Below are 105,688 nucleotides of genomic sequence, written 5' to 3' on the forward strand. Positions count from 1 at the left end.
TGTAATTTTGAATTTCATTTAAACTAAAATTTGAAACAATTTTTTAAAAAATAAAATTTAAATATTTGTTGTAGTTTTTTGTAATTTAAAGTTACAATAAATTAAATAATCATCATGTATTGTTATATATAATTTTAAATGTATTAAAACCTCAAATTTCTTTATGTATTTTGTGGAGTTATGAAACTGATGAGAGACTCAAACTTTAAATTTTTTGAAAAAATTGTTTCCCCCNCCCCCCCCCCTCTCAAATTACTCTATTTTCAAAATGGTCTGGTTTTTTTTTGTACCCTTTATTTTTTAATTTAATAACGTTTTTAATCTTTTGTATCTCAGAGACAAATCTTAATATTGTGTTAATTAATGAAATCCAGACTAATTTGTTGATGCTTCAACGAATCAACATTAATTTTTATACTATTAGATGTATTAATGGAGGCTTTATCATTTAGTAAAATGTAGATTGGGAAATAATAATAATCTATCATTTTGTGTTTTAATCTAACTTTGAAAAGTACTCTAGAAATATCCATTAATGCGGAAAATCAAACCTAAAAATTGATAATTTTGGTGATTCTTTATCTAACTTATTTGTTTCTAGAATTTCTAATTTGTTTATGATAAAGATTATTTCAAAAAGTTTTTTTTTTCATATGAGCCCCTGTGTGTGGTTCTATCTTGCTTAAATATTGTCTCTGGGTGTCTTTTTAAATTATTATATATAATCAATTATTAAAGTAGTCATCACATTAATTTAGGTATTAAATCTTCTATGACTTACTTTCTTGGTGACTTAAAAGTTGTTAATCTTGTTACATTTTACATCATTAATATGTTTTAATTTTACAGCAGCTTTTTGATAACTTTATTTACTGTTTGCTTTTTATAGAGATAAATATATTTTGTAATCATAATATGTGACAGTTTAATGTGTGTACATAGATATAAATCTTATATTAAATTAAAATAGTTCCTTTCTATTGTACAATCATTTTTAGATAGACAATTTTTTATGATCAATTAATAGTTAACTTTGTATGAGATAATATATAATTTTATCAATATTATAACATTCTATTACATTATAAGTCCAAATTGTTGGATAAGTTAATTTTATATTTAATAATGGTATTGCCACTAACCGATTCATTTATTGTACCTGTATTAATTTCATTTGCAATATAAGCTCTGATGTGATCTGTATTTTTAATTAGGCTTTTCTCTGTTATAGAATTAAATTATGTTGTATATTTCATGTATGTGATATAGTAAATGAAGTGTATATCAGGGCTCCAAAAATTCTGTTTTTACATGCTTAAACATCTTTTTCAAATACTTGTTAATGAAGTGATCTAAAGGTACCTATATGAATCATTTAAAATAATGCATTTACCTCCTCACTTACCAGAACAACAATTGAAAAATGTATTGGTAAGTAGGAATGAATTTTAAACAAGCTGTAGATATTAATAATAAAAAAACCAGTTCTGACATTGTGAAATTTCATGAAAGATGCAAAGCAGATGTTAAGTTAAAGCTAAAACACATCTTCATATCACTTCTCCCTTTGCTTTTACAATTCAATTTCAACTTTAATATTTGCTATTTTTTATGCATAGCATTTGAAATAAACTTTTTTCTTTAAATAAAGCTAGGCATGATTAGAGAATTAAAAAAAAAACATATGATGAAATAGTTTAACTTTTGTTTTATAAATTTGAGGTTGAGGTTGCATTTGGTCACTTTTTTAATGTATTTCTAATTACATATTTACTCACATCTAGCATGCAAGACAATAATATTTTTAAGGCAATGTTATTGTTAAACATAATTTTTTATATTTTTATCTCTAAATGACTCTTCTAAATATTTTTTTTATCTTTATAATGAATTCCTATTCTCTAAATGAATTACTTTTGAGTCCTGGTATTTATCTTACATGGTATTATTTTTTTAAATATTTTTTATGAAGTAAATTCCATATAAAGTTTGAAATTCCAGATTTTGTTCCCTTTTTTTGTCATTGGGGACAATATAATCACATTTTAAACAGCACATGTAGCACAATTCTGATTATAATTTTTGAAAAATGTTATTTCATTTCAATAGTTTGAAATACATTCAATGAACATTTTATGCTTAAAATTATACCCGTTAAAAATTAGTTTCTTTAATTATCTTAATATTTAAGTTAGAATTTAATTTTAGCAAGAGATGTTCCATTTAATTATTACTTATGTTTGTGATAAAGTAACATGATATTTGAACAAAAACTTGTATATTAGAAGTATTTAAAATTTGCAAAAATTTTAGTTAAAGCAGCAGTGAAAAAATTAAAATTCTTTCCAAACCATTTTTCTAGAAAAATAGCTCATTGGCACCCCTCTTTATTTCTAATGTAGTTTAACAAATTCTAGGAAAATTTTAACTTTTTGCCATAAGTTAATTTTTTAGTTATAATTTAATAAAGAAAAGTAGTTTTCACCAGTCAAAAAACCTGTTATTTCTTTCCTCTTTTAAAAATTAACTAATTCAACAGCAATAACCAAATGTGATGTAATTTTTACATCAAATTTTTCACTTGAAATTAGCTCCATGATATTTTTTTCTGTCATAATCATCGAAAAATTATATAAAATTTGCTTGTTATGCTTTAAAAACAAAAATTTAAAGCATTACTGAATAGTTATTGTTTACTTCTGTTGATAAATAACTAATACTGTAATTGTTAGGGAAGTAATTTTTCTGTGTTGAATCTATTTGAAATTAAATTTATATATATTTGGCAAAATATTGTTTTTTTTTTATACATCAAGTTGGGTTTTTTTTCTTGATATATAATACCTTTATCTCAATCTAAGTTTAAAAGCATTTGATTAGAATTTGTTGTTAATATGCAATGATTGAACAAAATGCTTTTTATAAATAAATGATGTTATCATTCCATTTTCAATTGTGTGTTTTTATTGCCTTATGCTTTTTTTATTGATTTACTTGTAATGACCACAAATATTTTTTGTGGAAATATTGTAAATTTAATTTCCTTTTATATATTATTGCATAATATCTTTTTTCTTTTCATTAATATATGCTTTCTATCACACAAAGAAACTGCAGTTTGTGTAATTTATTTTAGAATTTTTCTTTATATAGATTGTGAGTAATCTAGAGTAATTTATCTTTGTAAACTACACTTTATAAAGGGCTCTTTTTTTCTTCATATATGCAAAATATTGTCCCTGTTTATTGCTTCATAATTCAAATCTTTACACACTAAGGAATTTTTTCAGAATTCTATCATTACGAATGATCTTCTGAACCATATATATAGCGTTTAAACAATTTGATTGTCTACATATATTTCTACTTCTAACAACTTTTCCCCCCTCAAGAATTTCATGCATATTTTTTGTTAGAAAATTATGATTTTACAGATGACAGATCATAAAACCATTTATCATTTGCTCAAAAAATCATATTTGTAAAAATATAATGATGCATTTTCTAATAATGATATTCCTTTATTTTATTTCAGTTTTTCTTCATATTTATTAAAGTAATTACAAAAGTTTTGGAAAATACTCAAATTTCATTTGTTGAAAATACAGTAAAGTAAAGCAAATTGGTCTTTAGCTGTTCATTTCATAGCACTTTAAATTTTTTAAAACTGCATAAAAAAATTTTAAAATCCCAATTAAATAAGTAACAAAAAGGATCATTTAAATTTTCCCTTTGTCGAAATGATGCATTTTAAGTTATAAATTTTAAAAGTCATGAAATGTCAATTTAAATAAGTTGCAAGAGTAAGTATTAAGAAAGTATATAAACTTTCTTATAAGTTAAGATTAGATTGTTGATCTCTTGCACACACATTATACCATATTCATCAAACTTAACTTTTAAGATACCTTTAATCAAACTTCTAAGTGTGACCTTTTTGTTTACTTTATCTTATGTAATAAGTTTTTTTTATCAGTTATCATAGTTATGTTTCATTGTTATTTTTCTTAAAATTTTATGAATTTCGGTTTTTAGCAATCCACTTGGTATGGAAGCCATTCATTGCATAAATTAATTCCATTAAACAAAAACTAGAGAAATGGGATGAAACTATGCATTTTTTATATAAATAAGAAATTGAGTTTAGAATATAAATTTAAATATTGTTGAACTTATACATATAGATTTACACATTACATGTAGATATACAGATGTGTATATACAAGTTTTGTTTTTATCTAACCATATATAAAATTAATAAGAAAGAAAAGTAAAAAAATAATAATGCTAGTTTTTTAATGACTATGGAATTATTTGAAATTGGCAAGTAAAAAAAGCTTATGTTAAATTCAGTGTTCAAATTTTTGAAATTTTCATAATGGAAAAAAAATAATTACTATATATTTTTATTAGATTTTTCATAAAAATAAATATCAGTTCTGCAATGTTCTCTCTAAGCGTTTTTACAGGAGGGAGGGGTTAGCGTTGACGTCCTTTGATCCCTATAAATGCACTCTCTTTGCAAGATGCACTTTTTGTGAAAACATCCCTTAAAAACACAGCATTTTTTTTTCGAGATAAGGTTTTTTTAACCATCTATTTTAATGAAAAGTTCACTTCCGATTTATTTAGTCATTGATTTAACTTCCTTCATTTCAGTGAGATTCTTCTTATGTTGTCTAGTTATATTCACACAAAACTTGTTTTCTTTCAATAATTTATTAACAACACAAATATTTTTTCTAATTTTATAACAGTCGCTTAATAGTCGACCCAATTTTTTGGTTTGTGACTAATGTTCAACTCCGTAGCCTTGTAATTTTGAACCCAATCCAGAAGACAAGGGAAATCCTGGATCAAGTATTGGGAATAATTTACCTTCGTGGAGGACTTTTTTTAAGATTTCTCAGATTTTAGTTAAACTAACCTAGAAGTAACTAACCTTTGTTAATATATACTTTCTGAGGATTAAATTAGATTGAATAATGTTTTATTTTTTTATTGCCGAGCATCTGAATAATGTTTGTGTATATAGAGATTGAAACAAATTGAATCAATTAAAAATAGTATTTCATATATTTTAATCTATGAATATGTATTTTGTTGTACAAACTAATATAGTCACTTGAACAGATAATATACTTGATTGTTCAGTTACTTGAAATTCACCCCCAACACCAACTTTAGGTTTATAATTTTATAATAGTTTTTCTTTATTAGCCATCACAATAAACAGTTCCATCCATGCGCAGGGTCAGATGGTGATGCATTTTTTTGTCTGTAGCTAAAGGAACTGTATCAGGTGTAACAGCATCATGTGTGACAAACGTGTAACTTTGATAAATAGCTCCTGATGCAGTGTACATTATAGAAGATGGTCCACTTTGCTCAATGATGTCTTCTTGGTGCCTGAAATTATCATCGTACCTGTCGAAGAAACAGGAAAGACTAGTTAGAGACACCGTGGCAGGGCTGAATTGGATGCCGTTGGTAATGATGGTATGGGTGAAAATAGGCACTGGAATGAAAAAAATATTAATTGTTTGAAGAAAAAATTATATTGGGTCATTAAGTATGAAATGTCCGATTACCTAAAGCCTCGAGTTTGATACCAGATGTCTCCGATATTTCATTTCGATCGTGCTTTATTTTTTTTTGCATTAAGAAGGTACGCCATCTGACTTTCTAATGCACTTTTTTGTTTTTAATAGTCTATCGTAGTGTCATCTGGAGGTTAAATATTGTAAGCCATGGATAAGACAAAAATGCGAGATATTTTCGAATATGCGTTCTGTGATGGAAGTAATGCAGCTCAGACAAGCCGAAGTGTTTGGCAAGGATGTAGCTAATGAACTTACAGTACGTCGATGGTTCATAAAATTCCGATGCGATTGCGATTTTGGTCTTCAAAATGAACAATGCTGGCAGCCTGAGAGCAAGGTGGATGACAACCAACTGAAAGGTGTAGTGGAAGAAAATCCATCTGAAACAACGCGTGAACTAGCATCAAGGTTTGAAGTTACCATCCCAACAATATTATGTCTTGTGAAAGCAATTGGAAAAGTAAAAAAGCTGGATAAGTGGGTTCCACATGAGTTGAGCGAGCGTCATCAATGGAACCGCTTCGAGGCTTGCTGTTCTTTGGTATCAAGACTAAAAGTCGATCCATTTCTGCACCGGATAGTCATGTGCGATGAAAAGTGCATACTTTTTAATAATTATAAGCTTTCGGCACAATGGTTGGACAAAAATGAAGTGCCAAAGGACACCCAAATGCCGAGTATACACCGAAAAAATCTAATGGTGTCTGTTTGGTGGTCCAGCGTAGATGTTAAACACTATAGTTTTATGAAACCTGGGCATTCGATAATGGGGGACCTCTACTGTGAACAGTTAGAAGAAATGATGAGGCAGCTGCAAATTAAGCAGCCAAGATTGCTCAACAGGGACAGACCAAACCTCCTGCAGGACAACGCTCGACCACATATTGCATGATGGACGTAAGTAAAACTACAGGAACTGGGCCTGGAAACCTATTGTCACCCACCGTACTCGTCAGATCTCGTGCCAACTGATTACGATTTTTTCCGAGCTTTGGACAATTTTTTGCAAGGAAAAATATTTCATTCCCAACATGCGGTGTAAAATGCATTTTGAGATTTCATCACCAACTGCTCTCCAGATTTTTTTGCTAGCGGTATTAATAAGCTTTCGTTAAAATGGCAATGTAGTATTGATAGTTTAGGTGCATAGTTTGATTAATTATGTTACTTCTTACCCGTGATATAATAAACCAAACTTTCGGTCTCAAATCGGACGTTTCATACTTAATAATCCGATAAGTAATGTCCCTTTATTTTGTATTATGTCATTCAACAGAAAGAAAAATATTGACTGTCATTTTTTAATTTTTATCTGTATTTTTTTATACTTAGTCCACCTGCTCTTTTTTCTCTTTCAAAAAATAAGGGTAACTACCTTTTAGTTTAAGCTTTGACTTTTTCTCAGTGTCCTGCAAGCAGGCAGAAACCTGATATCTGAAATGGTTTTTTTTATAGTGTGGGTTCCACTAAAAATTATTGCTGTGAGATGATTCAATCATCAATAATTTGTAGAATGCTTTTTACATACGCAATAAAATTGAATTTTTAATTCATAAATTATCGTTGAAACTAACTCACTGAAAGGACCCTGCACTGATCAGTACTCTAGTCACTTGAAATGTTTTTTGTTTACTTTTCAAGAACATTACCGTTACATAAATAAATACCTTATTTAATTAAAAACCATTTAAATCTATACCAAACTTAATAAATTTTGATTTCAAAAATTGAAAGGAAATAAGATTCCCTGAAACATTTTCAAAATAACTTATTTTCAAATTTCTTAGAGTTAATTATTTTAAGTTTAAAATAAAACTGAGTCAGGATTTATAGATTTTACTATTTTCCTGCTGTTTCTCATTAACCACCATTTTCTTAAGCTTAGAGTCATTTTATTGAAAATTTGTTTCGTAATTTTGAACTTACCCATGGTACTGATGCTGAATTGATGATTGGTCTTGACTAACAATCAAATACTGAAAATAAAACACCTTTAAGTACTATAAAAATAAAAACATATTACTCAGTACTTATTCATTAAATGTTATTTATCTAAAAGAAGGCCAAAATAGCTTTCTTATTTGTTAAGCGGGCAGTATTTTTGAATACTTTTTGTTTCGTGTAATCATTGAAATAGGCTCTATTACACCTAATTGCTAATTATTGTGTTTTAAATTTTAGGGTATTTTATAGTTTTTAAAGGCTATATACTTTAGCAAAGTTTTAAAATAATTTATCTTAGAACTGAAAATTATTGGTAGCAAAGTTCAATAGAACATTTTAATGAATAAAATGAAAGAAAAATCAATCTTATGTTTATTAGTTAATTAAAAAAAGTTAAATAATTTTTCCTATGGTAACATAGAGGAAACAGAATCCTTTTTTCATCTTTGAAGGATCTTTTGATATAAAAAGTAGCATCAATTCATTAGAATGAGAGTGAAATGCTTTCCTATGGTCTAGATCCAACTCTGTACTAAAATATTCCATAAAAAAAATTATTTTTGAATATTATGAAAAATGTATATGTGGTATTTTGGAATGAGAATTTTAATGTTATGATCTTGAATTCTCAAATGAAAATACAGCTTGTGTGAATAATGAAATTGAGAATTTGGAAAAAAATACTAGTCATCTTATTTTTTCAATTAATATTTAGTCGATGAATATCAAATTTAAGTAGTACAAACACTATTTAGATTTTAAATGTACTTTTGTGTTAAATTTTTTTAATATGCTTCTATAGCTATAATATGTGGTTTTGTCTTATTTTCTTATTGAACCTAAATCTATGTTTTTAACAAGGTTCTACAATAGTTTGACGAATTGGCAGAAAAGCAAACTACTATGTTTTTATAGTCAAGATTATGGTCTTACGTTTGAGTAATAGCCTTTATATGCAAAGAAAATGCAAAATTTATTCTGTATAACATATTAAAAATAGTTTTTGAAGGGAGTAAATTTATACTGAGCTATTTATATCTATTTTATTGTTTATAATGTATCAATATTTCACATTTAACAAACATCTGACTTTATTATTGGTGTATAAGTCTACCCTTTGACTTTGGGGATTTGAAAAGTTAGCTTATACAACCAAATAACAGTATTTTTTATTTAAAAGCTTTGCATCAATATGCTTAAGTTTCTAAAATTTTATGTTACAAGATATTAGACTAGCACTTTCATTTAATATGTTTGTTATGACAAAAATATTGTAACAGGCATTCGGTGTAAATGAAATTTTATAGTCTATGAAAAAATCTGGAAATCTAAAATCATATTAAAATTAGTGATAGTATATATCATTCCCTGGCTGAATTGATTTGTAATTTTTAGAATTATCTTAAACTCTCTTATGAACAAGCTCTTGCATTAACATGTATAGCAAAATAAGGTTCTTAATGGGGCTCATTTGTTTTTATTAAAACATTATAGGCACTGATGTTTGTCAACTATAATAAAATTGTTGAAATAAATCAATATTTGATCAAGTGCATTTTAACTAAGACATAATTTTTCCCTTACAGTAAATACAAATTTTAATATTATGTTCTAGGTATTATGTTAATAGGTACTAAATTAATATCTTCAATGCATACAAGTTTAAAATAAAAATGTAAGTACATGAAATACGAAATAAAGGTTTGTTTATCCTAGGGAGGATATCGCATTTTAAATAATTTCATTATTAATGATGTCTTATATACCTGTGCAGTTTGCTGATAATTATATGCTTTGTTTTCATGCCGAATTGAAGGATTCCACGTTCTACGGTTTTCACAAATATTGTTACTTGGATAAGAGCTGCAGAAAACAAAATTAAAATTTAGAGCATCTTATTAGGTAAATATTGAAAATTTGTTTAAAGTAAAAGTTGAATTTAGAAACTAGTATCATATTCAGCTAAACAAAGTTTTTTACATAATTTAAGACTATGTAAACGTGTCACTTTACTTTTTTTGATTTCCTAATTTTTCTTTCTGTGAAAATTTGACCATGATCTGTGTTAATTGTCGTAATAACATTACACCCATTTTAATATTTCATATACATAATTTCTAGAACGAAACAAAACTATTAGTCTGGCTGCTATACAAAAACACTGAAGTTTTAAAAGCATTGTGACCAACTAAGTTCAAATGAAATAAAATGGGTTTTAATTTTAAAAATTATTCTGCCTCAGTACATTTTAAATTGCCCTAAGATTTTTAATTTAATCCTTCTTAGTTTCTTTAGTATGTGCCAGTAGAGGCATGGCAAAAATTCTTTATAATTAATTTACTGTACTATTTATACTAAATATATGTGTAGTTTCACTTATATGGGGCCTTTCAAATATTAAGTCAGAATTTTTTTTTGGCACTTTTAGACTTCTTTCTAATTGTCAGCAAAAAAAAAAATTATAAATCTTTTCCATACTTATACCCAACACCCCTGTTTTTTGTTTTAACTTTTACTGTAGTAATTTTCAAAATTTTGAAAGAAATGAAAATTAAAAGCGTTTCTCTCCCAAATTTGATTTTTTCCAGGTGTAATTTTTATCCAAATTTTTTATTTTTTAAAAAAAAAAGAAAGTAAAAGGATTTTAGTGTCGTGCGTAAGCATTGCTGATATTCCTATTACCTTGATAAAGTGTAAAGAGCGAGAGAATTTTAAAGTGATAGAATTTTTTGCCTTTTAACAAAGAAATTTAGCATTAATAATTTTATTTTGTCATTTGGCAAGGAAATTTAAGAAATCAAAACATTTTTTATGAGATAAGTGCTGAAATGAAAATTGTTGTATATACCCTTCACTATGCTGCTTAGCGTAAAATATTTTTTCATAGACTCAACTTATTAAGTTTTAAATTTTCTTTTTCATAATTTTGATCGGAACGGCATTTGAGAACTTATGAAAAGAATTCGATTTGATTATCTTTAAAGTTTCTAGTAATTATTTAAGTAGATTTTGTACTTTAAGAAAGCTCTAACTGTTAATGACATTTATGGAAAACCCCTTAAGTATTATAACAAAATTTAATATCAAATTACGACCCTACAATGATGGTCTGGACAGCAAAATGCAATAGTATACGAAAAGAAAACATGAAATAAATCATACTTTCAAAGGGTATGGTCCTATATGATGCTGATGTCATTTTTAATAAACTTTAGTTAAGGGTTTTCCACAAATTATATTTTGTACTATTAACTATTTATAAGCTTTCTTTCAAAATTTACAAAAACTACTTTGGAAATTGCTGGAAACTTTTTGAGTTTTCAAGATATTCAAATTGAATAATTTTCATGCTACCAATTAAGATTCCTAACAAAATTATGAAAAAAAATTGTTTTCTGTATATTGTTTTATAAATGGATTAGTTTAAATACTCCAAAAAGTTTAATTTTATTGAATTTTTCTGCAGTTGTAGTTATAAAATGTAAGACAAAAAAAATTGTTTTTTTTTTCATAAAAATGTCTATGAATATTTATGGTAGGGTTATGAAATTTTCTGCAGTTTTTCTTGCATATTATAACCAAAGTGATAAGTGTATCGCTATATTTTTTGATCTAGGGCATTCAAAAAATTGTTTTTTCATGTGTAATCTGTTGGTTTCCTATTCCTTCCATAATTTTATCCAACCTCTGTATATCTTGTATCCATTTTAGTTTCGTTATAGAAAGTAATGTACAATGTGCAAAAAACTAAATACCTTTAATTACTTTTGATCTAATGAACTTATTTTTACATAGCTTTTGAACTATTGAGTATCGAAAAAATTGCATCATTAGATCAAGAGTTATCATGAACTTCTGTGTATCATGAACTTTTTTTTAGACACTCTGAATTTCAAGTCAATAAAAATTGTCTTTGTGGTCATATAGTTACCAAAAAGATTTTTTTTTGTCAAAAATATGAATTTAAAAAAAAGCTTAAATATCAAACCAATTTTAGTTTTCAAGTTAAAAAGTGTATGTTAGAATGTAAAGTAACAGTGAAAAGTTATGTATTTGAAATACACTATCTATACCTACTGACATCAACATGAAAACTTTTGTAATAATTATAGTATTTATTATTATCATTTCAATTTTTAACCAAATCTTTTCATTAAGTGATTATGTAGATTCCAAGTTAGATTAAAGTCTAAATTTTACATTCATGTACAATTTATATACTGTTAGCTAACATTTTTAGTTTTATATTTTTGAACTTGAACATGCAAAGTAAAATTCCTATTGTATATATTTTTTTGCTTTGAAAGAGTTTAAAAATTTATGTTTCTGATCCAAAAATGAAACTGGCCAAGTACAAAAAAAAAAGTGACCACTATGACACCCTTTTTGTAGACTTTGAGATTCATCTTACTATGCAGTATTGTGTTAATTCACTATTGGATCACAAGTTGACATTTATTTAGCCCAATTATAACTTAAGTAAACATATTGGCAATTCATATAAGTTTAATAAAAGAAAACTCAAATTTTATACAACCTCTGATAGCATTCTCCTGGCATCCATTCACTATGTTGGTCATCTGTTGCCAAAAAAATTAAAATTAGTATTCTATTATTGAAATACTTTAAAATCTAAAACTTGTGCATAGTAGGTATCCTTTTCATCCCTGAAATGGCAGAAATGTACATGTTTCACATGTGGTTTCCCTTCTCCTCAGGACAACATGTTATTAAGTTCATGTTGAAACATGTTGATTTTTCTTCCATTTCAAATATGAAACAAATAAGTATTTTATTTTCTAGTTATGTTTATGGCATCAGATTTCTTCAGATAGTTTTGTTTTCATAGATATTTTGATCTAGTTTCAAAATGTTCAAATTCTTAAAGATGTCAATCTAAAAACACATCTTTTTATATACATATTTAAATTAGTTTCTTTTTAATGATTTGAATTTAACTTTTTGTTCACAGCATATTTTCACAATCTGAGTTACAGAAATGGATAAGTGAGAATTGATATGACGACTTAAATAATTATTTGATGAATTACCACAGAGGAATTACATTCACATGCATCTATTAAATGAAAATTACTTGATTTTGTAGTTCTGGATGGTAATTTTAAATAATCGGAAGTAAGTGATAAAACATTGCTTAAAACTGACGCTTGCATTGCTAGCTTGAAAAATTTGACTGTCACTCTTCTCTTACACTTTTAAATCACTTAAAATTTTTTGTTGTAACTGAGTTTATAAGTATTTATGGTGGTGAACAAAAGACTATATCATTTAGAAAAATTAATATTTTGTAATGTTTATGTATAATTTTAAAAACTCAAATTACGAAATTGTTGAAAAGGCAAAATATGAGATCATTTCAGGTTCGATTTGTGGAGTGCTTACAAAGTATCGCTTTATCTGATTTTGTTGGAAATGCAGTCATTAATTTGTTCCACAAACAAATGACAGTTCCGTCTATTCAATTTATGCAAGGGGAAAATGTGCAGCACTTGCTTTAACTAAATAAAGAATATTTGACTCAAGAGATTGCTAAAAAAGTTAACTACAATCAATTTAGTCTCGAAAGTAATTACTGAATAAGAGCGTGAAGCAAGTGATGTTACTAGAAGGGTTCAACTAAAACTACAACTGTCTCCAAACTGTTTTATCATAACAATTCGCGCATATTTTAAATATTTATGAGAAAAGTATTACTTCACTTATCCACAATAGTCGCAGCTTTTTTGCGTACGCCACTGTATAATTACTTTGTACATTTACAATCAATTACAGTCAGCCAAAACCTGGCTCATAGCTCACACTTTTGACTCGCACATTTTACCTGTATAGACAATTGTTCAGAATGTTATTAATCCTCAAATAAATGTCATTAAAAATAAAACATGGAGGTCATTCAAAAACTATTCTCTGTAGTGGCATGCCATTAGTAATAGCAGTGTGCAAAGCACAAATCGTTGTTTCCTCAAGCAATCTGTGATTGAGTAAGCTTCCAGATATACTAGTTAGAGTAACGTACTGTTGCTGGCAATAACATAAAAAATAGAGAATTGCTGTTGAAAATCCCAGCAAGAGCTAGGTATCAGGAGTTAATTGTAACTTCAAGAAAACCATCTACAACAAACATTGCAGTCTGCTAATGTCTGAAGTTAATTTTCACATAACAATTGTCCCCACAGTGCTCGGCAAATATGCAAGTCTTCTTTTTTTCTCAATGCAATTGGGATGAGTTTAAGTATCACCCTTACAGCCGGAACTTGGCCAATTCTGAATAATGTCTCTTTATTGTGATGTAGTATCTAAGGGTTTATTACTTCATTCCCAATGAGGAACTTCAAGCAACTGTGAAAAGTCTGGTTGAAATCACAGGGGACTTATTTTTTTTGACAAAGGGATTGGTTAGTTATTAAAATCCTATGACAAGTGTGCCTTTCATATGAAGAAAAAATTTTTTTTAATTTATGTAGTTTTTCTTCTTCTTTACTCCTAAATGATTATTTACTGAATTGTTATTTAGGTATAGACAGGGTGCGTAGCGTTTTTAAAAAGTGCTTAAAGGTGCTTTTTTCATTGGGTGTTTTTAAAAAGTGCTTAATTTCCCCTTTTTAAAAATGAGATTTTTCCTTTACAATGTTGATTTTTGCTACGAATGATGCAAAAAGACCCAGTTCACATTGACATATTCAACGTTTTCACAATCAATTCAACCCTAATCAATTTCGGCGTATTGTCAGCCCGTAGCGTATGGAAACGCCATTCGTTTTACATGATTCAAAACTTGATGATTTTTGACAACTGTCAAAAATAATGCCAAAAGTTATTATTATTTTTTGACATGATGGTTAAAACAGGATAAAACCGTCAGTTGTCAAAAACTTACCAACCCTGCCTGATTATGATATTTTTTAGTGCTTAAAAATATTCTTTGAGTGCTTGAAAAGTGCTTAAAAGGTGCTTATTTTTAGTTGAATAATTTGGCTACGCACCCTGATAGAAATGAATGATGATTTGCTCACTATAAATTTGAATTAATTTTTTCGATGCCTTTTAATCTGCTAAGATATGACAATTGTAGTCTTTAATTATGAAATCTGAAATATGCAATTCATATTTCATTGCCTTCTGAGTATAATACATAGGAAATCTGCTTGGCTTCTTAGCACAACTAGCATTATTGCAAATTATCGAAAGTATAGTCTATAATGTCCACGAACAATTATATCTATGTAAAGGTAAAAAATACAGAGTTTAATTATTAATCAGCTCTAGTAAACAAGTTATGCCACTTTAGAAGGTCAGGCACGAAAAAAAAATCTTATTTTTTAACAGAAAATGTAGCTACCCCTTCTAAATTCAGATAATTGATAGTATTTGTAACGAGGGCACTGGGTCCACTGGCTCCAAAATACATGTCTCACTTGTCACAAAGTAACTCCATTTTACTTTATTATTGGTAAAGATTTGCAGCTATTAGTACCCAACTCCATAACCTCATAATGAACAAAAGTTGATGTTGAGGAACACTTTATATTTTGTTTCTCAAAAAATTGATATTCAAAATTATGCACAAATTAGTGAAGTTCAAAAGATTAAATTACCTGTAGGTATTTCTTCATAATGAGTAGAAGGTGATGTTGAGGAACACTGGGCGTAATTTTGACTCTGATGAAGATTAAATTGTTCGATGTTATCCATTTCTATACCACTCGATAAACTTTGATATTCTAAAAATGTAGGAAACCGAATACATGAATATTTATGACAGATACAACTAAGGTCATCTCAAAAATTTTTAGGAGCAAGTTCTATTATTCAAATTAGATTTGAAAAATACAAATTATATATATATATATATGTTATAATCTATCTAATTTTCAATCTTGAAAAAAAAAATTTTTCTTTCTAGAGGGGGTGCCCTTAACCTCCCCAACCCTCATCCCTGTTTTTCTTCTGACCAATTAAAAAAATTGTATAGAAATTGCAAATTAGATTTTTTGAAGATTTCTAATTTCAAGTCTATTGTACATAGTTAAGAATTTTCAAAAAATATTTGGTGAGCCCCCCAATATTTTTAGCCCAGCTACGTGCCTGAAGAAAAGATGCAGAATCTAATTTTCATTTAACAGAAAAAGATACACAATCATATTAGCATCTGGCAACAAAATATATGAAATCTTTTGATAAAAAAAAAGTATAAGTTTTTTTTAGAAGGAACAGCTGTTTCACAGCCTATTATTGTCCCCAAGAGCAAAGGAATTTCCTTTATTTTTGCTACTATGGAAGCCATTTAACTCTAAACTACATAAGTGTCTCAAAGTAACCACATTGTAGTGAATCTACCACTATAAATATACAATTCCAATTCACTAGTATATAAGACATGTTAACTCGATTCTATGTTGGGGTACCTTTTCATAGATGAAGGTTGACATTGTCAGTAACAACGATCCCCACGGCATCTTATTACCAGTATGTATTACAGGCATAGATTTACAGCTATCAAAACGAAACTCATTAACCTCGACACTGAAGGAAGAATAAAAACCTTTTGGATCAAGCATTTGGACAAAATAACCTTATTAGAGGACTCGTTGATGTGACCAACCTGCATTTATGTTACATGGAGCAAGAAATCTCACATGGTTAGCCAGGTGACAAGTTGACTCTGACCATAGTTCCTGAGAAATCGAATTTTAAATATACGACGTTTTTAAAATTCGATTTCTCAGTAACTATTCAACCGATTTCGCTTAAATTTTGTATTTTGCTATGTAAAATTACGTACATAATGATGTAAAGAATTGTATGCCTTACAATTCAAAATTTTTGTCTTATTTTTTAAAATAATAAAATATAATAAATATTTGCTAAAATTTATTTTTGCATAATTATCTTTGGATAAACGAATTTTATAATTGTGTGCGAATTTTTTTCACTTTGCTTAAAAATTTCTCATGATATTTCGAAATACGCAAAAGTAAAATTAACATTAAGGGGTCCAAACTTTGAATCGCTATTCTGACCAAACTATAGAGGGCATGTTTCTCATATTGCCGCTACTACCTAGTAAATTAATTTTTCTTTTTGGGGGGGAGGGGGTCAGAAATCTGAATCCGTAGAGAAAAAAGGTATGTTTATTCATAGAAAGTACGTTTCTGTGTCTGGTTTCGTATCTTAAAATATTATCTGCACTAATTAATTAGCATATTTGAAGGCACCTCCCCGAATCATTAAAAATGAGTCCTAGAACGTGAAAATCCGATCATTAGATCAAAAGCTATTCTGGGTGGTTCATTTTTTTAATAATTTTTTTTTGGTGCATGGTACATTTACAAAGAAATCGTTGCTTACTCAAATTCGCTTATTGTCGTAACATATTAAAAATAGCGGAATTTGATTTTTTAAAAAAAATAGCACGCAGAAAAGTTTAAAAAAAGATTCTGAAACTAACAGATTTACAATATTTTTTTTAAATTTATTTTCAACTAGATCAGGCGCGTAATCACAATTGAAGGGCTAACGGGTGGTGTTTTCGGTAAAAAAACAAAAAGTTTTCGGACTAATTTGAAAGCCTTAACGAGTAGAAAGTTAGTTTAATTGAAGCTGAATGTTCTAACATAGGAACTTAGAAAAAGTTTGAGAGAAGAAATTGAACTTTTTCAAACTGTTCGAAAAAACAGAAAGTGATTGCTAAACAATAAAAGCCTAATTACTAATTTAAATGAAACTGAATATTCTGTAATTCTCCTAAGCCCTAGTAAAGAACGATAAAGCCGTAGCTGAGAAACAGTGAGAAAATTTAAAAAAAAAAGAATTTCAGCTTCACAAACAAAATGTAAACGCTTAAATTTGCAATAATGAGCAATACAATGTACAGTGTGCCAAAACAGAAAAAAAAAACGGACCACCCTGAATAACTTTTGATCTAATGATCGGATTTTCAAGTTTCATTTACTCTTAGTTATTCAGGCTGATTTTATTTTTATTTTGGCTCTTTCTATTTTTTTTATAAATAAGTGATAAGATTTTTTTAGAATTTATTCTGAGCTAATATTTCTTTGTCTTCTCATGGCGTGTTTTTCTTTATGAGAAAAGCTGATGAAGAGATGATTATTTAAAACTTAGATAATATTCTAAATCTATTTTCGGACTTACTTGAATATTTACTGCCAAATTGAACAGAGCAAAATGTCAAATTGAGTAGAATAATGTCAAAACTTGAAAATATTTTAGCGCTATATTTTTCCATATGTTTATTTGAATAATGTATAATGCTTCGGAAAAGCATGTCACCAATATTTCACCGAATAAAACAGCAGTATATCTGGTCAATTGTTCATCGAAAAATTTCTGCTGCTTTAATATTTTACTAATCCCTTGAATGTAAAATGCGGTCAATAACATTTACATAAATTGAATTTCTTTAAAACTAAGAAAAGGAGAAATGCTGCGAAGGAAAGGTCATGAATTTTTTTTCCTTGGCCCTGGTTGACACCCTGCTTAATTGTTTGTTTTTTTTGGAGATAGCATTGTATTACTTATGAATTTTAAAAATTTGGTTAGACCCTATTGATTTACAGCGATCCCATTTACATTAGATAATAATGAACTCTATAATAATCGCCTTGTTAGTTCAGGGACAAAACTTAGCTGCTTTAGAACTTCACGTGTATAAAACTTGGCAGATCTAGAACTTAGCGTGTACAAAACTTCGCCGATCCATAAATTGGGCGTTGATGAAACTTCGTCTATCTATAACTTCGCGTATCTAAAACTTCGGAAAAATATTTTTATGAGAATAATTGGATAAATTATTAAAAATTATGGTGAAAAAAATAATATATATAAATTTTTTTTTTACAAATTATTCAGAAAATTAAAGCTTTAAAAAATTAACTTTTCTAAACAACATTAAACATCTTCAAATTAAAATAATAATACATTATATTTTTTGAATTAAAATATAAAAAATAATCCTGTATTTATTAATTTTAAAAAATTAATTATTTTCTTTATTAAACTTAAATTATGAATTTGAACCAATTAAAATTATATAATATATAAAATTTTATTAAAATTAATGCATAAATTAACTATCAATTTAATGTTAATTATTAATTTAAGGTTTTAAACTTGCAGAAGTTATGTCTACGCCAAGTTTTGTGCAGCTTTGGACCCCTAAGTGTTAGATCTTAATTTTAAAAAGAGTGTTTCATCTTGGCAACTTTTCCATGTTAAAAAATTTTCTATATGAATTTGAAAATTTTAACGTCATAATTATTTATTTTTGTAATTTACATGACATTCAAGTAATAAGATATGTTTTACAAAAGTAAATCTTACCTGAAAAAGAAGAAATTTGCGGCGCAACATCTATCATAAGATTTCTCATAAAATCTTTCATTTGATCTTCCGTGTGTATAGTTTCCACAAGAAACAAGACATAATCATCAAACATTAATCTTAATAGATGGAAGGAACCTTTTGGAAAAATAAATATTTAAAAATTTTAACTAAATTATAGGAAGAGTACAAGAGAAAAAGCATCAATCCACTTAATAGAGGTTGAAAAGAATATAAAAATAAAATTTCAGATTTTTGTCATGCCACAAAAATCTAGAAACTCTTCAGGTTGAAATAAAAATACAATTGAGAAGTTGTTGAAAACACCAATATAATTGGAATGTTATAGAAAAAAAGTTATAAAAATTTTCAAAAAAAATCTTTTTAAATTAAATTTTGCAATGCAGTTCTCTGCATTTGTTTTGTTGGGGAAAAAACTTAAGGAAACAGTTCTTCATGGAATCTGCTTTTGTGTAAAAAGCGTGAAGTATTTAAATTTTATTTTTCGTCTTTTAAAATTTCATAACTTGTATTTCTCAAATGAACTTGTTTGGAAAAATAAAACAGTTCTCAGTCAAATTAATTTTTAAGGGGAGGATAACATTTTTAAGCATTTCAAATTTAGTTTTCTTTTTTCAAAGTTTGCAATTAAATTCTAAATGAAATTTGTTAGGTAATAAGAAAAAACAAATACGCACTCACTGAAAAATCGGTTCGATGTTGAAGTTTAATGCTGTAAAATTTGTGCAGGTAGTAAATTGAATCACGTTTCCCTTCAAGTTGAACCATAGTAGCGTGTAATACGATGCGATAATAGTGATCAACTTAGCACGATATTAAGGTTGCGGCAAATTCTAACTATATTATGGTTCAATAAATATGCTCCAAAATTTCTAAAAGTGTAGTGCAGTGCATTCGAGAAAAAAAAAAGTTACAAAATTTTCAGTTTGGGTATAAATTTTATTTGTGACCAAATAAATTAGCATTTGTTAGGTATTAGTTGTTGTAGAAATCCGGGATTCAGGCCTTTATCTGTGAGATTTCTGACTAAATTTGATATCAATACATTGTTTAACGCAGTAAAAAAAGATATAACATTGAATAATTTTAGCTCTAATAATTCGCTTTTCACGTAGTAAGCGATAATCTTAACGGTTGACCTTAAATACGCCAATTAACAATTAAAGTCACGAAATCAGACATAAAACGCACTTTCTCTGAGTAAATGTTCTTTTTTTTTTTCGACGTATTTAGATTTTTGACCATTAAACCTATAGAGGGTAGGTGCTATCTTGAAAATGTGATCTCAATAGTTATGACGATTTAATGAGGAGCGTAGCGAGGATTTTATCACGTGTTAGAGAATTAAAACTTCCAGAATATTCATTAACTTTCATAACATTTTAGGGTTAATACGAATTGTCTGGAACAAAGCGGCTTTTTTATGAACTTTTATATTATTAATATGTAGTGTTGGGTAGAATAACTTCAAATCAAAATTTTTGAACCAAGAATACTACATTAAAATATAAATATTACACCACTTGAAAAAATTGAAGCAGCAAGTTGGCATCTGTCGTTTAGGTTACTTAATAATATAATTTCACTTTTTGCGCATTTCGTCGTATCGCATGAATTTTTAAAGTGTCTCAAAAAATATTTTGCACTCAATTATAAAACTTGTTTATTCAAAAATGCAAAAAGTCTTTTTTTTTATAATTATTTATTATTTTTTGTTTAACTACCTTAGTGTTGGAAAAATTGAATTTTGAAGTACGCAAATTTTTACATCGTGTAATATCCAATAACAAAATTTGAACGCTATCTGTCATGTATTCAGAAATGGAAACTTAGAAAAATGATACTGCGGAAGCTTATAGCTCAGAAACTATTCAACCGATTTCTTTTAAATTTTCTGTCGATTATTTAAAATTACTGTTTAAAGTGATGTAAAAATTCGATATTTTACAACTAACTTTTAACAAATTTTTTGACAAATATCAAATTAAACAATAAATTATTAATAAAAATAATTCTTTGTATGGAAGTATTTTTGAATATGTGGGGGGTGGAGTACTCACTGCCTACCTGGTACGCAGTGAGTAGTTACTTNTACTAGTGAATTGTAGTTGTAATTTTGTAATACGCTACAAATAAACGAGTTTTGTATCTGTATGCAAAAAGTTTTCGATTTGCTTAAAATATTTATGAGATTCGACGAAATACGCAAAAAGTTAAATCAATATCGACGGCTTACTGATAAAACTTTTGAGAGCACTATATTTTGATGGAGGAAAATGTAAATGCGTAAAAAAAAAAAGTCATGTTTATTCAAAAGTACGTTTTCGTGTTTCATTTTCTAATTTAATCGTTAGCTGTAATTCATTAGCATATCTGAGGACTGACACTTAGTTTATGAAAATCTAAACAAAAATTATTCAGAGTGGATTTTTTTTTTCTTCTGTGGTATTAAATTCTACATTCATCCTATGGATTTGACGTTTTCTAGGTGACATTTTATGAGCTATTTTGAAAAATCAAAGCACATTAACTCAACTCCACAAAATATCAAGCAGCGCAATTTGATTTTACGAAAAAGTGGATTGTATATATAAAACTGTACCAAAGCTTGCAGCACTATGAAGAGTCATATCCCTGATAACTCTAGTGCCAAAGGCAGACCATAACAGTAAGAATTGTCGTGCCAGGCGTCTACCACCTCCTTTTCTTCTACCCGAGGCCTGGAAAGGAATAAAAAATATTTAATGTAGAATATATATGATTTAATTTTGAAGCAATATATTGTTGCGAGAAAATATCTATTATTATTACTTCTCTTATAAATTTATTTCGATTTCTATTTTTATACTGAGGAATATCTTTCTGAAGTTTAGCTTTCGAGATTTCTCACCTGTATGCGCGCATCCTTTTTTAAATTCATTTCTTAACCCTTTCTTAATTTTTTATTTGAACACGTTGACTGCCGCCTATGTTTTTATGTATTTATTTATTGTAAGATTACGGATAGCAGAATATGCTATAAGAAATATGCAGCACAAAATGGAATTTTCAAAGCAATGGATTACAGTAATTTTTCAGCCCTTCGTTCCCCTTCTTAAAAATAGTTTACTAATACTACCAAAAAAATGTCCTGATTTTTTTTTTGCAAAATTTTGCCTTGATTTTTATTTTGACTATGAAGCCTGAAATATGCGATGCGTCCAAAAAGTATGGAAATGGTCGAATGTCCAGAGAGTAGCCTCAGGATATAAAACACTCATCCCAATGAGGTGCCCCAAATTCGAATATTAGAGATGGCGATATGTTGTCGGGCTAACTGTGGAAGGTTTACCTCTCCATTTCGGTCACTCTGTATATTTTTAGAATCAAAAAGGGAGAATGTATACATTAAAAGTCACTAAAGAGTAATTACAATTGAAAATATAACAAATCATTATCGGGCCCTGTCATACGTGGTTTTTTCTAAAATAGTGAATCTTCATTTATTTTCTAAAATAAATGAAGAAAGACATTTATACAAACCAACTTTTTCTTGAAAGTTTCATCTACCAATTAAACAGATTTTGATACTTTTAATTCCATATTTACCATGATTAATCACAATAATAAGTTGTCAACTTTGATAAAAAAAGTTTTCTTGAAATATTCATTTGTGTCTTATCGCTGCCAGGTGATCTTGCACAGAAAATAAAAATTCTAACTATTCTTGAAAGAAATAAAAGTTTGAATAAAACTCACGTATTACAGCCAAAAATATAGTAAAAATCTGCATTTCCAAAGCTTGCAGCTCCGTGTTTTTCCCCATTTACCTAACGAGTTAGGGTCCGGTATATAACTCGTTGGCAGGGCGCTGTTCTCACGTTCTTGTAAACAAGAGTTCGAATCTTATCTAACTCCCGTTCGGGGAATCGAAGACTCCCCGTGTAGTAAATGGTGACTGGTGTACGTTAAATCCATCGGGTTATAAAGTCCTCTATGTTCCAATAAGAAATTATACTTCTGGGGGTACTGAATTTGAGATTGATCGTTCTCAAGTTCAGGTCAAAATTACGATCTGTGGATGTATGAATGGGTACACGGGTGTGACGTATGGATGTGGCAGAAGTCGAAATATTTTCCATAGATTGCGCCACTGGAAAACAAGAGCAATCGCATCTTCTCAGCCTAAATGACCAACGACAATAACAACCTAACGAGTTTAAAATTGCGTAATTTAGCTGTAAAGTTTTGCAGAACTTACAAAATGTTTCTGAATATTTTTCTGAACAATTTATAATCAGATTACTACATTTATTTAGAAATAATTAAAGTTATGTAAAAATTACGAAAACGCTGCCTTATAAAATCGGTTTTTTTTTAAAAATTTTTTAGCTTAATCTCTTTGAAACAATATTTTTAATTAAATTAGGCAAACAATTTTTGGGTTACAAATTATTTTGAAATACCAAATGAGGCGCCTGGTGGCGGAAAAGTAAAGCGCTTCGCGATCTTGTGCCACATGTCCTGGGTTCTATTCTCGAACCGGGTAAGTTGACCGGTGACCTCGGGTGGAGGAAACCAGGTTCTATCTTCGGACCTGCAGTTGACGCAGCCTTTCACCCGTTCAGTGGATCGATAAAAATGAGTACCAAGAGTGCTTGAACACTTAGGGTTCCGAGCTTGACTGACCACCCAACTGTTGAACTTAGGCTCTTGCACTGCAGAATCAAATCAATAAAATTGGGATGGCTTTGGCCCTCCACAGGCTGTCACGCCATTGAGCCTGAGTTTGCAAAATATGTACGATAATTTTTAAGTATGTCCTGTATTAATTTTCTGTCTTGGGTTAGTCATTTGTACTACATGAATACAGATTCCAGGCAACTTAAAATTACAAGGAAGCGCCTTAATAGTTGAGATGGTAGGTACTTTATTTACGTCGCATTAGAGCTGCACAATGGGTTACTGGCGACTGTCTGGGGAAACATCGCTGAGGATGATCCGAAGACATATCATCGCAATTTTGATCCTCTGCAGAGGGGATGGCTCCCCTCTGTAGAGCACTTTGCAGGGCACTCGGAATTCGAGCACTTTACGGTAGAACAGTTTAGCAAGGACTGATACCGCGCACCCTCGGTCCCTACGCAGGCTGACCAAAGTGGTCACCCACCCGCTTACTGACCACAGCCAGTGATGCTTGACTTCGGTGTTCCACTGGGAACGGTGTCTTTATGATCTGTCCACTGCGGGGCTGATAGTTGAGAATATTAAACATTAAAAAATTGTTGAAATATTTCAAGGAAAGTACTTAGGAATTTTTAAATTTGAAGTTTTTCTTTCAATAACAGGGAATTTTGTTTCACTACTGTATTTTTATTCAAAAGCGAACCTTTTATAGAAGTAAGATTACTTTATTTATACACTATGTGCTATTAGTGATGGTGTGGGAAGTATCACTGAGGATGAACAGAAGACATGCCATCGCAATTTTTATCTGCTGCAGAGGGGATGGCTCCCCTCTTTAATAGTTCGATGATCTGTGAGCGAAATAGACAACTTTACGGCAGAACAGTATAACGAGGACCGATACCGTACACCCTCATTCCCTTCACAGATAGATCAAGTGTTCACCCACCCGCGACTTCTGTGATCTACTGGGAACAGTTTTTACCTTTTTGAGGAGTTCTGAAATCTCTGAACTTTTCCAAAAATGTTTTTTTTTTTAAATATTATTATCATTATTGTTATTCTTAGTTTTTCTTAAAATTCATCGTATTTCAGCATTGTAAATTACGAATTTTTAAACTAAACACAGCTACTAATACATAAATTTGTGTAACATACTGCGTTCACAAATTTTCAAATTTAAATCACGTTTTTAACCCTTTGACGCAGAATTTGTATTAAAAAAAATTTTTATGCTTTTTTTATTATTTTGTAAATTTAGGTNCTACGCAGACTGATCCAAGTGGTCACCCACCCGCACACTGACCGTAGCCAGTGAAGCTTGACTTCGGTGATCTGCTGGGAACCGTGTCTTAACGATCAATCCACCGCGGGACCAATAATTTTTGATTATGAAATACAACATGAAACACTGGTGACTTTTTCTGCGTTAAAGGTAAAATCTTCCAAACTATAATTTTTAAAATTGACACTTATTTAGATTTATGAGAGATAGTAATTCATCCCTGAAATTTCTTTAATTTACAAAATCAATTATTGATAAATATTTGAATATAAATGAAAAAAATTCTTTTTTTTCTTCTTCTTTTTTTTTTTTTGGATATGATATTCTTTATAATTTATAATGTTGCTTTTTTTGGATTTCAGATTTTAGTACAAATATAATTCCGATAATCTAACAGATTTTTTTTTAGTTACTATTAGACGGTATTTTATAATTAAAAAATAGCAAAATATGTTTTTGCTTGTGATTATAGTCAGAAAAAAAAATATCTAAGAGGGACACCAGTATCCAATCTGCATCAAAGGGTTGAGAAGCCTTACTTTTCAACCCTTTTTCACACAATTTTTATATTTTCAAATATTGATATGCAATCGAATTATTGAGTTTATTCCTCTGGTTTCGAATTCTTTTATTAGCTCAGAAAGTCACTTTTGTGAGTAAAAAATGAAACAATAAACTTTTAAAGCTTCATTTAGCAAAACTTCTACATCTCAGTATAAAGAATTTGATTATTTATAATTTCTTAAAAAACCATGATTTCCTTGAAGTGTGATGGAAAAAATTGAATTTCGGAAATCATTTCAATGCTTTGTTTTAAACACAATAAAATGTAAAAATAATAATAAATAAATGAAGTAAAAATTAATAGAATAACAGCAAAAAAATAAAGAAAAGAATAAAGTTTGAAAAAATTTGGTTTGGTATCCAAAGTATTCTGATAAATTGTTGCTTTCTGATTTCAAAATTATATTTTGTTTCAGATCTTTTGTTTCAGATCTCAAATGTAAAAAGTGGGTAATTTTTTTATTGCATTCTTGCTTAAATAAAGAATTTTTTTTTTTTTTTTTTGCATTACGTAATTTATAATTTTTAGTTACATATAAAGTTATTTTAGGCGTGTCTATGAACAAATAATAAATTAAATGTATTAGATCTTCTTAGAAATAATGTAAAACCTTAGCTACTTGTTCATTTGCGTTAAATGCAAGTAATTAAAAAATGTTTTAATGAAGTATAAAATTCTGTGAAATGATTAAAATATTTTCACGAGGCTCTAAAATTATCCAAGATTTTTGTTTCTTGAAAAATCACGTCTGAATACAGTTTTAAAATTAATTAAATTGATCTACACGAGTTATTCAAAAATATAAATTTTCGATTGCAAAAAGAAGAAAAATTACACCTTAAATAATATATAGCAACGAGATTTAAAAAAACAATGTAAAAAGAAATACTGAGCTTGTTTTTTTTCCAATAATAATAATACTTATTCTTGTCAGATAGGTATTCATAATTCTCTAATCTCTATTTCTCAAATTATTTTGATTGAAAGTTACATTATACAAATTTCTTTAAAATTTTTAACTAATCGTCTAATAACTTTAACATTTCACTATAATATTTATTTTTAATATTTAATATAGGCATACGGATTTTTGAATATAAAATAAACAAACATTCCACCAAGTATAAAAAAGTAATTACTTACGTGAACAGCACATTTGTTTACCAAAAGCTCTAACCATTCAGTGTAACTCTCAATAGGTGCTTCTTCTTCCAACAGAGATTCAAATTCTTTACCAACTAAAACACGAAGAAATGAATTTAAAAAAGGAATATTCTTGACATCCATCCGCTAAATGTTCTGAAAGTGGATGTAGTGGGTTTATTTATTTATTTATTGGTATAACACATACGGCAGGTATTTTATTTACGTTGCACTAGAGTTGCACAATGGGCTATTGACAACGCTCTGGGAAACTTCGCTTAGGATGCAACACGGAGGCCGAAGTCAAGCATCACTGGCTGCGGTCAGTGTGCGGGTNCAACGCTCTGGGAAACTTCGCTTAGGATGAAACACGGAGGCTTATAAATCTTTGTCAAGTAGAAGAACATATAGCACAATACGACAGCACGAAGACACATGCAGGGTAACAACAGGATTCGAACCCATAACCTCCACGCTACTTACAGCGTTTAGCGAGCGATACCGCTTCGTCATTGAAGCCCCTAGTGGGTTTAATTAATTAATTTTTCATTTATTGATATACATACATGCAGGCTAGTGTGCGCAGTTACATTAGTACGGCTTATAAGCTTTTGTCAAGTAGGAAGACACATAATACAATTCAGAGTTGTTGTAGTTCATTTATGTTGCACTAGAGCTGTACAATGGGCTATTGGCGGCGGTCTGGGAAACATCCCTGAGGATGATCCGAAGACATGCCATCACAATTTTGATCCACTGCAGAGGGGATAGCACCCCCTCTTCGGTAGCCCGACGACCTGCACACGAAGTCGAGCACTTTACGGTAGAACTGTTTAACGAGAACCAATACCGCATATCCTTGGTCCCTACTTAGACTGATCCAAGAGGTCACCCACCCGCACACTGACAGCAGCCAGTGATGCATGACATCGGTGATCTGCTGGGAACCGTGTCCTGATGATCAGTCCACTGCGGGACAATACAATTCAGAGAAGATGTTGTTGTTGATTTACGTCGCACTAGAGCTGCACAATGGGCTATTGGCGATGGTCTGGGAAACATCCCGGAGGATGATCCGAAGACATGCCATCACAATTTTGATCCTCTGCAGAAGGGATGGCACCCCCGCTTCGGTAGAATTCAGAGAAGAACAGCATAAAGATACAACCAGGATTAGAGCGGGATTCGAACCAGCTACCTCCACGCTACAGAGCATTTGGCGGGTAAGACTGGCGGGCTTAAATACCGCCTGGATGTATTTTTGTGCTGGCTTTCTCTACTTTGTGCTGCTATCTGTCCAATACGAACAGTGAGTCGTGGCTCAGGGAATGGAGTGTTCGCCTTCCAATGAGGTGAACCGGGTTTGAATATCAGCGATGGATGATCGATACGAATTTCGCATGCACTGACCTCAGTGCTGACGTAAAATATCCCCAGTGGTAGACGGATCATGGGCTAGAGTCTCCATGCCGTGAGGCTAACCGTGGGAGGTTTCCGTGGTTTTTCTCTCCATGTAACACGAATGCTGGTTAGTTCCATCAAAAAGTCTTCCATGAAGACAAATTTCTCCCAATACTTGATCCAGGAGTTCCCTTGTCTTCTGGATTGTGTTCAAACAAGCAAGGCTACGAAGTTGAACAGCAGTAATCGTAAACCCAAAAAATTGTTTCGGCTGTTCAACCACGGTTATAAAACAAAAAATTAAACTATGAATAGTTTATAAGCCATTCTTTGTACACCAGTCCACATGTTTATTTAATTATTGTTGCACAAATTATTATAAAGATGACTAATAAGTCATTGTTAAGTTGTAGAAGAAATAGCTCAAATTAGAGAATGACTGAGATCTGTAGCGTGGAGATAGTGAGTTTGAATCTCGTCGCAACAGTAGATGTCACTGTATGATGTTCTTCTCTACCTTGTACTATCTGTTCCTTAACTTAACAATGACTTTTAGGCTATTTTGTACTAAGCATACATGCCTGCATATGACATGTATAATAGTAAGATCAGAAACAGAAAGATTTAAAGTTTTGCCTCTCAGTGCAAAACGTGCTTTTTTAATAGTAAGTGGAAGTGTTTATTTATTCTCACACATGCATATACAAGCTTGTGAGCTCATTACAAAGACGGCTTATAAGCTCTTGTCAAGTTGAAGAGCAGATAGCACAAATTAGAGAAGAACATCACAAAGATGTACACTAAGATACGGTGGAATTCCAACAAGCTGCAAAGCGTTTAGCGGATCGGTGAGACCGCTCGGCCCTCTAAGCAGAAGTGGCATACACTCTAGAATATAAAAGAGAAGATCTGTGGTTCGTTTCTTGAAATCACTTATGAATATTAGCGATCACAACGAACAGTATGCAAGCGCAAAATTGTTGTAAATCCTAGTATTACAGTTAAAAAAACTTGTATGCCAACGTGCAATTGAAAAAACAGCGGAAGTGCTTTAGCACTTATGTTGTTTTTCCAATCACACGGCAGTACGCTTTTCGCTAGTAAGTTTCGCTTGTAAGTTTCTTCATTGACTTCGGGGCACGATATGACAACCTTCTCTGTCGTCTAATACAGTTTCACTTTGGTTAGGAACGTTACAACGGGCTGTTTTTTAAATAAAAATGCTTTCAGAAAATAAAATGTAAGCACAAAATGGAACATTTTCATTTTATACACGTTTATATTTTTAAATAAATATGTAATCATCCTTGTTGTTAACAATCTTTTGCCATTTAAAAATTAATTTAAATTTTTTAAACAATTTTTCTCGAGATCGCATTTAAGGCATCATCCGAATTGTTACAAAATGGTCCAGGGATCCGAAAAATTGAAATTGTCATCACATTCTTGTGGAATAATTTGTTGAATAATTTCATCCGAACAATTGGAATTGTCATGTCATAACAATTGTCATAAGTCTAAACTATCTCACGTATCACGTTATATAATTTTTGATTAATTTATTTAAAAAAAAATGTTTTTAACAAAACCTTGCTACAGTAAAGATAACCTTCCCAACATAATTGCTCAAATTTTACAATAATAGGCCATGATAGCACAGTCATTAAAGAATCGGACTCCAATCCGGAGGGATCGGGGTCCGATCCTCGACTCCGCAAAGATTCACCGAGTACATGCGATTAACGCGCTCGTAAAGTCTGTGAAATCGAAAGTTAGTTGATCGCTGAACAGTATTAAGGGTACAGGGATCTGGTGAAAATTTCCTTCCCCTTCAGATCTATGTCTAAAATAAAGACGTAGCCTCACGAATGAGTGGTGCTGCCATCTATCCGTGTGATTCAGTACTTTCAATCTTGCGGTGTTCTTTTGTCATACGAAAGGCGCACATTCCTGACCTAATTCGCGAAAGGCCAATGGCTGGTGAGCTTGGCCCATCGAAGAGTTATTTAAAATAACAGTGCATAATTAGGCATTAGCATATCAACTTAGTTAAATACATTGTTATGGATTTTAAAGATTTAAACATAGTTTTTTTAAGTAGGTAACATTATTTATTAATAACTCAACATTATTATGAAAAAGGAATAATAAGCAAAACTTACGTTTCAGAATTAACTGACAGGTTGTGGCACTATGTTCTGTACTAAAAAGCGTTTCTCGGCAAATTGCATCCAAATCCAATTGTCTCCAGTCATGTAACATCTGCGATGTTATATCGCTGTTATGGACAACCATTCTAGATGCTTGGGCTAGATGATTCAAAGACATTTGTCTTCTAAGCGTATGAGAAAACCTATTCGCCACTAAAAAACAATTTGATTAGAACTTCGATTTATTTTGTGTAAGTCTTAGGCTAATTGAATAATACTGGGGAACAAATTTCTTGTTGTATTAACCCCTTAACGCACAGATTTTTTTTAAAAAAACGGCCCAAAAAATCACTTTTTTTAATGTAAAAAAAACACATTTTAGAACATTGTCTTTTCTTTTAGTAGACAATTTTGATATACTGCGCTTTCGTTCCATGGAAAAAGTCTATATTCAGAGATGCCAACTGCTCCGGACACGCCAAAATAATTAAAAAAAATTGGTAAATTTTGCAAATATTTGACTATTTTTGCTAGCTTTTTAAAAGATATAGCATGACATAAGTACTATAAAGTGGTGAATTATATAAACCTACAAATTATTTCGAAATAGTGGTGGATAAAAATCTACTAAATTGAATTTATTAAACCAAGAATCACAATTGATAAACTACCACTTTAAAATATATATTTGCAAGTTAGCATCTCTGTATATTTTATTCTTGAATAAATAAGTGTATGATAAATATCGTAATGATAATGTAATGTAAATAATGTAAATGATAATGTAATGATCCCATGTAAATGAAAAATATCAATAAAACGATTGTTTTTCTTAGCTTTCACATTGTTACTTTCAGTTCTCGATTATGTATAGTCGAGTGTGAAAAATTATAGCAGCATAAAATACAACGCCGCTCGAATTATCTCGAGTGTGCACAGTTTGGCCTGCTTAGCGCTCTCAAATTAACTCGAGCGCACAAGTTAAGGGGGTAAAACAAATACTTAATCTTGCTTAATTCGGGTGTAGGAAAGCTACAGGTTTTTTTTTTTTTTTTTTTTTTTTTTTTTTTTTTTTTGAAAATGGCATTTTTAATCAATTTTTGTCAGAAAGTACAAGTTTAAAAACGTTATATAGAGCAAATAATAGCATAAATGGTGCGACAAGCTTCTAGCGGAGTTAGGGTACACCATCAAGATTAAAATGGTATAGGAACTGGAAATGTGATCACACGCGGCTAGTGACGCTTTACTATTATGACCTCTGCAGAAACACATGAGGAAATAGTTCATAATAGGGAAGTGACCTCAAGCGGCGTATGACGACATCTTCTGGCATGAGTTCGTATGCAGTTTTAATCCTGATTATATGTCTTAACTCTCCTAGATGTTTGTCGCCTAAATTATGCGACCCCCTGCTATATGTGACGTTTTTAAACATGTAGATTTCGACAGAAAATAGACTAAAATAGTATTTAAAAAAGCCGTAGCTAGGAGAAAGAAACCGATTGCAGATTTTCAATCAGCGACGTGAAATAATCAAGATCAGTTAAAATTCTAATGGGACAGAAAAATTATTCCCCAGAGTTATCAGCCTGTTAGCAAAGAGTCGTCGTTATTTTGCGATACGACAGGCTAATTTGAAAGAAGTCCAGTACTTTCTACTCAGTCTGATACTTTTTAGGCTTATTGAAATAAACTCATTTAGCTTTAGGCTTATTAAAAATATACAATTTATTCATTATCCTTTATCAATTTGATTGTATTATATATTGCTAAATTTCAAGCAATTTGCAATAAACACGGAATAGAGAAGGCTTATTTTATTTTATTTCAAAACCGGGCCTGGACAGCCGATCCATTCATAGATTTATGACTTCCAGTGTTCAACTCCTTAGCCTTGTAATTTTGAACCCAACCCAGAAGAAGAATGAATTTCCTGGGTCACGCAGTAATATAAACTAGCGTTTGCGGAAGTCTCTTTGATGGAACTAACGCGCATTTACGTTGCATGGAGAAGAAAATCTTGAAAACCTCCCACGGCTAGCCCGACAGCAAGAAGATTCTAACTCATTATCCTTCTACAGCAGAGGATATTTTAGGTTAGCATTGATGTCGGTATGAGCTAGGAGTGGAGTTCGTATCAATCAGCCATCACTGGGATTCGAACCTTGGTCACCTCCTTAGGTTCTCTGAGTCACCGAGGCACAGTGAAGTTTTATTGAAAAAAGCCTTAAGTATAGGCTTATTGCAATAAGCCTAAGAAAATTCAATCTGATTGAGTAATTATGCGTACATTTTAAAATTAACCAAAAAGCATTCAAGCTGATTATAATAAGCCAGAAAACATCAGACAAATTGGAAAATACTGTTTCATCAGTAACAGATTAGAAATCAGTTAGATTAGAAATTAGACTTCTTCAATTAGCCAAGTGCATTGTAAATTGCCAACGATATTTGCAAAGAGCTGGGATTTTCAATTAGCCAATTACATTTATGAAGAGATTATTTGAATAATTAAATATTCTTACTTTCTAGCTTTACAATTTTAAGGTTGTCCGGTAGATGGGAAATGGATGATTTCAACCAACAGTCAAGCTCTTCGGCAAATTTACGAACGACTTTTGTTAAACTGTTAAAAGAAATGCTCTATTATACGTTCAATTATTAATTTCAAAAATAAATTTTAAAATATAATATATCAGAAACATTGAAAGCAATACTGTAATAATCATTATATCTATTGCTATATAAATATTTCCACATTTCGCTGTAAGGAAAACATCAAAGAGTTGTTTTAATGTTATATTGGAATAGAAAATTCAAATTTATTTCACGGAATTTGAGGAAATACCAGCTAAAAATAACAATTTTACTTATTTTTATTTTTTCATTTCTTTTTTACAAAATTAATTTTCTGTTTGTGTTAATTATTTTCCTCTCCGTTGCATTAGCATCGTTTATTTCATGATTAGAGTGGTCAGTGCAATTAGAGTGGTCTGTTTCAATAATAATAATCCTTAGAATATCCTTAGCATAATAATAATCCTTAGCATAGCGCAAATTACTAAATCTCTTGAGAGAAAAACATCTTCTCTAAAGTTCTATAATTGAAAATTGATTATAAATATTCTTAACCTAGGATGATTGAAACGATGGTAAAATATAATTGTGAAAATGACCCTAGTTCACCTAAGAAACGAACGATGTCGAAAATGGCTTTGTTTTCCTTATAGAAACTTTTAGATTGCTATAGTTTGTCTAAAGTAAGAACTCCCCTAGCCATTCGTCTGAACCCGTGGCGGTAACTGTGGTAACGAGGTATAACTATTTCAAGTAGGGGTGTGGGGTCATTGTTTAGGACAAGTTTTGGGTCTGGTCGGCGAGAGAAAGGTAATTTTTTTATTCGGTCTATTATGTTAGCCCTAGAGTGAAGTGAAACTCCCCTTCCTGAAATGCGTTATTCTTGTTTCCGTAGCGTAGCAGCAGACGGCCTCAGACTATGTGGCCGGGGAAGATCTTACCGTAGACAAACTATATAGGTAGCTTCATCCTTTTTGCTTACTTAGCTATTCGATTCTATGGCGTTCCGTCACTCCTAAGCTTCATCAGGCAATCACACTGGTTTTAATGTTTTATATTTTTCATACTGGTGGTTAAACAGGTATTTATAGCTGATTTGTTTAAACCCATCTTTAATATTAATTTTCATGCCCCATGTGCAAATAACCCATGTGCATACATGCCTTTTTGAGTTCATTAGCATATTCCAAAAATACACAATAAGGGATATGATTACCGAACACCTTGCAGTAAAATGTCGGTGTAACTATTTGGGAAGAACACACAGTGGTTATGATGATTTGGAGGGTAAATTTTGCAAATAGTTTCTTTGATTAAGAATTTATTAACATAGTTTTGATTAAGAACCTTTTTTATATTGTATTGGGTGCAAAACTTTAAATAGTACTTAATAAACGTAGAGCTTATTCTTATTGTATATTACTTCAACCGCTTCACTTAACAATTAAAAAAAATGCAAAAAATCAACATATTTTTTTATTTCATTAATACTTATTAATATTAAATACAAGGAACTGAAATAAAACATAATACACAAGCTCTAAGTTGAAATTGTAATTTTTTCACGTTTAAAAAATATTTAATTTATACCATCAGTTTACCATCCCAAATTATCTCGGACAAATGAAAAAAAGTTATATATTAGTCTTTGTATATGTTCACATCTTCATAATCTGAAAAATCATATGCACTACTTTCACATTCGCTCGTGAACGCCATTTTTTTACTCTTTTTTCTATGGAAATTCATAAACCATCTTATATACATTTGTACAAAATGCGTCTGCAGTCCCACAAATAGAAAAACTTCCAATCACAGCAGATTATTACTATTTTTTGAACTCTGCCATGCCCGAGTTTACTCGGGATGATAAATATTTGCATCATATACATACCCGAGTTTACTCGGGATGATAAATATTTGCAATATATACATACCCGAGTTTACTCGGGATGATAAATATTTGCAATATATACATACCCGAGTTTACTCGGGATAATAAATATTTGCAATATATGCATACCCGAGTTTACTCGGAATAAATATTTGCAATATATACATACCCGAGTTTACTCGGGATGATAAATATTTGCAATATATACATACCCGAGTTAACTCGGGATAATCAGGGAAATGGTGAATATATGTTGATTAAATTACACTTTTTAATCAATGTCGATTGTTTTATTCGTTTGTAGGTGCAAATTGATCACTTTGTTCGACCCGGAATTACATATAAAAGGCGAGACGTCGCCTAATCCACTTATGGAGAGCCGACGATCATGAGTTTGATCTTGGAAGTCGACTAAATAACCGGCGTGTATACGCACCAAGGTTCACATTAAATCTGAAAATTCCCTCGTCGGTTGTGGTGTTAAAGTTCTGAGAGGGGGCTACCAGCTCAGGCGCCATGATCACGAGGTATTAAGAGGACAAATTGCGCGGTATTTCCTGCCATGGCAGTTAAGAGATTGAGTCCCGAGAAACGAGGCTAGGTGCTTGGCCATAATCGGGTGGTATGTGTGTATATATATATATATACATAAAGGGCGTTATTTTGAGAACATCCTGTGAAATAAATATTGATTTAACTGACCTTTCTGGCACAGTATGTAGCATGGAAGGCAGCAGGGCGTTTGAAATAGTTCTATAGAGAATACAATCACAGACACCGACTAAATTGACGAGAGCATTCGATTCTAAAATGGGTAAAAGATGAGAAGGAATACCCTGCCAAAAATGGAGTAGAAAACTTTGAACCTAGAATAAAAATCATAAGTAATATAATGAGAACACTTTGATAAGTTTTGATCAAATAACTGAATTAACAAGTTTGGAATTTGTAGTTTTAATTTCACTTTTTTTCCCTACTTTACCATAAGTTTAGAATTTGAAAGGACGCTATACTGCGGAAGAAAATTTTCGTCGCAAATTCTCTTTGTCCTTTATTACTAATTTAAAAGAAAGAAAAAGAAAGTTCAGGCACACCTAAAGTTTGAAAATAATAAGTAAAATTTTAAAGTAGCTGTTAAATAACCTTGAGAAATTATGAAACTAGTAAGGGGCCTTCAAGAATCTAAATCCACTGGGGAAATCCACATTTTTATGTTTGTTTTGATTTCGTAGCTTAAAGTATCGTATGCACAAGAAGTTTATCATATTTAAGGTCAGTATTTCGAATCATTACAATTGAATCTTAGTACGTTAAATTTAATCGAGAACAAAAGTTATTTAGTTGTTCTCTTTTTCATTTCGTACACTTTACACTATACGAAATAAAAAATGTAAAAACCAGAATAACTTATTATGATCTAAACATTTGATTTTCATGTACTAAGGGGTGACATAATGTTCCGAGACGAGAACCTTAAAAATGCTAATTAATTAGAGCAAACGATATTTTAATCTTAAAAAAAAAAAAAAAAAAAAAAAATTCGATTCAAAAACGTACTTTCTTTGAATAATCATACTTTTTTACGAGAGATACGCGGGGGTCTCAAAAAGGGGTGTGCGTGTGTATGGGGGGTGGGGCAGTCGCTATGAAGAAAATTTACTTTCCATACTTTTGATAGTCCTTAATGGTAATTTTACCTTTTGCATATTTACTCATATTTCTGGAATTATTTGAGCAATTATAAAAAATGCATACAGTAATAATATTAGCTTATCCAAACGTATTTTAAAAATATTTTTAATAGTAGTTTATGATATTATTTTCTATTATTCAATTAATTAATAATCGAAGAACTTTTCCTTTATAAGGTATAAAAATTCTTACATTATTTTACAATATGCAGTTTTAAATGAAAAGATTGATAAAAGTAATCGATAAATGAAGGAAAATATCGAGAAATGAAAGAAATCGAATGAATAGTCCTCGAGAAAGAAAATTTATATATACCGACTTTTTCACTGTTCTATTACTCAAAAACTCTATGACTTGTTTTTACCAAATTCTGGTTTTGGTGTTCAGCGCCGGTACGGGATCACTAGATGAAACACAATGAGGTTTTCAATTACTTTTGAAAATTCAATTTCAAATTTTCAATTTAATCAATCATTTTCGCAAAAGGTATAAATTTGAAGAAAGCGTTGATGGATTCTTCCAATTTCTCTCTTCAGTTTTGAGAGAGATCTATTTATTTTTGATTCGTGCGTCGACGCTTCGTTTCTATTAGCTACCTTTTTCATTAATAACTACACTATCTGGAAGAAAGTGACGGGACAACTGTAAAGTTTGGTGGAGGAGGATTGATGGTATGGGCCTGTTTCTCTTGGTATGGGACTAGCCCACTGGTGAAGGTTGATGGTATGATGAATGCCGATGGATACTGTGATATTCTCGACAATCATGTCCTTCCTACCTTGTGGGCAACGTACGGTATGGATGATTGATTGTATCAGGACGACAACGCAAGATCCCATGTTGCAAAGAGGACTCTTGATTGGTATGTGAACAACAACGTTAAACGCATGGAGTGGCCGGCGCAGAGCCCTGATCTTAACCCAATTGAACATCTCTGGGACGAATTGGACCGTCGGTTGAGGGCCTGCACCCCACTCCCCAAAAGCAAGCATGAACTATGGAACTTCCTGTTAAACATTTGGAAGGAAATTCCTCTTGCCACAATGGCTTATTTAGTGGAAAGCATGCCCAGAAGAGTTGCAGCTGTGATCGCAGCCAAAGGAGGCCCTACCTCCCATTAATTTTAATAAATATGGGTTTATATCGTTATAGTGTCGTGTCCCGTCACTTTCTTCCAGATAGTGTATANATTTTTAATAGTAGTTTATGATATTATTTTCTATTATTCAATTAATTAATAATCGAAAAACTTTTCCTTTATAAGGCATAAAAATTCTTACATTATTTTACACTATGCAGTTTCAAATGAAAAGATCGATAAAAGAAATCGATGAGTGAAGGAAAAATATCGAGAAATGAAAGAAATCGAATGAATAGTCCTCGAGAAAGAAAATTTATATATACCGACTTTTTCACTGTTCTATTACTCAAAAACTCTATGACTTGTTTTACCAAATTCTGGTTTTGGTGTTCGGCGCCGGTACGTGATCTCATCACTAGATGAAACACAATGAGGTTTTCAATTACTTTTGAAAATTCAATTTCAAATTTTCAATTTAATCAATCAATTTCGCAAATTCGAGTTGATGGATTCTTCCAATTTCTCTCTTCAGTTTTGAGAGAGATCTATTTATTTTTGATTCGTGCGTCGACGCTTCGTTTCTATTAGCTACCTTTTTCATTAATAACTATATAGGCTGACAATAATAGCATTTTAAAACTAGGGAGATAAGCAGAAGTCTATACTTTTTAAATTTTTTTACTCGGTTATTATTATTTTTCTAGTTTATTTATTGAATAAACGTTTCTACAGAAAATGCAATTTGTTAGCTTTTAAAATAAATGGAACTATGTGAAAAATTGCAATTAAAAGCAATGGAGCAGGTATTAAAAAATTGTTACTCAACAATTTTTTAAAACAAAGAAGATTTTTTTTGTTTACAGAAAAATAATTTCGATGAGTTAAAGTTAAATTTGTACTTATAATTAATAAAAATTATCCTCACAGAAAAATAACTGTTTTTCTTACCTCATCAAAGCTACCTCTAATTATAGTGTCAAGAAGCCTTTGACAATGTGTTCGATACATCATCAGGAATGTGCTCATCTGCAAAATAGTTCATAACTTTAATTTAAGTATTTTTTTTAAATTAAAAATTATATCCCATTATTCTTTTTATGCACATGCAACAGTAAAACAATTTCAAATTTTAAAAATTTAATTTTCTGGTATGGAAAAGCTACTTCTAAAATCTGATAATCTATAGCTGTTAATTAATTTGCAAAATAGGATATACTAATTAATTTGTATACTTTTAATTTTGAAAAATCTTTCAAGGGGCAACTTTTTTTATTACATTTTACTTCCTTCCCACAATTCCTTCTGCTACATTTTACTTCCTTATTTGAATCAAAATAAAGTATCTCTGAAACCTAACTTCTCACTAAAAAAATATTTGCATCTCTCATTAAATGTTTTTAATAAAATTTCATAAATTAAATAAAGTATTTTTATGTCGGATTTAAAAACTTGGTAGAAAATTTTGTAATATGAGATAAATATTATTTTATTGAGTTAAAACTACTCAAATTAAAATACAAAACTCATAAGAAATTGAATCATAAGATCCTTTGAAATCGTACTTTAAAAAAAGAAAACAAAAAGGAGGATAAGGAAAAAAAACAGTACTTATTGATTAGCATTAGTACTTTATTGAGTTTAAAATATTCAAATAAAAAGGAAAAACACAAAGATAAAAACTGCGCCTTGAAAAGAAAAGAAAAAAAAAGGGTGATAAGGAAAAAATTTCGTCTTTATTGATAAAAATTAGCACTTTATTTGGCTACAAATATTCAAATTAAAATACAAAAATCAAAAGAAATTAAATGATTAGATCCCTTAAAATTGTTCCATAAAAATAAAAGAATAAAAAAAGGGGGTGGGATAAGAAGAAAAAAAGTTGAAAGAAATAAAATGGCTCTCAATTGTGAGATTAAACTCCGAAGGGTCGCAAAATAAAATCCTTAGAAAAGGACCCAACAATCTTCTTGCTGATCTTGTTAACAGTCCTGCTAGTCCAGACAATAGAGCTAAAAAACAGACGGAAAAATTGGTGGATTTTTTTTTGGGGGGGGGGGGNAGGGATCCGCATTTCGTGACCAAAATTTTTTCCGTTAAAATTGTTCTCCCCCCCCCCCAAGAAAAACCTGTAAAATCAAGTAATTTGCATCTAATGTTTTTATAGTTTAAGATGGAAAATTTCTAATGGCATATTTGAAAACTAGAAGAAATTACCTACCAATTCGATACTTACAGTGTAATCGTAGGGTAATAAATGAAAGAATAATGAGTGTGGGAATAATGACTTTATCAAAATATAGTTAATTGCAGATAAAAAAGTTGAAATGCTATATCAGAAATTAGCTCAATCAAACAAAAATTCATTTTCATTTTTATTTATTTATTAAATTTTTAATCTTTGTCTTAGACACCAAAGCGTTTTGTGTTGTATTAAAACCTATTTACAGCTGCAACAAATCTATAGCAAGGCGTTTATTTTATTTCTAATGTTATTTAAAATTATTTTCTTTGTACTAATTATGGTATTAATTGAAACTAATGGTTTTTGATTTGATTTATCGCTTTTCATTCGCGAAATTAGATGGATAAAAATTTGGATTTAATTTTTCATTCGCTTTTGGTTTTAGGATAAAACAAGAGATGGCGCTCTTTAAATCAAGAACTTATTTCTCTTCAAGTTTTTTTTTAACCCTTCGATAAGAATTTCTGATGAAAATAAAATTCAAGAATAATGAGAATCAACATTTCCCGAAGTTGCCTGTAATTCTCACATTATTCTTAGTTTTACTTTATGTTGTTCAATAACTTAATACAAATAGCAATATATGAGATATTAAGCCAATGAAAGCTACTCTTTTTTGGTTTTACGTACAAAATCCTATGTTAAAATAATGATAGGCCTTTTGTTTTAAGAACTTAAACCAAACTGCATTTTGTTTCTTATATACTCTTCCTTTTTCTTCTTTTTTCATGTTTTCCGTAAGAGATTTCCCTGTTACAGAAAACCATTCAACAATGCCAAATAATCATTTGTAAAAATTTGTGTCGAAAATGAGGAGTTTTCGGCGAAATATGGCATTAGATATTACTTTTAAATGCAAAAGTTTCTTAATCGAAGAAAAATTACCCGGTACTTTTTTTAAACCGCTTCCCTTACCACTTTTTTCGAAAAGAAAAATGCAAAAAATTAACGTATTTTTTTATTTTATTAATAAATTCAAGGAACTAAACCAAAAAAATAATACACGAGTTTCAAGTTTTTTTTTAAATTTTGTTGTGCGTAAAAATTATTTAATTTACCATCAATTTACTATCCCGGGTTATTTCGGGCAAATGAAAATAGTTAAATATTAGTCTTTGTATGATAGTTTTTAAAAAGGAACAACACAAATTGATAATTTCCAAACACTAGTGAAGTGATACGGCATTTTTGTTTATTCCTCTTTTTTTCTATGTAAATTCAGTTACCATCGTATATGCAATCGCAAAAAGTGTACAGTCCCACAATAAAACAAGGAAACTCCTAAACAAAATTTGGCAAATTTCAAAACACAACAGATTATGTTTTATTTGCTTCCTGCCGAGTAAAAACGTGATAAAACAAAACAAACTGACAAATTCTGCTACGCCCGAGTTTTCTCGGGATAATAAATATTTACAATATGTACGTAACCGAGTTAACTCGGGATAATAAATATTTGCAATATGTACACAACCGAGTTAACTCGGGATAATAAATATTTGCAATATGTACATAACCGAGTTAACTCGGGATAATAAATATTTGCAATATGTACATAACCGAGTTAACTCGGGATAATAAATATTTGCAATATGTACATAACCGAGTTCACTCGGGATAATAAACATTTGCAATATGTACATAACCGAGTTAACTCGGGATAATAAATATTTGCAATATGTACATAACCGAGCTTACTCGGGATAATCGAGGAAGTGGTTAACATCAACAGGAATGCATTAAAAAAATAACAACTACCTTTTTTTTTTGGTCCAATTGTTATACAGTCGGATTTCTGTTTAACGAGCTTCCATTTTGCGAATTTCTCTATTTCGCAAATTTTTTAGCGGAACCAAGAATATTTTGGAAATTTCTTCGTAAAATAACTTCCAAATAGCGAAGTAAATTTTCTATTTAACGAACTTCTCTTTGAGATCCACTTTCCGTATTTCCCAAAATATTTCAGAACATTTTAAACTTGTTAACGTATTTGATGGGAGAAATGATCTTGAATTGATTTTTGAAGATACTTAACTTTTAGAGAAAGCAATGAAACCCTTTTTTGTTTGCATTTCAATCGAAAAACTCAGACAAAATTAACGGATTTGAAGATTGAAAATATATGTAGCATGATACTGTAACACTGAATAATGTTTTGCTCTATTCCTGCTTTTCATGCAGATTTCTTTTATAGCTACGATTTATAAAATAAATAGTAGATGCTAGTTTACAAGATAAAAGTGTATCAACTGCTATTTTAATTATGTCAAGTATCCATGAATTTAAAACCTGTTTTGTGTCATTTAAGTATTTCAAAAGGGGATTATCTATTTAACGAATTTTCCATATAACGAACTTATTATCGGGATTTAGCGACTTCGTTAAACAGAGGTCCGACTGTATTTCAATAACGAAAGAAAGATCTTACTTTTTCAATATCTACAGAAGGAGGCAAATGAAGATCTTTGACACTAGGAAATTCAGGAAGAACTGTCCCAGCTCTAGTTCTAGTTGAATAGAGGGGAGTCTTGAAAATAATAACAATAAAAAAATTAATTTCAAACATGTATATTTTATTAAAGATTATAATTATGGTATTTAACTTACTATTTTCCATTGAGAAGTCAAACGATTAAAAATACCTCAATTATTTACAATAATAATAAACAGAAATTATGATTTTATAAAAATTAGGTCTCACCTTTTAACATGGTTATATTCCGTTATAAAGTTGGAAAAGCATTCAAAAATAAAGACTTAGGTTATATTTAATTCTTAATGACTTTTTCGCAGGTTTTTTTTTTCAAGCGCTTGCCCATATGAATTAAACGGAACCAGGATCAAATTCCACTGGTTCTTTTGCTCACTTTAATTACAGTGTTAACGTTGAATATCAATATGTATCTTGGGTTTGAGTACCGTCGATCAAATCATAGTAGTTTTTGTGGTTTTCTCTTTCATGTAACGCAGTTATGCGTAGTTTCTATTTTGTCTCGATACTTGACCACGACTGTCTTCTGAATTGGTTTAGAAATTGCAAAGCTATGGATTTTCTCATGAAAACGCCGCCTATCCGCTATGAGGAACGGCTTGTTCAATGTCAGTGATTATATAAAATATAATTTGCAAGCTGAAACAATTTCTGCGGTCTATTAGTTTGATCGCGGTACTTAGACTATTGAAATGCCAAATTAAAAAAAAAAAATTTTAATATGTAAACAAAATTGTGTTTTTATGGGAAGAGTTTCCACCAATTTATTTATGTAGCATATTACTCTACACTAAGTTTTCTGAAAGATTGTTGCACATTTCTTTCTTTATGGGTCGAGTTTTCACTGATTAATTTATGTTAATGTACTCTACACTAGGTTTGTGAAGGATTGTTGCACATTTCTCTCCTTATGGGTAAAGTTTCCACGGATTAATTCATATTACATGTGCTGTACACTAAGGTTTCTGAAAAATCGTTGCAGAGTTTTTCTTTATTCAATTTAGCGAGAGGCTATCAGATTTTCAAAATTCTCTTGTAATTTGCTGAGTGTAATTCGTATCTAGAATTTAGCTGATTAAAAAGAAAAATCAAATATATAAAAATAGGGTTCATAGATTCATTCGTATAAAATAATTACTAATTTTTTTCACTATTTTAGTGTTGTGTGTTACTATATTAGTGTTTAGTTTTCTTCTTGTGCTGAAATGCATAGCATCAAAATGTATAGCATTATGTTCATTTGTAATATATATAGTGCACAAAAGAAAAAAGAAAAAAAAAAGCGGAATAACTTTTGATCTTTTCATCAGGTTCTAGACTCATTCTTAATGGTTCGATGGGGTGCCCTCAAATTAATTAGCGCAGACGATATTTTAAGACAGACAGTACTTTTCTGGGAAATATGGTTTATCATTAGAGCGATCCAAAGTTTGGATCCCTTAATGTAAACTTAACTTTTTGCAAATTTCACCATGTCTTGAGAACTTTTAAAGGGAATCTAAATTTTTTTTCACACAAATATAAAATTCATTTATCTAAAGATAGGTCCATGCAAAAAATAAACATTAGCAAATATTTATTATTATTTTATTAAATAATAAAATAATTTTAAATTGTAAGGTACACAATTTTTTACATTATTTTAAAGTATGTAATTTTGCATGGCAAAATACAAAATTTGATCGAAATCGGTTGAATAGTTACTAAGAAATCGAATTTTAAAAATGTTACCTTTTTAAAATTTGATTTCTCAGGAACTATTCAACCAATTTCACTCAAGTTTTGTATTTCGCCTTGTAAAATTACGCATTTTAAAATGCATAAAAATTTTACACATTAAATATAATTTTTTTTCGACTATTATTGTAGAAAAATACTCAATTTTCAAAATTTCTGAAAGGCATAGACAGATGATATTTCACATAAAATAAGTTTCAGATCAAATAGCATAAAAGAGCTAAAGACCTCCCTCGCCGATAGGTCTTGCCGATAAGCTAAACGTTCCGTAGCGTGATGGTATTGGGCTCGATTCCCGCCGTAATCCTCGATATATTTTTTTTTTGCTTCTTTCTAATTTGTGCTATCTTTTCGTCATTTTGACAAGAGCTTATGTGCTTATATATGCATGTGTAACATTACATAACATAGAGCCGCGATGGCTCAGGGGATAGAGCATTCGCCTTCCTATGAGATAAACCGGGTTCGAATCCCAATGATGGTCGGTCGATACGAATCCGCATCCGGCTTGCACTGACCACAGTGCTAACGTGAACTATCCTTAGTGGTAGACGGATCATGGGTTGGAGTCCCTTTGCCGTCAGGCTAACCGTGGGAGGTTCTCGTGGTCTTCCTCTCTCCATGTAACGCAAATGCGTGTTACTTGCATCGAAAAGTCCTCCACGGAGGCAAATTTGCCCCGATACTTGATCAAGGAGTTCTCTTGTCTTCTGGATTGGGTTCAAAATTACAAGGCTGCGGAGTTGAACATTAGTAGTCTTAAACCCCTCCAAAAATTGGGTCGGTTGTTCTACGACGGTTATAAAATAAAATAAATAACAGAAAAAAGATATAAGAGTAGGTTTTAATTCGCGATCAACTTATAGTTGAAATAGCAATTAGAAATAGCGAAAAACTGTAATAAAAAGTAAAACTTCAGGTACAAGTTTAAATTGATGGAATAAATGTGTAATTAGGCTTGTTGAACCCTGAACACTGCACAATCTCAACGTTTGAAAATCAAAAGTAAGGTGAGATATGTAGATGGTAGTATACTTTTCGCTAAGGAATCCATTATTTGGCTATTAATATCTATAAAATATTGCCAAACTTCTTATCCTAAGGGATACAAGCGATTATGAAAAACAATAAAGACTATTTAATAAGGATAAAAGATAGTAGCAACCATGTAACGCTTTTCGAATGTTTTGTAAGATATTAGACAGTTGTATAGAGAATCTCTAAATATAGAACAGATTATCGTTCTCATGTCAAGGTTGCTAAAACATTTTCTTTAACCATTATATTTCTCGAAAAGAAAATTTATTGAAGCATCAAATTGATTTTTAAATTATAGAAAATAAGTTACGCTTATTTTTGCATGACATATGTCTAAACTTAATGTTATCGCAAAAGGATAACTTAGAGCTATATCAATCTAAACGAGACATCTTAATTTAAATAAAATAAATAAATTCAAAATAAAAAATTTCATATTTTAGACAGTTAGAAAAATTCTCAAATATCTCTTATTTATTTCGAGCGGGGTTAGAGATTAATTCAAAAAATCGCGTGGAGACATTGAAAAAAAAATTACCATTTTTTATATGACAGATAAATTACACCGGAGGGCATTTTTCTTAAAAAATAAATGAAGTGATTTATATGTCATTAAAAAACTAATTTGTCAGGAAAAATAATTTTCCGATTACCATATTTTTAATATATTTTTGACTTATATCAAAAATACTGATAAAAGCCATTACACTGAATTTATTATTGATTCTATTTTCCACATGTGAACACGGAGCTCCACATTCCTGAATGTCACTAACATTAAAAATAAGTAATCGAGCGTATTAATTGAATTGGATTAAATTCAAAGATCTGAACTCACCTGTTTATTGGCATCCCTCCTAGGCTCGCAACTGAAAAAGAGTAATTCAATGTGTACTTCCCTTTATTTTCTATTCAATTTGAATTAATATGTCGGCATAAAGGAAAAAGTCATAATGACATGCCAGGGAAAGGAACGATAAATCCATGGCAACTCAAACCCAACCCTCCTAAGTGCTTTCTTCGATAGAATATTTTTTTTTTTGATGATGATCGTTCGTTTCCCGGACATGTTAGATCATGCACGAAGCATTTTTCAAGACAACGAATTCTTAGCTTACCCAATAGCTCCTTTCTTTGAAAATGAAACTTGGAAATAGGCAGAATTCTCTCGGATAGCTATTCCGTAATAGTGATACCTATGAAAAAAAAATAGGATGAATTATTTGAGGATAGTTCGATCTTTCGCTTGAATAAATATAAAAATGAGATTTATTGTACCTAGACTGTCCTCTTGTTCCTAATCTTCGTGTAGTCAGAGTTGGAAATTGTTGTCGGATAATCTGAAAATATAAAGAAATAGTTTAATATTTCTGAGAATTACGTGAATAACTATTTAAAGGATTTAATTTAAATGTTTTTAAAAATATAAAAAATCATAACGTGATCTAGATTTTAAAATTCTTGAATATATATAAAAATCGCGCTTCTTGAATTTCGCTTCATTAGAATCAAGATGTGTTACTTAAGGTTTTGTTAAAATATAATTTCTTAATAACAAGGTGTTCCGTAATCATTTCCTGAATATATATTTTTCAAAAATATTTTTTGAAAATGAAGTCAAAAAAATATACATATTAAAAGATGCTTATCGATATTTACAGAAAGAAAAAAAAAAGGAAAAACGCTATCGAAATCAAACTTGATTTTAATTGGATAAAGAAGAGAGGAAGGAAGGTCTAAAAACATCATAACCAGTTTATTTTCCTTTATTTTATTACCGTTGTTGAACAGTCGATCTAATTTTGAGTTAAGAATACCAAAGTTCAACTCCGTAGCCTTGTAATTTTGAACCCGAAGGCAAGGGAACTTCGGTATCAAGCATTGGGACAAACTAACCTTCGTAGATGAGTTTTTGATGGAACTGCCTTACATTTGCGTTACATGGAGAGGGAAACAACGAAAACCTCCTACGGTTAGCCCGGTGGCAAGGGGATTTTAACCCACGATCCATCTAACACTTAGGATATTTTACGTCAACACTGTCTTCGGTGTGAGCTGAGAGCAAAATTCGTATCAACCAGCAACCGCTTGAGATTCGAAACTGTATCACATTATTTAGAGGCGCGCGCTCTATCCCCTGAGCCACTTATCTGGGGAAGTTTGGAGGAGATTCATATAATCACCTTTAACTTTTTTTTTGTTCTGGTAATGAAACAGGTTTTTTAATATCGCCTACCTTAATTATGATTTGGAAACTTTTTACAGAGTTTTTCTTTTTTCCTCATTTAAATAATTAATCTGCCACCCTAATACATAGACTTTTTCAATTTTATTTATGGCAATGATCTTAAAATCATGCATTAAGGGTGGTGATTACAGAACACTCTGTATGTTAAGTTTGAGAACTTATAAGTAAACCAATAATAAAATTTCTCTGATCGTATCGAAGCGTTTTCCTTGTGTATTAGAAATTTAAAAAAGTTTGAGTTTTCCTCCAAAAAAAATATACAAATGTATCAAAATGATTTTTTTTTTTGTTTATTTACACACCCCTGATAATTGCACCAATTACCACGATAATTACACCAACTACCATAAACCATCAATGTTAACGATTCAATTTAGGAACATTATAACTGCATTTTAAAGCAATAAAATACCGAAAACTCAAGTTACCACTTTTCCCTTTATGGCTAAATTGCATGATTTACACATATCTTAAATTAATAAAAATTTGAAACCAAATTTATTTCACTACGTATGAAGTTAATTTAAATGCCAAACATTATTTACTTAAATGTTTCAAAAGTTACTCTGAGAAAAAAAAAGGATGGTCTAAACTACTATAATATAATAAAACTTATCTTTCTTTCTGACTCTTTGGAAATACCAAGTAGCTTAGTAATTTTTACCGAAGCTCTTTGGTAATGATAATGGTAAAATTAGCAATAAAATACAGTTTAAAAACATGCGATAATATTTGGTAACTGTGGTAAAATTTGGTAATTTTATCATGATATCTTTAAACATGGCATGAAAACCATTTATATCTTCAGTTTTGCATATTTTACTATCTGTGTAGTAGTTAGAACTAAAATTTTGAAAACCAGAATTTCCGGTGAGCCGTTATCATATAAATAGAAAAATTACCGTATATTGGCTCTACTGAATATATTGAATGATTTTAACACTGTATATTTTCATTTTATTAACCAGAATAATGTTTTTTTCTTCTTCTTTCCTCTTACTAGAAATGTCATTATCATACAATCCTTAGTATATATATCTAATTTCATTTGAATAAATATTTAATTACATTAACTTTTGGATCAACAACTCGAATAGAATCGGACTTTAAATTCATATGATTACTAACAAGGTGCTTTTTTCCAATGTTTTTTTCCCGATTTTTTTCTTCCGGTGCTTTTTTTCCCGTTCACTATAGGCAGCAGAATAATTAAATAGCGCAAGTGTATTTCCATGTGGACGACACAATGGGTAAAAATATTTATGTTCTGAATAAAGTTTCATATTTTTGAATAGTCCGAAAAAGTGTTCTTTGATATAACATTGTAAATAACTCGGTACATTTTAGCTTATGTAGGTTAGTTTTAAAATAAAAATAAGTTTTAATTGTATGAATATCCAAAGATAACATACTAACAAACTTAAATAAAAGAAAAAAAAACTCAAAATAAGTGTTATTTCCATATTATATGCACGGAGGAAAAAAAAATTATGGTAAAATTACCGTACTGTATCGTAATGGCATTTCTGGTAAAAAAAAAANAAAAAAAAAAAAAAAAAAAAAAAAAAAAAAAAAAAAAAAAAAAAAGAACCATAAAAGGGGTAATAAAACTAAAATATACTATATTTAAACCATTCATAAGGCAATGTTTCCGTTCATACGATAATGATTTACTAGAAATTTTGGTTATTAAAATTATTGTTCGTTTTTACCACGCATTTAGTAAAAAATACGAAACTGTAAAGTAATTTTAATCTAATGGATTGATTGAATGGCATGGTCTAAGGTATCGTAATAAAACTAACAAATTTTACNAAAAAAAAAAAAAAAAAAAAAAAAAAAAAGAACCATAAAAGGGGTAATAAAGCTAAAATATACTATATTTAAACCATTCATATGGCAATGTTTCCGTTCATACGCTAATGGATTGATTGAATGGCATGGTCTAAGGTATCGTAATAAAACTAACAAATTTTACCACAATTACCAAATTATATTGCTAATTTCTGCAAAATAATTACCAAAACGCTTCGGTAAAAATTACCATGCTTCTTGGAGTTCCTATAGAGCCAGAAACACGGTAACTTTTATCATATTCTGGGAGATTTGACCGTTCTTTTTTCTTTTTTTTTCTCATTGCTATTATCAACATGGTGTTGTACCTTAAACTGGTTTTATTTCTATCAAAAAATGTTAAAATAAACGCAAGGAAAAGAAAGGAAAGAATTAAAAAATTGCATTTAGAAAAATTTCAATTTTGGAATTAGGCTCAGAGTAATAACAGTCGGAAAAAATTTCTTCGAAGAGTTTCAAAGACTACAGAAGGAAAGACTACAGAAGGATAGACTACAGAAGGAAAGACTACAGAAGAAAAGACTACAGAAGAAAAGACTACAGAAGGAAAGACTACAGAAGAAAAGACTACTGAAGGAAAGACTACAGAAGAAAAGACTCCAGAAGGAAAGACTACAGAAGGAAAGACTACAGAAGGAAAGACTGCAGAAGGAAAGACTACTGAAGGATAGACTATAGAAGGAAAGACTACAGAAGAAAAGACTACAGAAGGAAAGGCTACAGAAGTTTTGATTACAAAATATTTCAAAAGAATATTCAACTTAAAATTTTATAAAATGAATGAAAATGTAAATTTTGTTTTGCTTGACATCTCTTATTTGAATATAAACCAAAAATTAGATTACTACAATAAAAGCCAAAGTGAAAAGCAAAAGGGAATTGCGTCTTGCTTTTGCAAACTTTCTTTCGTAAAGGGAATCTTTTGAGATTTTCTTATTTTTCTTTGCTAAAGGGGAATTCAAAATTACCAAAAATATGCTTACGCAATATTTGAGCGGTTCCTTACTTGAATTATTACTTTCTGGTTAGAAAAAATAATGTAAAATTGGCTCAAATTACAACACTTCTCCCTACATTTAAAAATAGAAAAATATTTAGAAAGAGAAAAATTGAATATTGTACCTTTCCAAATGAGGCTGCATTTACAGGTTGCATATAGTTTTTCGCACAGAAATCCACATAATGCATATAAAGTGTATTTCTAGGTATGCATACTCCTTCTGCCGTTTCATAGTTTTCTTCCAACCTTCAAAATAATAGGTTATAAAAACAATCATTGAAAAGTTCATCAATATAACTTTTTCATTTTTCATACAACTAAATTTATATATAATATTGCCATGCCATTTACTTAATCTTACATATATTAGTGTAATTTATCATTAACTTCATTTAAAACAGAGAAGGAACATATAATAAAATTGACTTTCACAATATAGGTTATAAAACGATTATTTAAATAAATAATCAAAATTTTTTTCATTCTTCATATAACTAAAAATATATATTACTGCTTTGATATTTATTTTACTTTGCATATCTTAGTTTAGTTTATTATTTTAAATTTTATTTAAAAGAGAAGGAATACATAATAAAATAAATTTAGCAAGCAACCCTTGTAATAAAAAAGGGAAATTCTTTTAAGTGAAAATTATTATTCATACCCACTCCTGCTGTTTCATTATTTTCTTCTGACTTTCAAAATATAGGTTATAAAGCTAATATTTAAATAAATAATTTTAAAAAAAAGCTTAACTCTTCATACAACTAAAAATATATATTATTGTTTCGATGTTTATTTTACTTTGCATATCTTAGTTTAGTTTATTATTTTAAATTTTATTATTGAAAGAGAAGGGATATATAGTAAAATTAATTTAGCAAGAAATCCCTGTTATTATAAAAAAATAGGGAAATTAATTTGACTCAATATATAATTTAAATTAATTATTATTAAGTGAAAATGGTTATTTATAGACACTTCTTCTATCGTTTCATCGTTTACGTCCAGCCTTCAAATTACAGGTTATAAAAACAATAATTGAAAAATTCATTTATATGACTTTTTTCATTCTTCATACAACTAAAAATACATATTGTACAAATGCATATACACAAAATACAAATGTATATATTATAACTTAGCTATTTATGTTGCGTTTCATATACAGGAGTTGGACAAAATAATGAAAACAGTTCTATAATAAGACATTTTTTATCATATTTTTCAAGAAGTATTTGAATAATTTATAACTTCAGCAGTATTTAGATCAAGCGATCTAGTTTATCATTGACTTCATTTAAAACAGATAAGGAGCATATAATGCAATAAATTTAGCAAGAAAACATGGGAAAAATTACAGAACAATGAAAAAAGGGGAAGAAAAGAAAAATAATAATAAAAATAACAAAAAACCGGAAGAAAAAAAAATCCGAAAAATCCGGAAAATAAAAGATGTAATCTTTTCATCAGCTCAGACGATTATATCCGCAATTTTTGCGGATATAATCGTGTGAGCTGATGCTAGTATATATACATACTATATATATATATATATATATATGTTTTGTTATTTAAATTTTCCAAATATTTTATTATTGAAATGCATATTTAATAGATGGCAGCACTAAAATATAATTAACTTCATATTTTTACCAAATATTTATATTTTTAACAATTATTTTATTCGATATCAGCTATAAGCAAATTTAAATCATATANTATATATGTGTGTGTGTGTGTATTAAAAATTATTTTTTTCATCTCGATGCAATAAATAAAGCTCATTCAAATTCTATCTAATTTTTTCCCTTAATGATTAACCTTTTAACCCCTCAACTCCCCCATCTCACTAAAATCCTATCAATTCCGTCCAACTCAACTCTATAAGGGGAGCGATCTTTATACTAACCGCTTTTATATTACTTTTCGAATTACAAACTAATTGATTTGTCGTTTCCCATCACTTTTCATCAACTAAGCTGTCACGTCGTTCGCTTTTATCGTACATACGCCATAGAACTGCGGAGATTTTCGAATTTGGAATGTACTGCGCCGTTTTTAACCGGAGCGGCACGTTTTAAGCACGTGACTTGTCACGTGAATCCTCTTAACCCGGTCATGTAATATGAAATATTTGTCACATAAATAAGGGATTTTCACCACTTTGTACTGCCTCTTGATGTTAGGGGGAGGTTCAGATTGATGAAAAATTCTTCTCTACATTACGTGATTTGGTATGTTACAGTAATTAATTTTAAAGGTGATTTGATTAAAATTAAAGATCGAAAAAATGTGTTAAGCTATATATTTTTAAATTTAAGGAATTATTCTCTAGAAAAATTAAAAATTTAGTTAAGAAATTTGGAGACTAGTTTGTTTTGAACAAAAATGCGCGTTGAGAAAATTGTCATAGCTTGAAATGCGCATTTAAAAATAACATATGAATTTGTGGAATTATTTTCTAGAAGGCGTCAAGGAAAATCAAAAATCTATTTAAAAAGTATATCATCGGAGACTAGCTTGTTTAAGACAAAAATGAGAAAATCGACATAGATTGAAAAGCACATTTAAAAATAAGATGCAATCAGAAGTTGACAATCTATGCAATTTCTGCATATTTGGTAATTTTCTTTTTTCTTCAGAGGACATAATTTTTTTGTTGTCTTTTTTCTCTTTTAAGATTTACCCCCTTTTTTATAAATATTTTTTTAATGAATTTTTAATAACATTTGTCATTTTACACGCATTTTGCTTATGAACTAGTGTTTCCATATAACTTAGCATAAAATTTACAATAAATTTTGTTAATTTATATAGCAAATATTGATGTTGAACATAGTTCTTCAAGATGAAAAAAAAAATTCTTCAGAACAATAGAAAATTCTTCAATTTGAAGAATAATAAAAAAGTATTTTTGATAATACAGTTATGTTGTTCTTGAAAGTTGAAACTAAAACTTATAAATTCCTACAATTATCTTTATCGGGCATTTTTTTCAAATTACATAATTACAAATTACATAAGGTAAATTACATATTTATATGAACCTTTTAACGCAAAATTTTTAATAATCATATACTTCATACTTTTTCATTATTTTGTACTAATTTAGGTCAAAATAAGCGAGAAATATTGTATTTAGCATTTTAGTAATTTCTGGTTATGAAATAGAGCTCCGGTCAGCAATGTCCCTTTTTGCGTTAAATGTAAAATTTTCCAAACAAGGCTCACTTCCAAATTATGTTTCAAATTTGCAGTTATTTAGATCTAAGAGAAACTGTAATTCATCGTTGAAATTTCTTTCATTTACAAAATCAAATATCTATAAATTTTTGAATATGAATGAAATAAAAAATTTCAAACTCCTCTTTTTGAATTTTATAATGAATTTTATAATCTTTTTGAATATGTTAGAACAAATATAGTTAGTTCCGAGAATCCAACAGATTTTCTTGGTAACAAATAGACTGTATTTTATGATTAAAAAATACCAAAATATATTTTTGCTTGTAATTAGCGTATATAAAAGCATACATATCAGGGACACTGGTATCTCATTTTTTTTTACCCGAGAATTAATATTGCTTTATATCTTACTGCATGTATAAATAAAAATTACGATCTAGAATTTTCCTTTTTATCAAAAGAAGCTAATATAAAACATACTTCCGAAAATTTTTAAAGGCATTAATTTTTAATTTAACGTGATTTTTTTCTTGCATTTTTAATGGAGCTTTTTTAAAAAGAATTTTAATGGCATCAACATCTGGATCTAAGACCTCTTGATCCAGATTCCTTGATAAATCTGGATAAATAAGACTTTTATCTAGGTTTATCCAGAATATATCTGGTATCTGCTATCTAACACCTATATTTCTCAGATATAAATTCTTTACTTGATATTAAACATTTGAAATAATAAATACATAATATATTGAGAATAACCATTGCTGTCTCAAAATGTTTATTCTATTAATAAATTTTAATTCGAAAAAACACGCAATCACTTCTCCAATTTACAATGAAATTTTAATGAATACAAAATTTGTATAACAAATCCCTTATTTTTTTTTTAAATATTATGAACAAATAACGATTGTATTTACTTAAACCATAATTTCTATCTCTACCGAAACTTTATTTCTAGCATCTAAACTTTCTATATCATCTTTCTTTACGAAGAAAAAAGCCAAATATTTTAGTTCTCAATAAACATTGTTACACACGTTCACTCTGCGGGTGTGTTAATAAATTAGATTAGAGAATTCTTGGCTACCAAAAATATGTCATGGAATGTAATATATTCCATCTTTATGATATATTTTATTTCAGTTTTGTGTGGCTTATGACTTAATACATTTAAGTACACCTAATATATTTACTGAATGATAAATATTTATATTTAGTTAAAATATGTAGACTATATTTCGCAATAAATTGTTTTCGCGTGTATAAATAACAGGTGGTTTTTATCTGCGAGTTATTAATAGTAAAAAAACAGAAGTTATAAATAGTTTAACTCCTTTCAGTTTTTAAATTTGTTGTAACTAGTATATATTGTTAAATGTATTTAACGTAACATTTAATCAATAATATTGAACTTGAAAGTTAATTTACCAAGAATGATAAAAAGTAATTGGTTGATTAAGAGGCAAATTCTAAAATTGTGCAATGTTTTGAATTTTATGTAACGAATTATTAGAATCAAGAGTAAAATTTTACAAATTTGCGCAATAGGAATTCTTAAAAATTGATTTGTCTTAGATTTTATGCAGCAGAAATAACTGAATAAAATTAGTTAAAAATAATTTCATATTTGTCTAAAGATTATTTTTAAGTAAAGTGAAAAAAAAAATTTAATATTTTAAAACATGAAAGAACTTTACGTTTTAAAAGCTTTTTTTTTTTTTTTTTTAAGTTCTTTTCATAGCCTGTGCTTATTTTCGAATCGTATTGAGTGTTTTCGTTAACAAAAAGATAATTCTCGCACCTTCATTTCTTTTTTTTTTACTAGTTCCTTACTTTCAATATAGTATTTAAAAAAATATGTACACAAAGAGTTTTTAAATTTTTTTTTAGTTTAGCATTAGTTTAAAGTAATACAATTCTGCATCAAAATACAGTTCTTTTTTATTTAAACTTATTTATTTTAATATATATATATATATTTTTCTGCACAAATGGAACAAAAATTATTCATTGACAATTTGTTTTAAAATAGTCATTAAACTTTGTCCCCCCCCCCTCCCTGGAAAAATGCTTCTCGAAGTTTAAATTTCTACATGATGGAGGTAAGACGGGTTCAGGATAAAGTTTTCATATCATAAGTTTGCTATCACTTAATTTAGACTTACTTGTGAATTTAATAAGCCTAATTCTTACTTATGAATTGAATTTAGGCAAACTTATGAATCCTTGTGTAGGTTAATGTAGTTATTATTTTCTATACCACGCATATTTTTAGACGACAGACATTACAATTGTAAAATGTCCAAAAAATAAATAAATAAAAGTTATTGTCTTAACGGAAATCAATCATCTCATTGAATCCAAGAGTTTCTACGGTAGCTACTTAATTTTTTAATGCAGTATCCCCTTAATATAAGTCAGTAAAATGTTTAAGACTACTCGGAGAAAAAAATGTTGGTATAATTAGCTTATTGCATGGTGATGACATTTCTGATTAAAAAAATACATTTATAGTTCATAAAACCAAAATATGCGTACCATTTAAACCATTCGTTGGATCTTTTGTGTTCACTTTTTTAGGTATATAACAGTCACAGTGAAATTATTTTTTTTCTTTAAACAAATTCAATTGAAATTTCTGTTTTCAGTTTTTCTTTATTTGTTTTTAGGGTTTTCGTTTCTATCATTTTGAAAAAGAAAATTTTAAAATAACAAATATAACCTTCGGTGTAAAAAAATGAACAACTGCCAGAGACTTTTCTGCAATATTTATACTTGAAGTACACTAAGAAAAAAAAGTATGGCAAAAACTGCAAAAATATGGTAAAATTTACAGTATTTCTGACTTTATGGTAACTTTTAATCAAAAGCGCTTTAGTAATGATTTTGGTAATGTTAACGAAAAAATATTTTTTTATATTGTCTAATGAAATTTGGTAATAGCAGTGAATTTTGGTAATTTTATCATAAACCCTAAGAGCTTGGCAAAACAAAAATCCTTTATTTGACTAAATTTACTTTTCAGTTTTGTATTTTTAACTAAATGTGTGGTTTAAAACCACACGTGCATGCTAATAAGGCATTATAATTTTGAAAGGATATAATTTTGGCAACATAATTTTGAAAACTACAATTTCCGGTAAGCCGTACCATGTGAAGAAAAAATTACCAACTGAATGGTTTAAACTTCGTATATTTTGGTTTTACTAATCAGAGCTGTGTTTCTTTCTTTTTTTTTTCTTACTAGAAATGTCATTACTATATAGTATGGTAATTTACCAGAATCTATTTCTCCGTGCAACTGCAGAAGAATTCCCCAAAGTATATAGTATATATTCTAAATTNAGACTTAACATTGATCCAACCAAATATTCTCGTTTCCCTCGGTAAATCCGAGTTCTCGTTAAATCCGAGCTCGTTATAAACGAGTTCGACTGTATATAGTATATAGTGAAGGTCATTATTCGCGAGTTTTTACATTTAATATCAGCTTAATAATAGACTACAACAAATCTCATCTCCCTCCCAATATAAATGAAGAGTAAAAAAATGAATAAATTTCTTACCAGACTAGAGTAGCAGGCGTTGAGTGTGGTCGGAGAAGGGTGTGGCCGTTTTTTGAATTACCTCCTGTAATGGAACATCATTTTATATTATTATTTATTTTTTACTTTACTTGAAATTTTAGAAGGAAAGATTTAACCTGGGAATAGTAATGTGGATAATTTTGACTTACATTAGCAGCTTTATTTGGATAAGTAGATAAACAAATAACGTTAGTATTCCCATGTTATTAAACCAGCTAAAACTATACTAACCTCCGAGTATATCTCTAGAATTTTCTGTCCACACTGAATCTGAAACAATAATTTTTAATCAATATTCTATAGATATATATAATATGTCGTCTCTAATATTATCTATTATACCAAAAGATATAAGATTAAAATATTTCTATTAAAATTACCATATTTAAACTACTGTATAATTAGTACACTCCTACACAGGGTATTTCGTAATCAAAACTCTTAATATGTATTTTTAAAATCCGTGTACAAAATGGAATTCACAATGAACATGGAAATAAAGTGTTCTCGAATCCTGATGAATAACTTTGTAAAGAAAGCGAGATAAAAAATATCAAAACCGGCTTTATCTATAGATAAAATTTGAAAAAATGCTTTAATAATTACTTCTAACCCTTTTTTAACTTCCTCTGTCAATAAAATGTGCTTTATTAGTTGTTTTTTTTTAATTCACTTTATTCGCTTATAGTTCTTCAGATTTCGGCAACGCTTTTTTTTCTCTCGCTTAAATATTCATTCGCGACCTGTGCTTAGATATTTTACTCTAGTTTTAGGAAGGATTATAAGAGTTTATATTAAGAGTAGTCATTATAGAATCCCTTGGATAAGAAAGTTCTAAGTGGAATAGTTTTTTAAGTGAAATCTTGAAAGCACTAAGGAAATGTCATGGTTGGCTGACAGTATCCAGCAATTATTTATTGAATAAAGTAAGTTTTTGCTTAAGTAAAAGAGGTTTTCAAATTTTTTTTGTTAGTTTTTTAATACTAATACATATTTAAAAACTATTTTTTAAATGCTCTGAAATATCATTTATGATATTCCACGAATTCGTACACGTTAGTATATCATAAATAATTTTTAAAAAAACAATATGAAATGTGGAATATGGTCTGGTAAATAATATTTTTTCAATTCAATAACCTATCATAATCATTTTAATTTTTGATAAAGGTTATTTTAAATTTATGTAATACTAATTTATTATTTAACTGAAATTATAATTGTAAGAACACTGCTTTTCATTTTAACTAAGTGTATGAGCATAAAGTATTTAATTTTATTAGACTTCTTCTATTTATCATTGCGATCCTAGCTTTTATTAGGTTTTTATTTTATTAATTTTTTTAATAGTAAGTATTTGCTTATTTTACAAATATTTTCATACACACATTTATGGCTTCGAAAATAAAAATCTAAAATTTAATCACTGATTTTTAAAGTTTTAACGTGTTTAAAAAATTCTACATAGTGCAAACTTAAACTAATGTAATAAGCTGACTAATGTATTAATAATGGTAACTAATGTATTAAGCGTATTTAATCTATTTATTTTTATTCGATTACTTATATCTATTATTATCATCCCAGCTTTTTTTAAAAAAGTACTAAATAATTACATAAAAAAAACATTAAAAAAACCACAATCACTGATTTCAAATGCTCTTAAAGTGTTTACAAAATTATATTTGTCGCAGACTTAAAATTAATGTATTGAATGTATTTGAAATATTTATTTTTATTGGATTACTTATAACCATTATTATTATCCCTGTATTTATTAGTTTTTTTTAAATTGTACATATTTAATTATTTTACAAATATTTACCTACACATTAATAACATCACTGTTTAAAAAAAATTTGAAAGTTAATTAGTGATTTTTAAAGATTTTTTAAAGCATTTACAAAATTCTACTTGGCACAAACAAATTGTCCAAAATCAAGAGTTTCAGGTAATTGGGGCTACCAAGCACTGCATTTTAAAAGGAAAAATAGATCCATCTACAATGTTTCGGAGTTATCAACTTTTCCATTTTATCTGTAGAGTATTTCGCAATGCTTTTTTCTCATATGTACACTTTTAAATTTGTATATTTTTCATACATAAAATTTTTCTCATATGTATGACATTTTTAAAAATTTCTGTAGTTGTATAGTGGAAATTGTTTATTTTCTGCACTGTGTTAAGTTTTCACGAATCCAAATATGAAGATTTAAAATTATTAAACTTTTTTGCTTTGCCAAAATATTTTTTATTAATAAGTTAACTTGAAATTTTTAACAGAGTACTAAAATGTCAATAAATAATTAAATACTTAATTTTAAGAAATTATTTTAAATTGTAAAACAGTTAAGGATTTGATAGTAAATAATAATATAAAATATATAAATATAATAATCATAGTAATATAATTATAAATGTTATTATATTTTCATCATACATTTTTTTTATATTAGCATATTTTTATCATATTTTCATCATATATTTTTTTCATGTTATCATATTTTTACCCAATTAGAGTAGAAAACAGCATCGGTTTCTTTCTTTCTTATTTTTTTCTGATGTTCTTAGTAATATAAAAATAAAATTGTTAAATTTAGTTTTAATGATTGATTTTCTTTTAAAGGTAAAAAGCAGAAATCTAGAGAAAAAAATTCATCAGAAAAAATTCATTGTAATACTGACTTTTTTATCATATATTTATGACATTTTTACCCAATTAGAGAAAAAAATTTGCGCAGGTTTCTATGTTTCTCATATTTTTTTCTGATGCTCTTATTAATATAAAAAATAAAATTGATTAATTTTGTTTTAATAATTGAATTTCTTGTTAAGGTAAGAAGCAAAAATTGTTCAGAAAAATTCATTGAAGTACTGACTTTTTTATCATATTTTTCTGATGTCCTTAGTAACATAAAAAATAACATTGTTAAATTTGGTTTTAATTGATTGATTTTCTTTTAAAGGTAAGAAGCAAGAAGTATAGAGAAAAAAATCATCATAAAAAATTCATTGAAATACTGATTTTCTTACCATATTTTTATCATATTTTACTCAATTCGAGGAAAAAAAAACGGCACTTGTTTCTAGGTTTCTCATTTCTTTTTCTGATAATCTAAGTTATATTAAAAATAAAATTGATAAATTTAGTTTTAATAATGGATTTTCTTTTTAAGAAGCAGAAAGTATTGAGAAAAAAAATCCATTGACTTATTATCATATTTTTACCCAATTACAGTAGACAATACGCTGCAAAAAATTTCAGAAACTAATTTCGACTTGACAAAAATGTTTCCGAAAATCTCAGTGCATTTCATTTAATATCATATTTCCGAACAATTGAGAAGCATTTTTTTTTTAATTTTCAAAAGTAGGAAACTGAATAGCATCGACGCGGATTCAGTTTAAGAGTGTGGCGTAGCTACCACTACAACTATTAAATTCCAATTCACTAGTATATGAGACATGTTAACTCTATTCTATCTTAAAGTGTTTTTTGATAGATGACGGTAGACATTTTTAGTAGCCTAGCCTCACAAGAGGTTTCCGAAGTATTAAAAAACGCCTACAGGAAAAGCTTCAAAATATTAAAAAAATCCGAAATTGAAAGAAATGATTTCAAATATTTCTGAAGTACTGCGAAACGCTTCTGAAATATTAAGAAATGTTTTTGAAAATTACATGCACCATAACATCCCCATATATTCAGAAACGTTTCGGGATCTTTTTTATAGTGCAGCACCGTTTCTATCTTTCTCAATTTTTTTGTTGATGTTCTCAAAAATATAAAAAATATAATAGTTAAATTTAGTTGTAATGATTAATTTTCTTTCAAAGGTAATAAGCATTCATTAAAAAATTCATTTTGAAAAAATTCATTAAAAAAAATTCATTGAAATACTGACTTTTATTTATCATATTTTTATCATATTTTTACCCAATTAGCAAATAACTAAAATAAATAAATAAATCAGTACTGACTTTATGTTTCTCTGATGCTTTTAGTAATATAAAAAAATAAAATTGTTAAATTTAGTTTTAATGATTGATTTTCTTTTAAAGGCAAGAAGCTGAAAGTGTTCAGAAAAAAAAAAAATCTTGAAATTCTAACTTTTTGTCAATCATATTTTTTTTCTCTTTAGATAATTTTACAAAAATGGAAATTAAAAATATTTTGGAAAAATTTTGTTTGTTTTAAATTAGAGATCGATTAAAAAACGGCAAAACTAAATAAAATTCGTAAAACGTAGGAAATTTTAAAATTCACGCGAAACAAAAAAAATTACATGTTTCGATTTATCATTTACAATAGTAATCATAGAAGTTAACAAAACAACTAATCAACTATCAAATTCTCATTCATATTTATCGTTACACTCTTTCAAAAAGTTTCAAAACAAACCCTTATAAATAACAAAACACGCTACAAAATGCTTAAAAAAAACAAATTGATTACTTTTATCTTTTGCATAGTAACAGCTACTTTAGAAAACTTTATTATTCTTTTTTATTAAAAATGAGCTAAATTTCATTATTAAAAAGTTTATAGTTAATTAGATTAAAGCGAAATATGATTATAATAAATTCACAAAAATCTTTTACGTTAAAAGAAATTTATTTCAAAAAACATATTTTAAAAGAATTCTCATTTGTTTTCTTACCATTTTATTTTCATTTTTTCGTTTGAAAATTGGAAATTTTTCGCTCATGCAGTTTCGTTAATAAAAAGTCTAAATCCCATTTAAATCAGATTTAATACGTTTCTATGCACATGAGAATTTTATTTAACTTTCTTTTTCAGTTCAGTTAATTTTCAAAAAATTAACTGATTAGAAAGGATTTAACATAAAACAATATCTTTCTTCAAAATAACTCGTTACAATATTTCTTAAAAGAGGAATATTTTTTACTTATTTAGGAGATAATTTTGATATTTTGAGAAGTAGAACTTAAACTAATAAAAAAATGCTAGAAATAAAAAAGCTAATACATTGTAACTATAAAAAATATAGGATTAAATTTCGCTATAAAGTAACGGCACTTCGCGGGCATCATCAATAAAACCTGTTTTACAGTAAAATATATTTTTACCCTAAATTGTACCGTATTGAAATATTTTACAGTAATGTTTATTTAATTAGAGTGATTCGGTGATTTCACGGGAATTATTATTGTTAAAATTTTTTCTTTCTTAACATGTTCCGGTCAACATGGATTTTACGGTGAAAAATATCGGTATCTGAAGTACCGATACTTTTTACAGTAATTTGATCCAGAATTTTTTGCAACAGAATATCTTTATTGTCAGCCACATAAAACTATGTTATTTAATACAAAACAGTAGCTTTTAATGAAATAACTATTTACAGTATTTCTAATAAATAGAATTCTTTATTTATTTGGGAGAAAACTTTAATATTTAAAGAATAGAGTTAAAAAATATAGGACGATAAAAAAGCGAATATTTTATTACTAGAAAATATCAGAATGTCTGTCTCAAATAAATCTTTGATTAACCCTATCAGAACCGTGATCACGCGATTTTTCCTTCGTGGCTTACAATATCTTATATGAAACTACTCTTTCTAACTCTAGCGGCCTAAGAGCGCATATACGTGATCTCAATTCGGTACTCTCATGCTATAGGAGAGTTGCCTAAATCGCACCAATTTTCACACTCGAAATTTTTATCAGAGCCGCGGTGGCTCAGAGTGTCGAGTGTTGGTCTCAAAATGAGGTTACCCAGGTTCGAATCCCAGTGGTGGCTGGTTTGGTGACGAATTCCGCTCCAGGCTTGCAACGAACTCAGTGCTGACGTAGAATATCATCAATGGTAGACGGATTATGAGGTAGAACACCTTTGCCGTCAGGCTAATGGAGAGAAGTTTTCGCGGTTTTCCTTTCCATGTAACGCAAATGCTGGTTAGTTCCACCGAAAAGTCCTCTACGAAGGCTAGTTAGTCCCGATGTTTGATCCAGGAGTTCCCTTATCCTCTGGGCTAGGTTCAAAACTACAAGACTACGGAATTGAACATCGATTGTCTTAAACGTTGATTGGTGTTAGTTGTTCAACGCCGTTATAAAATGAAATGAATTTTTAACAGCCACAAATAAGTGTCAGTTATATTTGAAACATTTTAATAACAGAATTCAGCTATAATATTTGGATTCTTGCATTAGGTAGAGAAAATTCATTATTTTCGCAAGCTCTGTAAATCGTACGATTTAGAAAACCAGTTGCCTAACACATACATATTCATACATATTATTCATACATATTACGAGCAATCTTTACAGAACACTCGATAAATTTGTAAAAAAGTACGGGCATCCTGGCTTCCGTAAAATCCATTTAGCCATAAAATTAATTTCTACCGCATTATTTTATGCCATAATTTTTAAAGTAATAAAGTTTAATTAAAGAAATTCAGTGATCTTACAGTAAATATTACTGTAAAAATAATGGTGTATCAGATTTTTTGCTCCGTAAACGTTTACGGTTGGATGCCAGTACTGCCGTGCGATAGAATCGTAAGCGACAGAAAATTCACAATTGAAATTCTTATATATTTGGTGTCTTTGTGTAATAAGCTACTTATTGCAAAAAAAGAAAAAAAATTCTAAAATAAATTTTGTTAGATCAGTTTTTTGGAATTCTATATTAGCAGTACCCATAGAAAGAAAATAGTTGTCGAACGACTTTTCTCGAAATCTAACGTAATGCACCTTCGTTGTTTTTTCGATTGCAAAGCAAAATATTTTTTTTACCACAATTTGATTCGGAATTTTTACAGTGTAAAGCCAAGCTCAGTAACATTTTTAATTTTTTTTTTATTTTTAACAAAATAGCCGTATATTTAACGAGGAGGCTTTAAAAGTAGAGTTAGTAATTTAAGTAGTCAAAATCTGCTAATGAAATTTTTTAAAGAATCGGAAAAAAAGACTGTATTAATATACAGTTAGTTAAGTGTTTATGAAGATCGACTGAGGATCGATTCCTGATTTTAACCTTGGTGAGAAATTACAGCGTTATCCAAATCAATTTTTATCAAATTAAACAAAAGTAAAAATAAATAAAATAATTAAAAACAGGCAAATGTACACTATTTAACTAGCTAATGATATTCTATCAATATCAAAAGCCTCTTCGGTCGTCATTTTTTAACTTTGGTTAAATTTCTGAATTTTTTATTTTCGTTTCTATGATGTTTAAAAAAATGGTGATAGAGTATCTTTAGAGAACTAGATCTTTCCAGAAATTTTCAAAAAGGGTGAAAAATAATAGCGTTGCTTGAAAAGATTAGGAGAAATAGCTCTTGATTAAGATAAGGGCTACTGTGGATTTTTCTCAAAAATGCAAGGCAATAAAATTGTGTAATTAATAATATTTAGAGTATATTTTAAAATTGTTAATTAATTTTTGAATTTATAATTCTCGTTTGCTTGATGCTTTTTTTTTAAATGGTGATAGAGTATCTTTAGAGAACTAGATCTTTTTAGAAATTTTCAAAAAGGGTGGAAAATAAAGGCATCGATTTATTAGATTAAAAGAAATAGCGGTTGATAATGTTAACAGCTTCTATCGATTTTTCTCAAAAATATAAAGTAATAAAATTATGCGAATAATAATTTTTAGTAAGTTTTTTAAAACTTTGCCTTTAACTTTTCTAGAGTTCTCTAGAAAAACTTAACTTTTATTATTGTTTAAAAAGATGAATAATCATGCAGCATAATTTACGCAAAAACAACGATATTTCTCAAAAATTTAAAAACTGTCAAATGTATTATATATTTTAGAAAATACTGATTATAGAATTATATTAATCTAATTTTGTCAGAAAAAAATCAAATAAAATTCCAGGAAAACGACAGATCTTTTCTCCCTTACTAATAAAGTGTTGACTGAGAAAAAAAGTATGGTAAAATTTACCATGTTTCTGCTCTATGGGGACACCAAAAAGGACGGTAATTTTTACCGAAACGCTTTGATAATGATTTAGGTAAAATTAGCAATAAAGTATGGTTCTAAAAATGTCATAAAATTTGGTAATTTTATCATGATAATTTTATCTTCGAGCATGGTACAAACACCATTTATTTGGTTGAATTTACTTGGCATGTATTTTTTACCATATGCGGGGTAATAAGAAATATATTTAGAAAATCAAAATTTCCGGTATGCCGTTACCGTATGAACAGAAAAATGACTAAATAAATGGTTTAATTGCCGTATATTTTGGTTTTATTAACAAGAATTGTTTTTTTCTTCTTTTTCTTTCTTTCCTTCTGTTCTTTTTTTGCCGCTAAAGTCATTACCATATTGTACAATGATTTTATCAGAACTTTTTCCTCCGTGCATGTTTTGTAAGATATTTCCAAGTAAAGTAAATATACATTTTAAGTTTATTTGTGAAAATTAAATAAAGACGCTAAAAATCATTTTCAAACTTCTCCATATACTCCCGTTTGACGATGGCAAAAAAAACAATAAAAAAAATAAAAATAAAAAATTTAACGTAAAATCAAAGATGATGAAAGTAGATGTTTCTTACATATTAATCAACAAATGAAAATAACAAGGAAGAATTTGTAGAGAAGAAAATAAATATAGGAAAAAATGAGAACATTTTCTTTGTGAAATCATGCCTGACATTGAAATTATGAAATTATGTTTCAAATTGGGAAATTTTGTTTGACATTGAAATTATGAAATGTACGTTCATATGGTAACGGTTAACTGGAAATTCTCGTTTTCAAATTTACCGTTCTCATTACCACAAATTTAGTAAAAAATACAAAACTGAAAAGTAAATTTTACTTAAGAAATAGTGTTTATAATATTATCTGAATTATCATGAAAAAATTACCAAATTTTACCACATTAACTAAATTTTATATAAAACTATATTTTATTGTTAATTTAACCAAAATCATTACCAAAGTGCTTTGTTAAAATTCAGCAAATGTTTTTTGACATTCCCATAGAGCTAGAGACACACCAAATTTTACTACATTTTGGTAGTTTTGAATATAATTTTTTTCTCAGTGCACAGTTACTTTATTAAAATATTTTTACACTATTCTACGTATAACAGAGGTTACACAAATAAATGTTGTTGAAAAACTAATTTGAATCATCCAAGTTCAGCATCTTGGATTAGGCGTGGCTATTTTTACCAAGAGAATTACTATACACGAAAATAAATAAATAAATAAATCGATTTTATGAAGGTTAAATGATAGTTTTCATGAAAGAAATTGATGAAATTATTCTCACGAACTCAAAACTAAAAGAAGAAAACTAAGATAAAATAGCTTATCACAAACCTTCCTTACTGGTTTCTATCAAACGAAGAATAAAAAATAAAACAACAAAATTGTAGAAAAATAAACACAAAGAAGGAAAAAGTCCAATATTTACATTTTAACTTCGAGCATCCGGTGCAGCTGACAGAGAAGATAATAATTATGATCAACTTGAACATATAAAATTCACTTGTTTACTTTTCGTTGCTTCACTTTTTTTTTTATCCTTGGAAAGTATTAGTTTATTTCATTAAATGCATCCGGCCTTCTTTTTATATTCAGTGTTGGTAATCTTTATTTGATAAAAACAATTTAATTTAACTTTTAAAATAACCTATAGATTTATTTTTATTACGAAGTTTGTTGATGTCAATAGCCGACAGTGACTTTGGAATATGGTATTTTATTTTTTGTTTCTACTGAACGATTAAGGGAATTCTGAGTAATTTTTTTGGTCATTTGATTTTGATATACACATAACTGAACAAATGTTTTGAGAAATAGATAAATACTTAAAATAGGATGCTAAACAAAATGGATGATGTTTTCATAACTGCTCATCTAAAAGATTTATATTTTCTTGTAATCGGCGGACATTTATATGTTCTTGTAATCGACGCTAAACAGTCGACTTAATTCTAAGTTTACAACCATCAATGTTCAACGGCGTAGCCTTGTAATTTTATCCCAACCCAGAAGACAATGGAACTCATTGATCAAGCATTGGGATAAACTAGCCGTTCTACAGACCATTTTGATGGAAGTAACCCAGAATTGAGTTACTTGGAGAGGAAAACCATGGTACCTCCCATGGTTGGCCCAACAGCAACGGGATTCTCACATATGATCTTATTTTATTTTTTTATAACCGACGTTGAACCGCCGACCCACTTTTGGATATTCAACTCCGTAGCGTTGTAATTCTGAACCAATCCAGAAGACAAGGAAATTCCTGGATCAGTACCCCCAGAGGTATGATTAGTCATGGAGGACTTTGTGACCTGAAGATTTAACGTGCATCAGCCACCATTTAGTACACGGGTAGTCTTCGGCCGCCTGGGATCGATCCCACGAACTCTTGGACATTGGTCCAGTGCCCTACCAACCAGGCTATCCCGGCCCTAACCCATGATCTGGCAACATTATTACCACGGGCAATATTTTACGTCAACTCTGCTGTCTGTGTAAGCGGGGAGCAGAATTCGTATAAACAAGCCACAGGTGGGATTCGAACCTGGGTCACGAAATGCGAATGCTCTGTCCCCTGAGCCATCACGGCTCAATTTTAATAACTATTAAAAAAATTGTTTCTGTAATTTTTTGAGGACAAATGTTTCAAGATATTCAAGGTCAAAGGTCCAATTGGTTCACTTTGATCTAGCGTCGATAAGTCATGTAGGAAATCGACTGTGAAGTTTATTATTAAGCTCAATTTTATTTTATAATAATTAGTAAAAAGTTATAACCATTTACAGTTCCTGGTCAAAGTATTATACACATTATAATATTCTATGCAAAGTCTTACTTTTAGGTGATACTAAACTGTTTTATTGTTTTTAGGCGGCTAAAACCAGTTTGCACTTGTTTACGTTCGTGTATCAATTGGTTAACATTGTAATGCAATACGTTAAAAATAAATACAAATAGGAAGTATACAAAAAATCTCTGGAATAAAAAGTCATTACATGTATGTTTAAATATAAAAGTATTGCATATAAACTCGTGCAAAACATGTCATTATTAAAACACTACAGTGCGTCAAGTAATTTGGTCTAATTATTACAATATACCAATATAATACCTGATATAATAATTATTCTATATTTATATAATATATTGTCTAATATATCCAATCGTCCAATTTATATTATATGTCGTCTAATTTAACCAGTTTATACACTAACGTAAACAAGTGCCGGTTTCAGTCACTTAAAAACAATAAAGCTGTAAAGTATGACCTGATAATTAAGATTTTACATAGAATCTTATAGTGAGTCTATTAATTTGGTCATGGACTGTATACGTTTTTATGAAAATTTTAGTTTTTTAAATGTCCATAACTAAAGGCTCATTATCATTTTAATTCCTATTTATCAAATCACTACCTCTTAGTGGCACAGGAGTCTTGCAAGTAGAGAAGTTTAATTCAGCTTTAACCTCTTGAAAAATCGTTGCTAGTTTATAATTTAAATGAAAAAATAATATTGACAACTGACAAAGATTTTGTGCTCTTAAATAAATAATAATTTAAAAAATTTATTGTGTTGACAAAAAAAAATATAAAATATCTTTTTTGTAAAATGCGCATCAATATTACTGCAATATTGTATTGTATTGTATTTTGTAATATTTTTTAGCAATTTTGTTTGTTTTAATACATTTTATCGGTCTATTTTATTTCTAATTCAAAACTCATATTCGGGAGTGTTAGTCAGGAGTTGTGTTGTCACTCTAATTAAAAGCGATAGTTTAGTCGGGAAAATGGAGAAATTTTTGTTTTAAAATTTCATTTCTTAAGAATTATTCGAGCGATTGTCATTAAAATAATAATAGGTTGGATAGTTGTTAAGAAATGAGATTTTGTCATTAAAGATGACCTAGTTTTGAAAAAGATGACATCATTGAAAAAATGCTTTTTTCGCACAATATTAAAATAAATGTTAATATATATATTTCGCATAAGTTTTCAAGAAAAACGAATTTTTTAATCATTTGCAAGATTTGTTTGATTCGCTGAAATAGAACTTCCAAATATAATGGCGACAACGCAAAAAATTATATTAACTTTTAGGGGACCAAAATTATGACAACTCTCAGATTGCGGGCAACCCCTCCTTATTTTGAGTGTCAATAATCCTAATCCAACTTAAAAAAGATATGCTTATTCATAGAAAGTACAACTTTAAGACTTATTTTATAACTTAATAATCATCATTCATAACATCATCTGCAATAATCGATTGTCATGTTTAAAAGGTCAAACTTCCGAACAATAAAAATTAGAGTTAATACATTAAAATCGGATCATTTGATCAAAAGCGATCCAGATGTTTCGTTTTACGCTCTGTATATTCATTTATACACTTTTTAAAAATATTTAAAACTATATTTATTAATTTGATAAGAATTCATTGCTATCTGGTAAAGGCGGAGTCATGTAAATTGAAGTACCTCATATACAACTCGATGCCAATATAAATTCTCAAAGTTTAAAGTTTGAAAATCAATTTTGTATTTAATTTGTTTGTTTTTTTTCTTTTTTAAGAAATAATTCAACTATATTTTTTAAAAAAGTGAAATAGATGGAAAAAAAATCCTTTCGAAAAAAAGCTCTTTAGTCGTATCTTAATCTCATATTTTTACGAACTTTCACCGGAACTTAAAACTTTTTAAAAAAATGAAGAGCTGAAACAACAATATAAAGTTCTCAAACAAATTGTTTAAGATTAGACTTAGAAAAAATGAAACACGTGAAACGTAAAAAGGTTCTTTATTTTTAAGAAGTTTTTAAAAAATTAATTTACAATTCTTTTTAAAGGGTTTAAAAAGAATGTTTTTAAGTTTAATTTTCTATAATTAAAAAAAAAAAAGCTTCGGTCCACATAAACAAAATCACCAACATTTAAAAATGGTTGTCGTCAACAAAGCACAAATTCGCGATTTTTCTGTTGATCGTGAATGTTTAAAAAAAAAAAAAAAGAAGCTTTTTAACAGAAAATTAATAAAAGGACCTGTTGAAATATCGTACACCCCAAAGAAAAATCTAAACATGAATCAAATTGAACATCTACAGGTTTTGGACAACAACAGGCATTCGTGAATTCCTCTAGGTAGAAAAAACAACAAAAAGAAATCAATGGCATCCTAGAAATTTTGTGTGGAAAAAGATAGGAATTTCCAAGTGAAGATAGATTTGATTTTAAAGGTGATGACTTTTATTTTCAATAAGATTTTCTCTAACTCTGACCAACTAATCAAAAGTGGTTGTAGATTTTTCAGAGTGTTTTTTAAGGTTGGTTACATCTGAGATTTTTTATACCAAATTAAGTGGTAATTTATGAGTTGGAAATATGTGTAATCAAAATTTACACAAAAATATTTTTTTATTTAAGTAACTAGTTTTTAATTAAAAATCATGATTTTTTTTATTGATCAATGACGCATACTCTATAGTACATTATATCAGGGGAGTAGTATATATCAAGGAAGCAGTATATATCAGGGCAGTAGTATATATCAGGGAAGTAGTATCACATACACAATTTTTCAACGAAATTTTAATTTAATTAATTGCGCTTAAATTTGTTCATAAGCATTCAAAGCGTGAAAAAACATGGGCATGTTGGCGAACAGTGTAAAATAGCATGATCTGGGCGGTAGATTTGTATCAAAAATTACAATTATAATTTTAGTGAGGCGTTACTGAGTGTAAGAAATGAAGAGGTTAATCATAATTTTAAGAGCCGAGGTGGCTTAGGGGATAGAGCGCTCGCCTCCCAATGAGGTGTCCAGGGTTCGAATTCCAGCTATAGATAGTCGAAACGAATTTTACACCCGGCTCGCACCGACCACAGTGCTGACGTAAAGTATCCTAATGGTAGGGGGATCATAGGTTAGAGAACCCTTGCCGTCAGGCTAATCGTGGAAGGTTTTCGTGGTTTTTCTCTCCATGTAACATAAATGCCGGTTAGTTCCATCTAAATGTTCTCCGCGAAGGCTAATTTCTCCCAATACTTGATTCATGAGTTCCCTTGTCTTCTGGATGGGGTTCAAAATCACAGAGAGTTGAACCTTAGTAGTCGTGAACTTAAAATTGGGTTGGCGGTTCTACAATGGCAATAAAATAAAATAAAATTATAATTTTAATATTTCTATCAGTTCAAATCCCAAAGTATACCAGAAAGAAATATTGCCGCTTGGGGCAGGTCAGCGAGATACATAATGAAAATTTAATAAACTTTTGTTTTAATGATCCAATTTTCCCCAACTAAGTGCCAATGTTAGCGGTTCGAGCCGCTGTGGCTCAGGGGATAGAATGTTCGCCTCCCAATGAGGTTTTAATCCTGTCTGGTTGACACGAATTCTGCTCCTGATTCACACCGATTAGAGTACTGACTTAATATATCCTCAGTAGAAGATGGAATATGGGTTAGAATCCCCCAGCCTAACCATGGGAGGGTGCCTGCGATTTTTCTCTCTATATAAAACACAAATGTGGGTTTGTTCAACTAAAAAGTCATCTACGTTTGTCCCAATGCTTGATCCAGGAGTTCCCTCTTCTTCTGCGTTGTGTTCAAAATTACAAGGCTATGGAATTGAAGATTGATAATCGTATACTCAGAATTGGGTTAAACACGCTAATTAATTAGTGTTAGTAGTAGACAGATTTGGATTTTTGACTATTAAAATATAGGGGATAGAGCATTCTGAAAAACATGTTCCCAATAGTTAAGTAAGGAGATTGGTTGAAAGTGTGGATCCCTTCATGTTAATTTCAATTTTTGGGTATTTTTCTCCATATTTCGGATATTTATTACGCGGATCGAAAACTTTTGCATTCAAATATAAAGTTAGTTTATCCAAGGAAAATGCCACGCAAAAAATAATTTTGGGCCTTAAGTTTGTGAAAATCCAATCAATTGAACAAAAGTTATTCAGAGTAATATATTTTTTATTTGACGCAACGTACATCTCTTTGAAAAATTTGCGTTGCAAATCCGTAGCCTCAGCGGTTTTTTACCATACAAGTTTTTTCTGTATAATTTACGAAATAAACCTGTAATCAAACTGGTTTTTTACTGTAACAAATAATGTTTATGCTAAATCTGCTGTCTTAACAGACTTTCACCATATGGAAATAAGTTTTCTCTGTAATATGTTTTAAGAAAATCCATATTCGCACCAGATGTGAATATTTTACATCGGGCGAATATGCATCAATCAGTCATCGCTGGGATTTGAACCTGGGTCACTTCGTTGGAGGTTGCTCTCTCTGTCCCCTGAGCCACTGCGGCTCAAGTGTTTTATTATGAGGAAATCGTGATCATTTCGCTTAAATGTTGTATCATTTTGACAATAAAGTTAAATCTAAGTTTTATGTGTACGATGTTCATAACCATAAAATAATTGCTGAAAAGTACAGAGAATAATCGTTAAATGATTGGAAAAAAAGAAAAGTTACGGAGCACAAAACTATATGGCAGAAACTAGAATCTCAACTGACAGTTTTAATACATTTGTGATTATAAAGAAAAACGAGATTGACCGTTTTGTAAACAAAATGGCTTTAAACCGTTAAATATAAAAAGAAATTCCGAAAAAGCAATGGTATTTTTAATGTATACTAGCTAAGAATGGCGCAACATTGCTTAAAATATTACTCAACATTGAAAATGCTTTGTTCTTTATTGTAGTGCTCCATTTCAAACTTGCAAAACTTTCAATTTTTGTTTGTGTTTTTTTTTCTTCTTTGGCATTACAAATAGCACAAATGGCGCTAACTTCAAATTACTGTTTACAATTTATCTGGAAAAATATGGTAAATTTTTCCGGCCGGTCGTGATGATTCCCAGAACGATAGCCTATCGTTGCCGTCTTCTCTTTCACGAATAGTGGGGAAACATTAAAAAGCAACGGGATTAAATAACGATTAAAATTGTTCGAATTTGTGGTGACTATGTTTGCTACAAGGCTGAGGGCTGTCAAAAACAAAAGTTCAGTATTTCGTAAGTATTTTCAGCACTTTCGTATTTTCAATATGATTATCAGAATGATAAGGGAACAGAAGATTTTTAAATTTCGAAAACATTGAGAAATTTAATGTTTTACACTGGGTCTTGACATTTTTATCAATAAATTAGTTCTTAAAGATTAAATAACAATTATATTGGCAATTTTCCGTTAGTTTGCACAAAAGTTATTTTGTACGTTGCAATTTTTCATAAATTTTTCTGAATGTTTGGCCTAGTTTATATTATGATTTCAAAGATTATTAAGATTGTTTTGTTGAAATAATCAATTTAAAAATGTATACAGTGATTTATATGTAAAAAAATGAAAGCAAATATTTCAAAGAAAAATATCAAAAAAGGTTTTCTTTCACAAACACTGCTGAAATTGAACAAAAACCGATCCTTTACTTTGATTATACTGATTCTTATGATTATACTAATTATTATGATTATACTGATGCGTATTTTTATTATGAGTTTGCAAATTTAACTTGAAGAGTTTCGATTGACATTTGGCGCACGAGGGATAATTTTTTAAATTTTCTTTGTCTCATTTTTTTAAACATTTCTCTAAAAGTCCTCCACGAAAGCAAATTTCTCCCAATACTTGATCCAGGAGTTCCCTTGTCTTTTGGATTGGGTTCAAAATTACAAGGCTACGGAGTTGAACATTAGCAATCGTAAACCCAAAAATTGGGTTAGCTGTTCAACGACAGTTATTTATACATAAAAAAGGAAAAAAAAAACATTTCTCTCATATTTCTTGTAGGATTTATTCATAGAAATTCTTTTCAATTGTTTAAAATTCCGAATTTCAGACAAATAATCAATAAAATTTTCTAAGAAGTTTCATATTAGTTTAATTAAAACAACAAAATCATCGTGTTTTTTTTGAAGACTTTAAAAAAAAGTTCAAAAGCTTGTTAAAAAATAATAACATATAGGAGAAGGTTGGGTAATACCAGGTAGCTAAGGTTCGAAGGTCTGTTAGAGGTAAACTATTCACTCGCTGATTCAACCAAGTTTATTTTTAAAATTATCATTCTCGTTTAGTTGTTAATAATCATCCTAGAAAAGTCATGGCTGTGCTTTTTTCATAAATGTTTTTTTCCCTCAAAAATCAAACTACCTGGTATTACCCAACTAGTATAATGAAACCGAGCATGCATATTAAATCTATGGGAAATTAAGAAATACTGGAATTTCAGTGAAAAAGTATTAGGCTAGAAAAGTTACGGCTGTGCTTTTTTTTATAAATGTTTTTTTTTTCTACAAAAGGTCAAATTGCAGGTATTACCCAAATAGTATGGTAAAACCCAGTACTCATATTTACTCTATGGAAAATTAACAAATATTAGAATTTAATGGAAAAAGTAGCAGAAATTTCTATTTTAATGACTATTGAAGAAAATTATGCATGTAATTTACATGCCATGCAGTCAAAGGAAAGAGTGGGAAAGAAAGGGACAAAAATTAAAAAACAAAAAATTATTAATGTTTTTTCAAAAGAAAAGGACAGAGAATTTCTTTTTATCTATATAAAAACTACACTTTTGACTCAAGGGTCTACGAAAAGTCTACATGATATAAAAATAAGGCTTCTTGTGCTTTAATAATGGGGCCTGCGATAAATTTTGTCCTGGGACCAGTAAAATTTTTATTCAGCCTTGAATCCAGTTATCTTCTTACCCCACCGTGCCACTGCAATTTTCGTTGGCCCAGCATAAACACTTATTAAATAAGGGGACGGACCGGGTTAGTAACCGGTTTTACCTCACAAGCAGACGTTATCGAAACGAATCAAAACAGTGTTACCTATCGAGCTGAATCCTTATTGTTTGTTAGGGTGTGAATCTTAAGCAAACGTTGAATAAGCTGGACCAAACTTATTTTTTATAACTTTAATGATCAATTAATAAGAATAGCTAAAAACCAGAGAACATTAGAGAGTTAAAGTAAAGTAAATTTCTCTACACAGTTACCATGAATTAATGATCAACAATATGGAAACCCTTTTTCTTGACATGTAAATCGTAATTCAGAGTTTATCCGTTAGAAAACTAAACCAATTTTGCCAAAAATCGAAGAACCCGGTTTTACCCCGCTCTATGTTTGAAGAAAAACTCTCTGGCTCCCAATCAAGATGGCGTAATTAAGTAAGTCAAACGGTAGTAAGTAAGTCGAACTTTTAATATATGAATGAAAAAAGTTATTTTAATAAATTTTATTAATAATGTAGTCATTTGCACGTTTCAATTATAGAATCAAACATTATCTTTTGAAAGAACTACAAAATAACCCCCCCCCCCAATCGTCTAGGTCCAATGAATCCAATCAATCGAATCAAATGATTCAATAAAAAAATAATAAAAAAATTTTTTTTAGTTCAGCTTTATCTAAATTTATTGCACTTATTATTTATTTAATGGCGAACTAAAGTTCACTATCACATTCCTTGGATATTTAGCAACAAAATAAATAAAAATATAAGCTTGTTAAAAGCAAAACTTTTTACGAATCATTTATTAAAAAATGCAATTTTTAATTTAATCAAGTTGTGAACAATATTTTGTTTGTATTACCTCTTTCCCATAATAATTTTCATTTACGGTATAGGTTTAAGAAATATATAATAGTATATGTACAATATAAAGTATTTGCACAATATGCAATTTTGTACAATTAATTCTTAAAGCAATCCCGCTACAGCCCGTTTTGAAAAAATGAGACATGTTGCTTAAGGCTGCACAATTTCGTGACCTACGGCATGATTGTGAGAAAGTGCACATTGCGCACAATCCGCCTTACTTCATAGAAAAATCATTATCTGAGCTGGATAGGCTTTAAATCGTTACTGAGGATCTAATCTCAGTCCTACAGAACTACAGTTTAATGTCTTTAACCACAAAGATAACGTGGCTCACAAGCAATTCTATAGAAGAATTAAAATTTCTATAGAAGAATTCAAAATTCTAAAGGAGAATTCTTGTAAATTGTTGGCAAAGTATGTAAATACCCTACCAAAGAGTTTTCGACACCTTTTTTTGCATAATTCATCCTAGAACACGAAAGGATCTACGTTTTTCTATTTTTAGATAATTTTTGACATTTGAATTTAAAAAAAAAAAAATTAAGGTGGTTTCTTTTCTGTATGAAAATGAAGCTGATTCTTTGCAAATTAAACGAATAAAATAATACTAGCTACTATACATTTCAGCCTATTGCAATCTTTTGTTAGTATCTTTTAACTAAAATATAGAATAAATCTTTACGCGCTAAGTAAAAAATAAATTCATACGCTTATACAACACTTATATATATAGTCCCTCTATCTATTTTTATCATTTTACAGAAACGAAAAAAACAAATAGTAAAGATTATATTCTTAGAAATGAATTTTATTGAAAATATTTACCAGAAAGCGCATTTCTTGTCTTTAACTATATATGCTCATGTGTTTTTGTTTTTCAATAATGTTTTGGTTTTTCAATTTTGTTTTTCAATGTAAAAAATGTTCCAAATTTTTTTTATTTATTTACTTTGCTATAAATATTTCATGTAAAATTTACATGGCATTTTGAAAATAAAATTGGCATTTTAGTACAAGTTTCCTTTGACAATTTAGAGATATATTTAACGTGAGAGTTGGCAGCAAAATTAGCAGTTTAGGCAATTTTGAGAAAATTACTCATCAGATAACGGCATTCTCAAAAACCGCATAAAAAACAGTTGAATTTTTTGATTTTTCTTTTTTTAATGTCAGTAGTAATTTTGGTATTTTTTAAAGTATATTACACTCTAAGATATTCACCAAAATGTATAAATTTTTTTGAGCTGAATTTAACAAATGAAAGGTTTTTTCATGAAGAAATGAAAGGTTTTTTTGTCAAAAAAACCCGAAATCAATTCTCTAATCTGTGTACTTGCCTAACACCATTAAAACTGATACTTGCTAGTTTAAAAGGTTTTTAGCCATAATTTTTTTTTTTTCATTCGTATTATTTTATAAACTTCTTTCAAAATTATCAAACAATGAAACTTAAATTTCATTGAAAATTCGTGAATAAATTATTCTCCAGAAAAAAAGTATGTGATGAAAAGAGGTGTGAAAAAAGTGCTTTTAACAAAAAATGATAATATTTACTTCAACAATCTGAAAAGTTATCAATAGTTTAAAACTCGCTATACAATAAATTGAACAACAACAATTTAATTACGTACTTCCGTAGTTATTTATTTTAATATAGTCGATTTTTATTGAGAGGAAATAGACGCGAGCACTAACTGAGCAACTTAAAACGTTAAATATTTTATTGGGGCGACTTGTTTTAAAAATTGCACTTTGCTATTCGTAAAAGAGCTTTGTGGAGGGATGTCAATGACATCTTAAAAACACTCAATTTTTCCGGTTTCAGAGCATGCTATGATCAACTATAAATATACAACATTGTTTTATTTTTTCAAAAGTTCATTTCAATGTGAATAATATCTTACAAACAGTTTCACGGTGTTTCTATACTTTTATAAACTGATTTTTTCGAAATACGCGTATTTATACCTCATTTAACATAACGCTATTCACTCTCCCTAAAAACTTAATAAAATTTTTACTTCATTTTTTATACTCTGTTCTTTAAAAATAACATTAATAAAAAAATATTAAAAATAAATTCTTTAAAAAATGATATAAGTTTTTTGTTCCAACTTGTTCATATCTATTCAGGCCGAATTAAAAAGATTTGTCTCATAATTTAAAAGATTGGTAAATAAGTCCTTAAAAACATTTTTGGTATATTAAGTGATAATTTGAGTCAAACTTAAAATATTTGGTGAATGTTTATAAAATTTTCATTTAGAAATTTTTAAAATTTAACGATTGAGAATTGATTTTTGGCGACACCTTAGAAAAAGTAACCTTGCAGCGGATAGAATTTCTCAAAAGTTAATTCATTGATCTTATTGGAATTTTGCACATTTGTTGATAAATTTTACTAGAGGTTGAATAAAGAATTAAAAAAAAAAAATTCAATTTTTGAAAGAATTATAATACAAGATTTTTCATAAAATTTAGATCTTATATTGCCTGTAAAATTAGTTAAGCTTAAAGAGAAAAAAAATATTTTATTCAATAACTAATCAGTTTATGAACAGGAAGAATTCCATTCAGTTTTTGAGATATCGACTACAACTTCAAAAAATAGAGTTTTGAGGAAATTCAATTTTTCTGATTTTACTCCCAGACGAATACTCCAAGATACTATTTAATGAAATCACTACTAACATTTTGTAATATTTTCTTTTACCATTTTCAACTAAACTAATTCGATAAAAACCAAACAAACGGTTTTTTAAAAGAAAATTTAGTTAAATTTTTACGTTAAGAACAATAGTATTAAAAATTCAGATTTAGCATTTCATGAATATTTTCTTTTTCTAACATTTTGATCTTGAAATAAAATTTTTATCGCACAAAACATTATTTAAACGTAGAACCATAATATCGGTATTTTGATTTGTAATTTGGTACAAAATTACTTCAACCTTAATAAGGTGTTAAATTGAACTACGTTTCCGTTTAAATAGACATCGTTTAATCAAGTTTATGAGGTAGGATAGTATGTTTTAACTTAGTACAATATTAAGGTTTCCATTTAAGCTGACATTGTTTAATCAAGTTTAAGAGGTACGATAATATGTTTTAACTTAGTACCATATTAAGGTTTCCGTTTAAGATGACATTATTTAATTAAGTTTAAGAGGTACGATAATATAACTTAGTACCATATCTAGTTTTTCTACAAATTTCAAGGTTATAATGCTCCAAAATTTGAAACAGCCTTTAAATTAGATTCTCAAACATAATTATCAATTCATGAAAGATTCAAAATTCCGACTGTTGATTTTCTTTGAAATGATTATGTTTTTAATCGAAAAAGACTATTTGATGTAAATTAAACCACTTCGAATAAATTTAATTACTTTTTTTTTACCACTTTAAGCACCTTTCAAGAAATAAATAGCATGGTCAATTTTTTTAAAAAAAAAATAATGTTTAGTCAAATTTTTAAAATTAAGATTTAACGTTTTATGAATATTTTATTTTTCTAAGATCTTGATTTTGTAAAAATACTTTATTCTGAAAACCATCACTCAAACGTAGGGCCATAACATCGGTATTTTGAACCATAATACGTTACAATTTTGCTTTAACGTTTATAAAGTGTTAAATTGAACCACACTTCCGTGTCAGTTAAGCCACAGTGTCATGTAATCAAGTTAAAGAAGTACGATAATATGGTTCAACTTAGTACCGTATTATGGTGCTAAGTTGCCGTAAATTTAAACGATATCATGGTTAAAATCTCTGACATCGTTGAATTTAGCCGTATAATTGATTAGTACTCAAACATAATTATCATTTTATAAAAGAAATGCAACTTGAAAATGTGATTGTTGATTTTCTATCACGTTTTTACAATAGAATCGGAAAAAGAATCATACTCACATGCTGCCGATGAATCCATGGATATCCTAAACTGTGATCTGAAACTAGTTTCGTTTTCTAAAATTCATAGGAGGGCGGAGTCATGCGCGCGCATGGAAGGGCGGAGTTTCTCCTTATTGGGCGGTTCACATGATCACATATTCAGGCCATAAGATTTGTCAACATGCTTTTCACACAAATTGCATTCTTTCTAGACAAAAGCGTTTCGCTACTTGCAAATTAAAAGAATGTTTTAATTACAGCATCATTTAATGTAATCAGGCGAGCTCTGGAACAGTTTAGATTGCCAAAAGGTTAAAAATTCATCAGAATTTGAAGAATTTAACAGGATGAAAGGGAAACCTGTAAATGTTTATAACTTGTATTTCGCTTCCTATTTTCAAGTGGAGTTTCTTTTATTTATTTTATTTTTTATTTCGATAGCATATTGAAGTACAACCGAAGAGATTTTGGAACAAGTGGCTTATTTGGCTTCGTTTAGAAGATATTAATTCGACGATTGTTATGCTTAATTTAATTCTAAACCTCTTTTGTTTTGTTTTAGTTGATATTTCTGATTCCTTATTACCTTGAAATTATTCAGTTTTGTAAGTAATTAAATTCTTCCACGCTTCAGTGGTAAATTTAATTACATCTAATACTACCGGTTCGCTTTTATAAATTAATATAAATAAATAAATATTGCGCTGTTTATTGAGGCTAATTAAATTCTCGGTACTTATAATAAATAAAAGAAAAATATGAACTTATTTTTTATTTTGAAATATTTCAAAGGGATACATAATTTAAAGTTTAGAAAACTTGTCGGAATTAGAAAAATTAAATAATTTAAGTTTTCTGATTCGAAGTAAAGAATTTATAAGTAGTTTGAGTTTTGAGAGAATCGGAAATAATTAAAAAAGAATCAATAATCTGTGGGAGGTAAATAAAAAATATAAAATGTTATAAATATTTAATAAAATTTTATTCATACATAATATGAGCATCAGAATTTCAGTATAAAAGAGTATTTATTTATTTATTTTTTTAACTGTTAAAAATTCTTTGGGAGCATGATAAACCAAGAAAATGCTCAAACTTGCTGCAACCTTAATATGGATCTACGTTGAACCCTAATAAGGTAATACTTAATATAGTTCTAAGTTGAACCATAATAAGGTAATACTTAATATAGTTCTAAGATGAACAATAATAAGGTAATACTTAATATGGTTGAACCATAATAACGTAATAATATGGCAAACTTAATATGGTTCCAAGTTTAACCATGAAAAGGTAACACTTAATATGGTTCTAAATTGAACCATAATAAGATAAACTTAATATAGTTCCAAGTTAAACCATAATAAGGCAAAACTTAAAATGGTCTTAAATTGAACCATAATAAGATAATATTTAATACGGTTCAAAGTTGAACAATAATAAGGCAATACTTAATATAGTTCTAAGTTGAATCATAAAAGATAAACTTAATATGGTTCTAAGTTGAACCCTATTATAGTACTTTTTTAATTTTGCGACACTAAACTATGGAACTCGAGCGGATACGTGGTTGAATTTGTTACGTTAATGAGATTGTAGAAAATTTGCTCCATATTAGAGATCAAGGTAATATTTTTTTTTATTATTCAGCTTTGAACGGATTTTTCTGTAAGAATTCACATACTTGTAAGAATTTTAAAAATTATATACTCCTGCTCACAGGAGTCAAAATAATTTTCAGGAAAATTTCTAGTTTTTTCCACTTCTCTGCTGTCTGCTTCCTGTTTCTTTTCTATTTTTTTTTTTTTTNTTTTTTTTTTTTTTATTTTTTTTTTTTTTTTTTTGATTAATGATAAAATTGGTCTTTTATTGCTTGCTGTTACTCCACCAGAAAAGAAAAAACCTTCAGATTACTGTTGTGTAAATTAAGCAATACCTTTCTATAAACACTTTGAGTATATATTTTGAAAAATACAATTTCACCCACTTGATCCGGGAGTTTCCTTGAGATGACCCAGGTTCGAATCCCAGCTGTGTCTGGTTGATACGAAATCTGCTCTCAGCTCGCACAACCCACAGTGCTGACATTAAATATCCTCATTGGCAAACAGCTCATTGGTTAGAATCCCCTTCCGTTGGGCGAATCGTGAGAGGTTCTCGTGATTTCTTACTGCATGTTAAAACAATGAGAATTAGTTTCATTAAAAAGTCCTCCACGTTGGGTAATTTATCCCAATGCTTGATCTAGGAATTCCCTTGCCTTCTGGGTTGGATTCAAAATTGTAAGGTGATTAAAGATATAAAAGATTAAAAATATAAAATTAAACTACTTTTTCTTACTTTTTGTTCTACTTTACTTTTCGTTTTACGTTTCAACAATTCACTTTCCTCTTTATCTCAGATTTTAGGTTAAATTTTTGATTTTCATTTTTTGGGTGTTTTTATTTTTATTCCATTTAATGTGTTATTTGACAGAATAATACTTTTTTTTAAAATGGTAAAAATAAAATGGCATTTTATTATATGTTAATGAACTGCAAGTTGTTGGTCAGAAAAAGGTCCTGGATTTTAAGGCTCTTCAATTTCATGACCATTATCATGGCTTGGTCACTTCTTTGAAGAGACTCGTGCCGCTTCGAGCTTCTGATTTCAGTCAGTGACGTCACGGCGGCGCAGTATCATCTTCTCGCTTTAAAAATAAATTGTTTCGCATGTAACTAGCATTTTTTTAAAACTTATTTCAATACATTCATTGTTTCTTATTTTTTTTCATTTCGTGATGATTTTCTTCACATATGATTTCAAAAATTCAACAGTAGTAGTCAAAATATCAGCCTGAGGTAGAATTATTATAAAACACAAAATAAGAAAACGTAATTTTCCATGTTCTACCCCAGAAAATATAAAGGTGACGTATGAATTAAAGTATTAGAAGCATTTATCCTGCTGTGAATGAAAAGCAATATGTTTTATGTTTTTCGTTCAGACGTTTGAAAACTCTAAATAGAATTTCGTCATTGAAATTGATACCGTCTCATAACTTTAAACAGAAAAGAAGAAAACAATGTACAAGGTCGAAGAAAATAAAATCCTGAAATTCAAAAATCAAAGTTATTAATGCTTAAAAATTCTTCCAATTTCATAATATATTTTTAATGTCATTATTCAAAATATTTATGTGTTTTAATTATAACGTCTTAATTTTAATTATTTATGAGTAAGTGCAATATTTCCATTATTATATTCCCAAAGATTACTTTTTTTAGTAATTAGCACTTAAAGTTTTTGTTTCATGGGGATAATGTATAAAAAATTTGTTATTATAATTATATAAAAGATAATATTTTAAAATTAGGCATCCCAATTAATAAACTGTAAGGACACTTTTATAGTTACATATTGTTATCGGACCATATGTTATTATAAAAGTGTTCTTATATGCTTTCTTTTAGTTAACAGTAAAAGTTAAAAACTAAAACTTTGCTAACTTCTAACTTTAAAGTGTCATTTTTAATACTATAAGAAATACCAAGAAAATGTATGAATATTATATTTTCCGAGCTGAAATAATTTGTTAGCAGTACAAAGTTTTACAGCTATTATCAGAAAAGTGTCGAACATTCAACTTATTTCCAACAGCAAGGTTTTCATATCTTTTAGTTGTCATTATCGAAATCTGTGGGCGGCGTGACATCATGAGGTAGCTTCAGCTTTGAGTAAGAAATAAATTAGCCGTTCTCTGTCTTCTCTTTAGCCCTGCTAATTTGCACCTACTGCCTTTATTACCTAAAAATTAAAGCTGCAAAGTTATCTTCTCTTTAGCCCTGGTAATTCGCACCTACTGCCTTTATTACCTAAAAACTGAAGCTGTAAAGTTATCTTCTCTTTAGCCCTGGTAATTTGCACCTACTACCTTTGTTTCCCAAAAACTGAAACTGTAAAGTTATCTTCTCTTTAGCCCTGGTAATTTGCACCTACTGCCTTTATTTCCTAAAAACTGAAGCTGCAAAGTTATCTTCTCTTTAGCCCTGCTAATTTGCACCTACTACCTTTGTTTCCTAAAAACTGAAGCAGTAAAGTTTTGCAGAACTAGTCGAACTGAAGCTGTGGGAATTTCATGCTGCTACCGGGATCGAACAACACTCCCTCACAATGGCAACTTATGGTTCAAACCATTGTGCTGTGCCACTTTTCAGTGATTCGAAGACAAAGCACGTGATACTTTTTATACATACTTTTTAGAGCTCCTTTGTTTTATGAAAAGGATAAAGCAATAAAATTATGCGATTAGTAATTTTCAGTTATTATTTCACTATCGTATATTTGTTTGCTAAAAGATTTTTTAAAATTTACTTTTTTCTTGCTTAAACAACTGATGATAAATGTATAATACTAAATTGCATTTCACAATGACGATTGCTGTAGAATACTGTAAATAAATTTAAAAAAAACTTAATTAAAATTTTCGAATAACACCAGCTATATTTCTTTATTCTAATTGAGTGACGATCCAGTATTTTAAATGTATCTAAAAAGACTGCAAAGTAAAAAAAAACATTAAGCGTAAGTTAATTTGTAAAAATGAAATAAAAGTTATAAAAATAATATTTTGAAATCCCCTTTCTACTCCTCTTTAACACCTTATAATTTACTTTTACTATTATTTATATATTTACTTTTTTCTTGCTTAAACAACTGATGATAAATGTATAATACTAAATTACATTTCACAATGACGATTGCTGTAGAATACTGTCAATAAATTTTTAAAAAAAATAATTAAAAATTTTCGAACAACACCAGCTATATTTCTTTATTCTAATTGAGTGACGATCCTGTATTTTAAATCTATCTAAAAAGACTGCAAAGTAAAAAAAAACATTAAGCGTAAGTTTATTTGCAAAAATGAAATAAAAGTTATAAAAATAATATTTTGAAATCTCCTTTCGTGTACTGCTCTTTAACACCTTATAAAAGGTGATAATTCTCAGGAAATATTCAGAATATTTAAAAATTTTTGTATTATGGAGAGATGATTGGAAGCTCAACAAAGAAAAAAAATTTAGAAAGTGAACGCACTCGACAGTGATTACAGGTTGTTTTTCGAAGGCTTCGTATTCAAATGAAATGATGCTTTTTTGCGAATAATATGCTATTTTCATAACTGCTCTGAGATTGCACCAGTTACTCATAACTGTTAGGAAAAGTTCAGCCTATCTAAAACTAGCACTATCTATGCTGATTCTGAAAATGACACAAAACGTCAATGAGGGGGAAATCAACAATTTTATGGAAATAAAAAGCGTTTCTACAGTAATTTTTTTTTAATATTTAAAAATTAAACAGCGATGGCTCAGGGGATAGAGCGTTCACCTTTCAATGGGGTTAACCGGATTCGAATCCCGGCGATGGCTGGTCGATACAAATTCCGCACCCGGCTTACACCGACTACAGTGCACACTTGAAATATCCACAGTGGTAGACGGATCATGGGTTAGAGTCCCTTTGCAGTCAGGCTAAACATGGGAGGTTCTGGTGGTTTTCCTATCCATGTAACGTAAATGCGGGTTAGTTCCACCAAAAAANTTTATTTATTTTTCGTAAGTACATAAATTGTGTGTTTTATTTCATTTCAAATATTTGAATTTCAGAATGATATAGAGAATTAATTTTAAGAACATACTAGTTTTTTTTTTTTTTTTTAATTTTAAAATTTAAAAATTATAAATCTTTAAAAAAATCTGAAAAAAAAATTTCATAAAATTTGCGAATTTCAGATTTTTCTGGCAAAGAAACTAAATGTTATCAATTATTATTAATCATTACAACTTATATAAATCAAATAAAAAAAGAACAAATTATGTACAGCTGCAATAAACAAAAACCGCAGTTCACTAGAGGGCGTGGATATAGAGTACAAACTGGTTACTAGACCAGTGTTGTCAACGTTCACCGTGACGTCCGTTTGGTCGAGTGATTGATCTTTCTGCCTTTATATCTATGGTTCCACCAAAAAATCCTCTACGATGGCAAATTTCTCCCAATACTTGATCCAAGAGTTCCTTTGTCTTCTGGATTGAGTTCAAAATCACAAGGCTACGGATTTGAGCAATAGAAGTCGTAAACTGAAAAATTGGATCAGCTGTTCAAAGGATATAAAACATTTGAAAACTTACTGCATTATCTGGACTCATAAAAATTTGCAACAAGTTTTGACTCTACATTGAAAAAAAAATCTATTAAAAACTTTATCTATTGAACGAATTATTATTTTAGTATTTATAAATTTAAGAACACCACCATTTCCAACACAAAAATTCACAATGAAAATCTCTGATCAAAAATTCACATCTTTATTGGCGAATGTAACTAATACCTTCCTCTCTGTCAATAACCTGTGATGCTTTTTTTCCTCTGTCATTATCTTCAGGTTGAAAAGAAAAGTTGAAGGGTGACTTATAAGCTTCTTTTCTATGCAATTTCAAAAACATGTGTCATCGATCGTTGGGGAAAGGGGGGGGGGTAAAGACAAGTTAGTTCACATTGCAAAAAACAAACCTTTTATTTTAATACACCGCTCTTGGTACTTATTTTCCCTCACTGTGAAGTTAAAAAAAAAATCGGCTATAAAATGTTAGAAACCTGCTAAAAAACGTTATAAACTTTACAGTATTATTTATTAAAACGTTAGAAGCCTCCTAATGAACGTATAAACGTTTTAAAGACTATATTTTATGTATAGTATTGGGTAACTAAACTAAAAGGGTAATTCAGTGAAATAATAGATAAAAATGGAATTGAACGCGAGTTAGATTGGATCTTTTATGATAAATTAAAAATTTTAAGTAAAAATTCACTTACCAAATATTTTACTGTGATCAAGTAAAACAAAAACTCATTACTTTTTCAAGTTTTATAATTCGTATTTTTTCTCGTTATAAAAATTTGAATACCAGATTGATTGATTTATTGAATTCTGTAGATTTTATTGAATAAACTTTTAAAAAAAAAGTAATTAATAGCAATTGTTTAACCCGTTCCTTCATTGGGCCATTTCCATTGTTTTGTAGTTATGAGACAACAGATGATGGCTACCTATTGACTGCTTAGTATTCTTTATGAAGCTTTAAAATTGCTTTCTTGACCTTGATATAATTCACGTACAGACAAAGTTCCAGCTCAAGTAAATGTTAATTCGAGCGCAAAAAAGTTTGAACCCCTTAATACTATTAATTTTACTTTTTACGTAGTTCACTGTATCTCAAGAAATTCGTAAGCGAATTGAAAATATTTCTCGGAATGAAGCAGAAAAAGAAAAAAAATTAACCAAACTACTATAAAAGTAAAAACTTTAAATGGTAAAAAGAAAGCTATAATAGTACTATAAATAGTAAAAAGAAAAGTATTTTTTTAATAGCAGAATGCGAAAATTAAACTCACTCTAACAAGGAAAAGTTCCTAAGTAAAATTCAGAGAATTCAATGAAATATTTACAGTTGTTAGAATAACCAGGGGTGATTGTGAGCCCAAGTCAAAATTCCGGAAAATTTCTTCAGTTAAAAAAAAAAAGAAAAAAATGGTTTAAATTGAAAAATTTTAAACAAGTTTTTTTTTCTTTCCTTTTTCTCAATATTTCCTAGTTTACTTAAAATATATTTTAAATTTTACACATACCTATGATAACCTGGAGAAGTAATTAAAATTCACAACTATGTCTTTTTTTCTTGAGTTTATGATTATAACAATTATTTACAGATAAAAAAAATGAATATTAATCAAGAATATAAGCTTATAAAGTATCTCTCTGGCTCTCCCTTACAAACAAATAAAATAAACTGTGTTTTTAAGGTCCACTTTTGAAAATTTGATTTCCGGAAACTTCTGTGATGAATGATTTTTTGAAACGTCTGGACCTTCGATCTCCGGAAACTTCCGGATCACTGTTAGCGAAAAATCCGGAAATCCGGATTTTTTCCGGAACACAATCAGCCCTGAATAACTCATAGATAAGCCATATCCGTAAAATTAATGGTTGTGGTAACCAAAATCATACAGTTATCAATACTTAGCTATCTTTAATTTTTTTAAACTTATAATACTAATAGAAAACTTGATATATAATATCCACACAACGGTGAAAACATTTATCTGTTGGGAAAATGCTATTTTAACGTGATTAATGGTTAGAAAGAATTTTTAAAAGAATCGAGTTTTAAAAAATAAATAATTCTACCAACAAGACTTTTCAAGATGAAAAAATAAGTTAGTTTGTTTATATTACAAGTGAAAAATCGGTGAGAATACACGATTAATCTAAAAAATGCATAAAAAAGACATTTTACTTTGAAGCAAAATAGAAAATTATAGCCTTTTGTTAGTTCAATCAACTTCGCGTAAAGAACAATAGAAAATGCAATATTAAACGCAAAATGTATATTCTATGAATATACATATTAAATGAACATACGAATACAAAACCACTTTCCGACAAATCTCACAATGAAAATTTGGACTATTGATTTCCGAAATTGGCATTTTCCTTTTGATTCTCGTCATGCAAGGTTGCATTTGGCGTTAAAAAAAGTCAATTTTTATTAATTTCTTATGGCTTTACCGTTGTTATTTAGCAGCTTATTTTTCAGGCTATGGGTTTTCTATCAGTTTTTTTCTAATACCTGTAAAAGTTTCATCAAATCCTAAGAGTTAAACCTGGGAACGTCCTTTATTAAATGGTTCTTTTTCTTAAGTTAGGTGCTTCAGCAGTCCTAATTAAAAGCTTCGATTTTACTATTTTTCTGATTTGAAATTATTTGTCTTGTCTTACAATTAATTCCAATTAACACTCGTAGTAATAAAATTTTTTATCATCCTTCCTCCGCTCGTCTAAAAATAGTATGTTTTTCATTTGTTAATGTAAATTAGCAGTTACTTTTACTCTTCCCTAATGCAGACAACGTGTTCTTAACTTGCTTTTTGTAAGAAAATTGGTAAATGAGGTAACTGCAATAAAAAAATTAAGTGCCCTTTTTAGAGAATTTGGAAAACAGCAAATGTTAAGTTAACTAAATATTGAAAAATAATTATATTTATATTTGATAATGAGAAAGGATGACTTCAACTTTTATTTTTCCTTAACAGATTTTACATCTGAGTAAGTCAGACTCTGCGTTTTGCTAGCAAAGCTTTATGAAATGAATTTTACAACAAATGTCAATTAGGAGAAAATGTCAATCGATTTATATCATTATTTCATTAAACATAAGGCTGAAATTCATATCAATGATGTGTATTTCGCATAAGAATGGAAAATGTCTGTGCAAACTCCAAGACCCGTGGTGGAGCAGGGGAAAGAGCGCTCGCTTTCCAATAAGGTGACTCGGATTCGAATTCCAGGTATGGCAGGTCGATACAAATTCCGCTGACTTAAATACATTCAGTGGTAGACGGATCATGGGATAGAGTCCTCTTGCCGTCAGGTTAACCATGTGAAATTTTCATGTTCCCCCTCTCCATGTCACGCAAATGCGGGTTAGTTCCATCAAAAAGTCCTCCACGTTGGTAAATTTCTCCCACTACTTGATCCAGGAGTTCCCTTGTCTTCTGGATTGTGTTCAAAATTACATTATTGGAAGTAGTAAACTGAAAATTGGGTCTACTGTTCAAAGACGGTAACAAAAGAAAATGAAATAAATAAACTCAATATACAAGATATATAGCCTGGTTGGTAGGGCACTGGGCCCATGTCGAAGAGTTAGTGGATTCGATCCCAGGACGGCCGAAGATTCCTTGTGTAGTAAATGTTAACTCATGCACGTTAAATCTGTCGAGTCGCAAAGTTCTCCATTTTCCCGGGTACTGATCCAGGAGATTCCTTGCCTTCTGGATTGGATTCAAAATTACAAGGCTACGGAGTTGAACATTAATAGTCGTAAACCCAAAATTGGATCGGCTGTTCAACAACGGATGAGATAAGATAAAATATACAAGTACAAGAACATATTTCCGTTTCGCTGTATTTCCATACTTGTTACACATTCCTTACGACTCATACTACTAATGCTGAAAGTATTTTCCAAACTATAAGGGCAACAGTATGATTTCGAGATACATCATGATTGAGAAGATTCTAAGCCGTGTCGATGTAACGCGTGTATCTCCAGTGTCTGGCCAAAACTTTGAGTATCACCTGTAATAGTATTGGTTGTAAGTGTGAAACATGCGTTAAAATACAGTAAGAATGAAATGGTTCAGAATAATATATTTTTGCCCTTGTATTATACAGTCCCTGATAAATTATTAGACACACTATAAGATTCTATGTAAAATCTTAATTATCAGGTGATACTATACAGCTTTATTCTTTTTATGTGACTGAAACCGGTTTGCACTTGTTTACGTTCGCGTATCATTTGGTTAAATTAGACGATATATTATATAAATTAGACGATATATTAGATAAATTAGACGATATATTATATAATTATAGAATATTTATTACATCTGGTATTATATTAGTATATTATAATAATTAGACCAGATTATTAGACGAACTGTAGTCTTTTAATAATTTCATGTTTTGCGCGAGTTTATACGCAATGCGTCGAATAATTTGCCAAGGGACTTTAAGTAATTTTTAACCTCCTTTAGCGCTTTGAAGTTTAATTTTTATTGAATAATTTTTTCTTTTTACATCATTTTGCATTAATTTAGGTCAAAGTAAAGGGGAAATATTATATTTAGCATTTTGATAATTTATGGTTAGGAAATACAACGTGGAATACCAATGGCACATTTCCAAACAATAATTTTTCAAATTTGCAGTTTTTTAGATGTAAGAAAAACAGTGATTCATCATTCAAATTTCTTTTATTTACAAAATCAATTATTGTTAAATTAACAAATATAATTCCGATAATCTAAAAGATTTTTTTAGTAACCATTAGACTGTGTTTTTGTAATTGAAAAATACCAAAATATATTTTTGCTTGTAATTAGAGCGTCAGAGAAAGAATGTATAAAAGGGACGCCGGTGTTCCATCTGCAACCAAGTGTTCCGATTAGCTTTTGCGATCCCTTATGTTCCTATGTGATTATATTTTTGCATGCCTTTCAATTAGGCCATGTTTTTTAATCATATTGCTTATAAATATAAACTGCATAAATAGAATATTGAACTTCAAATCTACGCCTTAATCTTAACAGCACGGGGTTCTATCACATACTGAAATGATTATATAACAGATAAATGTCTATAAAACGTGTTTAAAAAAAATTATTCCCATTTACACTTCATCATTTTAGTATTGTAAAAAAATCATAGTTCAGTTTACCACCTTATTAAAGTTTCAGCAAAATTTCACCATATTATATTTCAAGATACCTATATTACAGTTTAACATTGAATTAATATTATCATTCTTTTGAGTGTATTAAGAAAATCAGATTAAAAATCAAAAATTATGTGCCAGCCTTTTCAGTTGAAGTTTCTATAAATAAAAAATAAATAAAAAAAAAAACAGTTTTATGTGTTGGATTAAGTCGTAAACTATTAACTCAATGGCAAATATCTCCATAACCAGAGTAAAAAAGAATTTCTATTTATCACAATTTTTTTTCTACTTGTACAAATATCTATGCGTATTTTATCAATTAATTATTCATGCTAATATTTTAAATCTATAATGTTTTAATTTTATAATGTTTTATTTTTAATATTTTAATTTTATAATATTTATATATATATGACCTTAGATATAAATTATTCTAATTTATATCTAAGCGATTTATATCTAGGCGAGGATCTAGCGCATCAAATGGTAAACATATAAAAAATATTACCCAATACACAGTCGGAATTTATTTTATAAATCTGATCTAATCTAAATTTTAAATTAAAAGAAGAAAAAANTATTTATATATATATATATGACTTTAGATATAAATCATTCACAGTACAGGATCTTGCGCATCAAATGGTAAACATATAAAAAATATTACCCAATACACAGTCGGAATTTATTTTATAAATCTGATCTAATCTAAATTTTAAATTGAAAGAAGAAAAAAAAAGAGTATTTTCAAAATGACATTTAAAATATTTTCTCTTAAAGAAAGCTCTTCAAATTATAAAGAAAAAGAATAGAAGCTATTTTTTAAAAAAAAATAACATGTTTGTTTGTTGCAATTTGTTTATTTTTTTCGATATTTTAAATAATCTCTCTCGAATAACTCATATTTATTCCCGTTTAACAACTCTTCGCAAACACGAAAAGATTTTCATTAAACTAGAATTTAAAAAAAAAAAAAAAAATCCTAAAAAAGAAACTCTTTGCATATGAAACATAATCGGTAAATTTCAATAAATTTCCCAACTTAGAGCAGATAAACATTTGACTGCTCATTATCGACAAAATTCGGGAATCAAAGAGTTAAATAAAGACGCGATTGAAGATGAGAATCCAATAATTAGAAAATGAGAACTAGCGAACGGGAGTTTAATTTACGTGAAACTTCCAAATAAGCCGTTTTGTTTCCTTCTTTTGAAAAAGAGAAAGAGGAAAGAAAAAAAATCAGGATAAGATGTATTATAATAGATGGGAAAGAAGAAATATTTTGAATAAAGAGAGGGTATAGTCGGTTGTTAAGATTGAATCGTAGAGGCAGAAAAACTTGAATAACGATATCATTAGTGGAGGAAAATCCCGTTTTCCCAAAATCATGAGCTCCAATGTAGCGCGAGGCACCAAACAGGGCGAATAAATTGGCAACGGACCGATTCTTTTAACGAAGTAGGGAGGCGTACGTGTTTCCCGATTCCACCCCACCCCCAATTTTGTAATCTGGACACATACATAGGGGTCTCCTTTAAATCTCATCAGGCGGGATTACCGGCACTAATCAGGCGCTCGCCTCCCGACAGTTCTCCAAGCGTCGCTTAATTATCAGATATTTGCTCTAATTTACGCTGCCGGCGTCGGGATTTATTAAATACCGGTTAGGGAACCGGTTTCTGATGAGAGCTTAATTGAAGAACCGACGCTGCCATTATTGTCGGAGGAATGCAACCTAATACGGCGGAGACTTAAATGGAGCATTCCAATGCTGCTACATTACTTCATGTTCCTTAATCCATAAATCCCCATTTTTACCCTTTCCTACGAACCTTTTTTTTTTTTATTTGGGTAAGAGCGCATTTGTTCGGGAGAAGTAGCGGAAAAATAAAAATAATGAAATAAAAAATATCCGTGTCTCAATTTACGTCTTGCGTCCCTCAGAAGTTTTTTAATATAAGAAAGGTTTCTATTCCTTGGGGGAAAGCAATTTGCATTGGGAAGGGGGGGGAGAGCGCGGCGCGTGTGTGGAGAGTTCAAATGAAAAATACCAGAGATACTTTGCGTAATGAATGGAAGTATGCATGTTCGATCAAGCGAAAAACCTTTCGAAGCAATTTCGATTTATCTGGAAAAAAAAAAGAACCTGTAGTAACAGCGAAAGTTCGAGAAAGAAACTACCTATAACCAAGAAAACTTTTCCAGTTCTCTTTCGTACAATTCGTGACTTTTTTCTTACCTTTCGGAACGATATAAAGGGGTGTTGCCACTTACTGTTCAAATAAAAATGTTCTCTCTACATTTTTGCATAACTTCGACACGAGACGCGTTCGAATTCATTACATATTTATAACGATTTCTTCCAACTCCTCCTTCCCTGAATTTACTTCTCTGTATCCCCGCTTTAGCTTTTTTGTTTATTTTTTATTTCTTCTTTGGAAGGAAAAAGAAAAGAAAGAAATGAATAAATGGAATATAACTTCTTGACTGAAAAGAAAGAATTCGCAACTTGAAAAATCGGAGTGAGTTTAAGGTGCGACGCACATGTTGAAAAAAAAGAAATAGTTCGGAATGTGCGTCGAAATAGGAAAAAAGCTATTCTTGGCAAGGGGAATCTTTCAATTTTTTCTGGAATTTTTTTTTTGTTCTTATTTATTGTCTTCTTCAGACAATAAAAAAAAAACGAGAAGTAATACTTTTAAAAGATTTCATTATCATGTAACAGCTGAATAATTACTATTATAACATTGTATGAAATAAAAAGTATAGATTGTTAAAAAATGGAGAAAAAAAACTTAAAGGCACCTCAAAAAATAAGACACCTTGAACTTTTTTTTTTGTTGCAAATATCATGTTTTCTCTTATAAGATGTTCCAATTTATCGACTTTAAAAAAAGAAAGAAAAAAAAGATCAACTTACTTTCCCTTACATAGTCTTGTGTGGTTTATAGAGCTGTGGTGGTTGAGGGAATAGAGCGTTCGCCTCCCAATGAGGTGGCTCAGGTTCTAATCCCAGCGGTAGTTGGTCGATATGAACTCTGCTCCCGACTAGCACCGACTACAGTGCCGACATAAAATATCCTCACTCAGATCATAGGTAAGAATCTCATTGCCGTTGGGCTAAACGTGAGATGTTTTCGTGATTTTCCTCTGAATGTAACGCAAATTCGGGTTAGTCCCGTCAAAATTTCCTCCATAAAGGTTAGTTTGTCCCAATACTTGATCCTGAAGTTCCCTTGTCTTCTGGGTTGAGTTTGAAATTACAAAGCAATGGAGTTAAACATTGATAGTTGTAAACAACGCTGGCTATATATATATATAAAGACGGGCTTATAAGCCTTATTATCAAATTGAAGAGCACAAATTAGAGAATGACATCACTAAAATACATCCAGGGGGTTACGACGTGTTCGGCCGATAAAAATTCGTAATAAGACTTTGGGTTATTACTTCCAATTTATTTTCATATTAAAGCTTAATAAAAACACGAGATCTTTATTGTAATTGTACTGCTTACAAGTATGGTTTATGTTATTTACCATTCTTATTTACAATTACAGTATGATTCATGTTATTTTGTTTGACTTTAACTTTAGCTGAAGGTATAAAAATTGAAGATAATACTCAAAACATGACAACCCTTACACTTTATTTTTATTGTGACCTTTCACAATTTGTAAATTACAGAAGAATCTTAAAAATGATAAAATATAAATCTAAATAATAGCCTGTTTACACATCAGCTCTTAAGCATGACACAAACAAGACAAATGATTAAATTTGTCCCCCATTCATTGTAGACAGAGTGTTCCAAAATGTGACTGACGAATTCAGAGGGGCAATGAAAACACAGAACATGGGTTGTAAATTACGTTCAGATGGTGAAAACCAGGAAAAATATTTCAATAGTACGGGGCTCGTTGCATGGCCTAACACCGAATCTCAATCCAAGGGACTGTTTCTATAGGGCTACTTAAAATCACTAGTTTATTCGATGTCTGGGGAACATGCTTGCACTTTGATCTGTGTCCATTTTCTTCAACACGCATTTTGACCTGCGTCCATTTTCCTAAATACGTTTTCGAACAGTGTCCATTTTTTCAAACACGCATTTCGAACTGCGTCCATTTTATTCAACACGCTTTTTGAGTAGCGTCCATATTCTTAAACACGCATTTCTATATGTGTCCATTTTCTTAAACATGCATTTCGAACTATGTCCATTTTCTTAAACTCGCATTTTTGGACTGTGACCATTTTCTTAAACACGCTTTTTGAGCTGCGTCCGGAATGAAATACTCACTGATATATATATATATATATNTATATATATATATATATATATACCTTTCTGTACTTTTTTTAGCTTTAATATATCTTTTGAAATGCTAAATTATTTCATTTCACTTAGAATTTTGTAATTTTTGAAGATTTAGTGTGCATAAAACTTCAGCTATTTCGTTTCCCCAAGTACTTAGTTGAATTCTTGAAAATTTTATTTTTAATGTTCATTCATTTTAACAGGCTAAAAGTGATTAAAACTGAGAATACTTTACATTTTTTTTTGTTTATTATTATTTTTTTTTAATGTTACAAATACTTTCAGAAGAATTTTTTTAACCAATTTATTTCAAGCTATTTCCCATATAATAGTTGTTTTTGGTTCTAAGTTGTATAGACTTAATAGTTTTTCTCTAGTTTACTTTCAATTTGTTTTTGGGATAATCTTTTTTTTTTCAGCAAAGGAATAGGAAGAAAACATAGGTGATTAAAAACAGAACATGTGAGAATAAGTTTAAAACAATAGTCATAATTACAGATAAGAATACTATCAAAATAAAGTCAAATACGGTCACCTAATAAAATAAATATATTATTGAAAATCCTCCATAGATCTAATGAACAAGTTCACTTAAAATTTAATAAATAAAACAGTTGCTATAAGAGATGTTTTGGGTCGAAACATTTTGCCGGGTTCAGGTAGTCGGGGAAAATTAAATCTTTTACATGGCCGGTTCTGGATACCCCACAAAATTCATATTTGTTACACCCGGTCTGCTCCTGGAACTCGGTAAAATTTAAATTATTACCTGGCCGGTAAAATTTAAATTATTACCTGAGTCCCCAAAGGTTAATATGTGGTGTGGACTAATGCACGACCGAGTCATTGGGAATTTCTTTTTTACAGAAAAGACGGTCTCATCAGTCGCATACTTAGACATGTTGATAAACTTCGTATTTCCACAATTAAAAGAGCTTCAGCCACGTGTCTTTTTGCAACAAGATGGTGCACCACTTCATTGGGGTATCATCGTTCGTAGTTCTTTGAATGAATTTTTTCCAAGAAGATGGATTGGGCGAGGAGGTCCAATTCCTTGGTCGCCCAGATCATCTGATATAACGCCGCTAGACTTTTTTTCTTTGGGGATTTATAAAGTACAATGTTTACAGGAGGATCGTGTCGAACATTGATGACCTAAAAGTCAGAATTACAACCGCAATAGCCTCTGTGGATGTCGACATGCTTGCCGCTACCTGGCGTGAAATTGACTATCGACTTTATGTTCTCCGTGCGACGAAGGGGGCACACGTAGAAGTTCATTGACAAGGATCATGAAACTTTTTGAGTCTATCTAACCATTTATGTTATTAATTTTAATCTATTTTTATTATTTTATGAGTTATTAACGATCAAAATGGGTCCGGGACTTTATAAACACCCTGTATGTTGACAAATGATGGTATATTGAATAAAAAATGCTTTAATTATCAAGATTTTAATTTAAATCATCAAATAAGCTATAAACGTGATTTGTGTGCAATGAAGTCCACCTTAGTACAAGTTCTTACGATTTTCTTTCATCGGTGAGAAATTTTATCTTAGAATTCGTATCCTAGTAATACTCTGTTTTCAAGCAATTTTCAAATTCCAAAAGGAAAAGAAAGTCCTGGATTAAGCAACAAAAAAAGGGGAAAACTTGCTTTCATGAAAAACATCATTGATGAAACTAACCGTATTTGCGTTACACGAAGAATAATACCTCGAAAACGTTCAATAGTTAACTTGACGGAAAGATAACCTTATCCTGAGTGGTTGGGAGTTGAATTTATTGAGCTAACNCTTAAGCACCCGGTATGTTGACAAATGATGGTATATTAAATAAAAAATGCTTTAATTATCAAGATTTTAATTTTAATCATCAAATAAGCTATAAACGTGATTTGTGTGTAATGAGGTCAACCTTAGTACAAGTTCTTACGATTTTCTTTCTTCGGTGAGAAATTTTATCTTAGGATTCGTATCCTAGTAATACTCTGTTTTCAAATCCCAAGAGGAAAAGAACGTCCTGGATAAAAAAGCAAAAAAGGGGTAAAACTTGGATTCATGAAAAACATTATTGATGAAACTAACCGTATTTGCGTTACACGAAGAATAATACCTCGAAAACGTTCAATAGTTAACTTGACGGAAAGATAACCTTATCCTGAGTGGTTGGGAGTTGAATTTATTGAGCTAACAACGAGTAAAAAACACGCTTTCTAGAAAATTACCAATGGCTAATTTTACTCATACATGTTTCGATTTAATATTAAAAGCAAATTAATTTACACTGAATCTGTAATAAAATGTTTCAAAGTGAGTATTTTGTTGAGTTAAGTAAAAATAAGAAATGATAAGAAAAGTACATTCAAAAACTCATTAATCAATTGATGTAGAAACAATAGTCACGTGCTTTATGTTTTTAGAAAATTAACCTTCAATGATATTTAAATTAGTAACGGCATTAGAATAATTAATGTGTCATTTATAAGAAAACATTTATGATCAATTTGTAACTATTGCCTAGTATGCTAAGTTTACAAACCTAAATAATAAAAACATATTAGTACTATCTTTACTCATTTGTTGAAAGTAAATTTATTATGAAAACAAATTTAGTATGACATATTGTATTGTATTTTTCTATACTTTTCATTGAATAAAATTCATCATGATTTATTATAGTTAAGAAATGCCAATACAATTCTTTATTTCTAGTTTTGTATTTATTTAAGTATCATAATAATTTAATTAGATTTCTGAATTTCATCTCCTCCCATACTGGCACCTCCCTTTAGCGGAAATATTTCTCTGTCCCGAAGGTGACTAAAATATTTCGCCAGAATTAAATTTCTGCACAAAAGTAAAATATGGCGGGCGTAAATAGTTATTTCATCTTGATTATTAAGAAACTGATAAAATACATGAACTACATAGATGAATAATTTTAGGGTTGATATAATTCTGAATACGGTGAGACGCGGTGGCTCAGGGAATAGAACGCTTGCCTCCCTATGAGGTGACCCGGGTTCGATCCCAGCAATAGCTGGTCAATTCGAATTCCGCACCCGACCCGCACCGACCACAGTGCTGACTTAAATATATTACGGTAGACGGATCATGGGTTAGAGTCCCCTTACTATCAGGCTAACCGTGGAAGGTTTTCGTGGTTTTCCTCTCCCTGTAACGCAAATGCGAGTTAGTTGCATCAGAGAGTCCTGCAAGAAGGAAAATTTCTCCCAATACTTGATCCTGGAGTTTCCTCGTCTTCTGGATTAGGTTCAAAATTACGAGCCTGCGGAGTTGAACATTAGTATCCGTAAACCATAATTGAGTCTACTGTTCACCGACGGTTATAAAATAAAATTCTGAATACGGTAGCGTCGAACCTAAAAAGTGGATACCCGATAAAGTCGGTCAGGTTCGAGTAACCGTTAACAGGTCTTGAGACTAAAAATCGGTCCAGATATCAGGTAGTAAACTTTTTTTGAAGGATCCGGGTAATGAAAACAAGCAAACTTTTACTTATTGGTTCGCTAGCTAGGAAGTGACGTCAGTATACATACGTGACGTGAGTATACGTCAATATTAGTTCGTCAGATAGCGTCATAAATATCAGACATTATGATAAATTGTATGTTATGTGTACGGAATCTATTAAAATAAAATAATAAACTGTTATTGATTGATCGTGTGGCAAAGCACAATACAAAGCATTTGAAACCCTTTTAACCCTTTAGAAGGCAGTGGTAAGTATACTTACCACCACGTTTTACCACTTTTAATTTAGGTTTCCATTTTTCAATAACTTCAGGTTTCTTGAAGTGAGTTTGAATAAAATTGGTAACCATTTGTCAGTTTTAAAAAACGTATAAAAGTTATAAAATANCAAGTGGTCACCCACCCGCACACTGACCGTAGCCAGTGATGCTTGACTTCGGTGATCTGCTGGGAACCGTGTCTTAACGATCAGTCCACTGCGGGACTTTATGGTTCATATAATTCTGAATACGGTGAGCCGCGGTGGCTCAGGGGATAGAGCGCTCGCCTCCCAATGAGGTGACCCGGGTTCAATCCCAGCAATAGCTGGCCAATTTGAATTCCGCACCCGCCTCGCACCGACCACGATGCTGACGTGAAATATCCTCGTGGTAGACGGATCATGGATTAGAGTCCCCTTGCCATCAGGTTAACAGTAGAAAGTTTTCGTGGTTTTCCTCTCCCTGTAACGCAAATGTGGGTTAGCTGCATCAGAGAGTCCTGCACGAAGGAAAATTTCTCCCAATACTTGATCCTGGAGTTCCCTCGTCTTCTGTATTAGGTTTAAAATTACAAGCCTGCGGAGTTGAACATTAGTATCCGTAAACCATAATTGGGTCTACTGTTCACCGACGGTTATAAAATAAAATAAAATAAAATTCTGAATACGGTAGCGTCGAACCTAAACACTGGATACCCGATAAAGTCGGTCGGGTTCGAGTAACCGTTAACAGGTCTTGAGATTAAAAATCGGTCCAAATACCAGGTAGTAAACTTTTTTTGAAGGATCCGGGTAATAATAGGGTAATGAAAACAAGCAGACTTTTACTTATTGGTTCGCTAGCTAGGAAGTGACGTCAGTATACATACGTGACGTCAGTATACGTCAATATTTGTTAGTCAGATAGCGTCATAAATATCAGACATTATAATAAATTGTATGTTATGTGTACGGAATCTATTAAAATAAAATAATAAACTGTTATTGATTGATCGTATGGCAAAGCACAATACAAAGCATTTGAAACCCTTTTAATGCTTAGCATTAAATTTCTACAACAAATTAAAAAACTAATGCCCCTCCCACGGTTTATTACTGACTAATAAATAGGGATGTAAAGAATATTCGACCACTATTTGGTATTTCGCCTATTCCGAACTTTTGCCGAATATTCGATTGGCCTAATGTTTGGCCAAATATTCGATCGAATATCGAATAACGTGATAGTTAAATTTTAAGAACCAAGAATAATTTTTTTCTGAGTTTCTTTTGTTTTGTTTTTTATTAACTTTTCTTTTGTATGAGTGTTTTTATTACGTCACAGAATTTTTTAAAGAGCGTTTCTTACGAACGTTATTCTTTTATCGTCTCTTTTTTTTTCTAATAAAACGGCGATGTGAAAAAGATAAATTGAGATTTTTAGCATTACATTTTCGTTTAAAAATTCGTTTAAAAATGCGATTTTTGTTTTGACTTCTATCTAGCGATTTCTTTTTTAAAAAAACTGTTTTTATCGACGTTTTTATTATGACGCGATAATTAAGAGGGTTTCTACTAAACTTTATTTTTCTCTTCTTCACTTTTTCTTAAAAATACAGAAATTTGAGAACCGAGATCATCAGCTATTAAATCTTCTTTTGAGGATTATGTTTCCTTTTTTGTATATAATCTTTTGTTCATATGGGCGTTTTTGTGATAGCATGGCATTTTTTAAAAGTGTTTCTGATAGACTATATTTTTGTTAAAAGTTTTATGGATATTTTTTTTCTGGAAAATATTATTTTAAGCCTTTAATTTTTGTTTTATGAATTGAAAGGGTTTTTTTTTCTATTTCTTCTTTTTATTTTTCCAACTTTATGTTTTTTTGTTATTAATTTCTGTTAGTCAGTTTTTTGCTTATCTTAAATATTTCTAATAAATAATCATTATGGTTTTTTCCATTTACCCCATACTAATAATATAGCTAGGTTTTGATTAATTTTCAATAAAGAGTAAACTTATTTATTTATAAGAAGTACTATTTATTAAGAATTTTTTTTTAAAAAAATGAATACTGTTTTTCGACCACTCTGAATATTCGGTATTCGGCCGAATATTCGTTATTCGGTCAAATCATTATTCGTTATATATCTACTGATAACTACAGGTTGTTCCATAACACTGTGGGCCAGAAGACCATGATCTTTGGTCAAAAGTCAAAAATTAAATTTCAACTAAAATATGTGTTGGCAGTTTTAATATATCCCAAATTAAGTATTCATAATCATTCCAAACATTATAATTTACTTTTTGGACCGACAAGAGTACAATGTAATGAAAAATATGTTAAAATTTTTTTTTTTAAATGCAACTTTTAAATTTTTATTTCAGAAATATATATAGGAATTTCACCTTACTGTAACATTTTAATCAAAGTAATTAGTCTGAAATTATAGTACAATTTTTTAAATTGCTGGATTAGTTAATACTCTTGACAAACTTATAGTTTATATCTTATCATTTAACATTTTACAACATTTGAATGACTTCCGAAACTTAGTTCCTCTAGGTAATTAGCTAAACTTTTTTTTGTTGTCTTCTTTGATGTTTCTTCTTTCGAAAAAACCTTCCCCATTTTGCCCATATCGCAAAGGTGGTCTAAATATACCGAAAAACAAAAATTCATGTTTTCGCGTTATTTTGTAATTAATTCGCGTTATTTTGTAATATTATTTCGGAAATACAATTTGCTTTTCATTTTTAATATAAGATTACGAAAATTATTATATTTTCATTGCTATATTTAACTATTTAAACGTACTATATTATTATTTTTTATTTTTGCTCGCCGTATTTCAGCCGCCATTTTATTTTTTGGGGTATTTTTAGTGTATTTCAAAATTTTAACTATGAATTCAATTTACCTGCACATACAAACCCCTAAATAACCCCCCCCCCCAATTTTGAAACAAATTTTATCGAAATACTAATTTTAGCCACGAAACCTTGGATGCTGCCCCCTGTGCACAATAACCATCTAATATTTAGAGTTATTATAAAAAATTAAGTCAATATGTACACACTTCGAATCACAAATTCATATTTCATCGAAAAAAAAAACTAAATTGGAAATTGAAATCTAACAAAGCGTTATCAAAGACGCAGGACTGAAAACATCAAAACGTGTTTGATTGCTGCAGAGGAGTTAAAAGAGGATTATTAAAAACTCCAGGTTTCATCAGGCAATCAAACTAGTTTTGATGTTTCCAACCCACCTTCCTCACTAGCGCTTCGAAAGATTTCGATAGCGTTTATATTTTTTCCTCTCTCAGACATTAATTTGCGACTCCTAATAAGCATAATTTTTATCTTCATTTTTGACAAGAATTCTAAAAATATGTATAAGAGTGGTGATTACAGAACACTCTGCATAATTCAAACCCATTAATACCCTCTTTTTAGGGTTGGTTCTAAAAATGCATCATTAGCTCAATGCATTTATTTTTCCGGACATAAATTTGCCTTAAACTATTATTGCGTGTTCATTTAATTAATTAATCACGTATCTTCTTATTTTCCTTTTCGAATTTAGAGTTATTAGGACTGCGTAGTCACTCGGTTTGTTTGTTAACATCGTTCTAGAGTAATGTAATTAATGATGATCCATACACAGTACTAGTATATGCGCATACTACCCTACCACAATTTTGATCGAAGAGCAAATGGAAATAGTTATCACACTGAGTTTGCCCCACGCTTCCCAACCATACGTAGACTTTCCAGCTTTGAAAACGCCGGAGACATGCATAACATCCGCATTAACCTCACTGTTTTTCACTCAATTGCATGTCATTCTGTTCAGCATTCATTTTCGCACGACTTTGCGTTCACTTTAAATGCTGTCATACGAACTGATGAACTAATTATTTAGAAGCAGCGGCGTATTTCTGATGCTATCGGGTAGGCCGTTTTTTGCATTTGGGTTTGGGTAACCAATATATCTTTTCGCAATGTACAGCTCAGTAGTATTAAGCTTAATTGCTTATATATTAATTTGCATTTAGCGAATTAAATACGCAAAGGGGAGTATGTACAAAATTCTCGGGAGAGGTCAACTATCTAGAGAAATAAGCGCAGAATCAAAAATCTAAAAATACGCGAGTTAAAAATTTTCTAACGATACCAAACACAACCTCACCCTTTAAGGGTTAAAAAGGAAGCAACTTTAAAATCTTTTAGAGGGATTTCATTTTTTATTACATATTCGAATTCTCCAGAAAAACACACCCCAATTTGACTTCCAGTTTTTTTTTCATTTTGGTTCACAGATGGCGCTGTAATCTCAAAATGAATATGGGATAAAAAATTGTTTAAAATGGAAATATTTCGAGGCATGTAAGTAAGAACGAAAAAATAAAAATAGTTTTTATCTTCTTTTTGGAAAAAAAAAGTTTCAGAAATAAATTTATAGAATGTTAAAGTAGAAAAAGTATTCGAAATCCTTAATTTTAGTTACATTTTTAGGGGCAAATACTGAACGAATTTTGGCCCTAGTGCATATTTGAGTAAAACTTTCATACGAAGGCTAACTTTAAATTGACGATTGGTCAGTAACATCATTTTTACCACCAATATTTTATGTCTGATAACGTTACAAGTTTCAATCGTATCTGACCTCCACAAGAAGAATTTATCGAGTCATTTATCATCAACCGAACTTCGACCATTTTCCCACTATCAAGAATGCCCATATTTTTCAATTAATTAATGAAGATTATATTATTAAAATTAAATTAATTAATAATTAAAATTAATTAAAATTATTTTAAAAATTAATTTAATAATTAATTAAAATTATCAAAATTTATTTTAAAAAATAAATAAAATTAATTATTAAAATTTATTTTAAAAAATAAATAAAATTAATTATTAAAATTTATTTTTAAAAATCAATAAATTTTTTTTAGGTTAACTAAAGAGGAGAAAAATGTATCATCAGACCTAAAAAAAAAGCTTTTCGAACGTTTTGGGTGTTTTATTTTATTCTTTTCACAATAGTTCACTTTAAAATTTACTAATTCAATTTTCTTTTATTTCAGGGATAAAAATAAAAAACAGTTTTATTTAACGCTTAAACATTTTCTTTTAGTAAAGATTAAACTAAAGTTGCTTTTAAGCAAATGGTTTTTTATGAAATAGAATTAAATCAAAGAAAAAAAAATTTTTTTTTTCTTTTTAAAGATTTTGTCGGGCTATTTTTGAGCTCCACCCTCTTGAAAAAAATTTTCCATTTCAAAATTAATTCAGAGGAGAAGGAACCGTGAGACATTCTCATGTCCTTCAAAAGAGATGCGCTCTATAATTTTCATTTTATTTACCGTCGACCGGCGTTACTTTAGACAAAAAGGTAATCTAGGCAAAGTTTGGCTACAAAAAGTAGTTGACCTTTGAGAGTTCGGCAAAACGTCAAGGCTCTTTGTTGTAAAGTTAGCTAGATTGAAACAGACGTATCAAGATTTAGTATAAGTGTGAAAATAATTTTATTTTTCAGTGACTATTAAACAAGTACAAAACTATTAAGTACAACTATTTAAGTACATAAGCTTTGTTGATTTCTAAAACTCATAGCAACAAATGGTAAATTTTTGAAATTATTTCTTTTTGTATTACACATAATTACCATAAGAAGAATTTGATGGGGATATTTAATTTTTATACGTTAATTTTCCTGCAATTTTTCTGTTGGGCAATGGTCCCTTTATGCTCCGTGGGAAAATTAGTTTGCCACATCCAACAGTGTCCAGGAGAAAACTGTGGTGAACTTTGACCCAGGGCCAAAACTTCGGTTTAGTTTCCCTTTTAAAAATGTGCCGCTTTTAGTTATTTAAGTCAAAAGGTTTCAATAACAAAAAGTCATACAATTAAAATCAAAATTGCTGGTAAAACCTGTAAAAAAAATTTTTAAATAATACCTTTTTTTGCAAGAAAGAAATTCTAAATTACGAATTTTGTATAGAATACTAATGACAGTTTTTGAAAATAGGAAAGAGCATGGAATTCTAATTATATTATTTGCATAAATATAGCATAAGCGTAGAAACTGTAAGATTTATTTATTTATTTTTCCTTTTTCGGCCTACAGAAATGGAGATGAGTAATTCAGGGCTAGAAAACGAAATGCGTTGTGGCATAAAATTTTGCTACTGTTTTATTTTTATTTTAAAATCAATCGTCGTTGAACAGCCGATTCAATTTTGAGTTCACGACTATCAATATCCAACACCGTAGCCTTGTAATTTTGAACCCAATCTAGAAGACAGGGGAACTCCTGGATCAAGTGTTGAAAAACAATTTGCTTTCTAAGAGAACTTTTTGCTGGAACTAACCCGCATTTGCGTTACATGGAGAATAAAACCACGAAAACCTCACATGGTTAGCATGACGGCAAGGGGACTCAGCACTTTGATTTATATATATATATATATATCAAATTCCCTTTTTTCCCAGTTCGGTTCAGCAGTTTTCTAGCTACCGGGCGCTGAGCACCTATTCTTTAATTATAGCCATACTTACACTGAATGTATTTAGAATCCTTATTAAAAAGGAAGGATGGATCGCGAATTAAAGTTGAAGCGAGGAAAAAAAGAAAATATCAAAATATGCTGAAACACTAGTGAGAAAGGCGTGATGTAAAACACCGAAATAGAGTATGATTGTCAGATGAAATGTAACTAGAGGTAGTTCGAACAAAAACCTTTTTAATTTTTAACTGTTTCCTCCGGCAATTAAACAGGTTTTGATGTTTTTCGTGATAATTACATACTTGTAAAAATCCTATCCTAAAAATCGTGCAAGGAGCACAACTAGAATGCAAAGCATTCATACCATTTACAGTCCGCAAAAAAAAAACGAATCACCCTGAATAACTTTCGTTCTAATGATCGGATTTTCACGAACTAAGTGTCAATCTTAATGGTTCCTGGGGGTGACCTCAAATATG

General features: G+C 29.6%; 2 protein-coding genes across 3 annotated transcripts; one reads left to right on the forward strand and one right to left on the reverse strand.

Moving 5' to 3' along the window:
* Positions 1-5,064: 5,064 nt before the first annotated feature.
* Positions 5,065-79,395, reverse strand: LOC107453493 (transcription factor RFX4). 2 transcript variants are annotated; one of them, XM_043047116.2, is made up of 20 exons: positions 79,317-79,395; positions 57,006-57,044; positions 56,754-56,817; positions 50,118-50,241; positions 46,172-46,233; positions 46,012-46,089; positions 45,732-45,762; positions 42,056-42,154; positions 38,334-38,411; positions 35,315-35,478; positions 32,667-32,767; positions 30,151-30,351; positions 26,588-26,682; positions 21,532-21,649; positions 18,909-19,046; positions 15,164-15,289; positions 12,085-12,127; positions 9,314-9,410; positions 7,530-7,579; positions 5,065-5,518 (listed from the first exon to the last, which is right to left on the reverse strand). In XM_043047116.2, the coding sequence occupies exons 1-20, from the start codon at positions 79,333-79,335 to the stop codon at positions 5,449-5,451; spliced, it is 1,797 nt and encodes a 598-aa protein (XP_042903050.1). In that variant the 5' UTR covers positions 79,336-79,395; the 3' UTR covers positions 5,065-5,448. The 2 variants fall into 2 exon arrangements, with proteins under 2 accessions (XP_042903050.1, XP_042903049.1); XM_043047115.2 differs by having other exon boundaries at positions 5,065-5,427; positions 79,317-79,392.
* LOC139427293 (histone-lysine N-methyltransferase SETMAR-like) lies at positions 5,669-6,634 on the forward strand. Its single transcript, XM_071188435.1, has one exon. It carries the CDS (start codon positions 5,785-5,787, stop codon positions 6,493-6,495), a length of 711 nt encoding a protein of 236 aa, XP_071044536.1. The 5' UTR covers positions 5,669-5,784; the 3' UTR covers positions 6,496-6,634.
* Positions 79,396-105,688: the final 26,293 nt, after the last annotated feature.

This window comes from Parasteatoda tepidariorum, chromosome X2, assembly GCF_043381705.1.
Source record: "Parasteatoda tepidariorum isolate YZ-2023 chromosome X2, CAS_Ptep_4.0, whole genome shotgun sequence".
NCBI lineage: Eukaryota > Metazoa > Arthropoda > Arachnida > Araneae > Theridiidae > Parasteatoda > Parasteatoda tepidariorum.

Coding starts and splice junctions, on each gene's coding strand:
- LOC139427293 (XM_071188435.1), top strand. CDS start 5,785: ATGCGTTCTGTGATGGAAGTAATGCAGCTCAGACAAGCCGAAGTGTTT.
- LOC107453493 (XM_043047115.2), bottom strand. Junction 19,047..21,531: donor TCATAGTGCTGCAAGCTTTG/GTACAGTTTTAT, acceptor TTTTTCCAAAAG/GTTCCTTCCATCTATTAAGA. Junction 12,128..15,163: donor TTATGAAGAAATACCTACAG/GTAATTTAATCT, acceptor TTTTGGCAACAG/ATGACCAACATAGTGAATGG.